Genomic DNA, 144,179 nt, shown 5'->3' with positions numbered 1-144,179 from the left:
TGTCACTCCAATTCATTAAATAGCAACAACAGGCTAAACGATAGGTGTGCTAACGTGACAAACACAAACAAAGAGCTGAGAACGGGCCTGACGTAACATATAGAGTGATTAAGGACAACTATTACATGAATAACATGTTTTTAAAACCATCGGTGTCACTTCAATTCATTAAATCCATCGATCGTTCTTTGTCAACAATGGGTGCGCACGGCTGAGGACGCTTGCATTTCAAAATATTCCACATATTCCACAGGCTCATATAACGATAGATAAACTATATTTCAAATAACTATAATACAAGCCAATAATATTATCAAACCATCCGTGCATTTTAATTCCATTAAATCCATCGATCAAATTCCTCGTCCTTTGTCAACATCGCCGCGCGTGCGCCCTGACGTCAGCCTCGTCTTTATTCCACAGATCTACTATATAACTATATTGTAGCGTTAACAAAGTACAAGGATAGACGTGGGTTTGGTAAACGGCTCTTTATTAAACAAAACAAACTTCCAAGCGTGTGGCGGCGTGAACTTCCAGACAGACCGGGCGTGCGTAATGGCCATGCCCGAGCCCCGCGCACCGTTCGCGGACAACCACTCGGCCGAGCGCCGGCCCCCGACGCAGTAGAGTCGGACCGGGCGTGCGTAAAAGCCATAATAGTTTTTCAAACCTTCTATGTCACTCCAAATCCTTAATTCCTTCAAACTCTTTGTCCTCCGTGTCACTTAGAAATGATCACCGCTAATGATGTCCTTGTGTGGGCACGTTTGTATGTAAACAACCGCCGCGCCGCGCTACTGACGTCACTTGAAATAGTAATCCATTGGTACATCACGGTTCTCCAAACTTTCTTTCTGCTGCTCGATTACTGTTTTCAGCTGCATATTTTACAACTTGAAGTTTGGAACGTGCAAAATATGAGTTTCTTTTTGGTGCCATTTTTCTTAAGCCCACCCAGTTGATGAGTCACGGCCAACGGTGAAATTTAGAGCGCCCTCATCCAGTTTCGTCTGAAAATATAATTTTTTTTGGTTGTTTTATCAAAGTCAAAGTCTGCTTTATCGTTGATTTTTTTTTTTTTATATACTAAGACACGCAAAGAGATTGAAATTACGTTTCCACTATCCCTTGGTGAGATAGTACACATGTGCATACAAGCAACACAAAAAAAACAAGAAGGCACAAACAATGAATAAATAAGAGTGTTGAATAAATGATAAATAAACAAATAATAATAAATAATAATAATAAATATAATAGGAGCAAAAATGGAGCAAGTGTACATACAGCAGACAGTGGACTTGGATATGGTGCTTTTAAGTGTTAATTGCTTTATTTGATGTTTTCTCTATTTCTTATGTTTTGAATATGTTCAAGATAAAGATATAAAAGCATGTGAAGTGATCAACTATACTAAAAATAACATGGGAAGTGGTCAACTATACTTGTAAGTGATGTCTTAATGATCAAGTAAAAATTTGTGAAAAAAAACATATATAAGTCGCTCCTGAGTATAAGTCGCCCCCCCACCCAAACTATGAAAAAAAACGCGATTTATAGTCCGGAAATTACGGTACTCTCGATCAAACTCAAGTTTACTGTGGGCCAATTTGTAGTTATGGCTTCCTTCAGAAGGCCATTATCACGGTAAAACCAATTAAATGTTTAATCTTCTCATTGCATTACTATATTTAAAAAAAATGGATTAGTAGTTATGAAATCAGAACTTGAAGATAATAGTTTTAGTAATTGTTCAAGTATTCCATCCAACCATTTTTTATATATATACGAAATTTATACTTTGACCACTCCAGGTGCCAGCTCAGATGATTGACCTTTGGCTATTTTACAAATTTTCCAGTAATTTTATCTCACATTTCCCCCTGCCCTCTGTAGTAAACATATAGGGAATGTTTATCAGAATTTTCTGAGAATAATATTGGCAGTGTAAGGTGGGGTTTTTTTTTGGGGGGGGGGGCAGACCCATGAGAGATCCTTGGCCACCCCATGTCCTCCCCAAGTAAAATATCCTAGCTCCGTCAGTGCCTTGTGAATGGATAGGGTTAGGGTTAGAGCACCACTGACCAGTTGTCGCGCTGCCAACAAGGTTGCTCTGCTTCACCGAGGCCCAGCTCAAATAAACAACTTGGTGCTCTTTGTCTATCATGATGAAAATTGTAACCCGCAAAGTAATCTCGATTTTTAATAAATGTACAAAATGCACCTGTCATCTGCAACGTGTTTATAACACTTGAGCTGGTGACATTTGGTAGTGTGATTAATGACTGTAATGAATTATTGTAGTTATACCACCAAATCTCAGCAAATGTTATATTATAACTGTATAACTATAAATAGTATAACAACTATGGAGGGATTTTGTTGATATTCATTGCAGGCATGGAATCTAAAATTATCGTGCAATTCATAATTAATTATTATACCTACGATTTACTCTACAATATGTAAGAGTGAACAGTTGAGAATATATAGTGGAGTGTGGTCTCTGTCTTTGACTATATTTTTTTTGCTACTGAGATTGAATATGTACTATGCTTTCTATGTGTGCTTAAAATAATCCTCTTTTTGGTTAACGAGATTTATCTTGTCTTCTGTATGCAGTGACATACGTTATTCATTCACCCTAGGTAAATGAAAAGCGTTATCACCCTGTCTTAAAAAAGGAAAAGAAAAACTATCGTTATATCTCTCATATATGCAAAAACAGTGTTTGTGTGTGTGTGTGTGTGTGTGTGTGTGTGTTTGTGTGTGTGTGTGCGTACGTGCATGCGTGTGTGTGTGTGTGTGTGTGTGTGTGTGTGCGTGTGTGTGTGTGTGTGTGTGTGTGTGTGTGTGTGTGTGTGTGTGTGTGTGTGTGTGTGTGTGCGCGCGTGCGTGCACACATCCATGCATGTGTGTATTTCTCTCCTGCAGGTCTAGTTACTTTAACAAGAGATGACCCACTCCTACCCAAGGGTACACATTCACTTCAGATAGTCATCCATACCAGTTCTCGTAATACTGTAAATATCTTCTGTTTTCCTCAGTGAGAAACTCAATCTTACATTCATGGGGAAATTCCCCAAACAAGTATTGAGCTCGAATCTAACTCCACATTGCGCCACAGAACGGTTCTTAAAATACTTTGGTATCTCCTTGTGGAATCAAAAAGGAGAGATCACACCACTTTTTCTTACAACGGATCTCACAAATATGAAACCTAACCATTCTGTTACATTTGTAATTTGTCTGAATTGCCCCGTCGCCCATTTCAGAATCCAATAATGTTGACAGTCGCGTTTCTCTTTGTGACTTGCAACTGGAAAATATTTGCATAGGACTGCCAGGACAGACCTATGAGGGCCCGTTTTATTCATGAGAAAAGCTGAACAGGTTAGTAACTTCTTTTAACTGCTATCTGGTGGTCATCATTGAAAATTGTAACTTGGAAAGGAAAGAACATAATATGATTTTAAGACGCAAACATTAGTGGAATCTTCCTGGAATTGAAAAGGTCAGCAACGTCTCTAGACTGCCCTCTGGTGATCATCATTGAAAACTGTAACTTGGAAAGGAAAGAACCAGGATAAAAATTTAAAGCGCAAATATTAGTGGAATCTTCCTGAAAATTCTGGAAATTGATGACCTAATCATAGTTAAAAAGGAATTTAAGGCATGATCTGAGATATGCAAAGCCACTCTACTACCCAAGCTGATTTCCCAGCTCAAACCCTTAAAAATGCCAGTTGAAAACAACCCAATTTGGATTAAGAATTGGACCAACCCAGGACATTGGGTCAAATTGGTGCAACCTTCTGGGTTCTGCCAGAGTTGTTTTGCACAAAACCTTTTTTTTTTTTGCAAAATAACCCAATTAATAAGACCAAATTTTCTGGGTTGGTCCAGTTTTTAACCCAGCAGGATGTAAACGATAAATATTATTATATTATATTATATATTATATTATATTATAATGAAATTCTCACCTTCTGTCAGATAACATCTTTTATTACGGAAAATGAATAGTACTAGTCATTAATAATGGCTGTAGTCTTGGACAGATATGACTATAACTTAATATATTATACATGATGGTTAACTGTTATACTCAAAAGTACTTACTACAAGGGTCTGAATTATATATAAATACATATTAAATTAAATATTAATGATTTGTTTATTTATTGGCATTTTTATGTGTGTATAAACACACACGCACACCAACACACTATCTATATGTATGTATATACTGCCCAAAGTCAGCTGGAATAGGCCCCAGCGCGTCCGTGACCCTCGTGAGGATGAGCGGCTCAGAAAATGGATGAATGGATGGATGGATATATTTTGGTTTCTACTTTTAGTAATTGGTAGGAGCCCAAATTGCATTTTTTTAGTAAATGTTCTATGCATCCATTTTCCACAAAAAAACTAACCTTGTCTGCACAAAAGAAATAAAAATAATATTGCTTTTTTATTAGCAAACCATTCTATAAGGGTAACATTATCCCTAATGTGTATACTTTAGAGTTGTTAAGATGTAATAGGAGGAAGACACGTGATTGGAAATTCAGCTATTGTCAGACTGAATACAGTGACTTTCTATGAAAGCCTACCTGCCTAAATGAAATGCATGGATTAGGCTGCTGTTTAATAGAACGCAATGTACATGTCAATGCTGACAAATCTCAAGAGTGCACCTTTAATCTCACAAATCCCATCCCTGGCAACAACAGCATAAAACACAAAAAGACACCCTGCACAAATAGTAAACTCTTTCCAGGCCTATTCCAAAAGCATATTTTCTCTCACATCATTTTACTCTGCACATTCTCTCCCTCCCTCTTCTAATGTTCCACCCATCCAGTCTTGATCTTGACTCCTCAGAAGCCTTGGCAGCCGGATCATCTCTGTCTCTTAGTGTCAATTAAAAGTGAAATATCTGCATTTGTCAACATATCATTTTCAGGGGAAGGGGAGGCTGTGATGCACCGCTGATTTGTCGGTCAATCCCTGACACGGGGGAGTGAATGCTGAGGCAGCCGTCTCCCTCATTAGACCTGGAGCTGGCACTATTGATGGCTGACGCCGCTGGGAGGCTTCGTTCCCCTCTGACATGATACTAACTGGAGAACAGGCCTCATCTGTCAGTCCTCTCACTTGCCAGCCAGCAATCCAGTCAGGGGGAACGGGGGTACATGGGTGCGGGAGGAGGTTCAGTACATGAGCATGAGGGTCACTGGTGCACTCTCAAGGCATGGAAGGGTGAGACTATAATTAAGTTTAGTTCAACACAATGCCATTACCTCTCATTGCATTTGATAGTGGACAATTTAGTGTGTTGACAGCATACAGGGGACCTGTTGCTTCAGGTAGCTTTCTGGTTCTCTGACATTTAAGAAACAACAATGGTCAGTGGCTCTCTGTATGCCGCTAGAAAAAAACAGAAAATAACTACTGAATGGCAGTAGTAGTTTATTACTTTGACTGCACATTCACAATGTCATGTTGAAATTGTTTACTTATTGAGTCTTTATTGTGTTTAATTTTTCATTCTTCTAGATACAGTACATTCTGTTCCTTTGCAGCTTCCAGGTTTGCAGTTCTGCTATTCTGTAGATTCTTTTCGTCCCGTAACTCGTAATTGCTTATGTTTTTTGTAACCAATACAAAAAGGACACAGGGTACTGATAGCGGTTTACTATCATCCACTTTAATTACCAAGTTTTTTCTTGGACTGAAGTGCAACAATCACCTCACCTCTACAACAACAAAATACACACGTTCAAACACACTAGTTAATGTAAACGAAAAAAATCTGAAACATAAATCAATGGGGAGACGTGGCTCTCTGCCGAACATAAGGAGAAACAGAACTTCTCCCGTCACATCATTCCGTGTACAATTAGAAGCATGTACCAAAGGTCTCTCATATTTCCTCCACTCCTCTTTCTTTTTCTCCTCAAGGGTTCCTAAGAGGTCAAGAAGAGTCCTGTTGAACTTTCCCACAGAATTTCCCTTTGGGTGGTAGGGTGTGTAGTGCGTGACTTGGAGATTCCAGCAAGCTTACAGAGCTCCGCTACCAACTCTGACTCAAAACAGGCTCCTTGATATCGCTATGCAGTCTGGGAGGAAAACCATAGTGGCTGATGAAATTCTCCCACAATTCTGTGGCCACCGTCTTGGCAGATTGATCTCTTGTGGGATATGCCTGAGCATATTTCGTGTAATGATCGGTGACCGCCAGTACTTTTCTGGTGTGTCTTGAATCGGGTTCTAATGACAGAAAATCAACACAAAATAACTCAAGTTGCCTGCCAACTTTAATGTTGACAAGCTTGGATGTGATCTGAACCCTACCCTTGTGTTTCACGCATCTTTCACAACTTTTGCATTTGTCTTCGATATATTTTGTCATCCTGGGCCAGTAGAACCTCGCTCGTGCTAGTTCCAATGTTCTTTCAATGCCTACCTCATCATGAACACCTTGAAAGGCTCTCTCTCTGTGACTGTTAGGCATGACACGTTGGTGAAAAACCTCCCTCCTCTTATTGCAGACTACGGTGCAGCACTCCATCCACCAAGATCAACTTGGAACTCTCTCGTAAAAGGAGAACTACTTCGGGCTCCTCAGCCTTCAATTCCAGGGTTTTGGTATCAACTTCCGTTTCAAGGATTTCGATGACTCGTGCCAAGATCCCATCTTCCCTCTGGAGCCTATGCCAGTCCTCCATAGACATCTCTGGCGAAGAAGACTGTCCCAACACTGGATCTTCAAGATCATCTGGAACCTCACCTTTATCACACAACAAGGTTTCAACGGCTGCTAATTCACTGTCCAAATGCCGTGTTTCCTTTGGTGAAGCGGTATTAGTGTTGGCACCATGACACCTACAAAGAGCGTTCACTGTCTCTTCCCTCAAAACTTTAAATTCCTCAGGTGACCAATTGACATGATTTAGGCATGTCAGAGATTCTTTGATCTATTTTCTGCAACTCCATCGTCTGGTGAGGGTTCGTGAGGTCTTCGGGAAAGTCCATCAGCGTCAATGTTGTGATGCCCCGCTTTGTAATGGGGATGTGACAGTTTACACGAACAAGACTTGGAAACCACACTTTTTTTCCTCCAGCTTCTATCGGTTATGAGTGTCCAGTATAGTCTGGTTATCATAGCAATTGGGTCCACACTCATCACTGGTTACATGAATTTTAGTAGGAACCTTGGTAGGAACATTGGCCATATGTCGCTTCTTGCTGATCTCCTTTAACTGTCTTTCTTTCTTATATGTTCTAATTTTGAATAGCAGCTACGAGAAGGTAAGTGTGCCTGTGGAGACATTGCCCTGGGAATCTTTCAAATGTAATATGTCGATTAAGGAATCATCCCAGCAACCCCTACCGAACTGTTTCCTTAGCTGTGAGTCAACATCTTGTTTAGCTCGACCTTTACTTTCAACAACTTCCTGCATACGAAGATGAAGGTAATCAGATGCCCCCTCTCCACTGTTCTGGTGTGTCTCCAACAATTGGATATACAACTCTTCCCCACCGGTAACATTCCCGTACGCCTTGTCCAATTCATGAAGAAAGGCACTGGGTACAGGTTGAACACCAATGAAGAGAGCTACATTTAAAGCCAGGGTCAGCAAACTGTCTAATAGCAGGCGGCGGTGCTGGGCCTCCGACAAACTGGAGTCATTGAGCACTTGTTTGGCCCTAAGCTTCCATATGCCAAATCTGCCTCCGTAAATGGTTTGGGGTAATTTCCAGAAAACACGCGTAGCTCTTTAGTAGGGGGAATGGATACTTTGGCATCATGTTTCACAATATGTTCAACAATCAGTCTGCACATTTACAGACATGGTGTTGATGAGAACTTTGTCATTAGGAGCAGAACTGGATTGGATAGACTCACTAGAGTCAATGGGATTTGCAACAAGGGAAGCCTGTGTCCTCTGTGTGGATGCTGGGGTTGATCTTACTGGCATCTTCTCATCAGCACTTTTGGTACACATATGGTTAACTGTTGCCTTTTGTAGTGCACTAGGATATACATGATATGTAAGAGCCAACTCCTTCACTTGTTCACTGAAACTAGCGGCCAGGTCATCAATAACATGCGCAAGGGAAACTACATTCTCTTGAAACGGCTCCCTTATTGGTTTGGTTGGAGGATGCTCATCTATTTGGATCACTTCCCAACAATCACTTTAAAAAGTGGATCTTGGTCCGGTTCTTTAATCCACTCCAGAGGGGTATTCCAGAAAGCGTGTTATGTGAAAACTGAGTAAGTCCTGAGATGAGGGAAACTGAGTTAATCCGTTCCAGAAAGGGAAGTAACTTAAACTCTGGGTCAGTTACTGCGGTAACTTATTCTGTGAACACAACCTGCTCACTGGCACGTTTACTATAAGAGACCCAGAGTTTCTACCCGTCTCCTCCCACACAAAGAAAGCGATTAATCATGTATTGGCCGTTCATTCAAAATCCGATCGACATCGAAGCTGTAATAAATTTGAACGCTTTATGTCGCGAGTCTCAGATTAGACATTTTATCATTTCTAGAAGAATATCTGTTCGAACTCTACCGCTTTTTTTTTAACAGTATAATTTATCTCAATAACCTTCTCCAGCCATGGGATAGTGTAGTCGTACACTCACCTGTCTTGTGTGCCAGTACCATGAGTTTGATTCCCGCATATGATGATGTGCATTTGTGTGAGTGTGGAAAAAAAAAAAAAAACCTTCTCCGGTCATATATATCTCCAACCTCACACACTACGGACACTGTATTAATATCCATCCATTCATTTTCTGGACCACTGTACGGGGGTAGCGGGCGTGATGGAGCTGTCATCGGGCAGTAGGCGGGGGACATGTGAGTCTGTTTTCCCCTGGGCTCACCACCTGTGGGATGGGCCAAAGGGATCCAGAGTGCAGTGATCTGGACAGTGGCCAAAGGCAAGGACCTGATCACCGGCTACAGAAGCTAGCTCTAGGGACATGGAATGTCACCTCTGGCAGGGAAGGAGCTCGAGCTGGTGTGTGAGGCAGAGCGGTTCCAACTAAACATAGTCAGGCTCGCCTCCACACACAGCTTGGACTCTGGTACTAGTCCTCTGGTGAGGGTTTGGAAACTCTTTCATGCTGGTGTTGCCCCCGGTGAGAGGCGCCAAGCAGGTGGAGAGAACACTTCAAAACCTCATCGATTCCACCAACACGCATTCCTTCGAGGAAGCAGAGCCTGGGTACTCTGAGGTGGGCTCTCCTATCTCTGCGGTTGAAGTCACTGGGGTGGGTATAAAGCTCCTCCGTGGCAGAGGTACATAAGCTCTTACTAAATGCTCTGGATGTTGAGGGGCTGTCATGGTTGACAGTCATCTACAACATCGCATGGACATCGGAGATAGTGCCTCTGAATTGGGAGACCGGGGTGGTGGTCCCCCTTTTTAAGAAAGTCCCTTCACGGTCCATATGTGCCGTTTGACATGAGTCGGACATTTAAAAGATAGGAAATGAGCTTGAAATAAATTAATCATGGCAAAATAACACTATTTAAACACAAAACATACTTACCCATAGTAGAAGAGCCAAAGTCCTGGAAATAATGTCCCAAAAGTGAATCAATGGGAACAAAACATTTACTGTATTTATAAATAGAGTAGCTCTCTTTTTACACGGTTGTTATCGCGTGAACACTCTTCAGCGTTAGCCCCTGTGATCTTGTGGTCTCACCAGTGCAGCTTTCCGGACACACTACACACAACCGCAGTCGAGAGTCACAATTGTTTAAAACCTGCTGAACAACAACGCCAACTAATGCCAACAAGCGGCATGCGACTGAAGCACGAACTGTACCGTATGTATTTTGCTTCCAAAAATCACGTGGGTCGGGTCGGGTTCCGAAGCTGTGCTCGAAATCAAAGTCAAAGAATTCCCGACATTTTGTGTCAAACTCCAAATATGTCGAGTATGAGGTGGTCGAGTTCCGGGGTTCTATTGTACAGAGGAATCACTCTCAGCCTCCCTGATGAGGTCTATCCAGGGATGTTGGAGACGAGGGTCCATTGGGAGGTCAAATCTCAGATTCAGGAGGAATGTGGTTTTCATCCAGCTGTGGAATAATGGACAAGCTCTACACCAGGGGTCTCAAACTCTAGTCCTCGAGGGCCGCATTCCTACATGTTTTCCAAGTTTCCCTCGTTAAACACACCTGATTCAAATGATCAGTTCATCCTCACGTTCTGCAGGAGCCTGATAATTGAATCAGGTGTGTTTAACAAGTTGTGGCATCACGAGTGACAGGTGAACTGGAAGACGTGGATCCGCCCCCCAGAGACAGCGCTTTAAGGGAACGTAGAAACTAAAACAAATGGAACTTGACACCTACATACAACATAGCCATGACATGGGCAGCCTTAGAATTGATGCCTGTGGCAAATATATATTTAATTACCCATTTTTTACAGTACTGAGCACCAAAAGAGATTTAAGAACGATCAATTTAGCCACTGAAGTGAATTTTGAACTTTAGGCGTATCTGTATGTTGCATTAGATGATCCTCTTGTAGCAGTAATACTATCAAACTATTTTCGCTGTACAGAGAAGCTTTAGTTTCAGTAATGTATAAGTACTTCGTAGAAGATAGAAGGGCCAGTTGTCCGTGACCAGGGAGAATTCAGTTGCAGCAATGTGTGCAATCCTATAATAAGGTAAAGTGGCTGTTGTCGTCCATCACCAACAGCGCTGGTCAAGATCTCCTTTTTAGGACTGAAGTAAACTAGTAGATTGAAAACTACAGCTGTTACCCAAAGCCGTGACATCAGCTTCTTGTCAGGTATAAAAGCTACGAGCCTGACAAGAGGAGGGCTCGTTTCAGCGGGGGCTCGCTCTAGCGCGGGCTTGCTCGCTCTCGCTCGCTCTCTCTTTTGGCGGAGGCTTTTTACATCCATGCCTGGGGCCACTCAACTTTTTGGAAAGACTTCACTCTGACATCGGTTGAATAAAATATTTTCCCAATCAGCCGTGGGTCTCTGAAGTGCTCATTCATCGGGAAACAGCCACCGATCACTGTGAGTGAGTGAGTGAGTGAGTGAGTGAGTGAGTGAGTGAGTGAGTGAGTGAGTGAGTGAGTGAGTGAGTGAGTGAGTGAGTGAGTGAGTGAGTGAGTGAGTGAGTGAGTGAGTGAGTGAGAAAAGACATATGTCCCTAGAAATGCTCCATAGCCAGCTAAGTCCCTTTGTAGAACAGGTGTTGTGCTCCATTTGGTTCCCCCGTGAGATTTTGTTCCCCCTGCCGCGGGGACGCGCACGCCTTGTTTGGAAAGCGAAAAACCGATGCCGTACGGCGTCATACGGCGTCAGCATAATGTTGTTTTCAATAAAAACATGAAGAACTCACGTTTGCTTCAGTAAATTTTAATTTTTAGAAAGGATTATTCTCATTTGATGTTTTTAAGTTCCTTCGCGTTCTGCTGTTGAAGCGGGGTGCATTAAAGACCAGTCGTACAGACGGAACACTCATACACTTCACCAACGATATAATTACGTGATCTCTTTGCATAAACCTCGATGGAAAGAAACTCCTCTTTTTGGGTACCATTACATGCCTCAAGGAGGATATATTACAAAGTAGACTTTATACTTAATTGTGATCATCATTCATCTATCCATTTTATTACTCAAGTATTTTCAAAACAAATTACCGTATTTGCCGGTGTATAAGTCGACTCGGTGTATAAGTCGACCCCCAAAAATTCGATGGAAATTTACGATTTTATGATATATCCTTTGTATAAGTCGAGCTCAATTGTTGCATTATATTAAACTTCAAAATTCAATCAGAAATATGCGAAATTTATTGACGAAATGTTTTCAAATTCCGGGAGGCCGTGCGCATGTGCAGTGGCCGGAAATAGCTCCAGCCGAGCGGATCGGCTGTTTATAAGCACCGCGGAGGAGATCGCGGAGCCTCATTCGACTTCCAGCGGCCGGCGAGCTCGCGCACGGCGCCCTGCACATCCGGGAGGCCGTGCGCACGCGCCAAGTGGCCGAAAATAGCTTCCGCCGAGCGGATCGGCACTTTATAAGCACCGCGGATGAAATCGCAGAGCCTCATTCGACTTCCAGCGGCCGGCGAGCTCGCGCACGCCGCCCGGCACATCCGGGAGGCCGTGCGCACGCGCCAAGTGGCCGAAAATAGCTCCCGCCGAGCGGATCGAATGTTTATAAGCACCGCGGAGGAGATCGCGGAGCCTCATTCGACTTCCAGCGACCGGCGAGCTTGCGCACGCCGCCCAGCACTATAGCAGCGCGCAGCGCTGAGAGGGCAGGCCAAGGGTGCACCGCACCGAGAGGAGACCGCGGCGAGGTGGGCTCCGTACAGAAAAATCGCTGCGTCGCGCCGCAGGGGCACTGCGTCGCAAATTGAGGGCGCCGAGAGGGCGCCGAGAGGGCGCCGCACCTGGCGGAGAGGGAGCCGCGCCGAGAGGGCACGCTGGGCTGTGATGGCGGGCCTAAATGCTCGCTGCGCCGAGAGGACGGAGGGTGCTGCGAAGGCACCGCGAGGGCGCGCTGAGCCGCGGTGCTTTAACATCTCGGCGCGGCGAGGCAATTTCTAGGCCCGGTGTCCTGTCAGCGCGGCGCGGTGCCCTCTCTGTGAAGCACCCTCTCGGCGAAGCGCGGGTGCCCTCTCAGCGCGGTTGTTTTTCCCCTCGCCGCGCCACACCCCGGGCCCGCGCTTTCAGCGCAGCGCACAAAACGCGCACAACGCGGTCTCCCTCTTGGTGCAGCGCCCTCTCGGCATGTTGCACGAGCCCTCTTGGCGCGGCGCCCTCGCTGTGCGGCGCCCAATCGGTGCAGCACCAACTCGGTGCGGCAAAACGTGGCCCGCGCGTCACGTCGAGAAGGCGCCGAGCTGAGAAAACACGCGCACTGCGCCAAGATTGCGTGCGCAGTGCGCCGAGAGGGCGCACGTGCTTCGCATGCTTCTTCCGTTGCGCCGAGAGGGCGGGCCGAGGGTGCGCTGCAACGAGAGTCAGTTGCGGCCAGAGGACACAGCGCCGAGATAGCGCTTCGTCGTGCCAGGAGGTCGCCGAGAGGTCTTTGCGCTGAGTCGCCCCGAGAAGGCGCCACGCCGGGCCAAAAGAGAGCCACGCCGAGAGGGTGCGGGCGCTGCACACGCTAGGTTAGCTGCAAACGCTGCGCGCGGTGGCGGGCATAGTCTTCACTGCACCGAGAAGGCGGAGGGAGCCGCGAATGCGCCGCGAGGGTGCGCTGCACCGTGGTGCGGTGCCCTCCCTTCGCAGCGCGACATGGCGCTCTCTCGGCCAGCGTCCTCTCGCCGAGACGTGCGCACTCTGCCGAGAGGCCGCCTCGCTGCGCGGCACCGAGATATGCGCTCGCCGAGACATCTGCGCTGCACTGGCTGCGCTTTGATGGCGGGACTAGTGTTTGCTACACCGAGAGGGTGGAGGGTCCCGCGAAGGCGCCGCGAGGGCGTGCTGTGAGGGCACCTCACCGCGGGGCTCTCTTGTCCCGGCGTCATCTCAGCGCCGCGCAGGGCCGTCTCGGTGCAACGCCATCTTGGCAAAGCGCATGCACCGAGAGGGCGGGCCGAATGTGCGGCGCAACGAGAAAAAATAACTCAAAAGTTGCGTATATGTTGTAGAGCAATGGTGATGAAAAAACTGAGGACGCCGGGCCGAGTGAGCACCGCACTGCTCCGCATCGCGCCGTGCCGAAAGGGCACCGTACCGCAGCACAGCACGCCCTCGCTGCAACTTCGAGGCACCCTCCACCCTCTCGCAAGATTCACGATCACGTCTCGGCGCAGCCCAGCGGTTTCTCGGCGAAGAGCACACGTTTCTCGAGCGCACGTCTCGAGCCCGCGCAGCACGGCTCCCTTTCGGCACGGCGTGGCGCCCTCTCTGCGCGGGGCAGTGCAAGGCCTCTCGGCAACCTCTCGGCGCAAAGAAGCGCTTTATCGGCGCGGCGCCCTCTTGCCGCAGCGCACTCTCGGTGCGGCGCACCATCGGCCCACCCTCTCGGAGCACCGTGCACGCAATCTTGGCGCAGCTTGCGCGCCCTCCCGGCGAGGGTGCGACGCCACGACAAAAAACCAAAAATAACCGCACTGAGAGGGCGCCTGCACTGCAACGAGAGGGTGCTGCACCGACAAGGCACCGCACCACGCCGAAAGGACACCGGGCCTAAAGGGCACCGCGCCGAGATGGCAATGCACTTCGACTAAGCGCGCCCTCGCGGCGCCATTGCAACACCCTCCACCCTCTTGGCGCAGCGAACACGTGGCCCGCCAACACAGCCCAGCGCAACCTCTCGGCGCGGCTCCCTCTCTAACAGGTGCAGCGCCCTCTCGGCGCAGGGCAGCTTGAAGGCCTCTCGGCGCCCTCTTGGCGCAACGCAGCGGTTTTTCTGTTTCGCGCGCGGTGCAGAGACCATGCAACTCCGCGCCGAGAGGACGCCGCGCAGAGAGGCCGAGAGGCTGCACGCGCTGCGTGCAATTTGCGTGCTGCACTGATTGGATTGTCCGAAGGTCCGGCGCAACGAGGAAAAAAAACTCTGAAACTGCCGTACATGTTATAGAGCAATGGTGGAAAAAAAAAACTGAGGACGCCGGGCCGAAGATAAGCCGTGCCGGGAGGGCGCCGCGCCGAGATGGCAAAACACCGCGGCTCAGTGCGCCTTCGCGGCACCTTTGCAGCACTCTCCGCCCTCTCGGCGCAGCGAACACTAGGCCCGCTATCACAGTCCAGCGCACCCTCTTGGTGCGGCTCACTCTCCGCCAGGTGCGGCACCCTCTCGGCGCTGCGCAGCTTGAAGGCCTCTCGGCGCCCTCTTGGCGCGATGCAGAGCCCACTCGTTGCGACGCAGCAGTTTCTCTATGCGGCACCCTCTCGCCGCGGTGCCTTCTCGATGAAGCGCGCCCTTTGCCCGCCATCTCCGCGCAGTTCGTGGAGCACGAGAAGCGCGTGCGCCCTCTCGGCCCAAAGGGCACGCCCTTTTTGCAAGCGCGCTAGCACTCTCGGTGAGGCGCGCACACCGCGTCGCGCGGTGCAGAGTCAGTGCTGCACCGGGTCGAGAGGGTACCGCGCCGATTGGGCGCCACGCTGAGAGGACGCCGCGCCGAGAGGGGGCGCGCCCTAGGCCAAGAGGGCGCACGCGCTGCGGGTGAGTTGCGTGCTGCGCCGAAAGGGTGGGCCAAAGGTGCGGCGCGAGGAGAAAAGTTGCTGCACTGCGTCGCGCCAACAGGGCACCACATCGCGGAGCAGCGCACCCTCGCGGCAACTTTGAGTTACTTTCCGCCCTCTGGGTGCAGCGAACACTAGGCCCGCCATCACAGCGCAGTGCATACGTCTCGCGAGCGCTCATCTCGGCGCAGTGCAGCGCGGCAGACTTTTGGCGTAGCGCGCACGTCTCGGCGAGCCTATCGATGAGGCTCAGCAGGGCGGCCTCTCGGCGCGACGCAGCGGCCTTTTTGCGCGACGCAGCGCTCTCTCGGCTCGGCACCCTCTCGGCGCAGCATGCACGCCCTCTTGGCGCTGCGCGAGCGCCTCATCGCGCCGCGCTTAGAGGGCGCCGCGTCAAATGCACGCAAGTGCTGCGCCGAGAGAGCGACGAGAGGGCGCACGCGTTGCGCGCGCTTTGCGCGCTGCGCCGAGAGGGCGGGCCGAGGGTGTGTCTTGTCGAGAAAAAAAACATCAACCCGTAGTTGCCCTATATATTATAAAGCAAAGGTAAAAAAAAAACAGAATATTATTTATAAAAATAATGGCCAAGTTGAAGAAAAAAGCATGTTACTGTGCTGTTTAAGTGTTCAAACACTGTGGTCGAATCTATTTTTCCCATTACAAATAATAGAAACATTTTTAGTCTATTCCGAGACTAAAAAAAAAAGCGCCGTGCTGTGCCGTGCCGAGAGGGCAACGCACCGCGGCACAGCGCGCCCTCACAGCAACTTCGACGCACCCTCCGCCCTCTCAAACGTCTCGCGAGCGCAAGTCTCGGTGCGGCGCAGCCCGGTAGCCTCTCGGCACAGCGCGCACGTCTCGCGAGCGCACGTCTCGCGAGAGCACGTCTCGGCGCAGCGCGGCGCAGCGCAGCCGCCTCTCGGCGCTACGCGCACGTCTCGCGAGTGAACGTCTGCACGCGACACAGCACAACAGCCTCTGGGCAAGTGCACGTATCGGCACAGCGCAGCGCGGTGGCTTCTCGGCGCGACGCAGCGCCCTCTTTGCGCTACACAGCTATCTCTCCGTGCGGCGCCCTCACGGCGCAGCGTGCACGCCCTCTTGGCGCGGCGACCGCGTCGCATCGTGCCGCGCTGAGAAAGCGCCGTGCCGATTAGCGCAAGCTCTGCGCGGATAATGCCGGCAGAGGATGTGGGTGCTGCGCCGAGAGGACGTCGCGCGGAGAGGGCGCCGCACCGCGGCACAGCGCGCCCTCAAGGCAACTTCGAAGCACCCTCCACCGTCTCGCGAGCGAGCGTCTCGGCGCAGCCCAGCTGGGCGTTCTCTCGGCGCTGCGCCCACGTCTCGCGAGCACACGTCTCGGTGCGGCGCAGCGCGACGGACTCCCGACGCAGCTCGCACGTCTCGGCGAGCGCACGTATCTGCGAGGAGCAGAGCGTCAGCCTCTCGGCGTGACACAGCACCCTCTCTGCGCACCCAGCGCTCTCTCGGCCAAGCACCCTTTCGGCGCAGCGTGCACGCCTTCTTGGCGCAGCACGCGCGTCGCATCGAGTTGGTGCAAGCGCTACGCCGAGAGGGCCGGCCGAGGATGTGCCCCGCTGGGAGGGCGCCGCGCCGAGATGGCAACGCACCGCGGCTAAGTGCGCCCTCGTGGCACCTTCGCAGCATCGTCCTCCCTCTCGGCGCAGCATACACTGGGCCCGCCATCACAGCCCAGCGCGCCCTCTCGGTGCAGCGCACCGTCGGCCCGCCATCACGGCGCAGTGCGCAGAGCGCACGCCCTCTTTGCAAGCGCGCTGGCCTCTCGGTATGGCCGTGAGGGCGCTGCGCCAAGACTGTGCCGCGTCAAGAGGGCGCTGCGCCGACAGGGTGCGCACCCTGCCGCGCCGCACTGAGATGGCATCGCACTGCGACAAGTTGCGCCCTCACGGCGCCTTTGCAGCACCCTCTGCCCTCTCGGCGCAGCGAACACTAGGCCCGCCTTCACAGCCCAGCGCGTCCTCTCGGTGCGGCTCCCTCTCTGCCCGGTGCAGCGCCCTCTCGGCGCAGCACGCAAATCGCCCGCAGCGCCTGCGCCCTCTTGGCCTAGGGCGCGAGCCCACTCGGCGCGGCGTCCTTTCGGCACAGCGCTCACTCGGCGCGGCGCCTTCTCGACGCGGTGCAGAGTCGGTGCTGCACCGAGAGTGCTAGGGTGCTCGCAAAAAGGGCGTGCACTTTGCACCGAGAGGGCGCACGCGCTTCGTGCGTTCCGCGCACTGCGCCGAGAGGGCGGGCCGAGGGTGTGGCGCGGCAAAAAGAACAAACAACAAGCAACCCAGCTTTATCTCTGTGTGGTGCACTATTGCCGCGGTGCCTTATCGGTGCAGCGCAACCTCAGCCTGCCCTCTTGGCAAGCGCGTGCCCTCTTGGTGCGGTGCGCGCACCGCGTCCCGCGATGAAAAGACAGTGCCGCCCCGCGTCGAAAGGGTGCCGCGCCGAGTGGTCGTTGCGCCCGTAGGAGGCCACGCAGAGGAGGCCGCGCCGAGAGGGCAGCGCACCATAGGCCGAGAGGGCACACACGCTGCGCACGATTTGCCTGCTGCACCGACAGGGTGGGCCGAATGTGCGGGGCAACGAGGAAAAAAAAATTACGAAGTTACCCTACATGTTATAGAGCAATTTTTAAAAAATGTGAGCGAGTGAGCGCTGCGCTGCTCCGCGCCGCAATGCACCGCGCCGAAAGGACACCGCACCGCGACGCAAAGCGCCCTAGCGGCAACTTCTTCGCACCCTCCGCTCTCTTGTGGCAGCGAATTCTAGGCCTGCCGTCGCAGAGTGCGCAGCGAGCACAGCGCGCACGTCTTGCGAGTGCGCATCTCGGCGCGGCGCAGCGCGGCGGCCTCTCGGCGCAGCGCGCACATCTTGCGAACGCAGGTCTCGGCTTGGCACAGCGCGGCTGCTTCTCGGCGAGCGCATGTATCAGTGCGGCGCAGCGTGGTGGTCTCTCGGCACGACGCAGCACACTCTTTGACAACGCAGCGCTTTCTCGGAACGGAGCCTTCTCGACACAGCGTGCACGCCCTGTTGGCGCGGCGCGTGCACCCCATCGCGCCGCGCTGAGAAGGCAACGTGCCGATTGGTGGAAGCGCTGCCCCGAGATTGCCGGCCGACGATGTGGGCACGGCGCCGAGAGGACGCCGCACAGAGAGGGCGCCGCGCCGAGAGGGTGTTGTACGACGAGAGAAAAATAACTCTGAAGTTGCCGTATATGTTATAGAGCAATGGTTAAAAAAAAAAAAAAAACTGAGGACGCCGGGCCGATTGAGTGCCGCCCAGCGGCAAAGCGCACCTTCGCAGCAACTTCGAGGCACCCTCCGCCCTCTCTCACGTTTCGCGACGGCACGTCTCGGGCGGCGTCTCGGCGAAATGCGCACGTCTTGCGAGCGCACGTCTCGGTGTGGCGCAGCGCGGCGGCCACTCGACACAGCTCGCAGGTCTCAGCGAGTGCACGTATCGGCGCTGTCGACACAGCTCGCCGGTCTCAGCGAGTGCACGTATCGGCGCGGAGCAGCGCGGCGGCCTCTTGGCGCGAGGCAGCATCCTCTCTGCGTGCCGCAGCGCTCTCTCGGCGCGGCGCGTGCACGCCTTCTTGGCGCTGAGAGGGCCCCGTGCCGAGTTGGTCCAAGCGCTGCGCCGTTAGGAACGGCCAAGGATGCGCCGCCTCTCGGTGCCCCCTCGTCGTGATGCAGCGGTTCCTATGTGCGGCACCCTCTCGCTGCGGTGCCTTCTCGGTGCGGCGCACCCTCGGCCCGCCATCTCGGCGCAGTGCGCAAAGCGCACACCCTCTTTGCAAGCGCGCCAGCCCTGTCGTGCGGCCGTGAGGCTGGGGCGCCAAGAGGGCGCCGCGCCAAAAGGGTGCTGCGCCAACAGGGTGCACGCCCTAGGCCAAGGGGGCGCACGTGCTGCTATATGTTATAGAGCACTGGTAAAAAAAAAGAAAAAAAAGGACGCCGGGCCGAGTGAAAGCCGCGCGGCACCCACTCGGCACATCACCAATTCGGCGCGGCACAACGCAACCTGCGCGCCGCGCCGTGAGGGCGCGCAAGCTGTGCCGAGATTGAGTGCACAGTGCACGGGGAGGGCGCACCTTATACGCACGCATCGGCGCTGCGCCGAGAGGGCGGGCCGATGGTTCGCCGCTCCGAGAGTGCGCTGCGGAAAGAGGGCGACGCGCTGAGAAAGTGCTTCTTCTTGCGAGAGTTCGCCGAGAGGGCGCCACGCCGGGCCGCAAGGGAGCTGCGCCGAGAGGGCGCCCACAAGCTGCACTCGATGCGCCGTGGTGGCGGGCCTATCGTCCATTGTGTCGCGCCAAGTGCGCCCTCGCGGCGCCGATACGTGCGCTCGTTAAGACGTGCGAGCTGCGTCACGCTGAGAGGTCGCTGGGTCGCGCCGAGAGGCCGCCGCGCTGTGCTGCGCCGATATATGCAATCGCCAAGAGGCCGCCATGCAGCGCCGCGCCCTGACGTGCGCTCGCGAGACGCCGTGCTGTGCCGTGCCGAGAGGGCAACGCACCGCGGCACAGCGCGCCCTCACAGCAACTTCGACGCACCCTCCGCCCTCTCAAACGTCTCGCGAGCGCAAGTCTCGGTGCGGCGCAGCCCGGTAGCCTCTCGGCACAGCGCGCACGTCTCGCGAGCGCACGTCTCGCGAGAGCACGTCTCGGCGCAGCGCGGCGCAGCGCAGCCGCCTCTCGGCGCTACGCGCACGTCTCGCGAGTGAACGTCTGCACGCGACACAGCACAACAGCCTCTGGGCAAGTGCACGTATCGGCACAGCGCAGCGCGGTGGCTTCTCGGCGCGACGCAGCGCCCTCTTTGCGCTACACAGCTATCTCTCCGTGCGGCGCCCTCACGGCGCAGCGTGCACGCCCTCTTGGCGCGGCGACCGCGTCGCATCGTGCCGCGCTGAGAAAGCGCCGTGCCGATTAGCGCAAGCTCTGCGCGGATAATGCCGGCAGAGGATGTGGGTGCTGCGCCGAGAGGACGTCGCGCGGAGAGGGCGCCGCACCGCGGCACAGCGCGCCCTCAAGGCAACTTCGAAGCACCCTCCACCGTCTCGCGAGCGAGCGTCTCGGCGCAGCCCAGCTGGGCGTTCTCTCGGCGCTGCGCCCACGTCTCGCGAGCACACGTCTCGGTGCGGCGCAGCGCGACGGACTCCCGACGCAGCTCGCACGTCTCGGCGAGCGCACGTATCTGCGAGGAGCAGAGCGTCAGCCTCTCGGCGTGACACAGCACCCTCTCTGCGCACCCAGCGCTCTCTCGGCCAAGCACCCTTTCGGCGCAGCGTGCACGCCTTCTTGGCGCAGCACGCGCGTCGCATCGAGTTGGTGCAAGCGCTACGCCGAGAGGGCCGGCCGAGGATGTGCCCCGCTGGGAGGGCGCCGCGCCGAGATGGCAACGCACCGCGGCTAAGTGCGCCCTCGTGGCACCTTCGCAGCATCGTCCTCCCTCTCGGCGCAGCATACACTAGGCCCGCCATCACAGCCCAGCGCGCCCTCTCGGTGCAGCGCACCGTCGGCCCGCCATCACGGCGCAGTGCGCAGAGCGCACGCCCTCTTTGCAAGCGCGCTGGCCTCTCGGTATGGCCGTGAGGGCGCTGCGCCAAGACTGTGCCGCGTCAAGAGGGCGCTGCGCCGACAGGGTGCGCACCCTGCCGCGCCGCACTGAGATGGCATCGCACTGCGACAAGTTGCGCCCTCACGGCGCCTTTGCAGCACCCTCTGCCCTCTCGGCGCAGCGAACACTAGGCCCGCCTTCACAGCCCAGCGCGTCCTCTCGGTGCGGCTCCCTCTCTGCCCGGTGCAGCGCCCTCTCGGCGCAGCACGCAAATCGCCCGCAGCGCCTGCGCCCTCTTGGCCTAGGGCGCGAGCCCACTCGGCGCGGCGTCCTTTCGGCACAGCGCTCACTCGGCGCGGCGCCTTCTCGACGCGGTGCAGAGTCGGTGCTGCACCGAGAGTGCTAGGGTGCTCGCAAAAAGGGCGTGCACTTTGCACCGAGAGGGCGCACGCGCTTCGTGCGTTCCGCGCACTGCGCCGAGAGGGCGGGCCGAGGGTGTGGCGCGGCAAAAAGAACAAACAACAAGCAACCCAGCTTTATCTCTGTGTGGTGCACTATTGCCGCGGTGCCTTATCGGTGCAGCGCAACCTCAGCCTGCCCTCTTGGCAAGCGCGTGCCCTCTTGGTGCGGTGCGCGCACCGCGTCCCGCGATGAAAAGACAGTGCCGCCCCGCGTCGAAAGGGTGCCGCGCCGAGTGGTCGTTGCGCCCGTAGGAGGCCACGCAGAGGAGGCCGCGCCGAGAGGGCAGCGCACCATAGGCCGAGAGGGCACACACGCTGCGCACGATTTGCCTGCTGCACCGACAGGGTGGGCCGAATGTGCGGGGCAACGAGGAAAAAAAAATTACGAAGTTACCCTACATGTTATAGAGCAATTTTTAAAAAATGTGAGCGAGTGAGCGCTGCGCTGCTCCGCGCCGCAATGCACCGCGCCGAAAGGACACCGCACCGCGACGCAAAGCGCCCTAGCGGCAACTTCTTCGCACCCTCCGCTCTCTTGTGGCAGCGAATTCTAGGCCTGCCGTCGCAGAGTGCGCAGCGAGCACAGCGCGCACGTCTTGCGAGTGCGCGTCTCGGCGCGGCGCAGCGCGGCGGCCTCTCGGCGCAGCGCGCACATCTTGCGAACGCAGGTCTCGGCTTGGCACAGCGCGGCTGCTTCTCGGCGAGCGCATGTATCAGTGCGGCGCAGCGTGGTGGTCCCTCGGCACGACGCAGCACACTCTTTGACAACGCAGCGCTTTCTCGGAACGGAGCCTTCTCGACACAGCGTGCACGCCCTGTTGGCGCGGCGCGTGCACCCCATCGCGCCGCGCTGAGAAGGCAACGTGCCGATTGGTGGAAGCGCTGCCCCGAGATTGCCGGCCGACGATGTGGGCACGGCGCCGAGAGGACGCCGCACAGAGAGGGCGCCGCGCCGAGAGGGTGTTGTACGACGAGAGAAAAATAACTCTGAAGTTGCCGTATATGTTATAGAGCAATGGTTAAAAAAAAAAAAAAACTGAGGACGCCGGGCCGATTGAGTGCCGCCCAGCGGCAAAGCGCACCTTCGCGGCAACTTCGAGGCACCCTCCGCCCTCTCTCACGTTTCGCGACGGCACGTCTCGGGCGGCCTCTCGGCGAAATGCGCACGTATTGCGAGCGCACGTCTCGGTGTGGCGCAGCGCGGCGGCCACTCGACACAGCTCGCAGGTCTCAGCGAGTGCACGTATCGGCGCTGTCGACACAGCTCGCCGGTCTCAGCGAGTGCACGTATCGGCGCGGAGCAGCGCGGCGGCCTCTTGGCGCGAGGCAGCATCCTCTCTGCGTGCCGCAGCGCTCTCTCGGCGCGGCGCCCTCTCAGCTTAGCGTGCACGCCTTCTTGGCGCTGAGAGGGCCCCGTGCCGAGTTGGTCCAAGCGCTGCGCCGTTAGGAACGGCCAAGGATGCGCCGCCTCTCGGTGCCCCCTCGTCGTGATGCAGCGGTTCCTATGTGCGGCACCCTCTCGCTGCGGTGCCTTCTCGGTGCGGCGCACCCTCGGCCCGCCATCTCGGCGCAGTGCGCAAAGCGCACACCCTCTTTGCAAGCGCGCCAGCCCTGTCGTGCGGCCGTGAGGCTGGGGCGCCAAGAGGGCGCCGCGCCAAAAGGGTGCTGCGCCAACAGGGTGCACGCCCTAGGCCAAGGGGGCGCACGTGCTGCTATATGTTATAGAGCACTGGTAAAAAAAAAGAAAAAAAAGGACGCCGGGCCGAGTGAAAGCCGCGCGGCACCCACTCGGCACATCACCAATTCGGCGCGGCACAACGCAACCTGCGCGCCGCGCCGTGAGGGCGCGCAAGCTGTGCCGAGATTGAGTGCACAGTGCACGGGGAGGGCGCACCTTATACGCACGCATCGGCGCTGCGCCGAGAGGGCGGGCCGATGGTTCGCCGCTCCGAGAGTGCGCTGCGGAAAGAGGGCGACGCGCTGAGAAAGTGCTTCTTCTTGCGAGAGTTCGCCGAGAGGGCGCCACGCCGGGCCGCAAGGGAGCTGCGCCGAGAGGGCGCCCACAAGCTGCACTCGATGCGCCGTGGTGGCGGGCCTATCGTCCATTGTGTCGCGCCAAGTGCGCCCTCGCGGCGCCGATACGTGCGCTCGTTAAGACGTGCGAGCTGCGTCACGCTGAGAGGTCGCTGGGTCGCGCCGAGAGGCCGCCGCGCTGTGCTGCGCCGATATATGCAATCGCCAAGAGGCCGCCATGCAGCGCCGCGCCCTGACGTGCGCTCGCGAGACGTGCACGCTGCGACGAGAGGCCGCTGCATTGCGCTACTCCGAGACGGACGCTCGCTAAACGTGTGCGCTGCGTCAAGAAGCCGCCGGGCTGTGCGGAGCCGAGACGTGCGTCCGCGACACTTGCGAGAGGGTGGAGGGTGCCTCGAAGTTTCCGCCGCGGTACGGTGCCCTGTCTGCACGGCGCGGCGCGGCGCAGTGCGGTGCTCAATCGGCCCGGCGTCCTCAGTTTTTTATTTCACCTTTGCACTATAACATATAGGGCAACTTTAGAGTTTAGAGTTTAGAGCAACTTCGGCCCGCCGTCTCGGCGAAGCATGCAGATCCCGTGCAGCGCGTGCGCCCTCTCGTCCTTGAGCACGCGTTTTTCGCAGCACGCTGTGCTGTAGTGGCGGGCCTAGTACTCGCTGCACCGAGAGGGCGGAGGATGCCTCGAAATTGCCGCGAGGGTGCGCTGCGCCGCAGTGTTGTGCCCTCTCGGCACGACGCAGCGCAAAGTGGGGTGCAGCGCGACTTTTTCTCGGCCCGGCGTCCCCTTTTTTTTTTTTTTTTTCTTTTTTTTTCTTTTTTTTTTTTACCAGTGCTCAATAACATATTTGTTATTAGGTGCCCTTTTGGCGAAGCGCCCTCACGGCCGCACCGGGAGGGCTAGCGCGCTTGCAAAGAGGGCGTGCACTCTGTGCACTGCGCAGAGATTGCGGGCCGAGGGTGTGCCACACCGAGAAGGCACCACAGCGAGAGGGCGCCGTACAGAGAAACCGCTGCATCGCGACAAGGGGTCGCTGCGTCGCGCCAAGAGGGCGCCGAGAGGCCTTCAAGCTGCGCAGCGCCGAGAGGGTGCCGCACCGGGCGGAGAGGGAGCCGCTTCGAGAGGGCTGTAATGGCGGGCCTAGTGTTTGCTGCGCCAAGAGGGCAGAGGGTGTTGCGAACGTGTCGCGAGGATGCTACCATCTCAGCGCGGCGCCCTCCTGGCGGGGCGCATCCTCGGCCGGCCCTCTCGGCCCAGCGCTTGCACCAACTCGATGCTTGGCGCGCGCCGCGCCAAGAAGGCGTGCATGCTGCGCCGAAAGGGTGCCGGGCCGAGAGAGCGCTCGGCGCGCAGAGAGGGTGCTTCATCGCGCCGAGAGGCTGACGCAATGCTCTTCGCAGATACGTGCGCTTGCCGAGACGTGCAAGCTGCGTCGAGAGGCCGTCGCGCTGCACCGCACCGAGACGTGCGCTCGCCGAGACGTGCAAGCTGCGTCGACAGGCCGTCGCGCTGCACCGCACCGAGACGTGCGCTCGCGAGACGTGAGAGCTGTGCCGAGAGGACGCGGGGCTGCGCTGCGCCGAGATGCTCGCTCGCAAGACGTGTGAGAGGGTGGAGGGGTTCTTCGAAGTTGCCTTGAGGGCGCGCTGTGCCATGGTGCGGCGCCCTCTCTTCGCGGCGTCCTCTCGGCGCACCACCCACATCCTTTGCCGGCAATCTCCGCGCAGCGCTTGCACTAATTGGCACGGCGCTTTCTCAGCACGGCACGATGCGCCGCGTGCACCGTGCGAAGAGGGCGTGCACGCTGCACCGAGAGGGCACCGCACCGAGAGAGAGCTGCGTTGCGCAAAGAGGGCGCTGCGTGGTGCCGAGAAGCCACCGCGCTGCAGATACGTGCGCTCGCCCAGAGGCTGCCGCGCTCTGCCGCGCGCAGACGTTCGCTCGCAAGACGTGCGCGTTGCGCCGAGAGGCTGCCGCGCTGCGCCGAGAGGCCGCCGAGACGTGCGCTCGCGAGACGTTTGAGAGGGCGGAGGGTGCGTCGATGTTGCCGCGAGGGCGTGCTGTTTTGCGGTTCGGTGCCCTCTCCGCACGGCGCAGCGCGGCGGTCAATCGGCCCGGCGTCCTCAAATTTTTTTTTTTTTTTTGCCATTGCTCTATAACATGTAGGGCAGTTTCAGAGTTTTTTTTTTTTTCTCGTTGCGCCGCATCTTCGGACCATCCAATCAGTTCAGCACGCAAATTGCAACTTGCGAGTGCAGCCTCTCGGCCTCTCTGCGCGGTGTCCTCTCGGCGCGGAGCGGCATGGTCTCTGCATCGCGCGTGACACACTGCGCGCGCTGCACCGAGAGGGCACGTGCGCTTGCTGATAGAGCGTGCACGCTGCGCCGAGAGGGCGCAAGTGCTGCACGCACTTCACGCACTGTGCCAAGAGGGCGGACCGAGGGTGCACCGCACGGAGAAGACACCGCGGCGAGAGTGCACCGCACAGAGAAACCGCTGCGTTGCGCCAAGGGGCCGCTGCGTATTGCCAAGAGGGCGCCGAGACGCCTTCAAGCTGCCCCGTGCCGAGAGGGCGCTGCACCTGGTAGAGAGGGAGCCGCGCCGCGAGGTTGCGCTGGGCTGTGTCTGCAGGCCAAGTGGTCGCTGCGCCGCGAGGGTGGAGGGTGCTGCAAAGGCGCCGCGAGGGTGCGCTTAGTCGAAGTGCATTGCCATCTCGGTGCGGCGCTCTTTAGGCCCGGTGTCCTTTCGGCGTGGCGCGGTGCCTTGTCGGTGCAGCACCCTCTCGTTGCAGTGCAGGCGCCCTGTCAGCGCGGTTTTCTTTTTTTTCTCTCGCGGCGCCGCACCCTCGGCCCGCCCTCTCGCCGCAGTGCATAAAGCTCGCCTTCTCCCTACATTGTGGCGCCCACTCGGCACGTTGCACGCACCCTCTCGGCGCGGCGCCCTGGCTCTGCGGCGTCCTCTCGGCGCGGCACCCACTCGGCGCGGCACCCATTCGGCGCAGATTGTGTGCACGGTGCGCCGAGAGGGCGGGCCAATGGTGCGCCACACCTAGAGTGCGCTGCAGCAAGAGGGCGATTCGCCAATGAAGCGCTTCTTCGTGCCGAGAGGTTGCCAAGAGGCCTTACACTGCACCGCACCGAGGGGGCGCCACGCCGTACGGAAAGGGAGCCGCACCGAGAGGGCGCGCGCGCTGCACACGCTGCGCTCGCTGCGCTGTGATGGCGGGCCTAGTCCACTGCGTCGCGCCGAGAGGCCACCGCGCTACGCCGACCGATACGTGCAAGCTGCGTCGAGAGGCCGCTGCGCCGCGCTGCGCCGCGCCGCACCGAGACGTGCGCTCGAGAGACGTGCGCGCTGCGCCGAAACGCCGCTGCGCTGCGCCGCGACGTGCACTGGATAGACGTGCGAGACGACAGAGGGTGCCTCGAAGTTGCCGCTAGGGCGTGCTGCGCCGTGTTGCGGTGCCCTCTCAGCGTGGCGCAGCGCGGCGCTAACTCGGCCCGGCGTCCTCAGTTTTTTTTTTCACCATCGCTCTACAACATGTAGGTCAACATCGAAGTGTTTTTTTTTTCTCGTTGCGCCGCACCTTCGCCCCACCCTCTCGGTGCAGCATGCAAATCGCGCGCAAGGCGTGCACACCCTCGGCGCAGCACGCGCTTGCCCTTTCGGCGCAACGTGCTCCCTCAGCCTGCCCTCTATGCGCAGCGCGCGCACCCTCTCGGCACTTGCATCCTCTCGGCGCTACGAAGCGCTTTCTCGGCGTGGTGCCCTATTGCTGTAGCGCAGTGTTTCCCAACCACTGTGCCGCGGCACACTGGTGTGCCGTGAGAGACGTTCAGCTGTGCCGTGGGATTGTCCAATATTAATTACGGAGCGCATTGTAAACAGGATCGCCAAACCACTGGTCAGTTCGCGCAAACCCTGGTCAGCCACTTGCTAATCGTGCATGTGTGGAGAATCGGAGAATCTTGAGATTTCATATTGTGTCGATCTGATTGTATTGCATCGGCACATATTCAGTTTATGTGTGTTGCCGTGTGCTTTTGCAGTGACAGACACTATGATGGTTGTGGTGCGTTTGTTGTCCAATGGAAATCAGAGCATGCAGTTCAACCGGAGAACCTGGATTGGTTATTTTTCACATACGTAAAATAAGCAGCCACTCAGCTGCTGTCAGAACAGCAGAGCGTCTTTAAAAGTGACTTTTTTCTTATTGTTGCAATATTTATAGACCTAGTCTAAAACAGTAAACAAAATCACGTTGATTCTTTTATTTTAATCACAATCACTTTAAATGGTTTATTTCTTACACCGTCTAAAACCTTTTTTAAAAAACTGTCACTTTTATTTAAAAAAGGAATACAATTTAAAGAATATTTAGTATTTATTTCTATTAAATTATTCGACTCTCCATACATATATAGGAATAGGACTGTACGTGTTTCGTTGTAATATAACTGATTTTAATATAGGAGCTTAACAGATTTTTGTTGGCGGTGTGCCGCGAGATTTTTTCCAATGAAAAGGTGTGCCGTGGTTGAAAAAAGGTTTGGGAAACACTGCTGTAGCGTATGCGCCCGTTCGGCACGCCCCGCACGCAATCTCGGCGCAGCGTGCGCGCCCTCTCGGCGCGGTGCCTTCTCGGCGGGGCGCGGCGCGCAGGCTGCGTTGTTCCGCACCAAGTTGGTGCTGCGGGGAGTGGGCGCCGGGCTGACAGAACGCCGCACAGGGGGCGCTACGCCGAGAGGGCACGTGCAACGTGCCGAGAGGGTGCCGCACCAAGAGGGAGAAGGCGAACGTGTTGTGCTCTTTATGCACCGAGAGGTCGGGCCGAGGGTGCGGCGCGGCTAGAAAAAAAACAAAAAGAACGCGCTGAGAAGGCGCCCGCGCTGCGCCTAGAGGGTGCTGCCCCGAGAGGGCACCGCGCCGGGCCGAAATGACACCGGGCCTAAAGAGCACTGCGCCGAGATGGCAACGCACTGCGACTAAGCGCGCCCTCGCGGGGCCTTTGCAGCACCCTCCGCCCTCTCGGCGCAGCGAACAGTAGGCCCACCAACACAGCCCAGCATGCCCTCTCGGTGCGGCTCCCTCTCTGCCCGGTGCAGTGCCCTCTCAGCGCGGGGCAGCTTGAAGGCCTCTCGGCGCCCTGTTGGCGCGACGCAAAACCCCCTCGGCGCAGCGCAAATGTTTCTCTGTGCGGCACACTCTCGCCGCGGTGTCTTCTCGGTGCGGCGTACCCTCGGTCCGCCCTCTTGGCGCAGTGCGTGAAGTGCGCGCAGCACTTGCACCCTCTCGGCACCGCGGCACGCTCTCTCGGCAAGCGCGCGGGCCCTCTCAGTGCGGCGCGCGCATGTCGCGCGGTGCAGAGACCATGCCGCTCCGTGGCGAGAGGACGCCGCGCAGAGAGGGCGGTGCGCCGAGATGGCGCGCGTCCTAGGCCGAGAGGCTGCACGCGCGGCGTGCAATTTGCGTGCTGCACTGATTCGGTGGTATGAAGGTGCGGCGAAACGAGAAAAAAAAACTCCGAAGTTGCCCTACGTGTTATAGAGCAATGGTGAAAAAAAAAAAAAAAAACTGAGGACGCCGGGCCGAGTGAGCGCCGTGCTGCACCACGCTGAGAGGGCACCGCACCGTGGCGCAGGACGCCCTCGCGGCAACTTCAAGGCACCCTCTGCCGTCTCGCACATCTATCGGCGCAGCCCAGCGGCCTCTCGGCGCAGCTCGCACGTCTCTCGAGTACACGTCTCGGCGTGGCGCAGCGCAGTGCGGCGCAGCGCTGCGCAGCGCGGCGCAGCGTGGTGACCTGTCAACGCTGCTTGCACGTATCGGTTGGTGTAGTGCAGCGGCCTCTCGGCGCGACGCAGTGGACTAGGCCTGCCATCATAGCGCAACGAGCGCAGCGTGTGCAGCGCGCGCACCCTCTCGGCGCGGCTCCCTTTCCGCGCGGCGTGACGCCCTCTCGGTGCGGCGCAGTGTAAGGCCTCTCGGCAACCTCTCGGCGCGAAGAAGCGCTTTATCGGCGCGGCACCCTCTTGCCGCAGCTTACTCTCGGTGCGGCGCACCATTGGCCCCCTCTCACGGCGCACCGTGCATGCAATCTCGGCGCAGCTTGCGCGCCCTCTCGGCGTGGCGCCTTCTCTGCGCGGCGCGCGGGCGGCGTTGTGCCGTGCCGAGTTGGTGCTCCGCTGAATGGGTGCCGTGCCGAATGGCTGCCGCACCGAGAGGACGCCGCAGAGCCTGGGCGCCACAATGTAGGGAGAGGGCGAGCTTTATGCACTGCGGCGAGAGGGCGGGCCGAGGGAGCGGCGCCGCGAAAAAAAAAAAAAAAAAAAAAACGCATTGAGAGGGCGCCTGCACTGCAGCGAGAGGGTGCTGCACCGACAAGGCACCGCGCCATGCCAAAAGGACACCGGGCCTAAAGAGCGCCGGGCCGAGATGAGAATGCACTTCGACTAAGCAGCACCCTCCACCCTCTCGGCGCAGCGACCACTTGGCCCGCCAACACAGCCTAGCACGACCTCTCGGCGCGGCTCCCTCTCTACCAGATGCAGCGCCGTCTTGCTGTGGGGCAGCTTGAAGGCCTCTCGGCACCCTCTTGGCGCGACGCAGAGCCCCCTCGGTGCACCGAAGTGGTTTCTCTGTGCAGCGCACTCTCGCCGAGGTGTCTTCTCCGTGCGGCGCACCCTCGGTCCGCCCTCTTGGCGCAGTGCGTGACGTGTGCGCAGCACTTGCGCCCTATGGGCGCAACATGCACGCTCTCTCGGCAAGCGCGTGTGCCCTCTCAGTGCAGCGCGCTCACTGTGTCGTGCGCAGTGCAGAGACCGCTCCGCTCCGCGCCGAGAGGACGTCGCGCAGAGAGGCCGAGAGGCTGTACGCGCTGCGTGCAATTTGCGTGCTTCACTGATTGGATGGTCCGAAGGTGCGGCGCAACGAGAAAAAAAACCCTCTGAAACTGCCCTACATGTTATAGAGCAATGGTGGAAAAAAAAAACAACTGAGGACGCCGGGCTGATTGAGAGCCGCGCTGCACCGTGCGGAGAGGGCACTGTACCGCGAAACAGCGCGCCCTCGCTGCATCATCGACGCATCCTCCACCCTCTCAAACGTCTTCCGAGTTTGAAGACCGCGGCTCAGTGCGCCCTCGCGGCACCTTCGCAACACCCTCCGCCCTCTTGGCGCAGCAAACACTAGGCCCGCCATAACAGCCCTCCCGAAGCGGCTCCCTCTCCGCCCGGTGCGGCACCCACTCGGCACTGCGCAGCTTGAAGGCCTCTCGGCGCCCTCTTGGCGCGACGCAGCGCCCCTTCGTCGCGATGCAGCGGTTTCTCAGTGCGGCGCCCTCTCGCTGCGGTGCCTTCTCGGTGTGGCACACCCTCGGCCCGCAATCTCTACGCAGTGCGCAGAGCGCACGCCCTCTTTGTGAGTGCGCTAGCCCTGCCGGTGCGGCCGTGAGGGCGCTGCACCTAAAGGGCGCCGCGCCAAGCGGCCAAGGGGGCACACGCGCAGCTATATTTTATTGAATACTGGTAAAAAAAAAAAAAAAAAAGAGGGACGCCGGGCCGAGAGAAAGCAGCTCTGCACCCCACTTTGCGCTGCGTCGCGCCGAGAGGGCAGCGCACCGCGGCGCAGCGCGCCCCCGGGGCAATTTCGAGGCATCTTCCGCCCTCTCGGTGCAGCGAACACTGGACCCGCCATTACAGCACAGCGTGCTGCGAAAAACGCGTGCTCTAGGACGAGAGGGCGCACGCGCTGCGTGGGATCTGCATGCTGCGCCGAGACGGCGGGCCGAAGGTGCGGAGTGACAAGAAAAAAATAACTCTAAAGTTGCCCTATATGTTATAGTGTAAAGGTGAAATAAAAAACTGAGGACGCCGGGCCGATTGAGCACTGCACTGCGCCGCGCCGTGCAGACAGGGCACCGTACTGCAGCACAGCGCGCCGTCGCGGCAACTTCGAGGCACCCTCCACCCTCTCGCAAGTGTCGTGAACGCACGTCTCGGCTCCGCACAGCCCGGCGGCCTCTCGACGCAGCGCACACGTTTAGCGAGCGCACGTCTCGGAGCAGCGCAGTGCAGCGGCCTCTCGGCGCAGCGCGCACGTCAGGCGAGCGCACGTCTAGGTGCGGCGCTGCGTGGCGGCCTCTCGGAGAGCGCATATATCGGCGCAGCACAGCGCGGCGGCCTCTCGGCGCGACTCTGCGCCCTCTCAGCGTGACGCAGCTCGCACATCTTATCGAGCGCCGAGAGGGCAGAGTGTGCTACAAAGGCGCCGCGAGGGCGCACTTAGTCGCAGTGCATTGCCATCTCGGCGCGGAGCAGCGCAGCGCAGCGCTCTTAAGGCCCGGTTTGCTTTCGGCGCGGTTCGGTGCCCTCTCGGTGCCGCACCCTCTCGGTGCAGCACGGGCGCCCTCTCAGCGCGGGTTTCTTACTTCTCGACGCGCCTCTCCCTCGGCCCCCCCTCTCGCGCATAAAGCGAATGCAACGCGTTTGCCGTCTCCCTATCGTTGCGAAGCCCACTCGGCACGTTGCACGCGCCCTCTCAGCGCGTCACTCTGGCTCTGCCGCGTCCTCTCGGCACGGCGCCCACTCGGCGCAGCACCAATTCGGCACGGCACAATGCGGCCCGCGCGCCGCGCTGACAAGGCGCCGCACCGTGAGGGCGGTCAAGCTGCGCCGAGATTGCTTGCACGATGCACTGAGAGGGCGGACCTTCCACGCACAGATCGACGCTGCGCCGAGAGGGCCGGCCGAGGGTTTGCCGCACCGAGAGTGCGCTGCGGAAAGAGGGCGAGGCGCTGAGAAAGCGCTTCATCTTGCGAGAGTTCGCCGAGAGGGCGCCACGCCAGGCCGAAAGGGAGCCGCAACGAGAGGACGCCCGCTCTGCACAAGCTGCGCTCGTTGCGCTGTGATGGCGGGCCTATAGTCCACTGCGTTGCGCCAAGGGAACTGTGCGCTGCCGCTGCGCCGATACGTGCACTCGATTAGACGTGCGAGCTGGGTCACGCTGAGAGGGCGCTGCGTCGGGCCGAGAGGCTGCCGCGCTGTGCTGCGCCGATATATGCGCTCGTCGAGAGGCCGCCACTGTGCGCCGCGCCCAGACGTGCGCTCGCGAGACGTGCGCACTGCGCCGAGAGGCTGCCGCACTGCGCTGCTCCGAGATGTGCGCTCGCGAGACTTGTACGCTGCGTCGAGAGGCCGCAGGCCTGTGCTGCGCCGCGACGTGCGTTCGCGACACTTGCGAGAGGGTGGAGGGTGCCTCTACGGCGCGCTGTGTCGCGGTACGGTGCCCTGTCAGCACGGCGCGGCGAGGCACAGTGCGGTGCTCCTTCGGCCCGGCGTCCTCAGTTTTTTTTTTTCCACCTTTGCACTATAACATATAGGGCAAATTCAGAGTTATTTTTTCTCGTGCTCTGCACCTTCGACCCGCCGTCTCGGCGCAGCATGCAGATCCCGCGCAGCGCGTGCCCCCTCTTGTGCGTTTTTTCGCATTACGCTGTGCTGTGATGGCAGTAGTAGTGTTCGCTGCACCGGGAGGGCGGAGGGTGCCTCGAAGTTTCCGCGAGGGCGCGCTGCGCCGCGGTGCAGTGCCCTCTCGGCGCGACGCAGCGCAACACGGGTTCAGCGCGGCTTTCACTCGGCCCGGCGTCCCCTTTTTTTTTTTTTTTCCCAGTGCTCTATAACATATTGGTCTCGGGTGTGCACCCTGTCGGCGCAGCGCCCTCTTGGCGCGGCGCTGTCTTGGCGCAGCGCCCTCACGGCTGCACCAAGAGGGCTGTGCGCTCGCAAAGAGGGCGTGCGCTCTGCACACTGCGGCAAGATGGCGGGCCGAGGGTGCGCTGCACCAAAAAGGCACCGTAGCGGGAGGGCGCCGCAAAGAGAAACCGCTGCATTGCGACGAAGGGGCGCTGCATCGCGCCAAGAGGGCGCCAAGAGGCCTTCAAGCTGCGCAGCGCCGAGAGGGTGCCGCACCGGGCGGAGAGGGAGCCGTTCCGAGAGGGTGCGCTGGGCTGTAATGGCTGGCCTAATGTTCGCTGCGCCGAGCGTGTGAAGGGTGCTGCGAAGTTGCCGCGAGGGCAAACTGAGCCACGGTGTGTTGCCATCTCAGCGCGGCGCCCTCTCGGCGGGGCGCATCCTCGGCCGGCCCTCTCGGCGCAGCGCTTGCGCCAACTCGATGTGACGCGCGCGCCGCGCCAAGAAGGCGTGCACGCACGCCGAAAGGGCGTCGCGCCGAGAGAGCGCTGGGCGTGCCGAGAGGGTTCTGCGCTTCGCCGAGAGGCCGACGCAGTGCTCCTCGCCGATACATGCGCTCGCCGAGACGTGCGAGCTGCATCGAGAGGCCGCCGCGCTTCACAGAGACGTGCGCTCGCGAGACGTGTGCGCTGCGTCGAGAGGCCGCCGAATTGCGCCGCCCCGAAACGTGCGTTCGCGAGACGTGCGAGAGGGTGGTCCCCACATCCTCTGCCGGCAATCTCCGCGCAGCGCATGCGCTAATCGGCACGGCACTTTCTCAGCGCGGTGCGATGCGGCGTGCACTTGCGCCAAGAGGGCGTGAACGCTGCGCCGAGAGGGCGCCGCACCGAGAGAGCACTGCATTGCGCAAAGAGGGCGCTGCGTTACGCCGAAAAGCCACCACACTGCGCTGCGCCGATACGTGCGCTCGCCAAAAGGCCGCCGCACCGGGCCGAGTTAGTGCCGCACTGCGCCACGCTGAAAGGGCACCGCACCGCGGCGCAGCACGCCCTTGCGGCAACTTCGAGGCACCCTCTGTCGTCTCGCACGTCTATCCAGCGCACGCCTCGGCGCAGCCCAGCGGCCTCTCGGCGCAGCGCGCACCTCTCTCGTGCGCACGTCTCAGTGCGGCGCGGCGCAGCACGGCGCAGCGCGGCGCAGCGGCCTCTCGACGCAGCTCGCACGTATCGGTCGGCGTAGCGCGGTGGCCTCTCGGCGCGACGCAGTGGACTAGGCCCGCCATCACAGCGCAGCGAGCGCAGCGTGTGCAGCGCGCGTCCCCTCTCGGTGCGGCTCCCTTTCCCCACGCCGTTGCGCCCCCTCGGCGCGGCGCAGTGCAAAGCCTCTCGGCAACCTCTCGGCGTGAAGAAGCGCTTTATTGGTGAATCGCCCTCTTGCCGCGGCGCTCTCTAGGTGTGGCGCACCATCAGCCCGCCCTCTCGGTGCACCGTGCACGCAATCTGCGCCGAATGGGTGCCGCGCCGAGTGGGTGCCACGCCGAGAGTTCGTCGCAGAGCCAGGGCGCCGCGCCGAGAGGGTGCGTGCAACGTGCCGAGTGGGCGCCACAATGTAGGGAGAGGGCGAGCTTTATGCACTGCGGTGAAAGGGCGGGCCGAGGGTGCGGCGCCGCGAGAGAGAAAAAACAAAACCGCGCTGACAGGGCGCCTGCACTGCAACGAGAGGGTGCTGCGCCGACAAGGCACCGCGCCACGCCGAAAGGACACCGGGCCTAAAGAGTCCCGCGCCGAGATGACAATGCACTTCGACTAAGCGCGCCCTCGCGGCGCCTTTGCAGCACCCTCCACCCTCTCGGCGCAGCGACCACTTGGCCTGCCAACACAGCCCAGCACGACCTCTCGGTGCGGCTCCCTCTCTACCATGTGCAGCGCCCTCTCGGTGCGGGGCAGCTTGAAGGCCTCTCGGCGCCCTCTTGGCGCAACGCAGCGCCCCCTTGGCACAACGCAGCGGTTTCTTTGTGCGGCGCACTCTCGCCGCTGTGTCTTCTCCGTGCGGTGCACCCTCGGTCCGCCCTCTTGGCACAGTGCGTGAATTGCGCGCAGCAATTGTGCCCTCTCGACGCAGCGTGCACGCTCTCTCAGCAAGCGCACGTGCCCTCTCTGTGCAGCGCACGCAGTGTGTCGCGCGCGGTGCAGAGACCATGCCGCTCCGCGCCGAGAGGACTCCGCGCAGAGAGGCCGAGAGGCTGCACTCGCAACTTGCGATTTGCATGCTGAACTGATTGGATGGTCCGAAGGTGCGGCGCAACGAGAAAAAAAAAACGTTGAAACTGCCCTACATGTTATAGAGCAATGGCAAAAAAAAAAAAAAATTGAGGACGCCGGGCCGATTGACCGCCGCGCTGCGCCGTGCGGAGATGGCACCGCCCCGTGAAACAGCGCGCCCTCGCGGCAACATCGACGCACCCTCCGCCATCTCAAACGTCTCGCGAGCGCACGTCTCGGTGCGGTGCAGCCCGGCGACCTCTCGGTGCAGCGCAGCAGCCTCTCGGCGCAACGCGCACGTCTCGCGAGCAAACGTCTGCGCGCGGCAGAGCGCGGCAGCCTCTGGACGAGCGCACGTATCCGTAGCGCGGTGGCTTCTCGGCACGACGCAGCGCCCTCTTTGCGCAACGCAGCTCTCTCTCGGTGCGGAACCCTCTCGGTGCAGCGTGCACGCCCTCTTCGCGCGGTGCACGCGTCGCATCGTGCCGTGCTGAGAAAGCGCCGTGCCAATTAGTGCAAGCGCTGCGCGGAGATTGCCGGCAGAGGATGTGGGCGGCGCACCGAGAGGACGCCGCGAAGAGAGGCCGCCGCACCATGGTACAGCACGCCCTCAAGGCAACTTCGAAGCACCCTCCACCCTCTCACACGTCTTGCGAGCGAGCATCTCGGCGCGGGACAGCCCGGCCTCCTCTTGCCACAGCTCTCACGTCTCGCGAGCGCACGTCTCGGTGCGGTGCAGCCCGGCGGCCTCTCGGCGCAGCGCGGCAGCCTCTCGGCGCAACGCGCACGTCTCGCGAGCAAACGTCTGCGCGCGGCAGAGCGCGGCTGCCTCTGGACGAGCGCATGTATCCGCAGCGCGGTGGCTTCTCGGCACGACGCAGCGCCCTCTTTGCGCAACGCAGCTCTCTCTCGGTGCGGTACCCTCTCGGTGCAGCGTGCACGCCCTCTTCGCGCGGTGCACGCGTCGCATCGTGCCGTGCTGAGAAAGCGCCGTGCCAATTAGTGCAAGCGTGCGCGGAGATTGCCGGCAGAGGATGTGGGCGGCGCGCCGAGAGGACGCCGCGAAGAGAGGCCGCCGCACCATGGCACAGCACGCCCTCAAGGCAACTTCGAAGCACCCTCCACCCTCTCACACGTCTTGCGAGCGAGCATCTCGGCGCGGGGCAGCCCGGCCTCCTCTTGCCACAGCTCTCACGTCTCGCGAGCGCACGTCTCGGTGCGGTGCAGCGCGACAGCCTGTCGACGCAGCTTGCACGTCTCGGCGAGCGCACGTATCTGCGAAGAGCAGTCCATCAGACTCTCGGCGTGATGCAGCACCCTCTCTGCGCGCCGAGCGCTCTCTCGGCCTGGCGCCCTTTCGGCGCAGCGTGCACGCCTTCTTGGCGTGGCGCGCGCGTAGCATCGAGTTGGTCAAGCGCTGGGCCGAGAGGGCCGGCCGAGGATGCGCCCCGCCGGGAGGGAGCCGCGCCGAGATGGCAATGCACCGTGGTTCAGTGCACCCTCGCGGCACCTTCGCAGCACCCTCCGCCCTCTCGGCGCAGCAAACACTAGGCCCGCCATCACAGCCCAGCGCACCCTCTCGGCGCTGCGCAGCTTAAAGGCCTCTCGGCGCCCCCATGTCGCGATGCAGCGGTTTCTCTGTACGGCGCCCTCTCGCTGCGGCGCCTTCTCGGTGTGGCACACCCTCGGCCCGCAATCTCAGCGCAGTGCGCAGAGTGCACGCCATCTTTGCGAGCGCACTAGCCCTACCGTTGCGGCCGTGAGGGCGCTTCGCCAAAAGGGCGCCGCGCCAAGAGGTCAAGGGGGCGCACGCGCTGCCATATGTTATTGAGCACTGGTAAAAAAAAAAAAGGGGACGCCGGGCCGAGAGAAAACCGCGCTGCACCCCACTTTGCGCTGCGTCGCGCCGAGAGGGCACAACACCGCGGCGCAGCACACCCTCGCGGCAATTTGGAGGCATCCTCCGCCCTCTCGGTGCAGCGAACACTAGGCCCGCCATTACAGCACAGCGTGCTGCGAAAAACGCGTGCTCTCGGCACGCGCTGCGTGGGATCTGCATGCTGCGCCGAGACGGCGGGCCGAAGGTGCGGAGTGACGAGAAAAAATAACTCTAAAGTTGCGCTATATGTTATAGTGCAAAGGTGAAATAAAAAACTGAGGACGCCGGGCCGACTGAGCACCGCACTGCGCCCCGCCGCGCCGTGCAGTGAGGGCACCGTACCGCGGCACAACGCGCCGTCGCGGAAACTTCGAGGCACCCTCCACCCTCTCGCAAGTGTCGTGAACGCACGTCTCGGCTCCGCACAGCCCGACGGTCTCTCGACGCAGCGCACACGTTTAGCGAGCGCAGGTCTCGGCACAGCGTGCACGTCTCGCGAGCGCACGTCTGGGCGCGGTGCTGCGTGGCGGCCTCTCGGCGATTGCACATATCGGCGCAGCACAGCACGGCGGCCTCTCGGCGCAACGTAGCGCCCTCTCAGCGTGAAGCAGCTCGCACGTCTTATCGAGCGCACGTATCAGCGCGGCGCAGCGTTCACTTGGCACGACACAATGGACGATAGGCCCGACATCACAGCGCATCGAGTGCAACTTGTGCAGAGCGGGCGCCCTCTCGGCGCAGCTCCCTTGCGGCCCGGCGTGGCGCCCTCTCGGCGAACTCTCGCAAGAAGAAGCACTTTCTCAGCGCGTCGCCCTCTTTCCGCAGCGCACTCTCGGAACGGCGAGCCCTTGGCCCGCCCTCTCGGCGCAGCGCCGATGCGTGCGTATAAGGTGCACCCTCTCGGTGCACTGTGCACGCAATCTCGGCACAGTTTGCGCGCCCTCACGGCCCGACGCCTTGTCAGTGCGGCACGCAGGTTGCGTTGTGCCGCGCCGAATTGGTGATGCGCCGAGTGGGTGCCATGCCGAGAGGACGCGGCAGAGCCAGGGTTACGCACCAAGAGAGCGCGTGCAACGTGCCGAGTGGGCTTCGCAACGATAGGGAGACGCTTTATGCGCTGCACCGAGAGGGCGGGCCGAGGGAGAAGCGCGTTGAGAAGAAAGAAACCCGCGCTGAGAGGGTGCCCGTGCTGCGCCGAGAGGGTGCTGTACCGAGAGGGCACCGCGCCGCGCCGAAAGGACACCGGGCCTTAAGAGCGCTGCACTGCGCCGTGCCGCGCCGATATGGCAATGCACTGCGACTAAGTGCGCCCTCGCAGCGCCTTTGAAGCACCCTCTGTCCTCTCGGCGCAGCGAATACTAGGCCCACCTTTACAGTCCAGTGGGCCCTTTCGTCGCGGCTCCCTCTTTGCCCGTTGCAGCGCCCTCTCGGCGCGGCGAAGCTTGAAGGCCTCTCGGTGTCCTCTTGGCGCGACGCAGCCCTCCTTCGGTGCACCGCAGCTTTTTCTCTGTGTGGTGCACTCCCGCCGCGGTGCCTTCTCGGTGCAGCGCACCCTCGGCCCGCTCTCTTGGCGCAGTGCGCGATGCGCGTATCAGCGCGGCGCTTTGCAGCACTCACTCGGCAAGCGAGCATGCCCTCTCGGTGCGGCGTGCGCACCGCATCGCGTCGTGAAGAGATCGTGCCGCCCCGCCTCGAGTGGGCGCCGCGCCAATATGACACCGCGCAGAGAGTGCCGGGCCGAGAGGGCGCGCGCCATAGGCCGAGAGGGCACACGCGCTGCGCGCGATTTGCTGCTGCACCGACAGGGTGGGACAAATGTGAGGCAAAGCTCTGAAGTTGCCCTACATGTTATAGAGCAATGGTGGAAAAAAAAAAAAAAAACTGCGGACTTCGGCCCGAGTGAGCTGCGCGCCGCGCCGAGCCGCGCCGCAATGCGCCGCGCCATGAGGGCACCGCCCCGCGGCGCAAAGTGCACTAACGGAAAATTCGTGGCACCCTACGCTCTCTCCTGGCAGCGAACTCTCGGCCCGCCATCGCAGAGCGCGCAGCGCGCGCAGCGAGAATAGCACGCACGTCATGCAAGTGCACGACTCGGTGCGGCGCAGCGTGGCGGCCTCTCGGTGCAGAGCCTTCTCGGCACAGCATGCATGCCCTCTTCGCGTGGTGCGCGCGCTGAGAAGGCGCCTAGCCGATTGGCGCAAGCGCTGCGCCGAGATTGATGGCCGAGGGTGTGAGCACCGCAACGAGAGGACGCCGCGCAGAGAGGGCGTCGCGCCGAGAGGGTGCTGCGCCGAGAGAACGCACACTCCATGCCGAGAGGGCGAATGTGCGCGATTTGCGTGCTTCGCTGAGAGGGCGGGCCGAACGTGTTTTGCGACGAGAAAAAATAACTCTGAAGTTGCCCTATATGTTATAGAGCAATGCCAAAAAAAAAAAACTGAGGACGGCGGGCCGAAGATAAGCCGTGCCGGGAGGGCGCCGCGCCGAGATGGCAAAACACCGCGGCTCAGTGCGCCTTCGCGGCACCTTTGCAGCACTCTCCGCCCTCTCGGCGCAGCGAACACTAGGCCCGCTATCACAGTCCAGCGCACCCTCTTGGTGCGGCTCACTCTCCGCCAGGTGCGGCACCCTCTCGGCGCTGCGCAGCTTGAAGGCCTCTCGGCGCCCTCTTGGCGCGATGCAGAGCCCACTCGTTGCGACGCAGCAGTTTCTCTATGCGGCACCCTCTCGCCGCGGTGCCTTCTCGATGAAGCGCGCCCTTTGCCCGCCATCTCCGCGCAGTTCGTGGAGCACGAGAAGCGCGTGCGCCCTCTCGGCCCAAAGGGCACGCCCTTTTTGCAAGCGCGCTAGCACTCTCGGTGAGGCGCGCACACCGCGTCGCGCGGTGCAGAGTCAGTGCTGCACCGGGTCGAGAGGGTACCGCGCCGATTGGGCGCCACGCTGAGAGGACGCCGCGCCGAGAGGGGGCGCGCCCTAGGCCAAGAGGGCGCACGCGCTGCGGGTGAGTTGCGTGCTGCGCCGAAAGGGTGGGCCAAAGGTGCGGCGCGAGGAGAAAAGTTGCTGCACTGCGTCGCGCCAACAGGGCACCACATCGCGGAGCAGCGCACCCTCGCGGCAACTTTGAGTTACTTTCCGCCCTCTGGGTGCAGCGAACACGAGGCCCGCCATCACAGCGCAGTGCATACGTCTCGCGAGCGCTCATCTCGGCGCAGTGCAGCGCGGCAGACTTTTGGCGTAGCGCGCACGTCTCGGCGAGCCTATCGATGCGGCTCAGCAGGGCGGCCTCTCGGCGCGACGCAGCGGCCTTTTTGCGCGACGCAGCGCTCTCTCGGCTCGGCACCCTCTCGGCGCAGCATGCACGCCCTCTTGGCGCTGCGCGAGCGCCTCATCGCGCCGCGCTTAGAGGGCGCCGCGTCAAATGCACGCAAGTGCTGCGCCGAGAGAGCGACGAGAGGGCGCACGCGTTGCGCGCGCTTTGCGCGCTGCGCCGAGAGGGCGGGCCGAGGGTGTGTCTTGTCGAGAAAAAAAACATCAACCCGTAGTTGCCCTATATATTATAAAGCAAAGGTAAAAAAAAAACAGAATATTATTTATAAAAATAATGGCCAAGTTGAAGAAAAAAGCATGTTACTGTGCTGTTTAAGTGTTCAAACACTGTGGTCGAATCTATTTTTCCCATTACAAATAATAGAAACATTTTTAGTCTATTCCGAGACTAAAAAAAAAAGCGCCTTTTTTTTTAAAAAAAAAAAACATTTTTCTTATTTGCGCATTTTAGTCTGATCACGCAATTGCAGCGCACCGCCGAACGCGCGACCGTAGCGCATCGCCCACCGCGCAACTGCACTGCGCTGGTGGCATTATTGTGACAGAGCCGTCGCTGAAATTTAGAAAATATTTTCAAAATCCTGATGTACTTTCCAAAATTTAAGTGGACCTCAGTGCGCAGGGAGCTTTATTTGGTCCGATCGCGCGCTGGGCGCTCAGCGCTCAGCGTGGCATTGCTTTCAGAGCGTCTTTGTGTTTTAGGATGCCTTTACTGTTTACTGCTTTTAGGGTTTAATACAATCCTCAAAGTAACGAAAATACAATAACTACGGATTCAGTCGGCATCCGGGCCGCGCGGTCGGGTTTTCTCGGGTCCTCCCGGCTCATCTCGCGAGGTTCGACCTCCGAATTTTGTTCAACAACCGAAGCAAAAAAATGTCGAATTTTTTGTTCAAATTCCGATTTGTTGGAGAACCGGGACGTTCGGAAAACGAGGTTTGACTGTAAAATAAATAGATGCAGCTCACTGACAAGTGCCGCTATTTGAGCTCATTTTAGAACAGTCCTGCGGTCGACTCATGCGGTCCTCACAGGCTACCTGGTGCCCGCGGGCACCGTGTTGGTGACCCCTGTTATAGAGCAATGGTGAAAAAAAAAAACAGGACATTTTGTATATAAAAATAATTGCCAATTGTAAGAAAAAAACATGTTACTGTGCTGTTTAAATGCTCAAACATTGTGGCTATATTAACTAATTTCGTTAAGATGATGTATCTAGTGTTTTTTGTCATCAGTCTGTAACGTCGTGTTTCATATTAGTGTGAAGGCACTTTCTTATTATACTTATATTTTATTCTCCTCACTTTTTTGTTCTTGTACTTGTTGAGGATAACTACCTCTAATGCAGGACTTTAAGGGGATTGACCAGGGCTTGTGTCAAAAAGCACGCTGGACATCAGGGAAGATTTTCTTGGTTTAATCCGACATGATGCACTCCAGTCCAATGCCGTGTCGTTATGCAGTGGAGTTAAACAAGTATTTAGGCCAGCAAACAAGCCTTCCAGTTAGCAAGTAAGCAGCCAGCAACAAGCACAAATACAAGCATAAGCAGTTTGTCGTCAATGAAAGTTTTTCCACTGTGAGAGAACGAACGCACCGTGCCGAGAGGGAGCCACGCCGAGCGGGTGCCCCCGCTGCACCGAGAGGGCGCACTCACTGCAGGCACTTTGCGCGCTGCGCCAAGAGGGCGGGCTGTGTGCGACGCGCCGAGAAAAAGTGACTTATTGATCATCCCGGTCAAAACCATGTGGTCTGCATATCAAACGAACTATAAGATATGAAAAGGCATCAAACAGCAAATGTGTAACTTTTTCAGCTGGTAAGCGCATCGAGAGCTCGCCGCACCGAGAGGGCGCACGCGCTATGCCGAGAGGGCGCCGCACCGAGAGAACGCTGGGCCGAGTGAGCACTGCACCGCACCTTGTCGCGCGGAGAGTTCACTGCACCGCGGCGCAGCACGCCCTCGCGACGCCTCCACGGCACCCTCCACCTTCTCCGTGTAGCGAGCACCTGCCATCACAGCGCAATGCGCGCAGCGAGCGCAAAGAGTGGGCGCACAACCTGCGCCGAGAGGGCCGGCCGAGGATGTGCAGCGCCAAGAGAGCGCTGCGTCGCACCAAGAGGGTGCCTTGGTCAGACGGCGCGCGTGTTGCGCATAGAGGGCGGGCTGAGGGTGTGCGCTGCGCCGAAAGGGCGAGCGGTGCAGCTCGGCGGCCTCTCGGCGCGGTGCGCACGTCTCGGTGCGACGCAGCGGTCTCTCGGCGTTGCGCCCTATCGTCGCAGTGCCCCCCGGTTCGGCGTACCTCCAGCCCCCCCTCTCGGTGCGGCGCGCGCCTCATTGCTACGCCGAGAGGGTGCGCACAATGGGTAAGAGGGCGCTCCGAGAGGTTGCGCGCACCATGCCGAGAGGGCGCCACGGCAAGAAAAAAAAAAAACGCGTTGACAGGGCGCCGAGAGGCTGCCGAGCTGCGCCGCGCAGAGATGTGCGCACGCTGTGCTGTGATGGCGGGCCTACTGTTCGCTGCACCGAGAGAACGGAGGGTGCCTCGAAGTTGCCGCGAGGGCGCGCTGCGCCGCGGCGCGATGCCCTCTCAACGCGACGCAGCAACGCGTCGTGCAGCGCGGCTTTCACTCGGCCCGGCGTCCTTTTTTTTTCTTTTTTTTACCAGTGCTCTATAACATATTGGCCTAGGGCGCGCACCCTGTTGGCGCAGCGCCCTCTTGACGCGGCACAGTCTTGGCGCAGCGCCCTCACGGCCATACCGAGAGACCAGCGCGCTTGCAAAGAGGGCGTGCGCTCTGCGCACTGCGCCGTGATGGCGGGCCGACGGTGCGCTGCACCGAGAGGGCGCGCTGGGCTGTGATGGCGGGCCTAGTGTTTGCTGCGCCGAGAGGTTGGACGATGCTGCGAAAGTGCCACGAGGGCGCACTTAGCCGCGGTGCGTTGCCATCTCGGCGCGGCGCCCTCCCAGCGGGGCACATCCTCGGCCGGCCCTCTCGGCGCAGCGCTTGCACCAACTCGATGCGACGCGCGTGCTGCGCCAAGAAGGCGTGCACGCTGCGCCGAAAGGGTGCTTGGCCGAGAGAGCGCTGGGTGCGCAGAGAGGGTGATGTGTCACGCCGAGAGGCTGACGCTCTGCTCCTCGCAGATACGTGCGCTCGCCGAGACGTGCGAGCTGTGTCGGGAGTCCGTCGCGCTGCGCCGCACCGAGACGTGTGCTCGCGAGACGTGCGCGCAACGCCGAGAGAACGCCCGGCTGCGCTGCGCCGAGACGCTCGCTCGCGAGACGGTGGAGGATGCTTCGAAGTTGCCTTGAGGGCGCGCTGTGCCGCGGTGCGGCGCCCTCTCTGCGCGGCGTCCTCTCGGCGCAGCACCCACATCCTCTGCCGGCATTATCCGCGCAGCGCTTGCGCTAATCGGCACGGCGCTTTCTCAGCGCGGCACGATGCGACGCGGTTGCCGCGCCAAGAGAACGTGCACGCTGCGCCGTGAGGGCGCCGCACGGAGAGATAGCTGTGTAGCGCAAAGAGGGCGCTGCGTCGCGCCGAGAAGCCACCGCGCTGCGCTGTGCCGATACGTGCACTTGCCCAGAGGCTGTTGTGCTGTGTCGCGTGCAGACGTTCACTCGCGAGACGTGCGCGTAGCGCCGAGAGGCGGCCGCGCTGCGCCGCGCTGCGCCGCGCCGAGACGTGCTCTCGCGAGACGTGCGCTCGCGAGACGTTCGCGCTGTGCCGAGAGGCTACCGGGCTGCGCCGCACCGAGACTTGCGCTCGCGAGACGTTTGAGAGGGCGGAGGGTGCGTCGAAGTTGCCGTGAGGGCGCGCTGTGCCGCGGTGCGTTGCCCTCTCGGCACGGCACAGCACGGCGCTCAATCGGCCCGGCGACCTCAGTTTTTTTTTTTCACCATTGCTCTATAACATGTAGGGCAGTTTCAGAGTTTTTTTTCCTCGTTGCGCCGGACCTTCGGACAATCCAATCAGTGCAGCACGCAAATTGCACGCAGCGCGTGCAGCCTCTCGGCCTCTCTGCGCGGCGTCCTCTCGGCGCGGAGTTGCATGGTCTCTGCACCGCGCGCGACACAGAAAAACCGCTGCGTTGCGCCGAGGTGGCGCTGCGTCGCGCCAAGAGGGCGCCGAGAGGCCTTCAAGCTGCCCTGCGCCGAGAAGGCGCTGCACCTGGTAGAGAGGGAGCCGCGCCGAGAGGTTGCGCTGGGCTGTGTTGGCGGGCCAGGTGTTCGCTGCGCCAAGAGGGTGGAGGGTGTTGCAATGGCCCGGTGTCCTTTCGGCGTGGTGCGGTGCCTTGTCGGTGCAGCACCCTCTCGTTGCAGTGCAGGCGCCCTCTCAGCGCGGTTTTGTTTTGGTTTTTTGTCGTGGCGTCGCACCCTCGCCGGGAGGGCGCGCAAGCTGCGCCAAGATTGCGTGCACGGTGCTCCGAGAGGGTGGGCCGATGGTGCGCCGCACCGAGAGTGCGCTGCGGCAAAAGGGCGCCGCGCCGATAAAGCGCTTCTTTGTGCCGAGAGGTTGCCGAGAGGCCTTGCACTGCCCCGCGCCGAGAGGGCGCCACGCCGTGCCGAAAGGGAGCCGTGCTGCGCGGGCTCGAGACGTGCGCTCGAGAAACGTGTGCTCTTCGCCGAGAAACCGCTGGGCTGCGCCGAGACGTGATCGTGAATCTTGCGAGAGGGCGGAGGGTGCCTCGAAGTTGCAGCGAGGGCGTGCTGTGCTGCGGTACGGTGCCCTTTCGGCACGGCGCGATGCGGAGCAGTGCGGTGCTCACTCGGCCCGGCGTCCTCAGTTTTTTCATCACCATTGCTCTACAACATATACGGCAACTTTTGAGTTATTTTTTCTCGTTGCGCCGCACATTTGGCCCGCCCTCTCGGTGCATGCGCTTTGCCAAGATGGCGTTGCACCGAGAGGGCCCTGCGCGGCGCTGAGATGACGCCGGGACAAGAGAGCCCCGCGGTGAGGTGCCCTCACAGCACGCCCTCGCGGCGCCTTCGCGGGACCCTCCACCCTCTCGGTGTAGCAAACACTAGTCCCGCCATCAAAGCGCAGCCAGTGCAGCGCAGATGTCTCGGCGAGCGCATATCTCGGTGCCGCGCATCGAGGCGGCCTCTCGGCAGAGTGCGCACGTCTCGGCGAGAGGACGCTGGCCGAGAGAGCGCCGTGTCGCGCTGCGAAGGAGGGCATCGCACCACGGTGCAGCGCACCCTCGCGGCGCATTCGCGGCTCCCTCCGCCTTCTCGGTGCAGTGAAGACTATGCCCGCCACCGCGCGCAGCGTTTGCAGCTAACCTAGCGTGTGCAGCGCCCGCACCCTCTCGGCGTGGCTCTCTTTTGGCCCGGCGTGGCGCCTTCTCGGCGCAGCTCAGCGCAAAGACCTCTCGGCGACCTCCTGGCACGACGAAGCGCTATCTCGGCGCGGTGTCCTCTGGCCGCAACTGACTCTCGTTGCAGCGCACCCTCGGCCCACCCTCTCGGCGCAACGGAAGAAGCATGCGAAGCACGTGCGCCCTCTCGGCGCACTGCGCACGCAATCTTGGCGCAGTGCGCGTGTTTTCTCAGCTCGGCGCCTTCTCGACGTGACGCGAGGGCCACGTTTTGCCGCACCGAGTTGGTGCTGCACCGATTGGGCGCCGCACAGCGAGGGCGCGGCGGCAAGAGGGCTCGTGCAACATGCCGAGAGGGCGCTGCACCAAGAGGGAGACCGCGTTGTGCGCATTTTGTGCGCTGCGCTGAAAGCGCGGGCCCGGGGTGTGGCGCGGCGAGGGGAAAAACAATCGCGCTGAGAGGGCACCCGCGCTTCGCCGAGAGGGTGCTTCACAGAGAGGGCACAGGACTGACAGGACACCGGGCCTAGAGATTGCCTCGCCGCGCCGAGATGTTAAAGCACCGCGGCTCAGCGCGCCCTCGCGGTGCCTTCGCAGCACCCTCCGTCCTCTCGGCGCAGCGAACATTTAGGCCCGCCATCACAGCCCAGCGTGCCCTCTCGGCGCGGCTCCCTCTCCGCCAGGTGCGGCGCCCTCTCGGCGCCCTCTATTTGCGACGCAGTGCCCCTGCGGCGCGACGCAGCGATTTTTCTGTACGGCGCCCTCTCGCCAAGGTCTCCTCTCGGTGCGGTGCACCCTTGGCCTGCCCTCTCAGCGCAGTGCGCGAAGCGCGCGCAGCGCGTGCGCACTCTCGGTGCAGCACGCACGCACTCTTTGCGAGCGCGCACGCGCCCTCTCAGTGCTGTGCGCGCACAACGTCGTGCGGTGCAGAGACAGTGCTGCGTAGCGTAGAGAGGGCGCCGGGCCGAGTGGGCGCCGAGCCGGGAGAACGCCGACCCGAGAGGACGCAGCGCCGAGAGGGCGCCGCGCCGTGAGGGTGCACGCGCTATGCCGAGAGGGCGCACGTTCTGCGTGCGATTTGCAATTTTCGCCGAGAGGGTGGGCCGAAGGTGCGGCGCGACGAGAAAAAAAGGACTCCAAACTTGCCTTATATGTTGTAGGGCAATGGTAAAAAAACAAAAAAAGCTGAAAATTGCCGGGCCGAGTGAGGACCGTGCTCCGCTGCGCCGCGCTGCGCTGCCCCGGCGGCCCCGTGAGGCAATGTCCCCCCCTCATTTTGAGAACGGTGAGTCCTGGACTCCAACTGGCTTTTTTCTGTCTTCCTGGGGGTCTGTTCAGGTAGTGTAGCAAATTTGAACAGGTTCCATCATTCCTATAGGCCCGCCATCACAGTCCGGCGCGCCCTCTCGTCGCGGCTCCCACTCCGCCCGGTGTGGCGCCCTCTCGGCGCGGCGCAGCTTGAAGGCCTCTCGGCGACCTTTTGGCGTAACGCAGCGACCCCTCGGCACGACTCAGCGGTTTCTCTGTGCGGCGCCCTCTCACCGCGGTGCCTTCTCGGTGTTCTCTCGCCGAGAGGGCGCTGCACCGAGAGGGCGCACACGCTACGCCGAGAGTGCACGCGCTGCTTGCGATTTGTGAGCTGCGCCCAAGTTGCCTTATATGTTATCGAGCAATCGTTAAAAAAATAAATTAAAAAAAGCTGAGGACGCCGGGTCGAGTGAGCGCCGCGCCGCGCCGGCGGCCCCATGAGGAATTGTTCCACCCCCTCATTTTGAGAACGGTGAGTCCTGGACTCCAACTTGCTTTTTTTTCTGTCTTCCTGGGGGTCTGTTCAGGTATAGGTGACACTGCCAGGACAATCGAGGGCACCTCCTGTTAGAGATTTGCTCACTCCAACTTATTTTGCAAGAACCACACAGGAGACAAGTAAGTCCTTTTAGACACCTGCAGGTGGAGAGTCCATTCGTCGCTGTGCGTGCAGCGATGTTCGAACTCTCCTTCCTGCAAGAGGATATTTATTAAGAGAAACAGAGTGGGGGTATGAGTGGGCTGAATAGAAAGCCCTTGTCCTCTAGTCTAAACATCTCAGGGGATGTTTTACGACCTTGTGATAAGGAGGACAAGGTAAGGTATTTATTACCTGTTGCATTCCAACATAATCCTGTGATAAAGATAACCTGGAAAACCCTAACACCTCCGGCAGCTTTTCGCTTTGACTTGGACATCCACTTTTTCATTGATTTTTATATTACGTATTATTTGTGCCCTCTCTGCATCCATTGCAACCTGGTGATCCTGAAAGGGGGATTCTTCCATCTGTGGTCCTTTCTCAAGGTTTCTCACTTTCCCCTGGTAGGTTTTTTCTTGAGTTTTTCCTTGCCCTTTTGGGAGCTTAAGATCAGAGGATGCTTTGAGAAAAATTGTCTGTTTTTTTCTATCTGAAGCCCTTTGAGACTGCTTGTGATTTAGGGCTATCCAAATAAACTTGACTTGACTTGACTTGTATAGTGTGGCAAATTCCTATAGGCCAAATTACAGGGGAGCGGGACATATCCTCATGGCGGCCCCGTGAGGATATGTGTGTTTAATAAATGAGGTGCACTTTGATTTACATGTTTGAAAAGCTAAACCAATACATATTTTAGGAGAGGGTTACAAATGTTCCTTTTAACTGTTGTATGACTGAGAACTCATAGTGAAGAAATTATTGTGCAGTTCGAACTTAATAACGGAGAAGAAAAAATAAATAAATGATTTGTGCAGTGATACCTTTATTACTGCACTTTATCAATTTCGTTGTCCTTATTTTGGTCAAACAACTTTGTTTCTTAATCATATAATGTACATAAAAAATAATAACGTTAAACTTTATTAAGAAATTTAAAAAAGCAAAATGTTCTTCAAGCAAGCTTCAAATATTTACCATTTAATCTCTGTACATGTACACAAAAAAGAGCCTTCGGTTGGAGGCTCCCCGACACATACAAGATGGAACCACCGGCAACACTTGTCACACTGAATCTGGTGAACAAAGAAAAAAGCAAGATTATACAATGCAGCACATACATTTTGAAATATTACACGTTAAAAAAAACATCAAAATGCGCACTGTTGAAAACCTACAACAACAGACAATAATTTACAATGAATGTGTAATTCAATATATTTCTTAATCATCACATGCATTAGTTAACAAGACCTGACATAATTACCCATCTGTTGTCTGTCATGTGTAGCTTACCCACAAAAAAAGCAGATAAATCATCTGTGAAAACAAAGACAGAAGGATTGCTATAGTACTTCCCTGTGTAAAACTTAACTGAGTTGTATATAGCATTGATAGCACAGTCAGGACCATTCTTTGGGTGGCAACATCTCTTGGGTGCATATCCCTTACCAGTCTCTAATAGAAGCGTTGCGGCAATTTGCAGCCTGTTCCTATTTATATCATGTGTCTCTGCTGAGAAATCTATTTCTTCATTTGAAAGAAGATGTTCTGCAAACTGAAAAAGACAATGTCAGATGTTTACATTGCATAAAGAATGCTTTAAATATTTGCCATCTCTAGCCTGTATATCATTCAAAAAAATCTGCTGTCAGACAATTATTTGTTTTAGCCTTTTTTGTATAAACTCTAAATTTGTTTTTTTTGTTTTGAGTAATGTTTGATTAAGTTTTTGCATACTTGAGTGATATGAGTTTGGTAAATCTAGTCTGTAAATCAAATACATACTTTCAAAGCAAAGACACCACAAGAGGTTGAATCTTGTTGCCTGGGATGGGGGACAGTGCCACAAGTCCACCTGGAAACATTGCACCCTTTCTTGCGCATGAACGCCCTGAAATATAATAGCCAGTACATATCAATACAAATTTCAAGTTTTATCCGTCAATTACATAATTTGTATTGGTAAAAACAAAAACCTAGTCCACTTTCAAAAGAAAGTGCACATCTTCAGTTAAATGTTGATATCACAATAGTACTCTGACTTTTAGAAGCTGTGCTTAGCGGGTTGATACCAGGCATTTTTTAATGTCGATTTGAGACTCACCAAGAGGATCAAGTAGTAAGGATCTTTTTTTCTCCTGGCATGATTGCCTATATTTTAAACACAAAATATGAGGTCTTATTACTCATATGCATGAATTATTAAACATTTTGCACATAACTATATGGTTTTGCTGTAATGCTACTCCCTCTTGTGGCATTAACACATTTCTTTATCGCCAGCTTCCAGTGATTATGCTCATCGACAATGCCAACAATAAGCTTGTATTCCACCGGGCTGATCTAAAAATGAACAGATGAAAAAAATACGTCTGTCAAGAATTTCAATAAAATGTGTAAAAAACAAAATTAATGCCAATTGAGTTTTTTAATACAATTGTAATAATGTCTTAATAATGTTGTTGGGCCACTAATTGGCCCAACAACATTATTAAGATATTTAATTTCTTAAGTTCATTGATAATTTTGCAAGATATAATTAAAAAGACTGTACTAATACAGACAGACCTTGAGTCTCTGGCTCTTTCCATTCCATAAATTAGTCAATAATTTGTTGGTAAATTGTTGGGTCCATTGTGCGGCAGCGTATTGTTGTCAGGAGAGAAATGGCGAAATGACTTTAAGTGCGCGCTTACATGGTGGGGTAAAATGGGTGCTTCGGTGACAAGTTTGAATTCAAGATAATATTGTTTGACCAAAAGAAGGAAAACAAAATTATCTGTTATTTGTTATATTTATTATTTATTATTTATGTATTATTTGTTCATTTATTTACTTAGTATCCAATATTGTAAAGTTATCAGTGCACAAATCATTTATTTACATTTACACCGTTTTAAATGGGGGGGGGGGCATATTCTCACGGGGCACCCGTGAGGAAGTGTTCCCGCCCTGTAAATTGGGCTGGAAATGAGGCAACCTGTTATAGTTTGCCACATCACCTGAAGAGACCCTCAGGAAGACAGAAAAAAAGTCAGTGTAGGTCTAGGTCTCACCTTTCTCAAAATGGGGGGGGGGGGTCATATCCTCACGGGGCACCCGTGAGTATTCTGTCTGTACGACTGGTCTGTGAATGCACCCCGCTTCAACGGCAGAACGCGGATGAATTTAAAGACATCAAATGAGAATAATCCTTTATAAAAATTAAAATTGACTGACGCAAACTTGAGTTCTTCTTGTTTTTATTGAAAACAACATAGTGCTGACGCCGTACGGCATCGGTTTTTCGCTTTCCAAACAAGGCGTGCGCGCTCCCGCGGCAGGGGGAAAAAAATCTCACGGGGGAACCAAATCGAGCACACCTGTTGAGGATGCGACGCGCCGAGAGGGCGCCGTGCCTGGGAGCGCTGCCTCGCGCCGAGAGTTCGCGCGCGCTGCGCCGAGAGGGCGCGGGTGTTTAGCGCGCAAAGCGCCGAGTGCGGGCCGAGGGTGTCCCGCGTCGAGAAAAAAAAAAAAAACTGAAGTTGCCCAATATATTTTAGAGCAATGTTGAAAAAAAAAAACTGGACATTTTTTATAAAAATGTATGCCAAGCTGAAGAAACAAGCATGTTACTGTGCTTGTTAAGTGTTCAAACACTGTGGCTATATTAACTAATTTCCGTAGTTAAGCTGATGTGTATAATATCTCGTGGTTTTTTTTCAGCTGTCTGTAACGTCGTGTTTCATTCACTGTATTAGTGTGAAGGCGAAGATTCAACCCATTCCAACTTTAAACTGTTAACCTTATGCTTACCATAGTCACGCCCTTCAACCCCACTTCCACTATGCTTACCCAATTCACTCCTTCACCCCAGAAGTGTCCCAGAATTAACAGGAAGTGCCCCAAAATGAACAGGAAGTGCCCCACTATGAACAGGAAGTGAACCAGAAGTGCCCCAATTTAAATAGGAAGTGAACCGGAAGTGCCTCAAATCAAACTGGAAGTGACCTAAATCGAACCAGAAGTGCCCAAAATAAACCGGAAGTGATTTAAATAAAACTGGAAGTGCCCCAAATAAACCTGAAGTGACCTCACTAAAACGGAAGTGGCCCCAAACAAACTAGAAGTGCCCCAAATAAACCGGTAGTGACCTCATTTCAACCAGAATTGCCCTAAATAAAACCAGAAGTGACCTAAATTAAACATTTGCTCTAACTTTTACAATTTTTGTCCGATTCAACCCGTTTCAAATTTAGAATTCAAAAGTGATGGTGAAGGTGTTGTCCATGATAGATTTCAGCTTAATTAACGTCATCCGCTCATCCACAACCTCAATGGAGTCCAGGGGACAGCCCAGGACAGAGCTCGCTCTCCTGACCATCTTATTCAGTCTCCCCCTGTCCCGGTCCATACTGCCCCCACCCAAGCAGACCACAGCGTAGAGGATGGCTGAGGCCACCACAGAGTCATAGAAGGTCCTGAGGAGAGCCCTGCACACACCGAAGGACCTCAGTCTCCTCAGCAGGTGGAGGCGACTCTGGCCCTTTTTGTACAGGGCGTGAGTGTGATCAGTCCAGTCCAATTTGTTGTTAAGGCAAACACCCAGGAATTTGTAGTCCTCCACTACCTCAATGTCCGATTCCTGGATGTTCACCGGAGTGAAGTAGGGTGCTGTCCTCCTGAAGCTCACAATCATCTCCTCCGTCTTGCTGGTGTTCAGCTGAAGCTGGTTGAGCTCGCACCAGCAGACAAAGTCCTTGATGACCATCCTGTATTCCAGATCGTTCCCCTCCAAAACTTTTCCAACAATGGCCGCGTCGTCGGAGAACTTCTGGATGTGGCAGTGTGCGGTGTCGTGGGTAAAGTCCGAAGTGTACAGGGTGAAAAGGAAAGGAGAGAGCACTGTACCCTGGGGGATACCTGTGCTGCAGCGCACCACGTCAGACTCACAGCGATGTAACCTCACATACTGCGTCCTGTTGGCGAGGAAGTCTGTTGTCCATGCAGCCAGGCACTGGTCCACATCCGCCTTCTCCATCTTCACCCTGAGCAGTGACAGTGTTAAAAGCGCTGGAGAAATCGAAGAACATGATCCTCCCAGTGCTCCTGATGTCCTCCAGGTGAAGCAGTGATCTGTGCAGTAAATAAATCACTGCATCGTCCACCCCAACACCAGGCCGGTAAGCAAACTGCAGGGGGTCCAGCTGCGCTCCCACCAGTGAATGCAGGTGACCCAGGATGATCGTCTCCATAGTCTTCATCAAATGGGAAGTCAAGTCTATAAGTGTTTAGTGAAGCGCGTAGCGACGCATGTATCATTATGGCACGGTGACGTAATCGATGACAGACGAGGGTGCCGTGATTGGCTGACACACAGACGAGGGTTCGTCTGCTTGACGGGTGCCATGATTGGCTGACACTTAAAAGCTGCAACGCGTCCCTTGTCTTCCCCGCAAAATTCGAGTTTCTGTCCGACAGTACGAGATTCTTTGCAAACGAACCGTTTTCATGGAGCCTGCGAGAAAAAGGAAACATTCCCCAGTGTGGGAACATTTAGATCTCATTTTTCCAAATAAGGTGCTTTTCTGATGCCCTGTTTCATCGAAATTTGCATTTATGTATTTCATTGTTGTCCAAGATGTTCCTGGTGGTCCATCGGGGCTATGCACTATTGTAATTTGGCAAAGAATATTGTTTTTGAATAAAAACCAATAACCATCCCCCTCAATTGCACAAGCACTCCTCTTTACTGTTCACAAGCACAATCACAAGTACAAGTCGTCTTCATCCATATCGTAAGCACATCCGTCTTTCCTTGTTAAAACACAGCAGCCCTTCAAAACAAAATGTGTTCCATCAACTTTTAGTGTCTTAATTGACATTGATGGTATTCATTTACATATTGAAACACAATATTCCACCTCCTTCAATGTTACACGTGAATGCACATACAGAGAGAAGTTTTATTCTTTTTGATCAGGCTACATGAAGCAAAATATAAAGGTGAATGTATTTCTACTTAATGGAATAAATTACTCCTTTTTACCAGCAGGGGGGGTTGTGTGCACATGAAGTCTCGAGAAATTAACCTATTTGCAAACAGTTTGGTGGGAAAGGCTCAAATCCCAAGGAAGCCTCACGTGCCCATCTGTACTTATTTGGTGAATAGACTGAAATGCTTGAAAGCATTTCTAAAAAACAAGGAATCTGACATTTTGGTTGTTGACTGTTACCTCGATCGGTATTAGGGAATTGGGAAAGTCTGAGTGAGATAATTCTATTTTCGCCACTTTCTTCCAATGCAGCATAAGACTCGTGAAGTCGATGTTAATCAACCGTTAACATTTCAATGAGACCCAGCTTTGAGTTTAGCATCAGCTATAGCTATCGTTTAAAAACAAAGCATGTTTTGTATACAAAATTTTAGTAATTTAAGAATTTGGGCTAGGAAGGAGGCAACCTGTTCAATTTGCCACACCACCTGAACAGACCCCGAGAAGACAGAAAAGAAGCCAGTCGATGTCCGGGACTCAACGTTCTCAAAATGGGAGGGGGGCTAAAAATTCTCACGGGTTGACATTTTTTATGGAGTTCCTGTTACAATTGTTATCCCCCCTCCCCACCACCTATCACTTTGCTTGGAACAAAAGGAGCCTTCAGAACTGAAATTTCTTCTCAATCTTTCATTCAAATAAATTCACTCAAATCTTTCTTGTTATGAAAGATTTCATTGCAAAACGTGTGTGTCTTTTTCTTAAATGAACACTTTTGACATTGCTATAGTGTCATCATTTAATTATAATGCACTGTCGTTTTAATGCAAATTAATAAATGCAACAATATTAAGTTGCTTTGAAAACACCTGAATAATAAAAATGGATGAATGATGATCACAATTAAATATAAAGTCTCCTTTGTAATATATACTCCTTGTAGCATGTAATGCTCCCCAAAAAGTGGAGCTCCTTTGCATCGTGGTTTATGTAAAGAGCTCACGTAATTATAGCGATACTTTTTGGTGAAGTGAATGAGTGTCCGTCTGTACGATTGGTCTTTGAACGCACCTCGCTTCAACCGCAGAACTTGAATGAACTTAAAGAAATAAAATGAAATAAACGAATGAAATAAAATTGACTGACGCAAACGTGTGTCCTTTATGTTTTTATTGAAAACAACATAGTGCTGCTGACGCCGTAGGGCATTGGTTTTTCGCTTTCCAAACAAGGCGCGCTCGCTCCCGCGGCAGGGGAAACAAATCTTCACGGGGGAACCAAATCTGGCACAACACCTGTACAGTCGGAGGTGGTCTACACCAAAGAGTTGAAATCAGCCAATAAACAAAACCGAGTGTTTTCAAGGGCAGCAAATGTTGCAATCTCTTCAGGGTTCGTTTAATGTCGCTAATGTTCACAAAACGCTCGCCAGATGTTTTTGCCATCTGTTTCAAGGATTTTTCCTGTCGCAAGGAAATTTTGAATTGGTTCAGAATTCCCTTGCTACAAGAAAAGTGCAAGCAAACATCTCGCAACCATTTGGCAAACAGTTGCAACCTTGAACAAACCCTAAAGAGGATGCAACATTCGCTAAAAACACACCCAATTGTTCACTGCTCAGTCGGATAAGGGCTTAAGAGAAGAAGATGCAGAAGGACAAGAAAGAGAATGCCTGTGTTCGGTCTGACAGGAGCATTGTAAATCATGGATAGATTTACTAGAGACAGGAGTGCAATGTTCCCCCTAAGCTGCGCAGCTGCGCAATTGCGCACTGGTCGCGCAGTCTTTGCGCACAAGAAACTCCATGCTGCGCACAAAATAGAATTCTGCATGAACTGATTGATGAATATCTAATGATAGTCGTAATCTGATCTAATTAAGTGGACGAGTGATTTTCTTTCTGTGCCTTTTTGTACTGTAAATCAGTAATTGACAGGTGTCCAGCCAATGATATGATATGGTTCACTTACGCTACATATATGTATGACACATATGAGTCCTGCACATCCGTGCCGCGCAGGTTAGCTAGCTAACGACAGTGCGGCGGAGACAAGCGATGCAAATGCTAAATTAGCTAATCATGGCGAAACGAATGCTGTGGTGGAGAGGGTGAGCTGCACCAAGTTCCTGGGGGTGCACATCAGTGAGGACCTCTCCTGGTACGCAAACACCGCGTCACTGGCAAAGAAAGCTCAGTGCCGCCTGTACTTCCTGCGGAAGCTCAGGCGTGCATGTGCTCCTCAAGCAGTCCTGTCTACATTCTACCGTGGCACCATTGAGAGCGTCCTCACCAGTTGCATCGCTGTCTGGGGTGGAAACTGCACTGAACAGAGCTTGAAGGCCCTGCAGCGCATAGTGAATACGGCTGGTAAGATTATTGGTGCTTCGCTCCCCTCCCTGAAAGACATTTACACCTCCCATCTCGCCCGCAAGGCAACCTCGATTGCGGGTGATGTGAGTCACCCGGCTCACTCTTTGTTTGACCTTCTGCCCTCTGGGAAGAGGTACGGGAGCCTGCGCTCCCACACCACCAGACTCGCCAACAGCTTCTTTTTCCAGGCTGTTAGGACCCTGAACTTGCTACCCCCTTCTGCGTAGCGTGCGGCACTGTTGCACTATTTTCTGGACTGTCTGCTGTACGTTAACTTGCTCCTTTTTGCTCCTCTTATTTATTTATTTGTTGTGTTATTTATTCATTATTTATTCAGCACGCTGTTGTTGACTTGTTTACTTGATTGTCTATTGTGGGCCATGTCTTGTCACCGTGGGATAGGGGGGAACGAAATTTCGGTTTCTTTGTGTGTCTTTGGCATGTGGAGAAATTGACAATAAAGCTGACTTTGACTTTGACTTTGACTTTGACTTTGAGCAGCGACACATCCACTTGCCAAGACAAAATAATTAAGAGATGCGGCAGTTCTTTTAAGTTTGGATGGCTGTCGGAGTGTGTGCAACTACAAGAGGAAACAGTGAAACTAGGTGAGATTTTCTCTTTTTTCAATGAGAAAGGTCTCCTCTGCGAAACATGCAGTGAAGACAAAGTGGCGGGCGAGTTTACTGAGGGAAAAAATATGGAAGTTGGACAATCCTCAAGCGTTACATTCAGCAGAAATGTTATTTAAAAGCTGTTCAAATTGTACAAAGACTCAAGATGGGACAGGGGATAGGTGCATTATTGCGAGACAGCGCAAAAGATCGACAGAAAAGGAACGAGCTGTCACACAAAACAAAATCAGGCCCCGAGCAAGTTAAAGTTCTCATTGACAATATTTATTTATTTATTTATTTATTTATGTGTTTATTTATTTATTTATTTATTTATTTATTTATTTATTTATTTATTTATTTATTTATTTATTTACTTACTTATTTACTTACTTATTTGTTTATTAGTTTATTTATTTAATCTAGTGTTGCACACAGTGGTCCACAGTGTGCACAGGAAGCTTGTGTGTTTGCACAGACACTTGAAAAATTAGAGGGAACATTGCAGGAGTGGTCCAATTGCAAATAGAAATGTCTGTTCAGGGTCACTATTTCTTTATTATACCTTTAACAATGTATTATGAACATACATTTCATCTTGTCCACAAAGGGCAACAATTCTAAATACCCGTATTTTCCGGACTATAAGTCGCTCCGGAGTATAAGTCGCACCAGCCATAAAATGCCCCAAAAAGTGAAAAAAACATATATAAGTCGCTCCGGAGTATAAGTCGCATTTTGGGGGCAATTTATTCGACAAAATCCCACACCAAAAACAGTCATGAACGAGCAACAACAGGCTAAACGATAGCAACAACAGGCTAAACGATAGGTATGCTAACGTGACAAACACAAACAAAGAGCTGAGAACGGGCCTGACGTAACATATAGAGTGATTAAGGGCAACTATTACATGAATAACATGTTTATAAAACCATCAGTGTCACTCCAATTCATTAAATAGCAACAACAGTCTAAACGATAGGTATGCTAACGTGACAAACTCAAACAAAGAGCTGAGAACGGGCCTGACGTAACATATAGAGTGATTAAGGACAACTATTACATGAATAACATGTTTATAAAACCATCGGTGTCACTCCAATTCATTAAATAGCAACAACAGGCTAAACGATAGGTATGGTTAACGGGACAAACACAAACAAAGAGCTGAGAACGGGCCTGACGTAACATATAGAGTGATTAAGGACAACTATTACATGAATAACATGTTTATAAAACCATCGGTGTCACTCCAATTCATTAAATCCATCGATCGTTCTTTGTCAACAATAGGTGCGCACGGCTGAGGGCGCTTGCACTTCAAAATATTCCACAGGCTCATATAACGATAGATAAACTATATTTCAAATAACTATAATACAAGCCGATAATATTATCAAACCATCCGTGCACTTTAATTCCATTAAATCCATCGATCAAATTCCTCGTCCTTTGTCAACATCGCTGCGCGTGCGCCCTGACGTCAGCCTCGTCTTTATTCCACACATCTACTATATAACTATATTGTAGCGTTAACAAAGTACAAGGATAGACGCGGGTTTGGTAAACGGCTCTTTATTAAACAAAACAAACTTCCAAGCGTGTGGCGGCGTGGACTTCCAGACAGACCGGGCGTGCGTAATGGCCATGTCCGAGCCCCGCGCACCGTTCGCGGACAGCCACTCGGCCCAGCGCCGGCCCCCGACTCAGTAGAGTAGGACCGGGCGTGCGTAAAAGCCATAATAGTTTTTCAAGCCTTCTCTGTCACTCCAAATCCTTAATTCCTTCAAACTCTTTGTCCTCCGTGTCACTTAGAAATGATCACCGCTAATGATGCCGGTAGTCCTTATGTGGGCACGTTTGTATGTAACCAACCGCCGCGCCGTGCTACTGACGTCACTTGAAATAGTAATCCATTGGTACATCACGGTTCTCCAAACTTTCTGCTGCTCAATTACTGTTTTCAGCTGCATATTTTACAACTTGAAGTTTGTAACCTGCAAAATATGAGTTTCTTTTTGGTGCCATTTTTCTTAAGCCCACCCAGTTGATGAGTCACGGCCAACGGTGAAATTTAGAGCGCCCTCATCCAGTTTCGTCTGAAAATATAATTTTTTTGGGTTGTTTTATCAAAGTCAAAGTCTGCTTTATCGTCGATTTTTTTTTTTTTATATACTAAGGCACACAAAGAGATTGAAATTACGTTTCCACTATCCCTCGGTGAGATAGTACACATATGCATACAAGCAACACAAAAAAAAAACAAGAAGGCACAAACAATGAATAAATAAGAGTGTTGAATAAATGATAAATAAACAAATAATAATAAATAATGATAATAATAAATATAATAGGAGCAAAAATGGAGCAAGTGTACATACAGCAGACAGTGGACTTGGATATGGTGCTTTAAAGTGTTAATTGCTTTATTTGATGTTTTCTCTATTTTTTATGTTTTGAATATGTTCAAGATAAAGATATAAAAGCATGTGAAGTGATCAACTATACTAAAAATAACATGGGAAGTGGTCAACTATACTTGTAAGTGATGTCTTAATGATCAAGTAAAAATTTGTGAAAAAAAACATATATAAGTCGCTCCTGAGTATAAGTCTCCCCCCCACCCAAACTATGAAAAAAACCGCGACTTATAGTCCGGAAATTACGGTATACATACGTGATGTGGAACCATCCATTTTTGGGACTGACCATTTCTGGTGGACCAGTAGCTTTCTGATATGTTAAGCTAGACACTTTTTTAAATTTTAAATCTAAATGAAAGCATTAGTAGAAACATTGTGATTAGTTTTACAAATTTACACATTACATTAATATGATGTCGAATTTTGCAATTACCAATACAAATGGAACACCATAACAACGTAATACTTTGGAGTAGCACTTTTAATTTTGAACTGTAATATACATTATGCAACATTGAGAAGACAATTCCAGTGTGAAATCACTACCATATTGTACATAAATGACTTAATTACAGTTTCTTGTATTTTGTAGAACAGTGTTTGACCGTTTAATACCATAATAAACTTAAAATTGCTGTGGAATGTGTCAGATGTAATTTGTTGAGGCGAACAGAAATAAATACTACGCACAAAGAAAAAACAAAAAATTATCGGATCTTTGAAAACAAAAAGGCACAATTTGCATCTCATCATACACAAGACAGATCTACGCAGTCCCTTTTGGCATTTCACAAGGGCTCTAAGTAATCACAGTACCTTCATAGAGAGAAATTCATTAAGTCAACAGGCATAAGTACATAAGTTACTGTGTGGTAGAAAAACCAGTACAATGGATGTCTGCATGCAGTGGAAAGGTTTTTAATTGCATTGAAAATTCTTTATTATTGTGGGATAAGCCCCTCCAGATGCAACATCATGTTTGTGAGGTGGTAGATGAGGATGGCTAACAAGGAAAATATTCAAGACAAACATAATGAAAATGAAAAAAAGTTCTACGTAGTATTTGAATTTAAAAAATGAAATTGTACATCTTAAGGAACTTGTAGGAATTTCCTCCCATAGCCTGTGCTTGTTTTATGAAAAGAATCCAGTATAGAAAAACACAAACGATACACACTTGGGGGGTTATAATGATTAAAAAGGACATTTTAATTGTGGGGTGTATGCATTCTGTGGAACTAAGGGGTCTAGTTTGGCCTCTGGTGGATTAATGAACTGCTTAATTTTATTGGTTAGATGTGCATAAGTAGATTTCATACCAGTTAAATTAGTACACTAATGTGTTCAATGAGCTCGATGTTTCATGAGGCCAAAAGACTAACAATCACACGATTTAATTAAATTTCTTTTTCTTATTTGAATTAACATATTTTTAGAAGAAAACAAAACAATATATAGTACATTTTGTCTCAGATTTTTTTTCTGAAGTATTTGCCTTAGTATGGAATAAATAACTGACTCCAGAGCAGTATTCCCTCTAAACTGCGCACAAGAAACTCTATGCTGCACACAAAATAAAATTCTGCATAAACTGATTGATTAATATCTAATGTTAGACGTAATCTAATCTAATTAAGTGGACGAATGATTTTCTTTCTGTGCCTTTTTAGAGTGTAAATCAGTAATTGACAGGTGTCCAGCCAATGATATGATATGGTTCACTTACGCTACATATATGCAAGTTTAAGGTCAGTGGATGTTTGAGAATAATTGGCAATCTTTACTCATGTTGTCCTGAAAGTTGTACAGAGGCCTAGATCTACCGGAGTCAAATTCCTTGTCTGTCATGCTCAAACTTGGCAAATAAAGATTGATTCTGATTCTGATTCTGATTCTGACACAAATGTGTTCTGCCCATCCATGCCGCGCAGGTTAGCTAGCTAATGACAGTGCGGCGGAGTCAAACGATGCAAATATTAAATTAGCTAATCATGGCGAACCGAATGAGCAGCGACACATCCACTCGCCAAGCCAAAATAAATAGGATATGCGGCAGTTCTTTTAAGATTAGATGGCTGTCGGAGTGTGTGCAACTACAAGAGGAAACGGTGAAACTGGGTGAGATTTTCTCTTTTTCGAATAAGAAAGGTCTCCACTCCAAAACATGCAGTGAAGCCAAAATGGCGGGCGAGATAGGGTTAGGATTAATAGGTTAGGGGAAAATGTGGAAGGAATAGAAATTGAACTACCTCCAGCGTCACATTCAGGAGAAATGTTATTGCTGTTGAAATTGTACAAAGACTCAAGATGGGACAGGGATCGGTACATTATTGCGCAAAAGATCGACAGAAAAGGAACGAGCTGTCACACAAAATAAAATCCGAACCCGAGCAAGTTAAAGTTCTCATAGACAATATTTATTTATTTATTTATTTATTTATTTATTTATTTATTTAATCTGGTTTTGCACAAAGTGGTCCACAGTGTGTGCAGGGAGCTTGTGTGTTTGCACAGACACTTGAAAATTCGAGGGAACACTGCTCCAGAGTGATTTGCTAAAATGTATAAATAAACCAGCCGAGGATTAACCTATGTTCAGTATGTCTGTAAGACAAAGTCTATCCTTCCAATTTTTAGACCTTCAGAAAACAGTCTCTGAAGAAAACACAATGTATTTTTTATTCTTTCTCAAAAATGAAAGTGTGGCGGTGAGATATGACTAAGTTAGATTTCTGTAAAGTGTTTCTATCAAATACCATCTACTATGTATATGTTACAAAAAATCAGAAATGCTGAATATTACACACAACAGCAAAAAACACAAATCATTCACATCGTATGTACATACATTAATGGTGACCACATTCCTCTTGAGTCATCTTACAGCAGTTCTTTACATGTTGTTATGTTAGGTCAGTGTGTGTATTCAAAACAGATGTTCACTAATTTTACAATTTCCAGTTTTAAGACACATTAGAAGATTAAAACCTGCTGAATGTGTTCTGAGGAATCATTTAGAGCACATATGTCAGAGTCAAGGCCCGCGGGCCACATCCGGCCCGCGAGAAGGTTTTTTACGGCCCCTGGGATGATCTTGATTTATTATTAGAACCGGCCCGCAGACCGCAGCAAGCCGGCAACCCGCAGATCTTTTACAAGCACCATTACTACATTTCCCACAATGCAACGGTGACGCACCGAGCAGTACGCTGCTTCATTTCAGTGTTTATTATTAGCACAGCAGTCGTCAGCATAAGTGTAAAATTAACTTTCAGATACCCATCAAAAATGGCAAAAAGGAAGGTGGACACTGAGAACCGGGGGTTTCAAACAAGGTGGGAGTCGGAGTATATGTTCACGGAGGTAGCAGGAAAACCTGTGTCTTCTGTGTGGAGAAAGTGTGGCGGTACTGAAAGAGTATAATCTGAGACGACATTATGAAACGAAAGACGCGGATTATTTTTTTCTTTGAAGTAAATTTAGCCCACTTTTGCTAAAATAGAAAGTTTAAAAGTTAAAGTTTAATATTTGTTTTCACTGCATGTTACTTTTGATTAATAGATTTTTGCACTTTATTTTATTGTATTTCAATCCAATTACATTTTAAAAATATTTCAGTTGCGTGGATGATAGAAAATTGCTATTATTTTTTTCTTTGAAGTAAATTTAGCCCACTTTTGCTAAAATATAAAATATAGGTTACTGATGGTGCCTTAAACAATAAAGGTTTCTTTCATTTAATGTTCATGTTATGGGGATTTTTATATAAAGGAAATTTGTCGTTTGTGTCTGTTGAAAATTAAAGATTATTGACACAGCCATAAGAAAATATTGCTTTATTTATCTGATCATATTGGAATATATTTGTTAAGTTTTCAGTAGGTTCAATTAGGTTCACTAGACTATATGCGTCATTTAAAAAAATTTCAATGAACATTCGATCAGTCCGGCCCTCGGCTTGTAGCTAATTTTTTTATTTGGCCCTCCGTCCATTTGACTTTGACACTCCTGATTTAGAGGTTTAAGTCAAGCATGAGTGAATTTTCAGACAATATGCAGTTCTCTATGTCATTCAGAGGTTAAGTTCCCACCAGGTTTTCTTTTGTTTGACAGTCAAAACATCCTTTCTCTTGCATGTGGCACATTTGAACATTAAACAATGAGTAGCAGAAGAACCTGTAATCTGCATTCAACAAAATCAAATGTGTGTTCACAGTGAGCATATTGTATAACAAACTAAGTGACATTGAAGGTTCCAAGTAAACAATAAACCCTCCATCAAATTGGGCCTGCAGGATATAGTGCTGTGTTAGCAGTGGTGAATTTGCATGAAACAGGCACGTTTTGACTCACACATCACATACCTGTTATCATGGCACCCGTGAACTGTTTTAAACTGTAAAAAGAAATGCATATCATGTCTTCTTATGTTGGTAAATGTGGCAATGTTGAGGTGGGCATGTACGTATATGACCAGCCACAACATTATGACTACATGCAAATTAAATTCAAGAGCTGTGTTAAATATTCATTTTTAACAAAGTTAATTATGCTCAGCTTTGATTAATTCATTTGTAGTTTCTGTTATAGTGGCCTGACTGTTTGATACAGATCATATATTGAAATATCATAATTAAAATGGTCATGCTTGGTTGGCGCAGACAAATATCATTTGCCTTATGCAAAGTCTTCTCATATTCTCACATCATCATGTAAAAAGGGACCACCATGACACACTAGTTGGAACAATGAAATAAATTCCTTTTTTCTGTGTGACAATCTCTAAACCTACTCATCATTAAATTTGATTTTGTTCATGCTACTCAGTGGTCATACAGATTTAAAAAAAAAATCACAAAGTGGACAAAGACAAACAAAAATCCAGTGTCACTAAATTCAGAGTTCAAATAATGGCCCTGTTCACACCTGGTATAATTGCGCATCCTGAGTCATCGGATCTCAATTGGAATATTCCAACTTGTCGTAAAAATAGTGATATTGGCTTCTTTTATGGTCGCATACTTGGTAAATGTAGAAAAGTCAAAGGGCCCGTTTTTCCTAAACAGGAGCTAGTGCGCTTGCCACAAAAACTGTCACATCTTCACTTTCGTGCGAGGTGGGTCTAATTTACTGTGTTTCGGAATTTGACAGACCGGGTTTTGGCTTGCTGGATGCACGATCAGGGGTAGAAGGCGATCTCTGAGTGCCCACTCCACAATGACCAACTTTACATCTGTCCTTTTAAATGTACTCTGTGTGCGCTAATCCCCTGTATTTTCATGCATTTCATGCATTTTTATATAGAACATGTACCTCTTTTTTTTTTATTATTATTAAATTTAAGGGAATGAAGGTTGTCACTTCTACTGGATGGCAAATCAGCTACGTTCCCCCCACAAAGGCGCAAACGCCCCCCTTTGACCTGCACACGTCTAACAAAATATTAAAAGAAACAAACCTCTGCCCACGAGCACAGTTAGACTGCACTTTACACTACACTTATACTAGGCATGGAAATAGGGCCCAGAAATCCACCAAATGATCTGAAAATGCATTTCTCTGTGCATATTTACAGAGTAGTGTTTCTGTGCCTCAGAAGAAATAATGTGTAAATTCAGTGCTTACTAGAAAAAAGACATTCATTACACCATTCAACCTTCATCAAATAGGATCAAACTTCTGATATTAGTAATTAAATCTATATTAAATTATACTAATCTTTAACCTCTGACTTGCCCGTCTCGTTACTTACTTTAATGTGACATATGTATAAATTAAGGCCAAACAGTTTGAACTATGTTGCCAGATGTACTTATTACAGTTCAAACCAGTATAACATCAAAATAATATTAAATATGCTTCAGATAATTTTTTCAGTGTATATATGTGTATATATATATATATATATATATATATATATATATATATATATATATATATATATATATATATATATATATATATATATATAGTATATATATATTAATATCTGGTGGTTAATTATATAATGCATTGGGATACGTACAAAAGCATTACAACAATTCATATAAAAATTAACACCGTGAACGTCATTGATGCTTTTTTGTTCCAAGAGAGAGAATTTACATTAGAGTCGACCGGGCCAGATTTAATCATTTAAACTCTAGTGACAAAAAACAGTCTACAAACTCAATTAAGATCTATTAGTTTGAAAGTCATAGCTTTCAGTTTACCACTAAACATGATCGACCATATTAACTGTAATGTATGTATTATACAGTATTAAAAAATATGTAAAACATAACATCAACTTTTTCTGATATTGTGTAATAAATAAGCAACAACTAAAGATAGCTGTCTGACTGGTTAGGACACATTTTTCGAACCAGATTAAGGGAAACAAGGGATGTTAAAAAAACAGATGAAAAAAATACAGAATATTTGCAAGCAATTCATTCACTTTTGCTGACAGCAGGGCATTTTCTTTCTCGCCGATGAAACCATGCATCATCCTTTTTTTTGGTTGTTTTACCAGTGCACTCTCACGCATACTGACTTTATCGTTAATACCACTACTGAATATCTCTTTATCTTTTTGCAATACACCAGAGGGGTCTGTGAGGTGAAGTACCACCTGGCAGTCATTTTGTATTTACACATCAGCAAACAGCAAAATACATTATTTATGAGGTATATGAATTTGTGAAAGTGTTGGAACTTTAGCATGGCTTTACTACTATTATGAGTGCACTGTTTAAATACCAGAGTGTGATGGTTTTAATATCTTTTTAAGATCATGTATGCACTTGTATCTGCCAAGTTGAAAGACCATGTGCCACTCATAGGATTTCTATGAAGCTGTTTACATCTGTACAATTATGCAAGAAGACTTCAAGACTTCCTTATGCAATGAGGCTTCAAGATGCTTCGTGAACCAGTTGTTGAGTTTATTAAACCTGGTAGACAGCACACTCTCTGTTTAACATAGGGCTGAAAGCACACAGACATGTCATTTATTAAACCTCCTTTAAATCACCAGTGGTATCTAGAGGAGTTAAAAATACAAATGGTTCATGAAGCAGATTGTAACCTTCACTTTCCCATCACTACAAGAGGTGTATGTATACACGTACCACCATTTGTCACCACCATTTGATCTGTCAGTTAAGATTGCCTGTACTATGAATGCCTATTTTTTTTTTATTATCAGTAACGTTTTGAAAATAGGACTTCAATTGTGGCTGTATCATCATGGGAGATATTTTTTATAAAAAAATATCTAGATTAGAAAAAAAACACAAGTGTCTTTTCTGTTACTGATGACATCTGAAAATGACCCATGTAAAAAGTGGTTTCGTCGAGTGTTGAATAAATGAAATGTGTTGAGTCCAAATCTTTCAAACACTGAGCTTGTCTTTTTACATTTTTTATCATGTCCTCTCCTCTGATCAGATTTTACCATAGAGTTTCAACATCAGTAGTTTTTCCAAGGTGGAGCATCAATCATTTAGTTCATTCAGACGCACATTATTTTTTTCTTCTTTTTTTTTGAGTGGATGGGTCACAACAGAGCCTTGGAATTCTCTCTTCACACATCCACTGATATGATGCTGCAGGTCTCAGATTAGTCTCTCCTCAGGAGGCACTTTGAGGACGCTGCCCATCTCCAACCTGGCTCCAGCTACCTCCTGTGAGCTGGGGCTGTAGGTACCCTCTGACTGACGCTTCTTCCGGGCCGTCATGATGAGGAAAAAGATAACTACGATGGCTACTAATACACATAACGTGGTGATGGGGATAGTCACTACCAGCCAAGGGATCCGCTCCAATTGTGCCTTTTTCTGCAAGACAACATGAGGGCACCTATTTTTATACACTCCTCTCAAATTTAAAAGGACCATATATCAAGTTGTAACTACAAGTCAATCACATTTCCCGGATATCAACCTGTAAATGCAGTGCTGTGATTTTGATTTTAATCCTCAATGGGATTATTGATTCGGATTAAAATTATCTTTTTTGTTATTTTGAGAATTTCAGCTACGTAATAGACCTAGAGGAGGACTGCAAATTGTTATTCATCAAGGCAATGTGCCATTTGAGCGGAGAGAATAATATCACTAAGATTTGGTAGCAATTTTAAACCTCCATCCATCCATTTTTTCTCACTTATCCAAGGGTTGAGTGGCTGGGGCAGTAGCTACAGCAGGGAAGCCCAAACTAGCCTCTACCTAGCCACTCTGTCCGACTCTTTTGGGTAAATCCCAAGGTGTTCTCAGGCTATCTTGGAGACAGTCTCACCAACATGGTTATCTCCAGTGCCTCCTCCCGGTTGGATGTGCCACGAACAACTCACTAAGGAAGCGTCAAAGTGGCAACCGAACCAGATGCCCGAGCCACCTTATCTGACACCTCTTGAGGTGCATGAGTAGCGGTTTGACTCTCCCTCCTGGATGACCGACCTTCTCAACCTAACATCCTGCAAAGTAACCTCACTCGACTCTTTTCTGACTGAGGACCATGGTCAATGATTTAGAGGTGCTGATTTTCATTCCAGCTGCTGCAAAGTACTTCAGTGAGAGTTGAACCTTGCGGCTTGATGAAGCCAAAAGTACCACATTATCTGCAAAAAACAGAGATGCAATACTGAGACCAACAAAGCAACTTGCCTCAACCCCTTGGCTGAGTAACGAAACAATCAGCAACAAGACAATGTGACTGGGACACTTATCAAACCAACAAGGACTGAAAGAAAGCAGCGAACTGAATACAAACAAACTGACAAGACAATGAGGAACACAGAGACAAGGGAAAATTAGCACAGGTGCACACAATAACTAAATCATAAACCAGATCAACGACAACCATAACAATTTCCACTGAACACAGCATTAATGGGGCCGGCTTGGTGGAGCGCTGGTTAGCATGTCCGCCTCACAGTTAGGAAGGTGCTGATTCGATTCCACCTCCGACCCTCCCTGTGTGGAGTGCCGGTCCGAATCAACCTCCTGCTTTTCTTATTGTGATGAGGCTCTGGAAACATTCCGAGCAGACCCTCTCAGAATTTAGTAGAACCGGGACTAACATTTCCAATTCTTGTGGTACCACTTGGATTTTAAACTGTAGGTGGTATATTTTTATGCTTAGTCCGTCGCACGGAAGACACTGCTGAACAGGAGCGAAGACATACCAATAGTGTGCAGTGCAAAACAAACTCTTGCCACTTGAGCTGCGGCACAGGCGCCAGGCAGCTCCGTTGTGCTTTGGTCCAAATAGACTTCTTGACTCTTCTTGACAAGGTGACGCAACAAAAACTACATGGTGAATTATATGGTATTAATTTTTACCCAGGACAATGATGTTATTCCCCAAATGCAAACATCATGTAATCTTAGTATCCATTACCTACTGCAATTTCCCGATACACTCGTATGCAGGGCTCTGAATTTTTGTCCCGTTACAAGACTTTCTAAATAATGTGCTTTTGGGGATAATGGGATTCCCAAATTCTGGACCCCAAACTCTGCTAAAAATTGAGGCTTAGCTGTGTGTGTGTGTGTGTGTGTGTGTGTGTGTGTGTGTGTGTGTGTGTGTGTGTGTATGTGTGTGTGTGTGTGTGTGTGTGTGTGCGCGCGTGCGTGCGTGCGTGCGTCTCAGGAAATAATCAATGAATTGTAATTGTAATGATAATTAATGAATTGATGTAAATATTTAATTATTACTTACGTTGCTTTCACACAGTGTGCCACTATAGCCTGGCACACAAACACACTGAAAGTGGTTGAGTCTGTCTAGACAGGTGGCACCATTAAGACAAGGACTGGACGTACATTCGTCTATTTCTGTCTCGCACCTGAAAGACATCAGCAGAGCTTTAATACAACACAAAGTGACACACACCTTCACCAGCAGCTCTCACAAACACTCTCCTGACCTGACATGGTGAGAAGTCTAAGCCTCTGTCAACAGCATTTTTCGAGAGATTTAATCGTGCGAAGAAAAAAAATGTAGATTTTAACCTCATATGCATATGCAAACTCAAAAGAATGTGACTACACATTATATCCGTGCAACTCCACTGATTAAAGAAAATACACAATGTTGAGATAAATTATAAAAAAAATACAAATAATTATAAAGATATTATATCTATAGTATTTTTGACCACCATCAGATTTCCACCACTTTTTTTGTTTGTTTTTAAGATGAAATACCTTCTGGGAAGCATTACTATATAATATCCAGCTTAGCATGAATAGGAACTGTAATTGGATGAGTGACTTTCTACAAGAATACTAGAACAGATCAATTAAGCAAGTGTATGGTAAGGAATGTGAGATGCTCACCTGGCTCCAATGTACCCTGGCTTGCAGGTGCAGTTGCCACCAGTGTCCCCCCCTATGCAAACTCCTCCATTAAGGCACTCCGTTTTGGCATCACAGGCCGCTGGAGGAAATCGCCACCTTTTGGCCACAGAAAGAGAAGGGGGGTGTTATAGTTTAATTCTTTGTATTTTTTTTCTAATGCAATTCCCTGGGCATCAATTGTACGCATTTTGGATATCCGTATTGCGGGCCTGTCCTAATACCTCGGGATTGACTGTGCAGTAAAAAAGTTGTTCAAATGGATTGGATGGATCATTCCACCGTCAGATCGGATCGGAGTTCAGTAATCTTTTCTTTTAACTTAGTGATCATGTATCCAAATCGAGTAAAGCCTGAGTAAAAAATACACGTCACAACTTCCAAAATAAAACAGTTTGGATTTTTGTGCCCCACAGTGTACCAGTGAAGGCAAAGGGGTATAAAGATATTAAGCTATAATGAAGAAAATCAAACTATTTCTAGCGTAGTGCTAACAAGTGAAGTAACAGTATCGAATGACCAAGTATAAGGCAATAATGATCAAAATCAATACATGCCTAGTAATAAGTCAGTTATTACTGGAATAGCTACTTAAACAATAAAGATTATTTAAAAGTCTGTAATGCTATCAAAGTTTAACATGTTCTAAAACTATATATATAAGGCAAAGATGAGTCACTTACTGACAGCGTTTGCCCAAGTATTCAGGAGGGCATAAACAGGTATGAGTTACTGTTGTTTCCACACAAGTCCCCTCGTTCAAGCAGATAAACTCCAAACAGTTATCCACTTCTTCCTGACAGTTTCTTCCTATATATCCAGGCTCACAGTCACACTGGTAGTCTGCCAGAAGGTCTTTACATGTGCCATAGAAACAGGGCCCAGAAGAACACTCATTTATCTCAGCCTCACATAGTTCTCCCGACCACCCTGGGTTGCAGCTGCAGTTAAACTCATTAAAATGGTCCTGGCACACACCCTCATTGAAACAAGGCTGAGAGTCACAAACTGGGGCACCCTGGCATCCCAGGTTTGGCTCACGACCACTCAGTCTGGAGAAATGACTTGTCTGAGGGGCATCTGGCACGCTGAAAATTGGAAGGTAGACTCCACCAACTCGGACTTCCCCCAAACATCCAGAATATTTCTCTGCCAGCCAAATTTGGGTATCATTAAGGAAGTTGAGGACGGCACCAACTCCAAGACTACATCCCGCTGTCTGCCCATCTACAGTGAGACACCATCGGGACACTGATTGTGCAGGGTCGATCATGGTCAAGCGGATGCGATGCCACGCTCCATCTGCAATGGTCCTGTCGCTGGTAAAAGCCAGGAGATCTCCACTTGTCCCAGTGTCCATTTTGACAAGAAGTGTGGAATTAAGGAGACCCAGACAAAATACCTCATCTCCGTTCTCTGCCCTCAACAAGATACCGTTGTCGTCGCGTGTTCTAAACTCCATCATGATGTTTGTTACTGGGCTCAACAGGGATCTGTTGGCAAAATACTCAAGAGCATTGTCCTGGAAAATGGCTTGAGTTAAACCTGTGGGAGGCAAAGATAATGAGGTTGACGTGCTGTGAAATGACAAAAACATTCACCATCTTTTACAGACTTCCTTCAGTTTGGCCTTTATGGCAGAGTCAGGGGTCCACACTAACATTTTTACTCGTAGCACCAACTTAAAATTTTTGGAGTGCTGGAAGGAAATTCAGGTGTGCACACAGTAAATTGACTCGCAAAGTAATTTTTTACAATTTGCCTCATTTTCACCCTGTTACTGCTAAATATTTGCAGGAATTACAATGTTTTTAGTTCACATTTTATTGTGTTTCAACACAACATAAACCCAAAATATAAATTAAAATAATATTGTAAAATGAGTTATACATATTAATAATGAAAAAAGTCAAATTAATGTTTGTACCGGCAGTGCAAGCATGATCCACATTCAAAGTGGGTGCTTGTAGGTATGGACAGGAATGTTTGTAGTTGAATAGAATTTTTTTGCCCGACTCGGTTCCCACTCACACAGTGTTAAAGTGAGCATTAATGTTTGTCTATCGATGTGCATGCTCTTGACTGGCTGGTGACTAGTCCAGGAATTTTCCACTTTGGCACATGAGGTTTGTTGGGGAGAAAATAGTCTGATTAAGACTTTTTGGGTGGTGGCCCTGAAAGGGGCAGCACTGGCCCCTTACAGAGGAAAATATAACTTCGAATCTTGGTTAATATTTCATATTTAGTTCTCACAATTGCGTTTATGGTTTTGATTTTTTACAAACCTCACTAAAATGAAAGCATGTCATTTACACACACATTATTAATATTACTACTTCCCAGAATAATGTCCGTGCTGACATTTCAATGATGTACTTAATTTGTTAACTCAATGGCAGTGGTCTTCAAATGGTGCCGCTGCTCATGTGAAGATAGTTTGCTGTGCCGGCATAGAAACAGATTGAAAACAAATATCACTCACGATTAGCGTTGCTTCGACATGACCAGCCTAATGTTGGCAAAGGGGAGGAGCGGCTGACATTGGTGACTGCAACCACCAATTTTTCGAGTATGAAGGGAACCACACAGCTAGTGCTCTAAAGTGTGTTGATGTTGGTGGAATCCTAAAACATCTACGATGAATAAGTCTTTAGTCTTTAGCACGCAGCGTTGTTGGGTTGTAATGTGGCGACGACGTTAGTGAATTTTTCATCCACTCGCACTGTCTCATTTTAGGGGCAGTCTGGAGCCCTGAGAGCTGTTTTCTACTGTATTTTTCCTTATTCTGGTGTCATTGACTAGTAATTATATTTCCTATTGAAAGCAATTACATTTAGACTCCTGACATTGTAGAATGTCTTTCACATAAAATGTTAAAGAAACTCAACTTGAATTTCTTTCCTGGATGTACCGTATTTTCCGGACTATAAGGCGCACCTAAAAACCTCAAATTTTCTCAAAAGCCAACAGTGCGCCTTATAGTCCGGTGCGCCTTATATATGGACCAAATGCGGCCCGCGTCTAAATTTAAACTGGCCCGAAGCATTGTGTCATAAAATCAATCATAAGGGGCCCGCTGAAGACTATGAATCATGAATCAAAAAGACTATGGATCATTATTTTGTGATTATAAAGTAATTTGTTGCGTCTGAAGTTGAAGTAAAAAAGATAAAATGGAGAATGATTTGATTTGGATTAAAAATCTGACATGATGCAACCTGGCCTGTTTACTGCAGTCACAAAGACCAATCGCACCTTTCTTATTCATACAACAATAACAACAATAAAACAAACTTAATACATCTAATAAAAATTAATCCAACTTTCATAAAATTGATAATTTGTTATTATTTTAATCTTTAACTTTTCTGGTAGTGCAATTGACAACAGATTCTCAGTTGCAATATCAACCTATCTGCAAAGGATATAGTAAAGGATATAGTTACATATTTACAAATTCATTCACAATGGTAATGGTTCGTGGAATGTCAGTGCGAATGGTCGGCCCCTATACAGGACTGTCTCAGAAAATTAATGCATTAATGGTGCGTCTTATAGTCAAGTGTGCCTTATATATGTACAAAGTTTTCAAATGGGCCATTTATTGAAGGTACGCCTTATAGTCCGGTGCGCCTTATAGTCCGGAAAATACGGTATATGGTCTCTGAATGGTTGGTTGTCCGAACCATTGAATGTTAAGTGACACTTTTTAAATGTTGTCCTCGGGTGACTTTAAGTATGAATGAAGCTAATGACAAAATACTACTCACATTCATAACCATCCCATAGGTCAACACACTGCCCTCCTTCAAAGCAAGGGTTCTCGACACACCACAAACGTCTCTCGCACAGTCGTCCAGAGAAGTTAATGGAACAGTCACATTTGAAATCATTCCAGGTAATCTGACACTTTCCATCATAGAGACAGGGCTCATTCTGTGTACAAACACAAAGAGAGGTGCGTGGATTAGATGCTGCTCACTTGCAAAATCTCTAACCCAAGATGACTGCAGAGGTTCAGAACAAGCTGCAGAGCAGATTAGGACGTAACAAACAGATCAAAGGGATTCACAACCAGATCAATGTCAGGTTGAGGCAGTACAGCACAGTTCAACTGTCAGAGTGCACGGAAACATTGCAACATGCTTGAAACTAAAAGCATCAGTAAAACTGTCGTAAAAGTGAGTTAATCTAATACTTTGTGCACAGTACCTTGCATGAATTGTCACTTTGACATCCAGGCAGAACATTCTTCTCTGCAGTGGCATGATAACTCTCCACCTCTTCTTTATAATGCACAAAAGACAAGTGCTTGTTATCCAGTCGAATGTCTTGTAGACAGCCCTTAAATTTTTCACCCCAGGAAGTCACATTTTCACCTACAGGGAGTCCTCCTACATACACAACATCCCCTGCCTCGATGCTCACATTCCCTATGGCGCGATGGTTCCCCGCTATGGGGAAGAACACGTGGCCATAGTTTACTTTTATCGTCACCAAATTATCTTTTCCATCTGTGACGAACTTGGCCTCCGACAAGAGTGTGGTGTAAGCGCTGTAGATAGCGACAGTAGCTTCCTTCAGGTAAAGCGTCAGGTAGGACCTTTCCCCTCGACGAAATTGCAGAAGAAGGCCATTTTTTTTAAGAGAGCGCATTATAAAGGAGATGGTGAAATTTTCTCCATGGGTTTCTTTGATGTTGAAGGCTGCATAGCTTGTAGTGTTCTCATGACCAAAGGTCCAGGATGGGTACTCTACAAAGACAATGTTTAAAATTATTATACAGTAATGTACATGTACATGCAGTGTCTGAATGACTTTTAAATGGCTGGAGTAAAACTCTAGCTTGTCTGTTTTAGGAAATAAACAGGAACTAACCTGCCTGAAGCTGCATTACCACAGCTATTGATAGTTACAGTGACAGTTACAGATAGTTTATCAGACATCTTAAAAGGCAGTATAAGACCACAGCTCTAAGAAATCTCACCTCTTTCGCATCTTTCGCCAAAGTATGGCCGGTGACACTGACATTTGGCCACAACCCACATGTCCACGCAAAACCCAGATTGTTTGCAAGGGTCGTCATGGCACACATCTTCTTTGACACATCCCAATTCCAAACCCATGTTATCCTCTCTCATGAGGTCCTGAGGCATCAGCAGTTTGTAGTCGACTTGAAGGTCTTCCATGCAGCCAATGAAATTCCTCCCACTTAACGTGAGTGCCAAATATTCCTTTGGTGCTCCTCCTACAAACAGCTGTTGAAAGGAATTTGACTGGAAGAAGATAAGATGGTTGTACACTAGATTTTTCACTTGACATCCTTCCTCACAGCCAGGTCCCTCTACAAACATAATGAGTCTCTCATCCATCGTCACGGTGACTCTGTACCATTCTCCGTCATTGACTGGACCTGGATAAATAACCTGTAGCAATCTCCCAAATTTTAACCTGGCCTGAAGGGAACCCCGCACTAACTCCAGGGAGATGAAGTGTTCCAGGGTACCACGATGGTACAACAACATGTCCGGCAAAGTGCTCCTGAATCTTAGTTGTACACTGAGTCCATAGTTGTAGTCATCAGTACCTTGCCTTCCTCTGTTTTTAGAAACAGGCAGCTGCATGTGGACATAGCCCTCTGAGTTGAAGGAAAAGGTGGTAGAGGTGTTGCAGAGTTCTCCCGTCCAGCCTGGCCCACAGAGGCACGTGTAGCTATGATCGCCATACGCTGTCAGCAATGGCATGCAAATGCCATCATGCTGACAATTGTGCTGCTGACAACCAACCAGAACAACATCGCAGTTGCGCCCACCCAATGGCTCTCGGCCAGTTTCTGGTTCGGGACAGTGACATATATAAGAGTTGGCAGCATCTTCACATGTGGCACCATTCTGACAGGGATTGCTGTCACACTCGTCAATGTCCACGTCACAATGCACACCTGCATTGAAAGAACCAACATTTTAGTCATTAATATTCAAACAATATACTCAGATCCATTTATAATGCACACAGTTAATTTATTCATATAAACCCTAATCAAACATTGGCTGTGTGGGAAACTGGCTCAGCCTACTTCTTTATTTAGATGCAGAGACAAGCTTGCCTGTATGTTGCCTTTTAAGCAGATTTGATTGAGGCAATGTGTTGTTTTGTTATTGGCAAATGAGGAAGCTGAGAGAGCAAATTATAACTGGGTAAATTAAATTTACAATAATGAAAGGTCATTGACTTTACTGTCATACAATTATTGTAGTATGGGCTGGTTGCTTAATTTTTGAACATCACAGCTTGAGAAACTTGAGATAGAGCAAGAGAAAGGTTTTGACAAATTTGAAAACATTGGAAACCCAGTGAGCACTATTTGTAATACTGTATGACAAAGTTATGTCTTCTAATACAAACACGTCATTTTCTAGCTCCAGTACATGAAGTGCTGTACCATGCTGTACCTGTCAGCCGCCATGGCCCACAGCAAAAACAGAGCAGCAGCAACAGTAACCTCCTTCCTCTCATGTTCCAATGAGTTTACAGCCAAGACACTCACACTCTTACACTGCAAGATGACACAAGTGGCACAACCACGTCCTTCGTGTCTATTTACTCCATAAGATTAAAAAAAGCAAACGTGTCTTTACTCCTCCACTATACTCCATGCAGGCAGACAGAAGTGATTACAAGGCAGCCCTGCCCACCTTTTCTTTTTTACCCCTCCTCCATCCCTCTGTCCCTCCCTCACACCCTGCGCTCCTGACCGTCTGCAGCCCATCCCAAGCTAAGTCATAAGCCGCCAGCTTCCAGCTGGCTCCTGTCAGTATTTGACAAGGGGAATGCATTCCTGATCCCTGCACTGGCCAGGGGGTGCCGCGTAGTTGCAGGTGATCCTGAAAAAGACCAGTAGGGGACACTACAGGCCTATGGTGATATGCAACAATGGCCATCTAGTTAAGCCAACAGAAACAAAAAATTAAAATAAATAAACAAAGTACACACACATACATAAACACACACACATTTATTCAGTTGTATTGAAATAGAGGTTAATATCGGTGCCAAATGTCGATCGGGATCGACAAAATAAAAAAATGGTGTTAGTAGATTGCATCCTGGTAAAATAATAATAATAATAATAATAAATAATACTTTGTATCCACGAAATTTGCCATAAGTGAGTGACAATTAAGTTACATTATTGGCAAGCATTGCAGTACAGCGAGTGTATATGTCATGTTCACAACAGACACAAACTCTTAAGGCAAGTATGCATCAATTTGTGCTGGGCCAAACACGCAACAGTTTGCTTCTTTGTCGATTCAAGTTCAAGTTTTGCAACTCAAGCCACATATTTGCGTGTTTCGTCAACCACGAAAGTTTCATCACGACAGCCAGTTAGTGTCAAGAATTTACTGCATAGATATAATGCGTTCCACACAACATAATTTGATACTGTGCAATACAGTATATTCATGTTGGTTGTACTGTGAGCCAAACTGGCATTAGCATTAGTCAAAGATAGTTTAACTTTGTTTCTTTCAGTAAGAGGAGATAGTATTCTGCAGAAAGTTAAAGGGCCTTAGAGACCCATATTTAAGGGACGGAAAGAGGACTATGAGTAGTAAAGGCCGCTGAGGAGATGGAATTACTCAAATACACCTGATTCAAATGAACAGGATATCAAGATATCAAGTTTCTACAGAGATTGTTGATGAGCTGTGTTAAATCAGGGGTGTTGCAGCAGGAAGACATTGAAAACAGGCAGGATATCGATCTCAAGAGGCCAGGATTCTCAACCCCCAGGTTTAGACACAAACACCTACACGTAACACAAGATATTTACAAACTTTACAATATTGCTTTTTCTCCCGCCACTACCTTGAAATGGCCAGTCCACTTTAACTTGCTACTTTGGCACAGACAGCTGCTTAGTGGTGCATGTTATAGTAGAAGCACAAGACGATACACAATTTAACATTCAAATACGGGGTAGCCATGGCTCAGGAGGTAGAGCGGGTATTGCAGTAACCAAAAACACCTGCTGTCCGACTCCTGCTCGAGCTGAATCATTTGTCATTGTGGCTACATATGGAGTTTACTGCTACCTGAATGTGCATAATTAATGTGTCCATTGTGAGCGCTTTAGTGTGTTACAGAAAAGTACCATATTTTTTTTATTTTTTATTTTTTTTGCTCCTCTTATTTATTTATTTGTTGTTGTGTTATTTATTCATTATTTATTCAGCACGCTTTGTTATACTTGTTTACTTGTTTGTCTGTTGTGAGCCATGTCTTGTCACCGTGGGATAGGGGGGAACGAAATTTCGGTTTCTTTGTGTGTCTTTGGCATGTGGAGAAATTGACAATAAAGCTGACTTTGACTTTGACTTTGATATTAATCAGATACATTATTGTTAACAGCAGATTTAAACAGTAAACTGGTGTGCAGTGTACACATAATATAATTATCCTACTGTCATGTTTGTAAGCCAAAATACAGTAGTATCCTATTCTAATAATAATAAATGCAGTGAAAATCACCACAGCACCCACTGTTATTCTATGCAAATATATTGTAATTCAAAAGTCAGGCCGCAGTTGTAAATAAGAACTTGTTCTTAATTGTTTGCCTGGGTAAATAAAGGTTAAAAAAAATACAGTAGATGATGAGGGATCTGAGGCGGATCACCACCCTCGCAGACACTGCCATGACAATTGAGGGCACCTTCCCGCAGCTCTTCACTTTGAATATGGACATCTACTTTTTCTTTTCCATTGCAGCCTGGTCATCCTGGAAGGAGGATTCTCCCATCTGAGATCTCTTCTCAAGGTTTTTTTATTTTTCCCCAGGAGGGGTACTTTGAGTTTTTCCTTGCCCTCCCAGGAGTTAAGATCAGGGGACGTTGAGAATAATTGTCAATTTTGCACATGTGAAGCCCTTTGAGGCTTGTCTGTGATTAAGGGCTATATAAATAAACTTAACTTAAACTTGACTTGATTCGTAACTAAAATTGAAAAAAACATTTTAGTTGATGAAATAAAATAAAGTACAAACATGTATTTTCAATTAAAAACCAAAACTAACTGAAACTACATTTTACGTTTACAAAACCAACTAAAATTAAGTAGAATTGGCGTGAAAACGTCCTTCTTTTTCTTCTTTGAGAATTGATTTAATACGTGAGCCTTTGGTATTACTGTGCAGCCACTAGGCAGAAAAAAAGGTTGAACAGTTGCCCAAGTTGTAGTCCTCTTAATGTGCGTCGCACAGAAGCAACATCATCAAGCAGCCACCAGACGACATCGCTCTTAGGAGTGGTTTATGCTCGAATGGCTCCCCTGCTTTTGTTATTTAAGTCAGCCCGAAACACATCCCAAAGATAAAAAGTGGTTTAACTTTTTTGGTTCAGATGTGAACAAAACATATCACACAGTATATAAAGAAAGTTGTGAACCATACACCTGGGTTTAATACTTCTCAACTGGAAGTCCACTTAAGAAGTTGGCAACTTGGCAAACAAGGTAGCCTATCTTTATTTGATTTATTCAATTGGGGCGCATACATGCATGCATCTAACTTTGGATTTTTTTTTTTTATTATTATTTATAATGCATTGTGATTACTGTAATTCTGTTACTCTTGCAAGTCTGTCGACTGTGCCTTGTAATGCCAACATCTTCTAACGTTATGTTTTTGCTGAAATGTTACTACACACAACACAACAACCTACGGTAAACATTTTTTGTAAAAATGAAAACTAATACTAAAACAAAGTAAAACTAAACTAAAACTGTTTTGGAAATAACAAAACTAATAGAAATGAACAAAACCATCCTGAAAACTAATTAAAACCAACTAAATGTAAAAAAACGAACTCATAACAAACTAAAAACTAACTGTACTTAAGGTTTCCAGACTATAATAAGCTTGGTACGTGCCTCAACAGTCCTGAGCTTCGCCACACGTCACTAGGGATAATGAACCTTGCACTTTTTATAGCCTAAGTCAAGTAGGTGAGAGGATAGTTTGGGGATGGCTGTGCATACAGGCAGGAGCAGACAATGTGGTGACTACTTCTTGCATTTGAGAAGTCAGTCTAGCACACAAATTTATGAGATTTAATGGGATTATGTTCAGTTCCACATGGAGTGTTCCATTTTTTTTATAGCAAATGCATGAATGATGCATTCATTGAAAATCATCATTTGAAAAATGTTATTGAAAAACAAATATAAATACAAGATTTGCACATACACATATACTTGACATCGTCCTTGTTTTTCAGCAGATTTGAAACAGTCTCCTAAGAAGCTTTATCATAATCTCCTCTCCCCTCCAACAATTGCTTTGTGGTCCTTGTTTAATACCCAAGATGAACATATGGGACCATTTATTGGCTTTGTTGTTTTGCTGCTTGTCCTACTGTAAACCATATGCATCCCCTTCTGTTTGCTGTGGCCCCAGTGTCAAGCTTGTACAAATGTCTTGTTATACAGGACTGTCTCAGAAAATTAGAATACTATTGTGATAAAGTTTTTTTATTTTCTGTAATGCAATTAAAAAAAAAAAGTCATACATTCTGGATTTAATTACAAATCAACTGAAATATTGCAAGCCTTTTATTAATTTAATTTTGGTTTTTAATTGCATTACAGAAAATAAAGAACTTTATCACAATATTTTCTGACACAGTCCTGTATGTTGGTATATTTATTGTGTCATATTTTGTTGGTGCTTGATTTTCTCTTTTTTTCCCTTTCTTTGAGATGTGAGGTTTGTATGGAGGTTACATCATCAGAAAAAATCCATGATCAGAAAAAATGGCCTGTCCTGTTTGAATTAACAATAGAGGGAACAACAGGGTACAACCATTGCAAATCGTTAGTCAATCACTGGCTTGACACATGCTGGTAGACAACGCTACAAGAATTTAGAAAATCAGATCATATTGTGGAAAAAAAATAGCCTTATGTGTTGAAAAAATAACAGCTCATATAAAGGCTATACATTACATTTTAAATTCATTCATAAAGAAAATAACAAAGTTAAGTGATTCAAATTTGGACATATTTTTAAAAATGTTTTAAATATGGAAAATTAGAAAATATCTGCCCAGGAGCTTTGTAGTAGAATATGTGGTTTCACTCATTTGGCTGAAACTTGTTACGCATCTTCTCATTCTTATACAGATACGTATCATGTCCAAAGGTTTGGTATAGTATGGTTGATTTTAGTTGATGCTATATATGATATAGTATTAGATGTAAGGAGAGGATCCGATCTGCCCCCAGTGTGCTGCCCCTGCAATGACCAGCTTTGCTCAAGGTAAATACAATGACAATCATGTGTCACAAAAAAATGCTGAAGTGCATGACCATACTTGAGAGCAAAAGGGTCGATAGATGATATGATTTCAACACTTTGCACCATTACCATTGTTCATGTGGGAAGGGTACAAACACACTAACAAACTCATGTGCACTGAATGTTGGTAGCCACCGATACTGCATTTGAAAGTACAAGGCTGTGGTTATGCCACCTAGCAAACTAAACAAGCAAGCCACACTGGCTGGAATGTAACGGGACATCTAGTGGAAGTGGGCTGCAGAGGCTTTGAAGCCATTCCAAGGCCACGTAAGTAGGTGGGAATCAGAGGGCAGGCCCAAAGGAAGACCACTAAAAGCATGCCAGTGGTGCCAAATAAAGCAGTCAGTTGGCTAGGGCTGAAAAAGCAGGTGAAATTATGGGCTGCCAAATACACAAAAGGTCTGATCAGCCAGTGGTGAGCCAGCCTCAGGTGAGGTTGCCGTTTGAGAAAAGCCCAAAATCCTCAATCAAACCTGGCTGCAAAAGTGATGATGTCATCGAATAGGAGGCACACGATAGGGTGGAAGAGAGGCCTGAAGTACCCTTAAACAGCCATCAACTTTTAACCATTTTTCCCTTGGCATCCTTGAACACTCACCTCAGCAACGTGAAAGTAGCCCTACAATGCAAACACTAGTACAATTCTCCAATCTGAAAAACTAATGATTGATAAGGACTCTTGTTGGTCGAATGATTTCAATACATGTACTACTATAACAGCGAGAAAGGGATTTACAATAGGTCCTACCTGTAAAGCCATCAGAGCACAAACATTGATATGAGTTGACCAAATCCTGGCAGCTTCCTCCATGTTGACATGGAGCAGATACACACTCGTCCACATTCAGAGAACAATTTTCTCCTGTAACAGCAACAGATTTATTCATCTCACTTTGCTGTCAAAACAATGTTAAAGGAAGTGAGGGCTTACCTGTGAATCCGGGTTGACAGTGACAGATGAATCCAGCTGCTTCTTCAAAGGAAAAATTGGCTGCGCTGAGTTCAGGGAGTACCCCATAGTTTTCAATTTCTGAACGTTGGAAGCATTCACCATCATTTTCACACGGGTACTGCTCACACTCATCTTCATCGACCTGGCAGTTCTCTCCCTCGTAACCTAAAAACAGATGAATTAGTTTACAAAACCACGCCATGCTGACTTCCTGTGTGGTAAGCATTATTTGTATGTACTCATCTATAATATTTAAATTAATGTCCAAATAAGACTCGTAGATTGCAAGACGCAATTAAGCAAAAGCAAAACCTTGGTTGAAAGTAAAACCTTGTTTACACATAGTTTGAAAGCCCAACAATGAGTAGGAAGCAACACTTACTACATTTGCATTCATTTCTAGGTGACTTATGTTAATAATCTTGCATTGCCATTTCCACATAATCACACAACCCTTCTCTTTTGACCCATTCTGACCCCTAAGTATTTAATTCTATTGTTGAATTTGATGTATGCGTGAGAAAGAGCCAATCTGTGGAGGTATTAAGCCACATTAACTAGAATCCTTTAATTCGCATGCCATATTGTGTTTTTGTGCCATAAAACTGTGGTGGAATTTCGAGTCACAACTTGATATAAGTTGAATCTATCTATAATGGAAAATGTGGAGAAGAACATGTTAGTATATTTGAGATTTTGCTTTATTAAAAAATCCAAGTTAATGGAAAGTTGTATACCTGGCCAACAGAGACATGTGTACTGGTTAGTCCCCTCCATGCAAGTGCCTCCATGCTGGCATGGATCAGAAGCGCATTCAGGAACATCCTCCTCACAGTTGTGACCTTCAAAGCCTGTGCCCTCACAGTCACAAATGTAACTAAGGAAGAACAAGACACGTGTGTAGAAATTGCTGGTGGCATCAACCTAACCTATGTATACATGTGATCTGTTGTGTCCAAATACTCAGGCCTACTCAGTTTTGCTCAGGTCGAGCAGATGACCATTAAATAAACTACGCAAAGTATTCAACACATTTTTCAGATCAAATATATTGAGGAAAACCCTTTACATGTTTTATTGTATTAAAGTAATGACTGTGCATATCATTTTTGACATTAAATAAAACTTATCAAAGTATACGTTTATGGACCTTCTTTTATACACTAATCATATTTAATCAAATCATATTTAATCAAAAAGTATCTTTGAAGAAATGTTCCCACAGACATGGAAGCACAGAATTGCACAAAATGGCTCAGTAAAACAGAGGAGCAAAGAAGGTGTCTCGCCCACCCCCTGATGTATTACACTGTAATACACTGTAATACTGACAGTAGTTATTAAATAATTACAGTATTTAACTAATTGATTCACGTGTGTTCCTACGGGACACACTTTGTATGACACTTATCTTTCTCACTCACTCAGTCAATCTGTGTTAGGTATTCCCAGCATCGCTAGTCAGTCTAGTCTAGATTCATTAAAATGGCGGAGACAAATTAGGTTAATTCTTATCCCCGGTGAACTCTACAATGTGGCCTAGCAGTGTCGGGGCTGGCACAAAAATTTGATTAGCCTGACAAGGGGTGTATGTAAAACAAATATGACTGATCATCAAATTGTGTTGGTAAAATTAATATTACCATTTCAATGTTGTCCAGTTATACAAACACTACATACGGTAAGTACTTCCATCCATCCAACCATTTTCTGTACCGCTTTGGCCCCTCGGGGGTCACAGGCATGCTGGAGCCTATCCCAGCGGTCATCGGGCAGTAGGCGGTGGACACCCTGAACCGGTTGCCAGCCAATCGCAGGGCACACAGAGACGAACAACCATCTGCACTCGCACTCACACTTAAGGGTAATTTGGGGTGCTCAATCGGCCTACCAAGCATGTTTTTGGGATGTGGGAGGAAACCGGAGTGCCCGGAGAAAACCCACGCAGGCACGTGGAGAACTTGCAAACTCTACATAGGGAGGGTCGGCGATGGAATCGAACCGACACCCTCCTGACTGTGAGGCGGATGTGCTAACCAGGCGGACATGCTAACCAGTGCACGACCGAGCTGCCCGTAAGTAGTTCCATATATGAAAAATGCTTCGAATTATTCCATTAATCCAGTTTAGGACTAATGTTAGGTCAGTTTCGTGATCAATGTGAATATGGTGCTGAGTGGCCCTTGACCCCATATCAACTACAAAAATAAGAAAGTCAGTCATGTGAACCACTACAACACCAATAACATCCATCCATCCATTTTCCGAACCGCTTAGTCCCCACGGGGGTCACGGGCGTGCTGGAGCCTATCCCAGCCGTCATCGGGCAGTAGGCGGGGGACACCATGAACTGGTTGCCAGCCAATTGCAGGGCACACAGAGACAGACAACCATTCGCACTCACACTCACACCTAGGGACGATTCGGAGTCTTCAATCGGCCTACCAAGCATGTTTTTGGAATGTGGGAGGAAACCGGAGTGCCCGGAGAAATCCCACCCGGGCCCGGGAAGAACATGCAAACTCCACACAGGGAGGGCCGGAGGTGGAATCGAACCCGCACCCTCCTAACTGTGAGGCGGACCTGCTACCCAGTGCTCCACCAAGCCGCCGTACACCAACAACACCAATCAATTATTGTAAGAACAGTATATGAACCCTTTTGAATTATCTGGATTTCAACATAATGATAGTCATGAAATAACTATACATTGCATATCTATATTCCACACATTGCTGAGAAATAAAACAGACTCTATAGACCCCTGCAATTTCATTTGAATAAAGTAAAGCCAACATTTTTTTGTACTGAATGAAACTGTATATTTTTTGTGTGTGTTTGAATCCTACCTGTTGACACCATCAATGCACCTGCCATCATTCAGACATGGCATGCTGACACATTCATCAATGTTGACCTCACAGTCTTGACCCTGGAAACCGTCCATACACTCACATGTGTACATGGCAATATAGTCGTGGCAGGTAGCGCCGTTCTGGCAGGGTTGTACTTCACACTCGTCGATATCTACTTCACAGTTAATCCCTAAAGAGATGGAAGTGGGCCAAGATATGAGATTGACAACATAATTCATATATCTTAATACACAGACATTAAAAACCAAACAGGAGTACATTAGATAGAGATCAGCACCACAATACATAAAGATAGTCAGAGTGTGTGTGTGTGTGTGTGTGCGCGTGTGTGCGCGCGTGTGTGTGTGTGTGTGTGTGTGTGTGTGTGTGTGTGTGTGTGTGTGTGCGTGTGTGTGTGTGTGTGTGTGTGTGTGTGTGTGTGTGTGTGTGTGTGTGTGTGTGTGTGTGTGTGTGTGTGTGTGTGTGTGTGTGTGTGTGTGTGTGTATGCATACGTGCGTGCGTGTGTGTGTGTGTGTCCTATTGTCCGATTGACCTACCTTTGAAGCCTTCAGTACAATCACAACTGTAATTGTCCACTTCATCCGAACATGTACCGTTATTTTGACATGGTTGAGAGGCACACTCATTTATGTCCAAGTCGCAGTGGAAGCCCTGAAATCCAGGCACGCAGAAACACTGGTAGGCATTGATGCCATCTTTACAGATGGCACCATTTTGACAGGGAGCAGATTCACATTCATTGATGTCTTCTTCGCAGTTGTCCCCTTGGTATCCAGCATCACACTGACAATGATGTCCAATGTCAGGAATGTCTATACAGATTCCACTATTGTGGCAGGTTTCCTCTGAGCAAGTGGTGACATTAAACTCACAGTATTTTCCTCCAAATCCACGGGGACAGTGGCATGAATAGGCATCAATTCTGTTGACACAGTGCGACCTGACACCTTTGCAGGGGTTGCTTTCACACTCGTCTACATCCTCGGTGCAGTTGACGCCAGTGAAGCCATCCGGGCAGTGGCATGTGAAATTGCCAGTTCCCGGACTGCTGGTGCAGTTAGTGCAAGGTGCCAAGATACAAGCGTCATACAACTCATCGCAGTTTTTGCCCATGTACCACACTGGCTCTTTAGGACAAAGGCACACATAGTCACCCAGATGCTCAAGACACGTGGCGCCATTGTTACAAGGTGATGAGAGACACTTGTCTGCTGCCGCTGTACACAGAAGACCTGTGAATGAAATGACAAAATTACTGAAGATTTAACAATTCAACTTTGGATGCAATGCAACATGAAAGAGATTGATGCACTACGGAGAATAGGTTCTATGCAAAAGCAGAACTAAACACTTTTAGTTGGCATGGCAAATTCCATTCTTCTAAAAGAGAAATTTGATGACTTACTATATTAAATCGGCAAAAACAGACAGGAATAAGTGGTAGCATTCAATACTAGGGTGTGGATGAGAAGTTGTATTCGTGTAAGCTTGCTCATTAACAGTTTTACAAGCTACACCGTCCAATAAAACCATTGTGTGGAGTTTCTCCACTGCACACAAAGATGCACAAAACAGCCATTTTTGTACTGTACACTACTTGAACGTTGACGCATGTTTGTCCCATTTCAGAACTTCAGTGTATTTTGTCCACATGGCATCAACTTTGAAACATCCAACAGTTATTCCACTTTACCAAAGTGCTAATATCCCTAAAATCCATCCAGCCATTTTCTATATCGGGGTTGCGGGTGCGCTGGAGCCCATCCCAGCAGTCATCGGGCAGTAGGCGGGGGACACCCTGAACCAGTTGCCAGCCGATCACAGGACACACAGAGACGAACAACCATCCGCACACCCAGGGGCAATTTGGAGTGCTCAAATGGCCTACCAAGCAATTTTTTAGGGGGGATGTGGGAGGAAACCGGAGTGCCCGGAGAAAACCCACGCGGGTACTGGGAGAACATACAAACTCCACACAGGGAGGGTCGGAGGTGGAATCGAACCGGTACTCTCCTTACTGTGAGGCGGACGTGCTAACCAGTCCCACCGAGTCGCCTATCCCTAAAATGACTGGTAATTTAATTTCAGGAGCACATTCCGATTTCAGCATGTTTAATCAGATAACTACAAGTCCACATTAACAGTTTTACAAACTAGTGACTAATGTCATAAATCTATCTGTTTGCAGGGTTGTTGAAAAAAAACAAGTTGCCCATTAAAGCACAAAACAACAAGCCTTCTACGGTCGTACCATCGGAATGAAGAACCTACTACATTCATCTCCACGACTCTCAATGAGCAGTTTGAGAGCTAGGCATTTTACTGTAAGTGAATGTCTTAACTTTTGGTCAACTTATAGACATCCTCCTCTCATAAGCTGCATTACCATGTGGCTTATATAGGGGGCTACCTGTACCTCTGACCTTTTGAGGTGCTTAGGAACCAATCTGGTAATGAAAGGAAAAAAGCCTATCTTTGGTCAGGATTTAAAGTCTAGGCAGATGGTGTCAAAAGTAAACATATTAGAAGCTTGGTTAAAGTTAGCAGCTGTCTGTGTTGTCTATGAAAGTTACACACATAGTATAACATTTTGTTTCCGACTGTTGGGGTGAGGACCTCACTGATCTCACTGTTGTGGGCATTGGTGACTTTAAATACTGATTAAAAAAACATCATGTCTACCTTTGTAGTGTTTGGTCCAAGAGAATAAATGCATGCTAATATCCTGCTCCAACAGGTGCATGTTTCTGCAGGAACCTGTGCATATTTGATGGAAACACAGGCACTTTGCTGGACTGTTTTAAATTCCCTTGTGAACACTGTTACTATATTCTGATCAAAACTATGCCCATTTATGTCATGTACAGTTTCACAATTTCGCAAAACATCCTTTTGAATTAACACACTGGTAAAATCATTTTGGCACTTGTTGTGAGGAAACATGTCAAAGTGGTGTAGTCTCGAGCCTATCTTTATCCTTTCATCCCTTCATCCGTTTTGTATACTGCTTGTCCTTACAGGGTCACAACTGAGCTGGGCTCTATCCCAGCTGACAAGGGGTGAAGGACTGGACTGCTAGTCAGTCAATTGTAGCAGACACGTACTATACAGTATGAACAAAAGATAATTCAGTCACACCAATGGACAAGTTAGAGCCTTTGATTCAACTAATATGATTGTTTTTGGAATTTGGGAGGAAACCAGAGTATCTGGAGAAATCCTACGCCTGCACATGGACACCCCATGCACACCCCACACAAGAGGGCCTGAGCTGAGATTCCAACCTGCAAAGTTATAATCATTTAAAAAAAACAGGCTTTGCAACTTGTGAAATAACAAATCACATAATCTCATTTTTCAGAAAAAAAGCAAATACAAATTTGAAATCGGATAAACGAATCAGGAACCTCTGCCAAGAACCATTTCACCCTTTCAAGAGCCTTTTCCAATTTGATCAGATTTTACATTTGATAGCAAAAACAACTACAAAAACTCACACAAACCTTTTTTCACCCTGAGATTGGATCAAAAATGCACAAATAATACTTTGACATATTTTTAACACAGATTTGTACACTGAGGTTGTTACTTCAGTAAATAGGTTACTATGAATACGTGGTCATTGACATAACCACAAGCCTTTCATCAAAAGACAGGAAAAGATGAGTTCTTACTCTATCGTCTGATAAAAACACACTTTGATGAGTTTCCACTACATCGACTCAAAATCCCCTCTCTATTACTTTCTTTATCTGCCGCGCCACTTCCCATCAGATGGTCCTCCCCTGCACTTCTCATGCAGGATACACAACGAGACGTAGGGCTACTAAAATTAAGTTTTAATTTGGGAGCTGTGAAGGAATGTGTGGGGCCGCGGTATTTCACAAGTGAACTGAATGCCACCTTGTGTGTTAATTATCTTTTGGTGAGGGTGTCGAATTGTTTATTTTTTTTTCCCTCTTATCTCAGCTTGAAGCTTTAAAGTTGTGTCATTTCCTTCGCCTTGCATCATTTCTTCACATCCTCCTGATATTCCACTTTACTGCCGGGAGATACTCATCTTTAAATGATGCTAAAGACCACCCTGTGCACCTGTACAAAGGCAATATGTCATAGTGACATATACTTTATACTCCTCCACTTGTAATGTCATTGATCTCGAGATAGAGGAGAGCTGACAGTGGCTGCAAGGATCTCCTCACTCTACACCCTTCTATCCAGACCCCACTAACCCCTCACACATTCCAAGGAGATGATAACATCACCCTCCTAAACATAGCCCAACCCCCTGAATCACAAAACACGCAGTAGATCATGGTTATAGTGAGACAAGCTTGATCCGTGGCACTGACTGGTACCACTATATCAGCACAGTGATAACACTCAGCAGAGCTGGTCCCTGCTAGCAGGTACAACTTGTTTGGCGACTGACACAGTCCAGACTACACTGTGTCCTTCCTAGAGATTTAAATTGACCGGGGATTACCTCGCACTGCTGTGCAGAACGGAACATGTTCTCCTATTTGGGTGTATGTTCAAAAATTGGGCAGCTGGCTTCTCCTTTGAAACTAAAATTTATCTTTCGATTAGATTTCTTTTAAGAATATTGGGTTCGTAGTATTATTCATTCATCCAGATGAATCCATCACTGCCACATACAGCACAACTGCATCAGTGGTGGTGTTATAGCCATGGCGTGTGCATCTATGGCTACCAATAAAGCTGGTTCCCATGTTTTTATTATGTGACTGCTAACAAAAAGATGATGGATGAATTATTTTATCTCTTATCTTTATGATTTGCTCATATTCAGCCAAATACTTTAGAACTCATTGGATGGCAATGTCCAGAAGCATACTGTGAAAACAACCAGAGTTTTTTAGGTGAAAATGCAGAATTTTATCCAATGGCCAAGTGAATCAACTGACTTAGACCAATAGAGCATGCATTTCACAATCTGTAGACAAAAATGGAGGGAAAATACCCAAGAACAAGCAAAAACTGAAGCTAGTTGAAAAGTTGGACCTGAAGACAGTACAGGCAGGGATGAAAGGCATCATCTGATGATGTCTATGAGTTCCATACTTCAGGTTATAATTGAATGTAAAAGATTTGGAACAAGTACTAACGAGTTTAATTTGTAAATTTGTCCCATTACTTTTGATTTCTTAAAAAGTGGGAAGCATATAATACAAACTATGTTCACTTGATTTGGATGCGAAGCTGTAAAGCTTAATGTTTGTAGTTGGAATGCACCGCTTGTCTATTTCATTTCAACTGCATTGTGGTGACGGGAATTGTGTTGATATCCCCATTTTACTGGGCTTGACTGTAGCGCTACACATCCATACGTATTCTCAGTTTTAACTAAGCACTTGTCAAACTAAAGATAGTGCATAGCGTACTCTACATTGTAGGTATAATTGCAATACATTGTTAAATATATCTATATTGGTGAATCATAACAACCGAAGAATTCCTGGCAGGTACCCAGTCACAGCAATGGAATCAGAGCCATGATGCATAGACAGAGAAAGCATTTGTGCAATGGGTCACAGAGAGGGGGAAGCCCCCCAGCCAACAAGTTGAGCTCTGAGCCTTTTTATTTACCATCAGACACTGGCAGAACTTCTGGGTTCAGCTTTGTGCGGCTCCAAAGTCTCCCCAGCAGGTGGCTGCTTTGCTTTATCCAAAAATGTGCAAATACTCTGTATCGGTCATGCTTGCACATTGAGTCAGACAGTGGCATGCATGCTTTTGTTCTTTGTGTAAATTGCACGGTCTATGTAATTCCATATCAATTCATACAACACACATGTGGCAACGTGCAGTTAATTCACCTTCAACAATTTCAGATTTACATAACTTGGAAAAATATCAACAATTTTTTACATTAGCTGTTTCTGCTATTTTTTAGCATAGTATAGATGTTTATGGACATTCACCTTGGATCCACCAGTATGTCATTTATTTATCTTTTTTCTTCAGAACACATTCAACTTGGATTAGTCAGAATTGTATGCTGAAAGGATCTAATGCACCTGTGCTTGACTGAGTCATCTGCAGATGGTAGCCATAAGGAGGTTTGTGTTTAGCAGGCTCTTTCCTCAAGGCTTTTGTTCAATGTGATGCATGTTTTTCGTATGGGTATCCAGGCAAACTTTTTCTGCTGTTTTTTTTTTCTATGCAGTACTCTTGTGCACTTAAAATAATCAGACATTTCTAGGATTTATTCATCCTTAATTCCTTCATAGCTGAAGGTGCCAGGTCATTAGCCATGCGACTTAATTCCCATCACCACCCCCATTTAACACTGAGACAAAAAAAATGTGCAGCAGTACAGCCGGACGCTCGGCTCGTTACCATGGTGATCTTTAACAATGCCACCCAGCTCCCTGCCTTCGGTTGGCCACCGTTTAAATGAGCTTCAGACACTGCACACAAATGAGGGTCATGGGGAAAATGGGTCAGCGTGGTATTCAAAAGGTGGAGGGGTCGCCCAGCAAAGTCCCACCGCCAACCCCCGCACACATGCACCATGGGACTAATTTAGGTATTCCAGGGCAAAATTTTACTAATTAGAAGTCTTATTACTAAACTAGTTAAGCCTGCATGCAGACTTTATTTTGCCTTTTACAGTGCCAAAAAGGCCTAGAATTATTATAGTAATGTGATGCTGCAGTGTCTGGAGATGGTGCATCAAAGACATCATTGATGCTTAAAGATATTGGGATTTACGATTTTGAAACCAATTTTAGATGAAAAATCACTAAGAGACCTAAAATGACTTCAACCAAGGAGTTTTTCTTCATAATACAGCCTATGTCGTAGCATGAAAATGACTAATTCTACTTTTGCTAAAGTACATAAATGCGCAGCCTTACCTAGTTTGAACATCATCATGGTGATCAGCAGCGTCCTCTGATGTCTGGACCAAACTTTTCCTAACTCCATGGCAAAGCAGGCTGCCCAAGTTTCCAGTCAGTGTCACACCACGCTGTCACTCCTCAGGTTCTCCATTCAGCACACTGCAGTGCTCCATCCATGCTGTTCAAAGTTAGCTGAGAATGAGGACCAGTTCTTCCATGTCTGAACACTTTAGACACTATTGTTTGTTGTATGTTGTATGTGTTTGAGCAAGTGGCATGTGTGCACGAGTAGTCTCTCTGGGGAGCAAACTGGGACAGAGTAAATCAGAATAATCACCCCAGCAGAGAGTGGCTGTGGGAAAACATGGAATGCACTCAGGACTGAACTCCATCCGCGCGCTCTGAGGAATCAATAAACACAACTCCCCCTCCACTCTTACTCTGACATGTCGTAGCCTGACATTTTCAGATTTCGTTTAATTTTTTACTGCTTTGCAATGCAGAACAATAAATGTATGGAACAAATCAAATATACATGTTATACAAGAATATGTGTCTAAAAAGAGGTCTATTTTCTTGCAGATACAAATTAGTTATCAAGGTGTGCCAACCACAAACACTCACCAAATACAACCTAATAAAATGAGTAATTGTTGTAAATTGAGGCATGAGAATATAGTCATTGTTGGTGAATATAAAGGATGTATGAAATATTGTATTTTCAAAACCATCACTTTTCACTTTGATACACACTTGTGAAATAAGGTGTTTTGCTCAAATTACCTATTAATATTACTCATAATTATTGATAGGCGATAGGTCACAAAGTCAATGCTTTTTCACAATAATTAGGAAACATTCCTTGAAAATCACAATGTCGCATCACTATTAAAACATTTCTAGAACCGATCCTGGGGCTACTCATGCGGTCCTTGGGGGCTTCGGGCGCAAAGTTGCTGAGCCCTGGCATAGAGTAAAGCCAGTTTCAACACTTTATATTGATCAGTAATTTGAAAAAACAACATACCCATGGCCGATAGTATTGATTTGAGCAACAACGCACAATCGACCAGATTTTGACCCACAAGGGTCCAGGCCAACACCATCAATGTACACTATGCTACTTTAATACAAAGTAAGCCTTTCTATACCTGCTTATTCTGTTCTGAATCGAAGGAATACTTTCAAAGAGTTCCAATAACCATTTAAATAATATATAATGTTTTCTCAGGATCAAGCTGTTTTCCTCACGGATGTCAGTATGCACTCCTGGCAGCTTTTGGAGGTGATGTGTGCTCACTAATGTCCACTGACATGTTTTTTCTGGTGCGGCAGCTCCCACAGGACCTGGGCCGAGAGCCCAGTTCAATATTATCACTGTTGGAGTGTGAATCTTGGATCAATGGATCGTTGCTCCATAGTCCACATCAACACCGCCCCCTCCTCGCTTTAGAAGAGGGTGGAGGGATTTATTTGGTGGAGCCGACTACAGCACCCACCTACTCCGACCCCCAACCCCAGATCTTAAGCCCAGCATTAGACTTAACTCCACCCTGCCGCGTTCACGACAACAAAAAAAGTTAATTAAACATTGAGAGAGCAGCAGCCGTTTGGGAGAGACAGGCATCCCCACTTCAACGTCTTCAGCGTGACATGTTAGATAGTGAGGTCACAGCAGTTCCACAGTCCTGAGAGAAAGGCTGTTGCATTTATGAAGCTAATACACAATAGAGAAATAGGCTGGCGGACATGTTGTCTCAGCCAGATTGGTTTTCCACACAGCAGGCCTGAGGAGCTTGATTGGGACAATGCAGACAGAAATGTGTTAAACCTGCACAATGTATTTAATTACATTTTAAATGTAAGCAATAGTGCCACGGGTTTTCAGGCTTCTTCAGAATGAGCAATTGTTTTATTTCAAAGATAAGAAAATACATGTCGGATGATTAAGATCAGCTGAGGTCAGAGTGTGTGCTATTATTATTTTATCTAATAATATAATAATATATGATATAATAATATATTATTATTATTATTATTATTATTATTATTATTATTATTATTATTATTATTATTATTATTATTATTATGAAGCACTAAAGGGTTGCGGACAAACTTTTGACAATCCCTGGTCTAAAGTATTATATTCTTTTTATTTAGTAACTGTACATAACATTGTTATGCTCACTATTTGAGTACTGGAAGCATTTTATACGTTCCCAAATGCTTGATATTTTCTTGCTTATGTAGTTTTTATTCATTTCATTCATTAATAATACTACCAAATGAAGTGTCATGTCTGTCAAGGAATTAGTCTATATTCAATCTATCTATATAATACAATGTGTGCATTTTCATTTTCATTTATTGTGTATTGTAATTTTTACCTTTGTGTGACTTTTGCCCCCTGCATTCTTTGGTCTATAAATACAAAGTCCCCACCATCACATTTTCTTATACATTTTGTGGACAATTAACAGGCTTACTGTGAGTACAGCATGACAACGTTGTTCATGTGAATTGATGTCCTATTCTTCTAGGTGTACTTGTAGTCATTAATCGTGCATCACAAAAGGGTAAGTTTGTTTTGCTAAGAAAGCTGACGCAGTCCTAAACCATGACTCAAACTGACTGCCAACAAAGGATGGCTGGTCCATTTTTTCTTGCGCTGGACAAAAAGTTGACTTCAGAGCAGATCTGTGATTTTGTGTACCTAGTAACTATAATGTTGCCAAAATAACGAAGCAAACTGGGTTATTTGTTGTGATTAAAGGGTGTTTGCCAATGTCTTTGGGAAGTCATTCAAAAGACTGTAGATTAAGGGTTTATATGGGTGCAACCATTCAAACTCAAAATACTCCTGCTACTGGAGTATGGATGTTCTGCTCCAAAGGAAATGAAATATTTTCAATCCCTTTTGATCTGTATTGGTTAATATTTTCAATGAACCTTCAAACCTTGAGAGATAATAGCTGCCAGTACAGTACAGTATGTCAGATTCGAGCTTAAAATGAATTAACCTCTTAAATTCCATTTTGATTTATGTCAGAAACACACAACCATTGGGTTGTGCATGTCCTCGTCTATGTCAGTATTTACACTTTACCCGGGGCAGGGAAAATGTCTGCATCATAATTGTTTGGTAAGTAAATAACAATCCAATGGACAATGCAATTAAATTATATAGAAATTCAGTCATGTCTTAACAATTGACATTTTTAGCATCTTCTTAGAGCTTTTAACATGGGCCACAATTTTTCATCAATGCTAGCATGGGTCCACATACTGTAGGGTTGCTTTCTAACTATATGTATAATAAAAATGCCATTTTACAATGGGACAAAATGCATGTCTGTTGAATATTATGAAGCACAATTCACCAAGCGTTGGATTGTTCACCACCCACTAATAGGGAAGCTGGGATTAGACCGTCGTGATACAGGTTATTTTTACCCCACTCATAATGTGTCGCCGAAATTAGCTGTGATTAGCATCTCATATTTATCATCTGGTATCAGAATAGCTTTGAATTATTTTTTTTTCAGTGTCCAGACATGTAGTGCACTTCGTTGGAGGTCTTTTACAAGTTGATGAAGCGTAGTAACTGGCTGCTAATGGACAACCAACGCTTTTCCATCTATTGAATGGTAATTGCGTTTTATGGCAGTCTGTTATTGCCCATTGAATTGTGTCTGTTCGCAACTGTTAGAGAGGTTTGATTATTCTGATCTATTTAAATGTTTACTTTTAAACGTTTACACGTTTACAGTAGCCTAATGGGATGACTATCAAATTCTGTCTAGTCTTTAGGAAACATCATAGCCAGCATTCCCTACCTTGCACTTTAAATTTATGACTTTCCTTTTTTAAAGTTTTGGAAAGGAGAGTTGCTGTGGGTGCTCAATCCCAACAGTTCCTTTCATTTACTAATCTCTCCCCCACTTTCACACAAACACATGCACACATTCTCCTCCCTCCCTTCCACATCTTCACATTCATTCCTGTCTGGCCCTTTAACAACAATGACTTTTCAAAAGAACTCCAAATGCCTTGTGACCCCTTAAGTTCTCCACGCCTCCTCTGTAAAAAAAAAAAAAAACATATAAAATGCTTCCAGTACTCAGATAGTGAGCATAACAATGTTATGCACAGTTACTAAATAAAATAATATAATACTTTAGACCAGGGATTGTCAAAAGTTTGTCTGTGCCCCTTTATTGGTTCACAACAATAATAATAATAATTATTATTATTGTTATTGTTATTATTATTATTATTATTATTATTATATAATATATATATTATATAATAATAATATTATTATTATATAATACATATATTATTTAATATTATATAATATTATTATATATGTAAATATATTATACATATATAATAATAATAATTATTATTATTATTATTATTATTATTATTATTATTATTATTATCACTGCTTCAGACCACAGACAAATCATAAAACACTTGTGTGAGATGAAATTCCACTTGTTCGAATACTCATCACACGATTACTTTATTTTTCCAGACTATAAGTCGCTCTCGAGTACAAGTCGAACCAGCATAATAAGGAAGAAAAAAATGTATATAAGTCGCACCGGAGTACAAGTCGCACCGGAGTACAAGTCGCATTTTTGGGAGAACTTCATTTGACAAAATCCAACACCAAGAACAGGCATGAACAGGCAACAACAGGCTACATGATACAATATGCTAACGTTACATAAACACAAACGAGGAACTGAGAACGTGCCTGACGTAACCTATTAACAGTTATTCAAATAACTATAACATACATAAATAACACGTTTATCAAACCATCCGTGTCACTCCAAATCATTGCTGAATCCATCGAAATCTTCGTTCTTTGTGTCACTTATAAACAACGTCGCTGCTGACTCCAGAAGTTGTTAGTTGCGGTTCCAGTTATTCCACAGGCCTATATAACTATATATAAACAAAATATCAAATAACTATAACATAGATAACAATTTTATCGAACCATCCGTGTCACTCCAAATCATAAAATCCATCAAAATCTTCGTCCTCGGTGTCACTTAAAAAAGGGACCCTTTTAACTTTCATCTTCACCCTCTTCATTCCCTCCCAATTCAGGCTTTCTTTTCTTTGCTTCACTTTCCTCCTCACCATCACCCGACTACCTTGTAGATTTTTCAAAGAAAGGTGTTTCATCTCTTCCAGGGTACTGCTGCAACATTTTGAGATGATGGTGATCCCCTTGGATGGCTTGACCCTTTTGAGGGCTTCCTTCTGCTTAATGATCATCGAAATTGTTGACACGTTTTTACGGCCATATTGTTTTGCAAGATCCCTCACGCGCACTCCGCGCTCATGTTTTCTTATGATTTATTGTTTTAATTGTAGGGAAATCATCACTTTCTTGCTTTTTGTCACCACTACTATCATTTTACGCCTTCTTGGGTATGACAACATGATGCTGACAATATCCCGACGTGTCACCATCTTGCGGGGTAACCATGATGACGTCGTATGTTGGAAATTACTTCGGATGTTGAGTGAAATATTTGATCAAATTTCTCATCGTATGTTGAAGAATTTGTATGTTGAAGCAATCATATGTAGAGGTTTGACTGTATATGTTAAAAATACACAAAGCATTTGTCATCAATAGTGCAAGCCACTCCAGACGCTACAACAAGACACTCATTAAGTCATGGAGCAATGTGAGTATACCAGATTTGCAGCTATAGCAATACATCACAATTACCCTTACTCATTACAATATTAAAAAGACATTTCGACTGTAAGATGAGAAATTAATTAATATTAGCTATCCCTGCATAGGATGCAACCTAACCTTTGGAGGTTATTAGTCATATAGTTTACTGAACAGATTTATGCCTACCTCTTACACACAATTACATCCTGCTAGTTTGACTCGATTATATAAGCTTAAACCAGCATTAACTTTTCCAAAATGTTGTGTGGAACTGCTTGACATAAAAGGAAAATGATTGTGTTGTTTCTGATGATGCTATGACAATATTGGAATGCCACTGCAATATTTTACAAATAATTTTAATTTCACTCACCATTTTTTGTAATGGATGGTATGTGCGAGTCAAGTAGTTAAAAACAGAGGCAAGGGAGAGCTAGCCAGGCAGAAATAATCAACAACTAAATAAACTAAGTAAATTGTTAAGACCAAACTTGTCAGACAGACAAGAACTGAGGTAAGACAACACAGACGCAGGTACACCATGATGGCTCAGACGGAAGAAAGAGGGTCAGAAATTATCACAGGACAAGACTATCACTGAAATAATGTCAGACACCAAACTGTAAACTTAATCATATCATGACAAACGGAAGCTGAAAATAAACAGCCCGAAACCAGACTGAGACATCCTGCGCAAATCTGTGTTAAAGCGCTCACTTGACAGCTGAAGCCATGACAAGAGAATGTGATGACTTACAGTACTGCAGTTCAACTTCCTCCATGGGTGAATTAGTGTGGATAGTAGGCGTCCCAGTAAGAGGATTCTGGCCTGTTCAAGCATCTTAAAGAGAAGCAACACAAGATCCCTGATCCCTGAGATTCTTCATTCAAAATGACGTTGCCTTGCTGTGGTTCTCCTGAACAAATCTCTTTTGTGACTTGACTAATTGCCCTGGCTGTCTCTAATACGTGATTAGCACAATAAAGTGATTTAGATGTCAACTGGGCCGTGTCACAATAATTGTCTGTCTGTCTGTCTGTCTGTCTGTCTGTCTGTCTGTCTGTCTGTCTGTCTGTCTGCCTGTCTGTCTGCCTGTCTGTCTCTCTGTCTGTCTGTCTGTCTGTCTCTCTCTGCCTGTCTGTCCGTTTCTCTCTCTGCCTGCCTGTCTGTCCCTCTCTCTGCCTGCCTGCCTGCCTGCCTGCCTGTCTACATGAGGGTCTTTGCTTTCTTCTGCCTCTGAATACGATGGTGAACTGATGTCAGACACAAAGTGAACAACACACTTTGTCGTTCATGTTTACATCACAGGAAGGACATGTACAGCTCAAGATCATCCCGAGACCGTCTGTACTTGGGACGAGCAGCTGCCTTCTTATCCAGTCATAGTTTCTCTCTGTATGTGTAAAGAGATTGGCAGACCTCAATCTGTCGTCCTACGCCCTAGCCCTCTGTTTAATGTAATCTTGATGAAGGGTTAGTAAAACAGAGAGACAGAAAGTCCCAGCAGTGCCCCCAAGAGGACCCCCAAGACCTTCAAAAACATCCTCTGTTAACCCTTCATCGCCACCATCAAAACACTTCAAATCTGGCCTGGAGGATGCCCACTCAAATGCTCAAGTAATGAAAGGGATTTGAACCGAGCTATAAGGGATCAAAGCGAACTTCCCCAAGTAATATTTTGAAAGTAAATCTCATAGTAAAACAATGCATTCCACTGAGCCTTTTAGATTGTGTCTGTCTGTTAGATTAACTCTGCCATTACTACAGAGAATTCACAGCAGGGGACAGAAGACAGACCAGACAGGGAAATATTTAGCTGTTCTGGTGGAGCAATCTGAACATATTACACAGTTGCATGCCTTTTTATTTCTTACATATACAGCACTATTGTATTTGGAAACTTGTGTGCGTTTGCAAAATAGTGTGTGAACCAAAGAGTATTATAGATAGATAGATAGATAGATAGATAGATAGATAGATAGATAGATAGATAGATAGATAGATAGATAGATAGATAGATAGATAGATAGATAGATAGATAGATAGATAGATAGATAGATAGATAGATAGATAGATAGATAGATAGATAGATAGATAGATAGATAGATAGATAGATAGATGGGTAGGGAGGGAGGGAGGGAGGGAGGGAGGGAGGGCGGGAGGGAGGGCGGGAGAGCGAGAGAGAGAGAGAGCAGTCCCACTAGTTTGATTAAACATTATTTCATTTTAATTGAGTTTGTCATACTTTAAATGTTTTAAGCAGCAATTCAGGAGCCAGCAGTTAGATACAGAAAAAAATATTCAAAAGGTGCACGTTAACATTACCTGTAGCTGTCCTTACAACACATGGACATTCACTACAAACAGCAGTGACCTCACCGCATCAAACCATGTCAGTTTCATTTCATTTCATTACATATTTGCCAGTTCAGCAGCTATGGCTATATCATGGCCAATACAGACAGAAAAAGACAACCAAACCATGTCAGCAACACAGGGGTTCAAGAATTGAATTAGTATAGGTACAGTAAATGTGTTGACTTTAATTCACTTATGATTCACACGCACATTTTACAAACAAACGTTCCAGATGACTGATCCTTTGAGGAAATGGGTTCATCTGTCCTCAGACCAAATGTCTCAAGAGTACTTGGCTGGAAGCCTCTCTTGGCACTGATTTAAATAATCCAATACTAGGGCACCGTGGATGAGACCTTTACTCTAATGCTGTAACTCATCCAAGTCACCAACAGGTGGCAACATTGCCTGAACAATATTTGTAAACTGTAATCTACATCTTTGATATTCCTAGACGCACACAAGCAGAATGGATTTCAAATAAGACGTGCCTTTTGTGACAGCAGTGATCTGGTCCAAAACCTCACAGCAAGGTTTAACTAAACTATAATTTGGGGTGATTATTATTATTTTTAGTAGTAGTAGTAATAGTAGTAGTAGTAGTAGTAGTAGTAGTAGTAGTAGTAGTAGTAGTAGTAGTAGTAGTAGTAGTAGTAGTAGTAGTAGTAGTAGTATTGTAAACCAGAGACTGCATTTCTGGCTATCATGCAGTAACTGGTCATCAAATCACATGAACAGTATTGGGTAATTCACTTTGGCCTTCTGAACTAAACTACATTTTGAAACCACTATAATGCTTTTATCTCCTTTTGATGGAGCACTTTAATCAATGAGATGCTGATAGGACTTTTAAGGGCTTTTAGCTTGAGTGGTTGACCAAATTTGGCTGAAGCTCAAGGGAACAAAAGACAACCTACTAGTCTAGTCGACTACATTCAAACCAAGTAGCAACTGAATGACAATTGCTGCAGACTGTGATTATTACTCCACATAATACAGTAGTAAAGCCTTCCTGTTTACTGGGGTTAGGGACCAATTAACTTCGACAGGAATGTCAATAGTGAGTGAGTATTAGTAGTCAACCTGACAAATGTTTAAAACTGCCAACATTAAGCCTCAAACAATGAGCAAAGGGGATCTGGTATAATATGAGTAATAGAATGTCAACCATCCAGCAGTGAACTAAGAGTCGTAAAAAATATGTGTGACTCTACATTCATGTTAGTAATAGTATGTTCATGAAATTGTTGACAACATTAAGTTGTCATACACAAGTATGAGAAATTGTTTGGTTAGAGATTTTTTAGTGTGAGCATGAATCAAAATTGTTTTGCAAATCTAATAAATGGGAGTACAAGCAGCTCGGTGCGGCACTGGTTAGCACGTCCGCCTCACAGATTAGAGGGTGCGGGTTCAATTCCACCTCCGGCTCTCCCTGTGTGGAATTTGCATGTTCTCCCCGTAACTGCGTGGGTCTTCTACGGGTGCTCTGGTTTCTTCCCACATGAATTGTAGGATGATTGAGCACTCGAAGGTGTGAGTGCGAGTGCGGATAATTATTTGTCTCTGTGTGCCCTGCAATTGGCTGGCAACAAGTTCAGGGTGTCCTCCGCGTACTTCCCAATGACAGCTGGGATAGTCTCCAGGATGCCCGCGACCCCCGTGGGGACAAGTGGTAGAGAAAATGGATGGGATTGATAAATGTGAGTGCAAAGTCATGTGAAAAGTTATAAAGCTGAACGGGAGGGCATATGCAAGCCTGTGGGATGCCTTGCTGAACATACAGTGTGTTACGTAGATTCTTTTAAAGCTCTAAAAGAAAACAAACAATAGCTAAATTACATGGTAGGCATATGGTGTAAATAGCAGGCCATTTTACTGCTTACCGTCAAAAGAATGCTTTTGAAAATGTTCTTTTCATTCTTCAGATGTTAATGTCGCACAATATTTTGAAGTCAGGAGACCTCTGCTTCACATGCACAGCAGGTAACATTCAACAAGTCAGACAGTGCCTTAGAGCCAATGAAATATTAATCTTATGAGAAGTATCATATTATTATCATTCAGAAAGGAAAGGTACAATTTCCAGAGATTTGAACACACATTTGCAGTGAAACATCCAGTCAAGCAAGAATATTTTTGCCTCAGGACAATAACAGAGCAAAGTAGTGTATTCATACTAGCTAGACTCTAGCTAGTAAACTTAGTTTACTAGCTAGAGTCTAGTTATGGGCAAACTACGGCCCGCGGGCCACATCCGGCCCACGAGGCCGTTTAATCCGGCCCGCCAACCCTGAATAAATTGTATTATTAATTTTTTGGGGGTCATTTTCCCTGCAATTTCATAAATCTGACCTGCAGTGATGGAAAATGTTATTCATCATAACAGTGTCATATTTAATAAGAATCACTGATAGTGTTTTTTGGGTGAAATATTTTTTTGATGCTGTTAATAAATGCATTTGTTTTAAAAAAAAAAAATTAATATCCATGCTTTAGTATCTACTAAAAGTAAAAATCTTTTATGCCGTGACCTTTACATGTCATTTATATTACTTCACACAAACACTACATTCATCTGCTCCTGGTTCGGCCCCCCGGTCAAAATTTAGAACCCAATTCGGCCCGCAAGTCAAAAAGTTATCTCACCCCTGAGCTAGAGTCTGCAGACTGGCAGAAACTTGCAAGAAATAAGTTTACACTGCCTGAATATGTAGAGAGAGCCTCTGTAGAAGGAAAATTATTTGTCCAACATGTTATATTACAAAAGAACTGAAGTGTATCCTTCAATGTAGAGTTTATTTGAACCATACTATAAACACTTTGCATAATTCGTGATTAGTTGTTTGCAAGTCTGGTTCACAGTTCTGAAGTTCAGGTTTGAAACCTCAGTTTCGGTCTTCCTGGCTTCTCCCTATCCTTGCAAGGGTTTTCCCTGGTTACTCTGGTTTCCTTTCACATTCCAGGAGCATGCATGTTTGATTAAATGAATATGAGGTTGTACAATGGTTAATTTGCTTTTGTTTGCTGCCAGGAACAAATGATATGACATGTAGCGTTGCCTTTTGAGCTTACCACAAAAAAACTGATGACTATTCTAAAAATGTTTGATTGGGAAATGTGCTAAAAATTCCTCCGCAACTTAACCCACTTAATGTAAATACTCTTTAAGGGGAGGTCAAGTCAAAAGCAGTCTTTACAATATCTTCTATGCTCCGCTGCTTTTTCAAATACATCATTCTAATTACTAATATTGTGTTTGTTGAATAAGAATTAAGCAGCAACATCCCCCGTTTTCATCCATTGCAAGGTCAGCTACTTGCTCTCGATGTAAAATTACATCACAATACCAAAGAGCCACTCTACAGCCGACCATCCACGCAAATGTGTTTTAACTTCCAATATAAAATTAATCTTTATTCTCTGGTTTTAAACCTAGGATGAGTGGTTGGGTTCTATTTCCTGGTATGTATATCCTTGTGTCAATTGGTTTTATATTCTTACTCACTTTTACTTATTTTATTCCATTGACAGAAGCTTTGTATTATTTCATCAATAGAAGAGATTATTTATGACTGTGATTATTGTTTACAGACAGGATGTCTGCATAGAGCACAATGAGTTTGTCATCTTTGGTTGTTTTGCAAGTTAGCTGCTGCTGAACTTGTATGATGTCACACTGTGAACAAAGCATGTACTATTATTGCTTGCTATTCCGTCTATTTCCATCAGTGTTTGCTGTGCCAAACTCATCCATCCATTGTCTGTATATTGCTGTTCAGTGTCACTGAGAGTTGAAGCCGCTATCCCAGCCAACTTCCTACAAAAGGCTGGACTGACTGAGCACTGAACCCATGCTGATTTCATGCGCCAAAGCCAGTTAAGTGTATCACTACACCATCAATGGCACCACAAATCAATCCAGGGTAAATCAATTTAATTGCAATGATTTACAAATGTCGCTATATAGTACATTTGAAAGTTGTTGAATGGGTGTTTGTAAGATTTGTTTTTGTCTGGATTTGAGTCCTAAAGCCCATCCCATTGACAAATTATGAAACAACTGACTTATCTCATTACCATGCACTAACTGTGGCCCAATTTTCACCCTGTATTGTCTGTCTGAATCTGCCTCCTGTTTGCTACCCAGTGATGGAACAACTGAAGACAGCATTAGTTCTACTTTGCATTGATAAAGTACTCTGCGTGTGACTATTCTCATTCATCCAGGTCCTATTATTCTTAGAACACCAAATTGATAGCAAATTGACTATTGCAGTTGTCTTACAAGACTTTTCACCTCTCATGCACAATTCATCAGTGAATTTAATTTAAATCAAAGTTTACATGTAGAAAGCAATTATTAAAAGCAATCACATTTGTAATCATCGTTAAATAAACAATTCAATGTTTGCAAATTTTGTCAAATGTTTCAGCAGAAAGGTCTCTTGTGTTAAATACAACAAAAAACAAACAAACAGCAGAGGTTACTAATTGGGCATTCCAGTTTAATTATGTTGAAATGCTAAATTTAGCTTGTAATTTCAAGTAGTAAAGAGGATATGTTATCATAAGAAGTTATGGAACATTGAGAACATAAAGCAGCACATGCCCTGTATTATACTTTTTTTTAAATTACAGAGATAGAGTTATGGCACAAGCCCTCACATACTGCTAGAGCCTCACTTCAGCCTAGGCTTCTGACTGTGTTTATTGCTCTTCAACATTAAAAAAGAAAAAAAATGTTTTGCATCGTATGATTACACTGTGGTTACAACCCACATTTCAAAAACATGCATGTTGGACACTAAATCAGTGGTCTCAAAATCATGACCCGGGAGCCATTTCCAGTCTGTAGGATGATATTTTGCTGCCCCCAAATTGCCATTGAAGTTTAAATGTTAGTACTGGACTTTTAGTGTTTGAGCGCGTGTGTTTTTCGATCACTTATGGGCTATGATAGCTCAGGCAATGGATGTACAAGGATCCAAAATTCAACCTGGAAATATTCAGGGGGTGGCTGACGGTAGCCGTCATGCAACGCAAAGTAAGCATGCGTGCATCATGCAACGCAACGTAAGCATGCGTGCGTGCGTGCCATTGTCGTCAGGCAGTTCAACTTTTCTAGAAATGCACCGGCCGTTCAAGAAAATACAGACAAGGAAAAGGTATCTTATCACCAAGTCCCAGCTTTTGTCTTTTTCGAAACCTACCAGAAGGGAAAGTTCGGCAATGACAACAACCAACTTAAAAAAAAAAAAAAGGCAACGGAATGTTTTTTTGTTGAGCATGTCTTGAATGTACAAAGAATGTTGCAGTGCTCAAGAAATCAAGCATCATTACACAAATAGACTTGCTGAGGAGTATGCAAAGATTTGAGAGTGGTGAGAGAGGACTAGCTCTCCCTCCAATCGTGTTCACATTCTGAAGAACTGTTATTGTTCTGACCTGATGGAATTTTTGACGTTGCTCAGACACACCCTGACTGTATCTCCAGTAGCCCACACGTAAATTGAGTTTGAGACCCCTGCTCTAAATTGTCCTTGGGTGTGAATATGAGTGTGAATGGTTGTTTGTTTATATGGGTCCTGCGATTGCTTGGCATTCAGTCAAGTGTACCTTGCCTCTCTCCCAAAGGCAGCTGGGATAGGCTCCAGCCCACCCATAGCATCGAATGGGACTTTTTATGCAAGAGAGCCCAAAGTACAGCGTGGGAGGAATCACAGTATTGAAAAATATTAATATAGTCACGCCTCCCTCCCTCCATGACGTGGAGGGCGTCACGGAAGGGACTGGAAACTATTTGTCTATTCACAATCGCTGTAAATACTTTACTAATAATGTCAAAATAACGTGGATCAAAATAATGTGTTCTGAGAGACTTTTTGATATCTCAATTGTTCATCCTGTAACTCAAAGTCCGGCCTGCGGGCCGAATCCGGCCCCCGGTCAGATTTCATACGGCCCGCAGCTTCGGTCTTATAATGTATTATTTATGGCCCGCCTGCACTGTCAAACTGGATAAAAAAAAAATCATGAAACTTGAAACTATAATTCCTCCTATTACCAAAAGGTGGTAACTCATTTCTGCCATGGCAACTGCAAAGAAAACACGAAAGTTGACATTGCTTTCAAGAGAAATGGGAATTACAATACTTCTTCACTGAAAATCAAGGCGATTGTGTTTGTCTAATTTCTAAAGAGACGGTTGCCTTGTTTAAGGATTTGAACCTAAAGAGACACTAAGAAACTAAACATGTTAACACATACGACAAGCAAAAAGGGAGTGACCGTGCTGATAAAGTAAAGCAGCTCCCAGCTGAACTGTGAGTCAAAAGTAAATATTACTTAATATTAAATATTACAAAGTGGCCATGTTAATACTGTTGATGTTATGAACCTGTAGAGGTGACACAAACTATTACTTTCTGAAAGATATTGTAAATGACAAGAGCAAAATTCACTTGTTTTAAGTTTTGAGGCAAAAATAATTTTAAACTCATGTAAATTTAAGTTATTTCATACAGTTTGTTTAATGTCATCTGACTCTTCAGAGATGAATGAAAGGCAGAATTTGTGTTCTTAGAGTTGTTCACATCTGCCTGAGTGGCTTATATTTGGTTATTTTGTCATTTAAAAAATAAAGACAATTGGGACAATGAAATCAGTTTTATAACAGTGTGTATTTGCATGAAATTTTTGTAGTTAAAAAATGGCCGAAAAAACTATTGGCACCTGGGCCCCTTCACTTTATCAAATCTGGCCCTCCTTGAAAAAAGTTTGGACACCCCTGCTGTAACTCAATACATATAAAATTCCAATTTGTAAGGGTTAGCTTGACTTAATTTTCCACCTCCAGGTCGTACGCCATTCACCACCTATCTGAAAATGTGGTTCTCTAAACTGTCACTCTCGGCTGAAGGGTCGCCCTTATTATTGGAAATCCGGTGCTCCTAATTATGCAAATTCCGTTCATCCATCGATCCTTTCATCCATTGTATGCATTGCGCTATTCTTACATGCTCAATTTTTCAACTTTGAAATTTTGCTCAGCTGACCTCTGGGGCTAAACTGAAGCACTCCAACGGGCCACTTGCACTACAATGCTGGATCTCGGGCCAGAAAGCATTAGCATTTGCCTCGCAACGGCTGGATGAACAGTGGGCGAACGAGGCACGACCTCCTAGCCGCCGGGCCGGCAGCAAACACACCTATGGAGTCTGAAAACTATAACCAATCACAAGCACATTCCCACTGTTGTCCACTTTAACCTGTAAACATAAATAAATGATCATCTCAATATCTTGTCGTGGTGCTAATGGTTTTTCTTCACAGGGCTCACATTTAATCTCACATTTAATGAGGTGGACAGGAATGAGCATCTGAATTTATGATGATTGGTCAACATTTGAGACAAAAAGTGACAACAGAATGTGACAAACCAAGCCAGGAAACAATATTAGAATCCTTGCCTCTCCCGTGAATGATGTGAAAAGGCTGAGGTAAAAAGACACCCACCCAACCAAAAGAAAGCGTTCCAATTTGTGGCGTACTACAGCCAGTGTGAATTGACTTGTCGACTCCAATGCTTTCTATTCCTTGCGGCGTTCTGCGGAAGACCGCACCACAGCCTTTCCGCACCCAGTGTGAATTAGGCGTCATTGTCAAACACCTTCATGGAAGATCTGACAAATTGTAAATTGCTTGCAATTGAATGGATCTAAATATTTTAATACAACACTTGCCAGACTTGCAATATACCGTCTTGGACAAAGCAGGCCAATTCTCAATTCTGTACAGGTATAATTGATGGTGAGCCAATCACATGCTTCACAATTTCCAAAATGTTTTAGGGAAAATTATTGTGTAATCCTGCGAACCATCTAAAAACAATGACATAACAAAACCTCATTGCATTTAAAATGGTTGCAGTTATGCAGAATAGAAGAAGTATGTATTAAAAGACTGAATGTGAAGAGAATTCATAATTTTTTTTTTTTTTTAATAATTTCGACCTTGGGTAGTTTTCCTCAGGGAGAGTTTCTACTGGTATATTCTCAGTAATAGCACTTAGTACAGTGTCATTTAAGTGAATTATTGAGATCCAGGTGTCTTGGAATGTTCTATACATAGTCTTTTTTAATTGTTTCATATTTTTACTTTTTTCAATAATTAATTTCTACCTTGGGTAGTTTTCCACAAGGAGCCTTCCTAATGCTATGTTCTCAGTATAAGCATTTAGTACAGTGTCATTAAAGTGAATTATTGAGAGCCAGGTGTCTTGGAATGTTCTGTACATTCGAGTTTTAGCATGTTCAATGCACCTACAACACAACTACTCCAGAATGATGTGAAGAACTGGGGTTTTCTTTTGTAGCAGTTTATGTTACAACCTGCTTGTTGTGGCATCTTCATTCATCTGTGTGTGTCCTCATGATATTGTTTGTTAAAATGTGCTGTTTAGGAGTCAGAGAGCTTGAGTGTACTTGAGAAAGACTAACAGGGGCGGAGCCCAGACAAAACCACCAAACTTGTTTTGATCTGCGGTTGTCCCAACCACATGCAAATGCGAAACCCAAACTGGAGTAGCACCTTCTTTTCATCTCTTGCCTGTTGTGCTTTCCATACAGAAAAATAAATACAATACAAAGTATGCACATCAGGGTCTTCCACATATTATTTGATGAACTATATTGTGAACCGAGTTACAAAACAGAAACGTCTGAAACAGAACAAGCTGCAAAGCAGTTGATCCCACTGAGGTAATAACAAAAAAGGCTGGGTGTCTGTCTCCGCCTCCACATCTCGAGTATATAAACATCAAGACAGACATACGTATGTAAGACAGCAAAGGAAGTCTATCTTAGCTAGTCATTTCTCCAGAGGCAATTTGTATTGGCGGCTGTTTGACATGTAAGTGTCATGCTGTCATCACCAGACTAGGACTAATGCACTGACAGTATACTTTCTTCCTTTTTCTGTACTTTATGTAAAAATAGCTATGTGGTTTGGTTTTTAACTGCATTCTTGTTTTACTTTTTCAGCCTTGTAACATCAGACACAATGGCAGGTGAGTTCACTCTTCTTTTAGGCATAATTCGTCCAGCCATGCCAGCCTCCACAATAGAGCTAATTTATAATTTGATTAGCAGATGAAAGCTTTCAACAGGAGTTCCTGGAAGCTCACAATGCCTACAGAGCACGGCACAACACACCACCTATGACTCTTAACAGTGAGCTGAATGCGGCGGCTCAGAGATGGGCGGATCGCTTGTTGGCTTTGGGTGTTGCACAGCACAGTGGCAGCGATGATGGAGAGAATATTTTTTACAAGTGGAGTTCGGCACCCTTTAAACTAACAGGTGTATTTCCATCTCAAAACACTTTGACAAGTGTTCACGAGACTTTAGCATGTGTTGTTCTTGAGGACTTCATGTTACCCAATAATGCAAATTGTTACACATTAATGCATGGTGTCAAACTCAAGGCCCGGGGCCAGATCCGGCCCACCATGTTATTTTATATGGCCCGCGAAACCAAATCATGTCAACTCGCATGATCCTTGCTAAATGTATTACTATTCTATTATTCATATTTAGTAATTATTTTTTTATAGTAATTTGAACAATAATTGAAGAAAATATTATTTCTGATAATAGTAATCTATTAATTGGTTGTGTTCAGGGGGTCCTCAATCTGTGACGTCGATCCGTTCGGATCAGTAATAAAACAGTAATAATAGCAATAAAATGAAACCGTAAACTAATAAAATAAAAGTCAGAACAGTAATAAAACCATAATGCCATAACGAAAGCTGCAACTACGACTTGGCCCACGATAAGATTGAGTTTGACACCCTTGCAGTGATTAACGGGTCAATTGTATGATTTTATGGAATTGTCTCGTGAGAAAGTTTGTCTTGTCTAGGCAAAGAAGCCGTAGATTCATGGTATGGTGAAGTTAAGAAATACAGCTGGAGCAACCCAGGATTTAGTGGCAACACAGGTAAAACAACAAAAATTGATATTACTAATTACTTTCATAAAAATCAATAAAAAAACACAAAAGTAAGCATTATGTCGTTCGTTGTGCATGTACACGTGCCGAGACACTCAATGACTACAGCTTAATCAGAGTGTGTGTCTGTCAGTATACAATAGACACACAAAAAAAAATGCTGACTGAGGAATTTTTGATATCTCATGTTTTCGAATTATATTCTATCAGATTGTATAGTTGTAGCTAACAAAGTTGTGGGTAATACCGAAGGTGCAGCAAAACAACTTTAAGATTCCTGCGCATGTTTCCCCATATAGGTCATTTTACTCAAATTGTGTGGAAAGCAAGCACACAACTGGGAGTCGGGATGGCCACAGATGGCAACAAGGTTTTTGTTGTTGGGCAGTATCGACCAGCTGGCAACATTAGCATGAGCCAGTACTTCAGAGAAAATGTCCTCCCACCAGGTAATTCATTAGACAAAATGTAATTTGCCCTCTATCACAAATAAATTTCCATCACTTATATCTGCAGGTTTACAAGCAGAATGAAAAGTACAGTACATACAATGAAAGGCAAAGCATTTCAGACATCAACAATTGTTACACAGGATTATTTAGGTGACCTTGCATCTGAATTGAATGGATCTCTTACAGTTTAATATGCAGGACACCTATTTACAGCTATCCAGAAAAACAAATATGGCTTCAAGAGTAGGCATTATGCATTATAGACAGTGTTTACTAGAAGCGCTATTTGTCTTCCCCGCGACTATGAATCGTTGAATTTTTAAGTCGTATAGAACCACCATTGGGTTTAATACTGAAGTACCAAATGTGTCTTTTATGTAATAATGTTTTTGTTTTTGTTTTTTTAATAGCAGGTGAGGAGGAACGAGATTTACATTTTACAGAAGGTGGAAGACCCAGTGGGGCAGGAGAGAGACCAAAGAATACCTGTACGCCATTTTAGATAACCTGGAGCAGCTTGAACTTCTGTAGCTTTACATGAAGTTGGGTCGATCGATGTTCCACCCAATGCTTGTATAACTCCGTATAGACAAGATATATATCATTTGTATTAAAAATATGATTAGCACGTCCGCTCAGAGGGTGTGGGTTTGATTCCAGCTCCGGCCCTCCCTGTGTGGAGTTTGCATGTTCTCCCCGGCCGGTTTCCTCCCACATCCCCAAAACATGCATGGCAGGCTGATTGAACACTCCAAGTTGTCCGTAGGAGTGAGTGCAAGTGCAGATGGTTATTCGTCTGTGGGTGCCCAGCGAATTGCTGGCAACCAGTTCAGGGTGTCCCCCGCGTACTGCCCGATGACTGCTGGGATAGAGTCCAGCACAACCACAACAAGCAGTACGGAAAATGGATGAATAGATGGATGAATGAGTAAGTCTACAAATTAGAGTCAGAGAAATTAGCTACAACAAGCAGTATAGTGAAAAATTTACCCTGTATTTTCATGTTTCAGCACTTGCGGACTCAAACATTTGAGGATTATTTTCCACAATTTTTTAAAACACGTTTTTTTGGGGTGGGAACCAGCTCCAGTTTTTGCAGAAGAATGTTCATTACCTGTATATCCTCATTTGTTCAATAATTTTAATGTTAATTGCATGAAGAATGTATTTTGGTATTGGATGGATTAATTTTATATTTTTGCCATAAGTATGTTTTCCACCAGAGCTGTAAATTGAAAATTGGTTTGCTACTTTAAAAAAATATGTTCAATGAATAAATTCCTGTATGAATGAAAATCAGTCTATGTTTTGCGTGGTTATGTTTTTAATTGAATGAGTGACTGATTAGTCTGAATATTCATTGAATGGATAATCGAAACCATCTAAATTTTAGATTCTAAACCCTGTCATATGGACTAAACCTATTTTATAAATGAGAGGGATCCCACATATGATAGTAAAATTATTGCCGTGTGTTTGTATTCTCCTATGCTTGACGTATAACAGAATACATGTATTGGCATTACGTATTCAGGATTTAAATGTATTTGTAAATGTGTAAATGTAAATGTATTTCATTCCAGTTACAGGAAAAAGAACAATCAGATTATCGGTACATTTATTAAAAATCTTGATTGTTTTGCAGGATTATAATTTCAATCAAGACAGATGCACCATCAGCACACTTGTTCTCGTGTAGCTCATTAAACCGCCCGTGCGGTCGTTGCTAAAATGAATGTACAGCCTGGGAACTCTTTGGTCTTGCCTGGGTATCAATTACGTTTTCAAAATTGATTTGATTCACAAGGGCTCGGTTTGATCCGCTTCATGAATCATTTGATTTTTGACTTCAGTTAAAGATTTTACGCAGTCTCAATTCTTTTATGCGGAAGGCATTCTCAGAAGAACCAATGTCTTGCTCTAACTTGGTGCTTCAGTGAAAATATGAACAGATTTAACCTAATGCCGTTACAGTAATAATGTATTTTATTGTTTACATGTTCTGAGTACGTAAATACATATTTTGAAAAGTAATGATAAACAAGTCCGTCGCCATGGCACCAAAGGTCACTTTTCAAGGCTGCATTTGTGTTACGAGACTTGCTGTCGAGTCGCGCCGGAAATGACGTCATACAGAAAAGGGAAAAAAACCGGTCTCAAAACCAGCCTCCGGAGTACGCAACCTGTGAATTTGGACGCAGAGTGTATGTTCCCGAGAGGGAATGCTCCAGATTGATGGCTCAGCAAGTCCTAATGGTAAAACTCGAGGTTGATTTACCATGCGATGGGAAACTCTGACCATGTGGTTCCAGAACAGCTAACATGAATTATGTAAATTAACTCAGAGTTGATTAACCTTGTGTTTAGCGCGTGCACATCTATCATTAAAAAAGCCAAACATCAATGGAGCACTGATAACTTGATTCAACATGGTCAGCATGAAGAAGAAAACTCGATCCGCGTTCTTCACATCCATTGAAATATAGATTTTAATGACGTCGTACAAGGACACCAAGTCTCTTCTCATGAGAAAGAGTAACACTGCTGCAGCTGTAAAAAAAAAAAAAAAAAAAAAAAAACAGACGGCAAAGTGGGAAATTTCGGACCTATCCATCCATCCATTTTCTGTACTGCTTAGTCCCCACAGGGGTCGCGGGTGTGCTAGAGCCTATCCCAGCCGTCATCGGGCAATAGGCGGGGGACACCCTGAACCGGTTGCCAGCCAATTGCAGGGCACACAGAGACAAACAACCATTCGCACTCAAACGTAGGGACAATTTGGAGTGCTCAATCGGCCTACCAAGCATGTTTTTGGGATGTGGGAGGAAATCGGAGTGCCCGGAGAAAGCCCACGAGGGCCCGGGGAGAACATGCAAACTCCACACAGGGAGGGCCGGAGGTGGAATCAAACCCGCATCGTCCTAACTGTGAGGCGGACGGGCTACCCAGTGAACGCCAAACTCAAATGGCACCCATCTGTGCATTTAATAAATGCAAATCTTTGCACACTTGGTGTAAAAATGGTTCTCAATCATATTTTCTTTCGTATAAGTGCAATCCCACAGGAGTGATACGAACCCTCATTAGGAATGCACAATTGATGGGCGCAAGGGTGGAAGTATCAGTATTTGGACATTGATTCTACATTTGGGACTGAAGAATTTCAGTATCACCCTCATGATTTAGCAGTTGTCAGCGAAAGAACTGGACCGACAGAACCTCATCAGACAAATAAAAACAAAAAAATTGACAACGAAATGATACACCTCCAGAAGACCTATTCAGAAATTCAGTTGCCCAACCGCCAGCTGAGGTGGGTGCAGCATCAAAGCTTCCAGAAGATGGCGGAGGTTGCTGCCGAAACTGTTGGAAAAGTTTAAGGTAAGACCTGCTCAACTTCTCTGAACAAAGGCGAAACTGTTGGAAAAGTTTAAGGTAAGACCTGCTCAACTTCTCTGAACAAAGGAATACAATGGCTATCATCAATGGAGACATAATGAACACAATTCAACTAATGGCCAATATAGATACACACCTAAACTCCTCTGCTACAGAGTGCCTCAGCCTCTTCCAAGCTGTCATGGATACAAAAAGTATGATTACCATTATGATAGTTCTTTGGCATAAGCCAGCCATATGCTCAATATTGAAGTATAGTTGTGGGATGCAAAAGAATTTGGTTCCATTGGTAAGGTTTCAAAATTGTGCAATACCATTACTGGAAAAAACATACAGTATTTTAGATTCGAATGGGTATTTTTAATTCAAGTTTATTACATATTTTGTATTGAATCTCAAAAGACTGCAAATGTTCTTCATGAAGTTTCCAGTGAAATAGGTTCAGTACATACACGACATGGCTATGTAGCCTAAACAATTTAGGCAATCCCTCGCAAATACTGTACATTTGCCGCCGTTGCACCAGACACTACTAAAACAGAACGTTAGGTGGCAGCGGAGACCACAGAACACACCTTTGTTTTCCCTAGTAAGGCAATTCAAGGCAATTTGTCATGGCCAGCAACCATTCGCATCCAAACCTGTTGTCACCTAGCGGTTATTTATTTTTGTTTTTTTTAACAGAACACCTTTTAGATTTAACTGGCCAAGAATTCCAGAGGGCTTGGCCGCCTGTCTCACCCAACCCAGTTGCAAACCTCCCAGACGGCGCTCCAGACTGCGCTTGCCTGTAAGAATCAGACAATAATTTCTCTTTTTAGAATAGCTATCAAACACACTGAATATTTCCATGGTTTACCAAGGGGCACGTACGTTTCTGCAGATGAGAACCCATCCCCTTGTATGCAGCGCGATGTTGCGATAACACCAGTGAAAATGACAGGCAGAAAAGCAACTCCACTGCCTCGTCTGGAACAAGGGAACCCAGTGCCTCGTAGCCTTAAAGTTCAAAACACGCATAACCACACAAAAAAAAAAAATCATATAATGTGATAGTTAACCTTAAATGGAATCCAATATATCTGAGTGGAAAACCTTTGTTGCTTTGGCTGATGAGATGACTGGTGTAATGAGCCATGTCCCATACCATCCGCAGAAAGTAGAAAGGGTTCTTTGCAACCGTTTGGCCAAAGGGTAAACTCTGGGCACATACATGGAATCTAAAAAACGAAAAAGGGAAATAAAAATCTTTGCATAATGTGCTGAACGTCAAATTCAATTACTTCTCTGCTTAAAGTTAAACTCCCAATGATCATCGTCACACACACATCTGGGTGTGGTGAAATTTGTCCTCTGCATTTAACCCATCCCCATGTGATTTTGATCCATCCCCTGGGGGAGAGGGGAGCAGTGAGCAGCAGCGGTGCCGCGCTCGGGAATCATTTGGTGACCTAACCCCCCAATTCCAACCCTTAATGCTGAGTGCCAAGTAGGGAGGCAATGGGTCCCATTTTTATAGTCTTTGGTATGACCTGACCGGGGTTTGAACCCACAACCTTCCAGTCTCAGGGCGGACACTCTACTACTAGGCCACTGAGCTGGTTATAGTATGAAGTGATTAAGTAGCCCTTTTATTTGGTCAAGGCTAAGAGTGGAAGTGGTCACTGGTTAGCTTTCGAGCATAAAAATAGATGTACAATTGCCGTAGTGCTATTTATTGGAGTAAATATATATAAATTCAACGACGTTGAAAAATGGCATCCACATGCAAAAAAATGTGAATAAAACTTGACAATAGTCATCTGGGCTAAGTCCTGACCTGAGTGCCTGGAGGAAAACCAATTCGTAGATGTTTTTGTAGACAGCTGTCACCAAATTTGTCTGTACAAAAAAAGTAATTTGACAATAATGACAATGTAAAAATATAAATAAAATGGAATGCAAGTATGGTGTAGGCAACAAAATGCCTGTGTGTCACATGGGGCCTACATGAACACTGGCTAGAAAACCTTTCACAGAAAGTACCACAAAAAATGTATTCCGTGGCATTGTAGGCAACTTGAAAAAAACAGGTCGATGTACCAAAAGCAAAGTATTACATAATTCATGAGTGATCCCATATAGTGGCCTCTGTGGAATTAACTAACTAACTAACTGGACTAACCTTAAGGTCCAAGAACAGGGGGTGGCACTTCAATCTGAGGATCTGCATCAATTTCATCCTCATTTGCTTCCCGGCTGAGGGGACATTGCGCAAAGTGAGGCTGTGGCGCAGAGACATGCCCGAGTATCTGTGACGCAAGGAGAGGAAAGAGTCAAATCAACTCAGTGATCATCTTTTTTTGGTGTACACACATTTATACACACACTGAGGAGACAGTCCCCAAAGTGAGGCTGTGGTGCAGAAACATGCCCAAGTATCTGTTACGCAAGGAGAGGAAAGAGTCAAATCACCCAAATCTCCTCAGTGAGCATCTGTTTTGGGTGTACACATACATTTATACACACACTGAGGAGACAGTGCCCAAAGTAAGACTGTGTCACAGAGATATGCCCGAATAACTGTGATGCAAGTAGAGCAGAGTCAAATCATCCAAATGTGCTCACTGCACACCATAAAAGAGCAGCAAAAGCACAATGACTAATCTGAGAAAAAAAAAACTATGATATATTATTTACAGCTGAAGAGCTGCTTCACCTGGAGTAATCTTTATAGACATCAAGTGTGGACGTGTCTAACAACAGCCCACACCAAGGGAAGAGGAGACAGTTGTTAAGGATACGGACGGCATGTTGTGGATCCAGACTTTGCGGTAGAGGAAAATTGACCAGCACCTTTTGCGGGTTGACCACCAGGCCATATTGTGGGACGCTGGCCATCAAAACCCTGAACACAAAAAAATTGGGAGAATGACAATCTCTCACTCAAACTTCACATGAACAGACTTTTGAGTCAGAGATGCAATTAAAAATAACTGTATTCCGTGGAGTCATACTTGAAAAAGGTTTGTGCCTCGTGTAGGTAGGGCGTGATCAGAAGGAAATCATCCACCAGTCTCATCAATCGTCTAGAAGCAAAGGGGGGAGGGGGGGGCAACTTCAACACGCTATCCTCTCCTGCTCAAATGTATTACATATGCAGATTTTTGGTAATTAAAGTATCGCTTTACGACAGTTTTGTTTCTTCGGCGGCAATGTGAGCCGAATTCGGACTTAACCCCGGAACGTCGGGACCATCGTACCCTTTGGATCCGACCACGCCTTTGAGCAGGGTGTTCTCCATGTGACCATAGCAGAGACAGCAGAGCATAGCAGATGCGACGGACCCCTGGGGAATCCCGCGAAGCCGACGATACAGTCTAAAAGGGTCCAGGTCCAGAGCTGTGACATGCCCTCCCGTGCTATGACTAAAATTCAAAACTTACTTGTTCCCAAAGCGTAAAACACTGCCTGTCAACATTAGGTTGAAGACCTGAAGCATGTCTTCGACGCGAATATCTTGCGAATACTGCTGGAAAGTAACTCAAATTAGCGGAAAAAAAATTTCTAAAAACTTATAAAATAGCTAATAATGTAGAGAACGATCCGAGGATGCCGTCCCAACCTGCTCCACCAGGATTGCATGGTGAACTTTGTTGCTTCTTTGCAGTGCAATCGCGAGGTCATTCATGGTGTCTTTGATGCCCTTCCTGTCATCCACCAAAAATTCTCCCTGCAAAAGCAGAAGAAAAACTAAACTCTAGGACTGGATAGAAGATTTTTTTTAAAGGAACCTGTCTTTGTACCTGTCTAAAAAAAGACTTCTTGAGCCCCTCAATAGAATTTGCCCAGATCTTGGCATAGCAGTGCGTGATAAAGGTCTTGTGTTGGAAAGGCGACAGAACTTCGCGGACCATATGGAGAAGTTTCTTATGAGGCAGACTCTCGTACGCTCCACTGACGTCCATCTTAAAGTAAGAATGTGAAGGATGGCAGTAGTAAAGGGGACGTCAACCCAAAACATTTCTTTACAATCATTTGTATTACCCCCCACAAGTCCAAACACAGCATTCTGATTAATATTGCCTTTGTGGAAAACGAGTTCAGCAAAAATTCAACCTTTTTTACCATCTCAGGGGACGGCCATTTTGCCACTTGCTGTCGATGGAAAAATGACATGACAGTTCACATTGACTTGATCCTGCTTTTGTATAACCTTAACAAAGTAAAGCTTCCGTATGTGCTCCTTCCGGTCTGGCAGAAGAGTTGACAACACTTTGTGGATTTCAGTCATATCCCAGACTGTGGAACCCAGGAGGGACGGATTGGTCTGCACGCAGGCCTGCAAGACATCCTTTAGGTTACGGATGTCCTTTCGGTAGGCCTACAAACAGGATTGGGTGGGGGGGCTGTCACAACTTTTGAAATGTGGACCTTTTAGAAGACAAACAAAGTACCTTTGATTTGGCATCTTGTCCCAAAACCCGCGTAATGGGCCTCATGCTATCTGTCTTTGGGATGAAGCGCAGGCGGGAGATGACAGTGCTTTTGGGGAGGCTTGCCACCTCAGACGAAGTCAGTTCCTCCAACTGGCCCTTAGAAATGTAACTTCTACAATGACAAAGAGTGACCATGAGCTTCATTAGACCGCCACCGCCCCACTGAACATGTGTGATGTTTTTTGAGACCTGAAGGCCAGCTCCTGCAGTCTGTCCCAAACGTCATGCCTGTAGAACCTAAGGGCGTTCTTCTGACCCACACTTTCCGTAACGTAGAAGCAGGCTCGCACGAGGTCGACGACGTAGCCGTCCAGGAGCCAAGCAAGCAGCTGTCCAAGCACCCGGGTCCGATATGAGAGCTCGCTGGGTGGCACCCAGCCTGCAAACAAAAGTATGTTGAATCAGCCAAAAAAAATCCCATGTTATTCAAGCAGCCTGAGAACTTTTTTTGCACAGTTCCACTTTAATCTTACCTTTTTTACTGATCTTCAACCAGTCACAATCATTCACCTTCATCTTCCACAACAGCTCCGCAACTGAAAGCTTGTCAAACTTGCCGCTTCGCAAAAAGCCCCTGACTCTCGCCAAAAAACAAGAACGGTTTTCCGCAGACCCCCAAAGCTCCGACGGCACGACAGCGCACAGGCACTCCCGTACAAAAAGGTAGACTTGGTGAGACGTACAGTGTTTGGCCAAAAGGGAGCTCAACTCAGCTTGAGCCAAGTCGCAGTGCACCAGCGGGCATAGGCGCCGCAGAGTTCTGTTGTAGGCGTATTTCTTATGTTGCAACAAAAGCTGACTAAAAAGGGAGATCATGTTAAAAAAGCGACGAGGGAGCTTCTTGGGTTTCCTCTCTACTCCATTCAGATACTGCAGCCCCTCAAAGAAAATAAGTCTCACCACATCCTGGCCCAGAAGACTTTTCAAGCCCGCCGCGCTCTTCCTCTTTCTGTTCAGGAGGAACCCATTCATACCTCTGCCGCCATACAGGAAGGCCAAGGTTTGGACAAAACACCGAGACGGAGGCAAAGGGGGGGAAACGCCTGATCGCCAACTAGGTGCTCCTTTCATAGGACCTGTGCTTGTTCCAGCTGCTTGTTTGGAGACAGTAGTGCTTGTCTCTACATACTTAAGGGAGTGTCCTTCTTCAACCATCTTTTTGACTTTGCGAGCTTCTGAGAGTCTCCTCCTCTTTCCAGAACACACTATTTCATCCTCATGGCTTTCTCTCTTCCTTTTCCCACAGAATGCTCGAAAATCCCTCCTTTTCAATCTCACTGCACATCTATTCTTCACAGACCTAGCATTACCACAACTCCTAAATCGAGGAGAAAAGGTGGAGGCGTGCAGAATCTTTGAAACCCTGTCGTAGATGGGAGTGCCGCATATCTGGACAGCGCACGTCGGCGGCGCCACCACAAACAGAGAACAGGTCTCCAGCAGGTACCGTGTGATGTCAGTGCCGAGACGCTTAGCCACTTTGTTCCACAGCTCGCTCGTTTTGAGGTAGGTAATGTTCAGAGTTACTTCACCGTGGAACTTGAAGTTGTCATTGTCAAGCTCTTTCCCGTGCACAAACGGTAGTTTGAAGCCGAGTGACAAGACGTTGCGCTTGTTCTTTCTTGCCAAGCTGTTCAGAATGAAGGCCAGCAGTTCAGTGAATGTGCATACCTATAGAAAGCAATGGAAGATTAATAATTTTATTACTCTATTGGTCATCTATTGACGCAAGAGTGCCGTGGAGGGGACAAAGCACTTAAAATAAATAAATAAATAAATAAAATTGTGTAAAAAAAAAAACTCAAGTTATTCCAGTTCCCAATAACATGTCAGTGACATGATATCAAATGGTCCCCAAAACTCAACAATAAAAGTGTGCTAGTTCAGCTACTTCTTGGGTAGGCCAACTGATTGATGCAACAGTCCATTTTATACACACACTTCATAAATATGTAAATACTGTTTTTTTTTTGTTTGTTTGTTTGATGGACTTCGATATGGCAATTTAAACTATTATTAGTTTTATTTATTTTTTCCCTATTTTCATGTTTTAAATATGTTCGAAATAAAGATATATCAATCAACCAATCAATCAAACATGTTCAATTTACATTTACTTATTTGTAATAAAATGATATGCATCAATGCGAAAGTACTGATCATGTTGAATAATTCTCACAGTTAGTAGTATATTTTCGTCACATTTGTATAATTGTCTGGAAGACCGCAACTTTTCAAGGAAATCACAATATCCCATTGTTTTGGAACAGGCCAGTGTGCGACTCACGTGGTTCTTGAATTTGGGGTATCTATAAAATGCACAAGTCCTATTGATGTAAAATATGGAGAGTGAGCGTTTGCGTCAATAAAAACATTCTTCTCACTTTGACTGCATTGTAATTTACAACTATTTATAACTTTCCTGCAATTAATCGGTCACAAAAACAATCAAGAAATGCACTATTGGTCATGCAATGAACAAATAACTTGCTTATTCTGAAATAGTATTCACTTTTTACCTCACGGCAGCTCGGCGCTTGTTGAAGCTCGTTGTCGTAGGCGACGAAAATGTTACTTAAGAAGGATTTGAACAGATCCGTGTCAGCCTGTTCAACAAGAACCAGTTTGTGCCCCTCTCGGAACACGATTTTATCCGTGAGCTCCTCCAGCGTACATGTGTGCTCATACAGAGAACGCAAGAGGCCAAGAACCTGGACTCGATCAGCTGGAAACATTACGCAGATTTTCAGACGCACTGACAACCCATTTTTAAAAACCGAAGTTGATAAGACACGCTCCTTTGTAACTGGACGACAAAGGCAATTATTTAAGACCAAAGTATTTGCCAAAGTCGTTGCATTACTTTTGACGGGAATTTTAGCCCTGCAAATTCAAACGCAGGATGATGAGGCTACCGTCCAATCAAAGGGTGTCTTATTCGTTTCTTCTTCTTTTTTAATTGTTCATTGGTTGGCCACCTAACTGAGCGTTACCGCCACCTAACTGAGGATTACCGCCACCAGACACTGGGTCACAATCTAAATATTTAAAATCTTAAAAATATTTAGAGGGGACATAAAACAAAACAGCAGGAAAAAAATCGACATTCTCTGATATAGCCCCCTCACCCTACTACTACATTGCAAAACATTTTTTAAGTTGAACTTAATTCCCAGCTCCTTCAACCTCCGCCCTATCGCTAACAGGGCAGTTTGATACACAAACAATGGCAAAATGCGCACAGACATTTAAACGGTCATATATACTCGTACAGTGAGCGAGACTCATATTGTCATATTGTTTACGGCAAAAAAAAGTACGCACGTGTATTTGGTCAAGTTGTACTTGTTTGATATCAAACAAGATCTTTATAAATATATGGGGGGTGGGGGTTCTTTCCCTATTATTTCAGTTGCGTACCATTGGTGGCATTGCTTGTTTTTCTTTCGTGTAACCTCACGAGATCTGGACATGTAATTTGGACACGATTGTGAAAGCACAATGCAAATCCTGCGAAAAACGAAAATATTTTCTTGGAACAAACTTGGGGTGGGGATTCAATACGATTTTGTTCTTCAAACTACTTTTCAGGAATTATTGTTTTTTAATCATTTGTATGTAAAAATTGTGTAATTTTTTTCTTTTTTCTTGGACCTCTATAAAATACCATTGCCTGTTAGCTCAACAAAACACGGACTGATTTATTGAACTGTAACTCTTTGAAGCACCTGCGTGAGCCTGGGGGCTGAGAATGGGGTGCTCGGTGACGTCATTGGCGTACACATTACAAGGCGTACACGGCACTCCTTTATTTACGCCACTTCTGGTGCATAATGACGATACATTTTCCATCGTCACACAGCAAAAGGCTTTCTCTGCATGCTTTTCTTCCTTTCAAGTAATTATGTTAATCAATAGTTTTTTTTTAATTTAACGTCTGTATCAAACATACAGTACGTGACAATATATGCTTTGTTAGGTTACGGATTTTAGTTATTGATCTGACTCCAAATTGCGATCAACACTTAACACATAAATTGCTATGTCCTAATCCACACACTGGCGCACCTAACAATTTTGCGAGTTCGTTCTGTCAAAGAGAAGACCAGTAGATCAATCAGACCAAATTTACCAATTGTTTATTCCTGACAAAGCGCACTAATACAGGCCTGGGTCCCGGGTCCCTCACACTAAAACTCGTGCGTTTTTGTGACCACCAAAAGACGACACATTCTTCCGGGTTGCCCAGTTTTGAAGAAACACAATATGAATATTAAAGCATGCAAAATATTGTGAGATGATTGGTCGATGGCCATCTCCTCCCCGTCCAGGTGTTGCTGAGGTCAGGCGGTTGGGTTTTCCCCGCGAAGCCCGGCCACATAGACGTGCTGTTGTTCTCGTTTCTCACCGACCTTGAGGTGTTCTCGTCCGGTACTCCCTATCTGGGCCTATTCCACAACACTTCGAAGAAAACAAGTTCATGCAGTTTGCCTGCACATTCTTCGCCACCCACCAATCCACACGAGCACTCCAATACTAAATATTAATATGATTATAAGTTTAACACAACCTTAAAAAATATGTTTGCAAACTCCCGAAAGCACATTTCCCTTTAGCTTGCATCATAATGAAATACAACATACAAGTAACCATTATACAATGCCAAATAGAAGACGATAAGTACAATACAAAATATAATTAAAAATAAATCTAGCCATAGATTTGTCACACATCTATCTGCCAGTTAAACCAACAAGATGAGTACAATTTCTGTTTCATAAGTCGAAGCGTCTTCAAAAAAGAAACTCATTGTGAAAATATAAGAAATTTGGTTTCACTTTCTAAACTTTATATTTATGTTGAAGAAAGTATATATTCACTGTGAAAATATAGGAAATTTGGTTTCACTTTCTAAACTTTATACTTATGTTGAAAAAATATATATCTAAAAAAATCTGCCCATCCATCCATCCATCCATCCATCCATCCATCCATCCATCCATCCATCCATCCATCCATCCATCCATCCATCCATCCATCCATCCATCCACACCAGCAAAAATGTTAAAAGACAACCAAGGAGCCATTGCTTTGTTGTCATGAAGTGACTGGACCTGGGCGACAAATGCAGCTTGAATCAGGGTTTGTTGAAGTCCCAATGATTGTCACACACACAACTGGGTGCGGTGAAATTTGTCTCTGCATTTAACCCATCCCCGAAGGGAGCAGTGGGCAGCAGCGGTGCCGCGCCCGGGAATCATTTGGTGAACAAACTCAAAAGACAGACTATAGATGCTCGACTAGGGACAAGAATGATTGAACAGAAAGACGAAACAAGACGAGACCAGACAAGCAACTAGAGAAACAAGAAGACATGAGACGCAAACAATCCGAAGTGAGGGGCAGACAGGACTTAAATACAAGACAGCTAACGAGAGGCAGGTGAGGGTGATCACACTGATCAGGGCACTGGAGGGGAGGGGCGAGCACACAGACACGCGAACCGAAACTATGACAACAGTAAAACAAACGAACTGTTGCGGCGACCTGGGAGGTGCGCACCTGTCTGCGGGTACATGTGACCACAAGGGGTCACTGCAGGTGTACGACGTGAACGCGCAGCACGCAGTGGAGCTCCACAGAGCGCCTCTACAGCTGAGCGCAATTTTGATTCCTGATTGGAAACGTGCACACACCAGGGTTCATAAGCTGCAAACATTACACACTCCTCTTGTCCAGTGAGCAGCAGCAGCAGCAAACAACACAGCAGTAGCAGCAAACCGCACTGAGCTCCACGGAGAAAGGAAAAACTCATGGGAAGAGGAGCCCAAAGCGACCGGTGAGCTCGTAGTTCTCAACTGGACTCATTTAGTTAACCATTTAGATCACTGACTGCATTACAGTTGGTCTGGGAAATGGGTTGTCTTTATGAAAAACATTATGTTTATTGACTTTTGTTTCAAAAGATCACTTTATGTTCATGACTTTTTCTTTCAGTAAAAAGGCTGGAATGCTTTTACTTTATTGAGCGAAAGTATTTATGTTAAATGAAAGGTCAAATAAAATAATTGTGATTTAAAAATAAGGTAAAGGCAGTCATTTTAAAACCTGGGTTTCTGTTTCAGAGCCTTATTTATGCATTCCTTAATTTGATTAAAAATAGTTAATTTACTTAAATGCACTTTAGTTAAAGTAGACTGAACTTTACCTACATTGTTTATTGGTTTATGTGTTAAAGAACAGTAAACTGTATTGTTTTTATTCGGAAAAATATTCTACCTTTTTATTTAAACTCATCCATTCTTTGTATGTTTTAAAGGTTTTTCACCTGGATGGTTTCGCTCAATAAAAACCTGAACAAAGAGTGAAATCCCAGTCTGGTCAAGTCCTTCCTTTTCAAGTGTGGAAACCCATTCATCCATCCATCCATTTTCTGAACTGCTTAGTCCCCACGGGGGTCGCGGGCGTGCTGGAGCCTATCCCAGCCATCAACGGGCAGTAGGCGGGGGACACCCTGAACCGGTTGCCAGCCAATCGCAGGGCACACAGAGACAAACAACCATCCGCACTCGCACTCACACCTAAGGACAATTTGGAGTGCTCAATCGGCCTACCAAGCATGTTTTTGGGATGTGGGAGGAAACCAGAGTGCCCGGAGAAAACCCACGCGGGCCTGGGGAGAACATGCAAGCTCCACACAGGGAGGGCCGGAGGTGGAATCGAACCCGCACCCTCCTAACTGTGAGGCGGACGCGCTACCCAGTGCGCCACCGAGCCGCCAAGTGTAGAAACCCATTAAGTTAAAATACACTGGCCACAAACTGTGACAGACCTTGACATTTGTTTAAAAATCCTGTAAATCACCAGATGGTTAGTTTATAAAACTATGGAATCACAAACAGAAATAACTATTGTTCACAAGTTTTGAGCTGACATTTGAACAATTTGGACAGTGTTGTGGGAGGGGGGGGGGGGGGGTTTAAGTTATAAAAGTAAAATTATAAAAGAGTAAAGTTGTAAAATCACGAAGAGAAATAACTACGTTTATAAGTTTTGAGCTCACATTTGAACAATTTGGACAATGTTGGTCCAATGTTAGGGGGATAGGGTCTGAAGGCTATTGTCAGGTCTAAGTGTTGGAATAATTGGATGGTCAGGCTGACCATCCAATTACTCCAACAGCGATTTAGTTTTGGACTCAAAGCAAACGGTTGTACACCTAGGAAAAAAAATATTCCGTGAGTAATACTTCCTTTCTACATTTTACTCATTCGGTTGTGGTCAATATAAAGTGGAACTTTTTTTTTTTAAATCTAACTTCCTCGTCATCATAGCAACATAGGCCAGCCCCATCCTCCAAACAAGATAAACACATACTGCAACGGACAATCAGGTCTGTGGAAGAGATAATCAGGACCAACCTCCCATCTATCCAATACTTGTACCTGTCCAGGACCAGGAAACGTGCAAGTAACATCTCCGCAGACCCTTCTCACCCAGGTCAGTCTGTTCAACCTCCTCCCCTCCAGACGGCGTTACAGAGCGCTGTACACCAAATCCAGCAGACACAGACGCTGCTTCATCCCCCAGGCTGTCGCTCTGATGAACTCAAACCACTCAGACATCAATAGCATACTGCGCTCGCCACTTAAATGTTAGCTACCCGAATGTTGTCAGTCACTTTAATGTTGTACAGAGGCTCAGATCAACCGGAGTCAAATTCCCTGTTTGGCATGCACAAACTTGGTCAATAAAGTTGATTCAGATTATTTGCCTTTGTCCTGAGCAAGCCATTTTGGAGCGGTCTCTTTAAATACAAACGAGATACGTCACACCCCGCCCCCTCCAGGCCGCAAAATATGCGCCTCCCTTTTTGTTCGGATATATTTGTAATTTTTCATTTAATCAGAAGTAGCGTTTACTTGCGCCGCAAAATTTTGGATTGATTGAAAGGTGTCAACAGCAGAAGGCTTGCCGATTCAACCATACATAACACGTAGCAAAAATAAATCCCCTCACTATTTCAATATTTATTTTGTAAACAAGCGCTGCAGTCAAGATAATCCGTTAGCTAGCGCTAAGCTAACCAATGCCTTTAACACACGATTGTGTTCCCCAAGAATAAAACAGCACCTTTGAGCTTACTGCTTTACTGGATCCATCGTTTCCATAGATTGAAGGAACCAAACCCTCAATGAAACAGTCAAAAAATGGACCTCAGTAAGTCCACTCTGTTACCATCAAATCTCTTCCTAAGTGCCAATATTAGACACTGTGGCTTTAATTAAACACATCCACAGGAAGAGTTGAAAATACAAGTGTTTGCATTACAGTCGAATCAGACACAACAGTTAATTATCAAATTATAAATGTCAGTGAAATATTAAAATAAACCAAAGCTGAATTGGAAAGGGTATGAATTAACTTCCAGATGTTTTGCATGTGCAATGAAAACAAATTAGTAATTTGTGCATCAAATTCGTGTCATTACTGAAATTATAAATTGTCTTCACTTTTTAAAATCATCTTTTTAAACTATTTGAACAGTTTTTTCTAGTCTGATTTGAAAACAAGTTAGTATTTGTGACTTTGTTTTGTAGCTTATTCTGGAAATAATGAGTCATTCATACATGCATTTGGGTTGACAGTCATAATGGCCCTCCGAAGGAAACGGACTACAATGCGGCCCTCGGAAAAAAAAAAGTTTGACACTGAAGGAATGAGGTCGAAATACAAAAAGTCCTGCCTCGCTACAAAAACAGATATGCTCAAACCTCATTGAATAAAGTACATAAGCAGACAAGTATATTCACATATTAAATAAATAAAAGAAACATTTGAAGCATATAATTATACCTACACACCAAATCAATAAAGAAGACATAACTAGACATTTTTGATAAGTGGTGATGAGAAAGGTTTTTATAACTTTATGATCTGATATATATATTTCTGAGGACTTTGAAATAACAAATGACTTTTGATATATTGCCTAAATAGCTCAATGACCCTTAAGGAACTGTGGAATGCATGCCTGATGTTTTTTCTGTGAATCATGGACACGGCCAGAGTCGTCTTGACCGTTCAGTACTTGATTGTATCTTATGTTTTGACTAATGCTAGACGCCAGTTTTTGATTACTACTGAACGCTCTGCACAGAGGGAAATAGTTTGCCTAACAAAGAAAAGATACGGTTGAATGCGGTACGACAGTGTATGTCCAAGATTGGAGAAGAATGTTCACAGGAAGGTCACGTGGAGATAAAACCAGTGGGTGCCAGAAGGAGCCACCCGAGAACTCGGCCAAAGATGATCGCCAAGGCCGAGAGACGGGATGGAAGACAACAGCCCCCTCCACACACACACACCAACAGCCCCCCACCAACACACCGAATCGCCCATAACCAGCACCACTCCCATGGAAGCAGACTCTCCTTCGAACTTGCCCCACCCCGAAGACTCATCGCCCATCAATCCCAGCCCACAATGTGCTACTGAATATAAAACTGATCTAACAACCTTGGACTTTGCCTTTTCTGAATGGAGACTTTCCGCTCTTGAAGGGCCCAGCGCTGTATTGCACTTTCCTGAAAACAGAGCTTTTTGAACAAGAATTGTGATTGAACTCAACCAAGCTGTCTAAGTCTAATTTCTGCTTCAGTGTCTTTGCATTTTCCTAAATCTGAAGAAATCAAACGAGCACGCAGTGAGTAAATTGAATAACAGGTGATTGGCAAAGGCTTTTGCCGTGAGGCGCAGATAACGCGCTCCCTAAATTGTGGACAGAATCTAACAAATGGTGACCATCCGACGTGATTTCTTCAGAAGGGAAGGTGCACGCTCCACAAAGGATTGTTCCTTCTCCGCTCTTGCTCAACAAAATTGCAGTCCGATCGGCACAAAAGGTAAGGGGGAACCTTTTTTTCTCTCTCCCAGTGCAGCAATGTTGTGGAGTGAAAGCGGAATACAAAAATTAATCATTTCAGCTCTGTGTTCAGGAATGGTGGTTGTATAGAAGTGTGTGTTTGTGTGGAACTTGGTAAAAGTGATTTGTGGAAAAAATTAAAAATACAAAAACAGGTGAAGGCGTCGCTGATATAGCAGTACGGATGCCGAGCGACTCCAATAGTGTGACCTTAGAACATTATAGGGCTGTCTAAGGCGAGGGACATCTGGGATGTCCGAGTCGTGGTGAATTAAGAGAAAGGTGGTGAGGACTTTGTCTGATCAGCAAAGGGCGCTCACACCGCTGGAACTTGTGGGATGCCAGTGACTAGCATATGGGCACCTGAGTGGCCTCAATATTAGACACTTAGGAACTTATACTGTTGCCTAAGGTCGGGGTCGATTGGATCGGCCAGGCCACCAATACGAGTCAGGGACTCGTGAAAAAAAATATATAATTAAAAAAAAAAGAAAAAAAAAAAAAAATGGTGAAGGCATCGCTGATATAGCAGGACGGATGCCTGGCGACTTCAATAGTGCGACCTTAGAGACTTATATTGTTGTCTAGGGCGAAGGGTAACTGGGTTAACCAGGTCGCTACATAATTGTTGAAGTGTGTCTATGATGATATTGTGTGGAAAGCAGGCTTGGCTGTCAGATGGGACAGCGGCGCAGCTGAAGAAGTGAGTGATTAGTTGTGGTGCTGTTCATGGGATGGAAGTGATGATTTGTGGTTCATGAAGAACAATGAGTTGATTTGTATAAAATTGTTGATTTTATTTTGATTTCGCATGAGAGTTGGAGTCAGAAAAATGGCTTAACAAGAATTTGATAAAGAATGTATATTTAATTAGCATGAAGGTTATATCCCATTGTGTGGTGGGGTTAAACTGTAACCATTTTTGTTTTCAAAAGGGTGCAGCTCTAAAGTTTGGGCCAAACGGTCAGGTGGGCACAAATGCACCTTTTGGACAGAGGTGGGGGGTTACATTGTGCGACGTGGTGATGGCGAGGCTCTCCGCACTTCAGTTGCCCCCCCCCACCCTTGTTATCAACTGGGAAGATTGTCATGTCTATGTTGTGGGCCCGTGTGTTTGTTTATGTGTATGTTTGTCTTTGTGTATCAGTTCGTTATAAAGGATGGAATTGCGTTAAATTGGTGCACGGAAACGGTGTGCTAGACAATGGTTTATCAGATTTGCATTGTTAAATGTAAATATTAGAAGTGATAGAATAATCTGAGGGTTGTGGTCAGAAACTCGTCCAACGAGGAGAGTGCCCAGCCCTCATAAAAATGTGAGAGTAAGAGAGAACATACATTGTAGAATTGGATAAAATTAAATTATGATTGCAGATTTTAAATTTAGGGGGAATTATTGATTGGTTATGACATAAGACTATACAAGGACACATGTAAGGATAAGTCAAAGATTTGAATCACTTAGAGTTAAAAACAACAAATAAAAACGACATTGCAAGGGGGCACTTTTTATTAAAAGAACACCAAGTAAAGTAAGTAGGGGGCATTCGTGATTGGGATTAAAGTAAGGATAAAATTAGGTCAATGATTAGAAATCAATGGTGCTCTACACAAAAAGGCTTAAATTTTTAATGGGGAAATATTTGGAGTACTGTGTTGGTCTACATAGGTCATGGGCCGAGTTTATTTGGTTTTGATTGTGGTTTGGGTTTATTTTGTTTATTGTTAGGTTTTCCTTGTGTTTATTGTTAAGGTGTTCCTTGTTATTCTCTTATCCCCTGCATTGTCTTCTTTATGCAGATAGATTAACAGGCTAGGAATTTAGTGAGGAGAAAATTGATCAATTGATGGGGGTTAATAATTGTCCAAATCCTAGTTACATGTTTTGAGGGACCAGAGCAACGACATTATATTTAATTTGCAGGCCATTATTTCGTATGTGATGACAGTGTCTAGATAAGTAGACTGTTTTATCAAAAATGTGAGAGTGAAGGAGGAGGTTTGATTTGTAATCTGGCATTTGGGTGCCACTTTTAAGAGTCTGTGCAGGAGCATAGATTGTTTTTGTTTGTTTTTAAAGATATATTTGACAGTTTATCTCGGTGCAGTAAGGATATAGCAATTTTGAAAGACTTAAAATTAAAAGCAAAATTACATTTTAATTCTGACACATGCCAGCTAACATGAGGATGGCAAATAAATGAATAAATACTCGCTCAAATGCGGCATGTGTTTTAAATTGGGCGATAAGACATTCACTTTCAAGCACTATCATTTAGCGCTGCTGACAACAATAACTTATGAGATGGTAAACCAAGGAGGAGTGTCATAGTTGGAACACAGGCGCTGTATGACCTATAGATTGAACAATAACATTCACCGCATATACAACCATGTTGGTAGATTGTTAAATTACATTACAGTTTATTACAAAGGATTTCGGAACTTTATTTGATGATAAACACTGGAACCAGGATTTTAGCCGTGTTAATGGGTAGGGTGGATGGATTACTCGAAAAAAAAAAAAAAAAAAAAAGCTTTTGATAAGGGCGGCTTGATAGTAAGATGATGTGTGTGCGCAACTGATAGGATACAATATGTTAATGGGAAGATTTGGGGTGTAAGGAACAAATACTACACAGGAAGACTGATAACACGAAGATAGTTTTGTGAAATTTGTGTCCAAGTGTGTTCTGCCCTAGCGCATGGCACAAGTCCTGAACTGAGTCCTTGTACTCTACTGGCTGCCTCAAAATCAACAGAGGACTGTCCCTGGTCATGAGACACCTTTGACCTTTGGGAGAACAACAGGAACTATTATCATGCTTGAAGGGGGCAAGCACAGCTCTTCACAGGACAAGAACCATATAGTTGGTGGAATACACACAGTTGCAGATCAAAAAGAAAATGGACTGAAAGAACAAAGACAAGATGGACGCATTTGAGAATGGCGGACGGTCCAGCCCTGAATCATCATCATGAGAATCTAAGAGGAGAGGCTGCTAAAGACTTGCACGAGTCACATGAAGTCAAACTGGACACATTGCTAAAGACTGCTGAAGCATTACAAAGTTGGTGGAGTGTGGGACAAAAGGGATGGAAGTGTGTTTGGGTGCTGGGGCAGACATAACTGAGGAGTTTTGATAAAAGTGGGAATAATAAGGCTGCTTATTGACACTGAAACGGGGATAAAAAAAATAAAATACATAGATAGGGACAGTGAAGATGCACTGACAAATTACACAACAGCGTGATCAGAAACTTTGCAAGGTGGACATTGATCAATAGAAATTAAATCTTTTGAATCATAAATTTTTATATGTAACTTAGCATTTCGAAGACATAATTAATCTAACTGAAATAATGAAATTTTATAATTGGACCAGTGAAAATTTGGATTCGGGCAACAGAAGGCTGAATTGCTAAACTTAATTGACCTTTATCAAAACAACAGAATTTAATTACACATCAACTGCGACTGACTTATAGGATGCATATTTCAGCTTGAATGGGTGAGGGGCCATAAGAAAGTTGGAATTCTGGATAGTCGGCAAAATAGTAATACAGTAGGGCTTTAAAAAACAAATACATTGACATGACCCTTGCGACAATTGATTTAAATGGCAATTTATGATAGGCATTTGGGGTTAGGATTAACAATCCATCCATCCATCCATTACTGGTGCGGCTTGTCCTTACGAGGGCCACAGATGATTAACAATAATAACTAGAATTATTCATTTCTGTAGAAATTGCGTGTGAAAGCGAAGAGGCTGAATAAAAATTCGGGGAAAGCTACAAGATTATGTTTAAATTTGGAACGTGTTGAATTGGCTAGAAAATTGATAAAAATATAGAAAGAATTTTGTAAAATTGGGCGTGAATTTTAAAGTTGAAAATTTGAAATTTGGGGAGTGGGAAGTTTTGGAATAGGTAGGCATAAGATGAACAGTTAAAAAAAAATTGAAATGAGTTGAGTCAGTGGAAAAAAAAAAGAAGAAAAAAGGAAAACTAGAAGAAATTAGAAGGGAAAAAATGAAACTTTGCAAAATTTTACCGCAATGTTGGAAGTGAGGATGTGAAATTTGAATTTGAATCTAGGAGGTTAAAAGTGTAATGGAGTAAATCAGATGAATTACGTGGAAGTAGTTAAGATTAAAATAAAAGGAAGAGGAATGCAGAAGAAGTTGAATAATAATAAAGTCAAGGCAATTCAAATTTATTTATATAGCCCACAAGCAAGTCTCAAAGGGCTCCAAATGTACAAAAATTGCCAGTTTAAAATACAAGAACAATAAGTGTGAGGGCCACAATGATGATCATGACAGCAAAAATATTTCTAAATGGTTTTGATAGGAACAAAGGGGGAACATGGAAGAAGGTTTTCAAAATTTGTGATATAGCGTCACTCAATTATCAAGAGTAAGTATTTCTTTTTAATTCTAAGAATTGGCATCAACAAAAAATGAGAACAATAATCCAAGGTTATAGTGTAAGTGGCAGGAGGAAGCTGTGTATATTTTTTAAACATTATTTTCAGTATCATTTCTTAGGAGAGTCAGTAATGCTTGTGAGGAGATGAATGAAGGAACAAGGTGACAGTAAAAGGGAGTGCTCTAAAAATTTTTGGTTTTTTGCCAGAGGTAGTTATTTGGAGGGATGAATTTAAACTGAAAGCAAAATGGAACTGTTTAGTGGAAGAAATATGAGAAGGTGGAAATATTGAAGTTACAGCTCAACACAAAGTGTCAAATAGTCTAAGTGTGAGATGTGAGCAAACTAAAGGGGGAGTTAAATCATGTTCCAGTATTATGCATATTGGCAAACGATGTGAGGACAGGAGACCAGACAATTAGATATTAATTTTAATATTAATATTTGAAATAAAAAGGGAAATTTTAATTGAGGAGAAAATTTTGCATAGGGAGGGTTCTTTTTACAATGTAATATTGTATGTTTTATGTGTGTGTTGTGGGATGACAGTTTGTCTGTAATGCTGTATGAATGTCAAGTCTGTACTTGGGATGGGGTTTCTGTATTGTAAATGGTTAACATGATTCAAGGTTGGGGTGATGTGATCACAGCAGAGGATAACATTCCTCTCACCTGAAAAATATAAAGATACTACAGATTTGAAAAAAGCAAGATTGATCAGGGCTCATTTTGGACTAAATATGGGTTTAGGATTACTCTGGGGCACCATTGACAACAAAAGACTTCAATGGAGAAGGCCCATTTCAAGATTATGACCAGACGTGACTATACCAGCATTGACAATCAAGACTCTGAGCCAAGACAGTGTATGACAACAACTCTGGACTTACCTGACAGTGTGACGAAATGTATGTGACGGAATTTGTGATGACTTGCTTTGTTTTGATGTTTTACCTAATTGTATTGCAGCCTCTAACAGCAACCCAGGGAGCAGATTGTGCTTTATTCGTTAAACTTGCTTTACTTTGCAGGTTGTCAACTGCAGTCTTGGAGAATTTTGTGTCATGTCTGTGAACATGCATTAACAACTAACCCCTTACTTTTCATAACGAGTTTGTAAATGTGATCGGTTTCATGACAGGCTCGGCAGGCTCCAATTTTCTATTTCATGCGTTTGACATGCGCCCATGTGTGGATTATTTTTATCATTATGAATTTTATTTTTTGGTATTATGGATGTTTATTGTACGGAGAGCTGCATGCACAGCTACAGGTGGGTGGTGGCTTTTGTTCATACAGCCATGTGAGATGCTGCCAGTCGAGTTTCAGGGACTGAGAATTGGTGATTCCAGGCTAGGATGGCATCTGGAGGTACACCGAAGTCCAGCTGGCGATGGGTATGTCACCATGGATATTGTTATTTTTACTTTTTAACCATTGTGACACATTTTTTAGAATGTGTCAAAAGGGGGAGGTAGAAAAAAAAAAACAAAAAAAAAACAAAGGGGGAAATTGTGAGATTTTAAGTGTTTTCAGATTTGATGGTTTTTAAGTCTTCAACATGCTGGACGGAGGAGAAGAAGCAGCTCGGCAGAAATGAAGTGAATGGGAGACAACATCATGAGATGGAGCCAAAGCCTGGTAACAAGTGTGAAGAGTTTCAAAATAGCTCATAATAAACTGTAGACCTTCACAAGATAGGATCAAATAGGTGGGAGAGTATTAAATGTAAAAAATTAGAACAATAACATACAGACTCCAAACAAATTGGGAACAGGTGGATTATGAACGTTAAAGTTTGAATAACACATTATTCACGTGATTCATTTGCAGGATAAACAATGGAAGGGATTGATAAACTGAACAAATTTAAGATGATTGCGGTAGTATTATGTCGAAAACAAATAGATTCAACAAGTTTTTTCCCTATAAAATGGTGCCGTTTGGGTTTGAAGTACATAGTCGCTTCAAAGGAGGAAAAGCATGATTTAAGATACGTGATTGATCAATGAGAAGGCTATCCCTTGTACCAGGGGGGTCAAACTCATTTGTTCACGGGCCGCAGTGTAGTCATAGCTTCTTTCGGAGGACCGGTATGACTGTCATACCCAAATAAATGTGTGAGCACCTCATATTATATAGAGTAAAAGCTACAAAACAAACTGACAAGTAACTCGCTTTCAAATCAGACAAATAAAAACTGGTCTAATATTTAAAAATAAAATATTATTAAAAGTGAAGACAATTTGCAATTCGAGTAATGACTCATGAATAAAAAGCACAATTTGTCTTCAGGGGCCGCATAAAATCATGTGTCGGGCTGCATCTGGCCCCCAGGTCTTGAGTTTGACACCTGTGCCTTATACAAAGGTAAAGTAGGATTAGAATTTGATAAAACAGATATGGACATCATCATATTCCATTAGAGTTTGAATTGCTTGCAATACAATTACAAATTAGTTAACACCTGTGTGATTGATTGATTGATTGATTGATTGATTGGGTGGTTGATTGATTGATTGGTTGGTTTATTGATTGAGTGATTCATTGAGTGACTGACTGAAGGGCTGAGTGGCCGAATGGGCAATTGTTCGATGTCTGTCTGTCTATATGTATGTACTATATATGTATGTATGTATTTCGTTATTTGTTTTACGTATGTAATTCGTTATTTGTTTATGTATTTCTCTTTCACATTTTCTTTCTCATCTTCCACTTCTTTCGGCTGCTCCTGTTAGGGGCCGCGACTGCAGAGCGATCGTTTCCATATCTTTCTGTGCCACCAACCATCTGCATGTCCTATCTTTGTCTCTGCCACACTCTCCATTATTTTGGCTAGTAGATTTCCAAGCCTCGCTTCTAACATTCTTTCCGATAACTTCATGCTTTGCTTAATCAACATAACAACACCTCTGTAGCTACTACAGTTTTGCGCATCGCCGTGGTCTGAATTAAGAAATAGAAGTCAACACCTTTCCGGGGAACTTCTCGCTTTTTAAAAATCTCCCCTGCCATCTCTCCTTGATAGTTCCATGCTGTCACTGGAATGTCGTCTAGGCCAATTGCCTTTCCACTCTCCATCTTTTACAAATGTCTGGGTATGAATTTTATCTATATTTATTTTTCTCACTCATTGGCGGCCCCACAGAGGGACTTGTAGCGGCTCCACAGAGGGACGTGGTGTGCCAACAGAGGGACCCTGGTGGCATCAACGATTTTGGTGACCTCAGTAAAACTGAGGTCAACAGAGGGAGTGAAGGAATGAGGTCGAAATACAAAAAGTCCTGCCTCGCTACAAAAACAGATATGCTCAAACCTCATTGAATAAAGTACATAAGCAGACAAGTATATTCACATATTAAATAAATAAAAGAAACATTTGAAGCATATAATTATACCTACACACCAAATCAATAAAGAAGACATAACTAGACATTTTTGATAAGTGGTGATGAGAAAGGTTTTTATAACTTTATGATCTGATATATATATTTCTGAGGACTTTGAAATAACAAATGACTTTTGATATATTGCCTAAATAGCTCAATGACCCTTAAGGAACTGTGGAATGCATGCCTGATGTTTTTTCTGTGAATCATGGACACGGCCAGAGTCGTCTTGACCGTTCAGTACTTGATTGTATCTTATGTTTTGACTAATGCTAGACGCCAGTTTTTGATTACTACTGAACGCTCTGCACAGAGGGAAATAGTTTGCCTAACAAAGAAAAGATACGGTTGAATGCGGTACGACAGTGTATGTCCAAGATTGGAGAAGAATGTTCACAGGAAGGTCACGTGGAGATAAAACCAGTGGGTGCCAGAAGGAGCCACCCGAGAACTCGGCCAAAGATGATCGCCAAGGCCGAGAGACGGGATGGAAGACAACAGCCCCCTCCACACACACACACCAACAGCCCCCCACCAACACACCGAATCGCCCATAACCAGCACCACTCCCATGGAAGCAGACTCTCCTTCGAACTTGCCCCACCCCGAAGACTCATCGCCCATCAATCCCAGCCCACAATGTGCTACTGAATATAAAACTGATCTAACAACCTTGGACTTTGCCTTTTCTGAATGGAGACTTTCCGCTCTTGAAGGGCCCAGCGCTGTATTGCACTTTCCTGAAAACAGAGCTTTTTGAACAAGAATTGTGATTGAACTCAACCAAGCTGTCTAAGTCTAATTTCTGCTTCAGTGTCTTTGCATTTTCCTAAATCTGAAGAAATCAAACGAGCACGCAGTGAGTAAATTGAATAACAGGTGATTGGCAAAGGCTTTTGCCGTGAGGCGCAGATAACGCGCTCCCTAAATTGTGGACAGAATCTAACAACACGCCAGCTGTACACTGCGGGATTAACTGAAAAGAAAGCCACGTCATTATCAGTGATAAGAAGCAGATTCTGAACAAATGTTGAATATTTAGTCAATGACATGCACCGTATTTTCCGGATTATAAGGCGCACCTAAAAACCTCAAATTTTCTCAAAAGTCGACAGTGCGCCTTATAGTCCGGTGCGCCTTCTATATGGATCAATTGATGAATTTGTTGATCCGTACTGGTTGTACGCAGTGCTCTGCCAAAATGTTTCAGTACGTTTCAGTGCGACTAGTAAATTACAAGGTCGCATTGCTTCCCAGCATTACGGCAACTGTGGTCAGGGGGCGTCATTGAATAGCAGTTGTACCCTTGAGGCTATTTCATTTCAAAATAGGCTGCTCCGTTAATGTTCCGAGTAAATTTACGGATCGATATGGAAGGGAAGCATAGGTAAGCAGTACCAATTTGTTAGATCGAATTTTAGTCAGTTCCGATCATTTTATAGGAGATCGTTTGAGAAACGCAATTGTTTACACTTTGCTGAGGCTCATGGAAGTCTGCGAGCTGAGGCTCATGGGAGTTTGCGGGTGGCTAATGCTATAATGATAGCTGCTATACGCACGAGGCTATTTCATGTCAAAATAGGCTGCTCTGTTAATGTTTCGAGTAAATTTATGGATCGATATGGAAGGGAAACACAGGTAAGCAGTACCAATGTGTTAGATCAAACTTTAGTCAGTTCCGATCATTTTATAGGAGATAGTTTGAGAAACGCGATTGTTACAGAGGGCTCATTGGTTATTGGCTAGTGGATGCATACCGCAACCCTAGTTAACCTCAGTTTGTTGCAGTATAACTTCTATTTTATGCGCCTTTTACTCCGGTGTGCCCTATATATGAAATAATTTCTAAAATAAAAAATTCGATGAGGGTGCGCTTTATAATCCAGTGTGCATTTTGGTGCGAAAAATACGGTACACACAACACTATATATTTAATCATTTATTTTTTTACATATTAGGGGAAGCTTAGCTTCCCTTACAGTCTTAGCGCAATCACCTCTGGTCTATTTCTGGCCTTTTTAACTTTGCTAGCAGGAACCGAACCTGAATGACTAGGTGTAGGGCTCTCAATTAATGAAAAGTGATAAGTAGATAAACTGAACATTTCAACGTAATTTGAGCATTTTTCCACTGAATACGGTCAAGGCCAACAATCAAAAATATTACACCTTCTCACCACCAAGTTCCCCCAAGCAACCAAGTGCATTATGGTGACATGAAACTGAACAATCGCCTACTAGGTTGCTCTCAGTCCTTTTCTCTATTATTACATAGTAATCTAGTCTTTCATGCACCATGATGCTGCTGCCAGATCAGTCTTGGTGTATCAAATATCTACTCTACTTTATTGAATTGTACCTTGTAGGGCGATTTGGTTTGCCACAGGTCACACTTTCAAGCATACAAAACAGACACACAAAACCAAAATCATAGCGGTTAACATGAGCAGTAAATTCTATCAAATGTGTCAAGTGCATAGACATAATACAAGACAAGACAGCTCATGAACAAGTCACTACAAGGCAAAATGCAGTGCATCCAGTTTGGGGACGATGAATCACCATTGTGAAGATATCGTTTTCCAGTAGGAACCAGTTTACTGTAGCAGACTTTTGGTGATGGGGGGTTTACATACTAATAGTATTCCTGATCAGGTGGAAGCAAATAAATATATAATCGGGCATTTATTTGGTGACTTGTCCAAATGCTAAAATTTGGCCCAAATGACGGAATTTGTTAAAGTTGAATTTTGTATTAAAACAGAATTGCTCACTTGGACCAGCAGTGTTTATCTTGCGCAAATGTGAATATCACATTTGTTTGTTTCTGTGTTTGTTTGTTTGTTGGTTGTTTTTTGTCTTAAAATTTGTGCCACTTGGTATCAAACATTTGCAATTGAAATTGTGTTATTTGAACATGTCGTGTCAATCCAACCTATAAGAATATGCGCTCAGTACAAGTCTGACGTTTTCTACAAGAGTCTGACGTTTTGTACTACTAGGCGTAGTGAACTCAACCCTCCCCTAGTATCATGGCACAGTATCAGTTTTTGCAACATGATACCTGGAGTTCCTCCTGCCTGACCAGGTGAATTATGGACTTCGACAACAGGATGACCATCAGGCCCTTTTACACTGCAGCTTGTGTTTGGACATGCGGCAGCTTGGCTACACATAATGAACTGCAAGGGAAAGAAATAGCAAAATAGTAGAAGGAAATCACTATCATTCATAGCAATTAGCATGGAGGCTATTTTGTGTGTTTTGGAGTGTTCTTTGGTATTGAGGGGGGCTGGTTGGCCGCTGTTACTTTTTTCCTTTGTCTTGTTGCTTTGCTTTGATGGCTTTTAACTTTCGCACTTACTGGCTTTCTTTGGCGCCGTTGTGTGGCAGCCTTATAGGAGCCTATTGAGTTGCGCTCATGTCATCTGTGTGTCTTTTATATACTCGCTCTGTGGTATGACTACTGCTGTGGCCTGAATTTCCCCACCCCCGGGATCAATAAAGTTTCAATCAATCAATCAATCAATGTATAAGCACTTTAGTGGCAACTAACAAAAACATGTTTTTCAAGATGGCGGCGCGTGCACACGCAGCGGCCACTCTCTGTCCCGTCAGTACGGTGATTTGTTCGTCTAATGAGTGTTCGTCCGACAGTCTTGTGTGTTCGTCTCGTCCGTGCTACAAGTACAGCAGGCAGGTTCTGCTTGACATCGGCAGAAGTGGGTTTTGCGGCGTTCTGGACTTTGAAGCGTCGACATTAAAGGCGCTCGGACTGCTACGTCCTGAAACGTCGCCGACCTCACCCGCTATTCCTCCCCCGGTTGGGAGCCGTCGGAAACGGTGTGCGAGGAGGCAGAAGAGGGGCAAGCGCGGAGGCGTCCGGGCCAGGCTGGCGGCCAACCCAGCGCGACCGGCGGTGCCCTCCATTCTTCTGGCGAATGTTCGATCGCTGGACAACAAAATGGATTACGTTCGCCTGCTGAGGTCTACGAACCGGACGGTGCGGAACTGCTGTGTGCTCGTGTTCACCGAGACCTGGTTGAGTGACAACCTTCCGGACTCTGCCGTGCATCTGGAGCGGCTAACGTGCTATCGGGCGGACCGTGCCATTGTACGAGGGGGAAAGTCTCGAGGAGGTGGAATATGCGTCTACATCCGAGAAGAATGGTGCCGGTGTTGTGCTCGATTTGGTTCCCCCGTGAGATTTTGTTCCCCCTGCCGCGGGAGCGCGCACGCCTTGTTTGGAAAGCGAAAAACCGATGCCGTACGGCGTCGTACGGCGTCAGCACTATGTTGTTTTCAATAAAAACATGAAGAATTCACGTTTGCGTCAGTCAATTTTAATTTCTATAAAGGATTATTCTCATTTGATGTCTTTAAATTCATCCGCGTTCTGCCATTGAAGCGGGGTGCATTCAAAGACCAGTCGTAAAGACGGAACACTCACTCACTTCACCAAAAAGCAACGATATAATTACGTGAGCTCTTTGCATAAACCTCGATGCAAAGAAACTCCTCCTTTTGGGTACCGTTACATGCTACAAGGAGTATATATTACGAAGGAGACTTTATTCTTAATTGTAATCATCATTCATCCATCCATTTTATTACTCAGGTATTTTCAAAGCAAATTAATATTGTTGCATTTATTAATTTGCTTTAAAATGACAGCGCAATATAATTAAAAGCTGACACTCTAGCAATGTCAAACGTGTTAGTTTAAGAAAAAGCCAAGATTGTGATCAAATCTTTCATAACGACAATGATTTGAGTGAATTGATTTGAATGAATAATTGAGAAGACATTTCAGTTCTGAAGGCTCCTTTTGTCCCAAGCAAAGTGAAAGGTGGTGGGATAAAAATTGTAACAGGAACACTATAAAAAATGTCAAGCCGTGAATATTTGTGCCCCCCTCCCATTTTGAGAACGGTGAGTCCTGGACATCGACTGGCTTTTTTTCTGTCTTCCTGGGGGTCTGCTTAGGTAGTGTGGCAAATTTGAACAAGTTCCCTCATTCCTGGCCCAAGTTACAGGGGGGGAACAAATCCTCACGGGTGCCCCGTGAGGATATGTTCCCCCCCTTATTTTGAGAACGGTGAGTCCTAGACTCCAGCTGTTTTTTTTCTGTCTTCCTGGGGGTCTGCTCAGGTAGTGTGGCAAATTTGAACAGGTTCCCTCATTCCTGGCCCAAGTTACAGGGGGGGAACAAATCCTCACGGGTGCCCCGTGAGGATATGTTCCCCCCCCTTATTTTGAGAACGGTGAGTCCTAAACTCCAGCTGTTTTTTTTCTGTCTTCCTGGGGGTCTGCTCAGGTAGTGTGGCAAATTTGAACAGGTTCCCTCATTCCTGGCCCAAGTTACAGGGGGGGAACAAATCCTCACGGGTGCCCCGTGAGGATATGTTCCCCCCCCTTATTTTGAGAACGGTGAGTCCTAGACCCCAGCTGATTTTTTTCTGTCTTCCTGGGGGTCTGCTCAGGTAGTGTGGCAAATCTGAACAGGTTCCCTCATTCCTAGCCCAAGTTACAGGGGGGGAACATATCCTCAGCTGTTTTTTTTCTGATGATTTGTGCAGTGATACTGTTATTAATGCACTTTATCAACGTCTTTGGCCTTATTTGGGTCAAACAACTTTGTTTCTTTATCATATAACATACATAAAAATAATGACTTTAAACTTTATTAAGAAAAAAAAAAATATTTTTTTAAATAATGAAATAAAAAAAATAAAAAATATTAATAAAAAAAAAAGCAAAATGGTCTTCAAGCAAGGTTCAAATATTTAGCATTTATTTTCTTTACATGCTACCTGAGCAGACCTCCAGGAAGACAGAAAAAAACAGCTGGAGTCTAGGACTCACCGTTCTCAAAATAAGGGGGGGGAACATATCCTCACGGGGCACCCGTGAGGATTTGTTCCCCCCCTGTAACTTGGGCCAGGAATGAGGGAACCTGTTCAAATTTGCCACACTACCTGAGCAGACCCCCAGGAAGACAGAAAAAAAACAGCTGGAGTCTAGGACTCACCGTTCTCTAAATAAGGGGGGGGAACATATCCTCACGGGGCACCCGTGAGGATTTGTTCCCCCCCTGTAACTTGGGCCAGGAATGAGGGAACCTGTTCAAATTTGCCACACTACCTGAGCAGACCCCCAGGAAGACAGAAAAAAAACAGCTGGAGTCTAGGACTCACCGTTCTCAAAATAAGGGGGGGGAACATATCCTCACGGGGCACCCGTGAGGATTTGTTCCCCCCCTGTAACTTGGGCCAGGAATGAGGGAACCTGTTCAAATTTGCCACACTACCTGAGCAGACCCCCAGGAAGACAGAAAAAAAACAGCTGGAGTCTAGGACTCACCGTTCTCAAAATAAGGGGGGGAACATATCCTCACGGGGCACCCGTGAGGATATGTTCCCCCCCTGTAACTTGGGCCAGGAATGAGGGAACTTGTTCAAATTTGCCACACTACCTGAGCAGACCCCCAGGAAGACAGAAAAAAAACAGCTGGAGTCTAGGACTCACCGTTCTCAAAATAAGGGGGGGGGGACATATCCTCACGGGGCACCCGTGAGGATTTGTTCCCCCCCTGTAACTTGGGCCAGGAATGAGGGAACTTGTTCAAATTTGCCACACTACCTGAGCAGACCCCCAGGAAGACAGAAAAAAAACAGCTGGAGTCTAGGACTCACCGTTCTCAAAATAAGGGGGGGGAACATATCCTCACGGGGCACCCGTGAGGATTTGTTCCCCCCCTGTAACTTGGGCCAGGAATGAGGGAACTTGTTCAAATTTGCCACACTACCTGAGCAGACCCCCAGGAAGACAGAAAAAAAGCCAGTCGATGTCCAGGACTCACCGTTCTCAAAATGGGAGGGGGGCACAAATATTCACGGCTTGACATTTTTTATAGCGTTCCTGTTACAATTTTTATCCCACCACCTTTCACTTTGCTTGGGACAAAAGGAGCCTTCAGAACTGAAATGTCTTCTCAATTATTCATTCAAATCAATTCACTCAAATCATTGTCGTTATGAAAGATTTGATCACAATCTTGGCTTTTTCTTAAACTAACACGTTTGACATTGCTAGAGTGTCAGCTTTTAATTATATTGCGCTGTCATTTTAAAGCAAATTAATAAATGCAACAATATTAATTTGCTTTGAAAATACCTGAGTAATAAAATGGATGGATGAATGATGATTACAATTAAGAATAAAGTCTCCTTCGTAATATATACTCCTTGTAGCATGTAACGGTACCCAAAAGGAGGAGTTTCTTTGCATCGAGGTTTATGCAAAGAGCTCACGTAATTATATCGTTGCTTTTTGGTGAAGTGAGTGAGTGTTCCGTCTTTACGACTGGTCTTTGAATGCACCCCGCTTCAATGGCAGAACGCGGATGAATTTAAAGACATCAAATGAGAATAATCCTTTATAGAAATTAAAATTGACTGACGCAAACGTGAATTCTTCATGTTTTTATTGAAAACAACATAGTGCTGACGCCGTACGACGCCGTACGGCATCGGTTTTTCGCTTTCCAAACAAGGCGTGCGCGCTCCCGCGGCAGGGGGAACAAAATCTCACGGGGGAACCAAATCGAGCACAACACCTGTACTCTGTGGTGGTATGTAAGCACTGCTCGCCGCTTGTGGAGTTTGTGATCATTAAGTGCCGTCTTTTTTATCTGCCGAGGGAATTTACCGCGATTCTGCTAGTCGCGGTATACATCCCGCCTTCCAACATCGAAGGAGACAGGATCGCGGCGCTTGGTGAACTGTACCAGGCTGTTAGTGAACAGCAAACAGCGCACCCTGACGGTTTCACCATCTTCGCTGGAGACTTCAATCATGCCAACCTGAAGTCTGTTTTCCCGAGGCTTCACCAGCATGTTCCTTTTCCGACACGTGGAGACAGCTTCCTGGACCTAGTCTACTCGGCGCAAAAGGGAGCTTTCAAAGCCACCCCCCTCCCCCATCTGGGGCTTTCTGACCATCTCACCGTTTTGCTTTTGCCCGCATACAGACAATTGGTAAAGGCATCCAGGCCGGTTCGGAGGCAGGTTCGAGTGTGGCCTGAGGGTGCCTCCGATGCACTTCGTGACTGCTTCGACACCACTGACTGGGACTTGTTTAAGCAGGCAGCCACCTACAACGATTGGACGGACATAGAGGAGTATACTGACTCTGTTACCTCTTACATCACGAAGTGCATCGATGATGTGACTTGCTCGAAATCCGTCGTCACTCGCGCGAACTGGAAGCCGTGGCTGACGGGGGCTGTCCTCAGACTGTTGAGGGCCAGGGACAAGGCTTTCAGAGCGGGGGATGAGGCTGGCTTGAGGACAGCGAGGGCCGACCTGTCCCGAGGCATCAAAGAAGCGAAGAAGGCGTTCTCGTGCAAGGTCTCCACCCACTTCAAGGACAGTAAGGACGCACGTAGCCTTTGGCGGGGCATTCAGACCATCACGGACTACAAGCCCGCGCCGAG

General features: G+C 46.6%; 3 protein-coding genes and 1 long non-coding RNA gene across 12 annotated transcripts in view; 2 read left to right on the top strand and 2 right to left on the bottom strand.

Annotated features, from left to right (window-relative positions):
* Positions 1 to 48,623: 48,623 nt before the first annotated feature.
* Positions 48,624 to 98,107, bottom strand: LOC148398399 (protein crumbs homolog 2-like). Of its 3 annotated transcripts, XR_015858717.1 has the most exons (17): positions 91,534 to 91,818; positions 85,186 to 85,881; positions 84,622 to 84,817; positions 82,510 to 82,649; positions 81,752 to 81,937; positions 81,569 to 81,682; positions 74,446 to 75,399; positions 73,671 to 74,212; positions 73,229 to 73,394; positions 70,142 to 71,003; positions 69,441 to 69,557; positions 68,821 to 68,947; positions 49,834 to 50,072; positions 49,515 to 49,620; positions 49,179 to 49,284; positions 49,023 to 49,046; positions 48,624 to 48,802 (listed from the first exon to the last, which is right to left on the bottom strand). XR_015858717.1 is itself a non-coding variant. In XM_088376910.1 (14 exons), the coding sequence occupies exons 2-14, from the start codon at positions 91,601 to 91,603 to the stop codon at positions 66,714 to 66,716; spliced, it is 4,392 nt and encodes a 1,463-aa protein (XP_088233036.1). In that variant the 5' UTR covers positions 91,604 to 91,696; positions 97,989 to 98,107; the 3' UTR covers positions 65,094 to 66,713. The 3 variants fall into 3 exon arrangements, 2 of the variants coding, with proteins under 2 accessions (XP_088233036.1, XP_088233037.1); XM_088376910.1 differs by lacking the exons at positions 48,624 to 48,802; positions 49,023 to 49,046; positions 49,179 to 49,284; positions 49,515 to 49,620; positions 49,834 to 50,072 and adding exons at positions 65,094 to 66,935; positions 97,989 to 98,107 and having other exon boundaries at positions 91,534 to 91,696; XM_088376911.1 differs by lacking the exons at positions 48,624 to 48,802; positions 49,023 to 49,046; positions 49,179 to 49,284; positions 49,515 to 49,620; positions 49,834 to 50,072 and adding an exon at positions 66,948 to 67,717.
* Positions 98,108 to 108,418: 10,311 nt separating this feature from the next.
* Positions 108,419 to 111,358, top strand: LOC148398398 (Golgi-associated plant pathogenesis-related protein 1). Of its 2 annotated transcripts, none has more exons than XM_088376445.1 (6): positions 108,419 to 108,503; positions 108,635 to 108,660; positions 108,743 to 108,952; positions 109,518 to 109,595; positions 109,907 to 110,056; positions 110,470 to 111,358. In XM_088376445.1, exons 2-6 carry the CDS (start codon positions 108,654 to 108,656, stop codon positions 110,559 to 110,561), a joined length of 537 nt encoding a protein of 178 aa, XP_088232571.1. In that variant the 5' UTR covers positions 108,419 to 108,503; positions 108,635 to 108,653; the 3' UTR covers positions 110,562 to 111,358. The 2 variants fall into 2 exon arrangements, with proteins under 2 accessions (XP_088232571.1, XP_088232570.1); XM_088376444.1 differs by having other exon boundaries at positions 108,740 to 108,952.
* A 2,455-nt stretch (positions 111,359 to 113,813) lies between these two features.
* On the bottom strand, positions 113,814 to 120,882 carry tert (telomerase reverse transcriptase). Of its 6 annotated transcripts, none has more exons than XM_088376848.1 (16): positions 120,456 to 120,882; positions 118,410 to 119,607; positions 118,126 to 118,315; positions 117,895 to 118,048; positions 117,654 to 117,821; positions 117,244 to 117,405; positions 117,063 to 117,170; positions 116,884 to 116,969; positions 116,701 to 116,817; positions 116,455 to 116,526; positions 116,157 to 116,345; positions 115,623 to 115,749; positions 115,278 to 115,339; positions 114,554 to 114,678; positions 114,332 to 114,457; positions 113,814 to 114,246 (listed from the first exon to the last, which is right to left on the bottom strand). In XM_088376848.1, exons 1-16 carry the CDS (start codon positions 120,669 to 120,671, stop codon positions 114,110 to 114,112), a joined length of 3,237 nt encoding a protein of 1,078 aa, XP_088232974.1. In that variant the 5' UTR covers positions 120,672 to 120,882; the 3' UTR covers positions 113,814 to 114,109. The 6 variants fall into 6 exon arrangements, 4 of the variants coding, with proteins under 4 accessions (XP_088232974.1, XP_088232975.1, XP_088232976.1 ...); XM_088376849.1 differs by having other exon boundaries at positions 116,884 to 116,966; XM_088376850.1 differs by having other exon boundaries at positions 117,654 to 117,779.
* A 15,756-nt stretch (positions 120,883 to 136,638) lies between these two features.
* Positions 136,639 to 144,179, top strand: part of LOC148398396 (uncharacterized) — a 9,704-nt gene continuing 2,163 nt past the window's right edge. The window contains exon 1 of the long non-coding RNA XR_015858535.1: positions 136,639 to 137,322. This is a non-coding gene — a long non-coding RNA (uncharacterized LOC148398396). The remainder of the gene's footprint in view (positions 137,323 to 144,179) is intronic.

Source organism: Syngnathus floridae, chromosome 5, assembly GCF_059516105.1.
Source record: "Syngnathus floridae isolate MCC-2025c chromosome 5, RoL_Sflo_1.0, whole genome shotgun sequence".
In the NCBI taxonomy this organism is placed as follows: domain Eukaryota; kingdom Metazoa; phylum Chordata; class Actinopteri; order Syngnathiformes; family Syngnathidae; genus Syngnathus; species Syngnathus floridae.
This window is presented reverse-complemented; position numbering and strand designations above follow the sequence as displayed.

Bases quoted from the DNA above. Each gene is read 5' to 3' on its own strand.
- LOC148398399 (XM_088376910.1), bottom strand. From the start codon at position 91,603: ATGGAGTTAGGAAAAGTTTGGTCCAGACATCAGAGGACGCTGCTGATC. The intron at 84,818-85,185 runs GTAGGTCAATCG...CCATCTCTTTAG, and splicing joins TTGTACTGAAGGCTTCAAAG to GGATTAACTGTGAAGTAGAT. The intron at 81,938-82,509 runs GTATACAACTTT...ATCTGTTTTTAG, and splicing joins CACATGTCTCTGTTGGCCAG to GTTACGAGGGAGAGAACTGC.
- LOC148398398 (XM_088376444.1), top strand. The intron at 108,953-109,517 runs GTGTATTTCCAT...TGTCTTGTCTAG, and splicing joins GGCACCCTTTAAACTAACAG to GCAAAGAAGCCGTAGATTCA. The intron at 109,596-109,906 runs GTAAAACAACAA...TTCCCCATATAG, and splicing joins AGGATTTAGTGGCAACACAG to GTCATTTTACTCAAATTGTG.
- tert (XM_088376848.1), bottom strand. From the start codon at position 120,671: ATGTTTCCAGCTGATCGAGTCCAGGTTCTTGGCCTCTTGCGTTCTCTG. The intron at 116,818-116,883 runs GTAAGTTTTGAA...GGACCCTTTTAG, and splicing joins GTTTTACGCTTTGGGAACAA to ACTGTATCGTCGGCTTCGCG. The intron at 114,247-114,331 runs GTACGTGCCCCT...TGATTCTTACAG, and splicing joins GGGTTCTCATCTGCAGAAAC to GCAAGCGCAGTCTGGAGCGC.